Source organism: Crinia signifera, chromosome 4, assembly GCF_055691185.1.
Source record: "Crinia signifera chromosome 4, ASM5569118v1, whole genome shotgun sequence".
NCBI lineage: Eukaryota > Metazoa > Chordata > Amphibia > Anura > Myobatrachidae > Crinia > Crinia signifera.
In genome coordinates, this window is record NC_139220.1 from 4,358,423 (window position 1) to 4,488,640 (window position 130,218).

At 50.9% G+C, this 130,218-nt stretch overlaps 1 protein-coding gene across 21 annotated transcripts; it reads right to left on the reverse strand.

Moving 5' to 3' along the window:
• Nucleotides 1-7,856: 7,856 nt before the first annotated feature.
• C2CD5 (C2 calcium dependent domain containing 5) lies at nt 7,857-74,166 on the reverse strand. 21 transcript variants are annotated; one of them, XM_083180790.1, is made up of 29 exons: nt 74,017-74,166; nt 70,945-71,029; nt 68,142-68,252; nt 67,822-67,908; nt 67,175-67,346; nt 66,796-66,891; nt 66,175-66,330; nt 61,100-61,298; nt 57,402-57,553; nt 51,387-51,472; nt 49,327-49,435; nt 45,501-45,566; nt 37,980-38,094; nt 36,099-36,194; nt 34,905-35,096; nt 30,780-30,966; nt 23,527-23,691; nt 20,325-20,465; nt 17,676-17,739; nt 17,468-17,529; nt 17,293-17,391; nt 16,914-17,003; nt 16,736-16,823; nt 12,178-12,264; nt 11,111-11,155; nt 10,834-10,935; nt 9,439-9,629; nt 9,194-9,340; nt 7,857-9,072 (listed from the first exon to the last, which is right to left on the reverse strand). In XM_083180790.1, exons 3-29 carry the CDS (start codon nt 68,229-68,231, stop codon nt 8,929-8,931), a joined length of 3,228 nt encoding a protein of 1,075 aa, XP_083036916.1. In that variant the 5' UTR covers nt 68,232-68,252; nt 70,945-71,029; nt 74,017-74,166; the 3' UTR covers nt 7,857-8,928. The 21 variants fall into 21 exon arrangements, with proteins under 21 accessions (XP_083036916.1, XP_083036913.1, XP_083036909.1 ...); XM_083180787.1 differs by having other exon boundaries at nt 10,834-10,905; nt 36,030-36,194; XM_083180783.1 differs by having other exon boundaries at nt 36,030-36,194.
• Nucleotides 74,167-130,218: the final 56,052 nt, after the last annotated feature.

The window sequence follows — 130,218 nt, forward strand, 5'->3', positions numbered from 1 at the left end:
AAAAAAAGGGCTCTGTCAGGAAGGCAAAAACATGCTGCGTCGGTAAGGGGTTAAAGAGTAAATAACATTTTTTAATAAACAATGAAGCAAATAATAAAAAAAAGGATAAAAATGGATTCTAACCCCTAAGGGTATTTGGAGCCTGCAAGGATGATGGTATGACAGGGATGCAGTCTGGAAGTGCACCCTGCATGGGGTAAGTCCAACAGGTAAGTTGTGAAGTCAAGACCAACCTGTTTCGAGCATCTAGTGCTCTTCTTCCTGGGCACAAGGTGGGCAGGTGTTGGTTTATGGGTACAGAAGCACATGCTGAGGGATCACCGATGTTTTAACTTTTATTTGAATAGGTGTCGGCATATTCTGCTGCGCTGTACAAACGCTACCGATGTCTGGATGTACTTACTACGCCGATTACAGAACGCCCAGCAGCGTCACGTCACAGGACTTGCCAGCAGTACCTATATAACCTAATAAACATCTTTGGGCACCTACATGCACACTGTATAGCTGCCTCTCATGTTCCCAGGCTACAGATGTGTGTACAGGATGCTTACTCTGTAGTTTTCCTATTAAATATACTTTCTATTAAACAAAGGCAAAAGCAGATGTAGTAGATGACTGAGATTAAAAAAGTACGGATCATTACCTGTTAGTACGATTTCCTCTACTCCTCCATGGCAGCCAACCTCTGGGTTCTCTCCCTATAGGTAGATATCTGGAAAGGAAAAGAAAAGACACCTCCCCTATATAAGGACTGCCCCTTTCTAGGCTCAGTGTCTTTCAATTATACAGCTTCAACATAACTTATATATACATTTTTTTTTTTTAGTTGCTCTTGGGCGGGAATAATGCTGCCATGGAGGAGTAGAGGAAATCGTACTAACAGGTAATAATCCGTACTTTCCTCTACCTCCCCATGGCAGCCAACCTCTGGGTGATACCCTAGCAGTTACTTCACTGGGCGGGCTTCAATTTAGGATTAAGTTATACATTCATAATATATATAACAGGCAAATAAGACCACCAAAAAAGAAAAAGGATACGAGGTTCTTTTCACCTCCTCTTCCTTGTCATTTACTTTCTTCCTTCTCTTCCGTCAGAACATTCAATACCATGTTCAGATCCCATGGTGCCATGGGGCTGTGGAACGTTGGCCTTATTCTCTTCGATGCTTGCAGGAACCTCTGAACGTACTTGTCTTCCGCTATTCTAATGTCCAGCATAGCTCCTAAAGCCGCCACTTGCACCTTTAAGGAGCTTACTGAGAGATTCCTCTCTAGTCCTCTCTGCAGGAAGTCCAGTACTGAAGTGACCAGCTTGTGGTCCCTACCTTCCCTTTTACAGAATTCTGTATATGCCTTCCATATCCTGTAATATGTTTTGGAAGTGGAATATTTTCTGGCCTTCAGCAGGGTGTCCACGACCTTTCTGGAAAACCCTCTTGCTACCAGGTTTCTTGTCTCAGCAGCCACGCCGTCAGATTCCAATGGTCGGGTTGCCTCTGCACATGAGGACATTGCCTTATTAAGCTCTCCATGTCTGGTAGTTTCCAAGGTGCGTCTACAGCCATCCTGACCACCTTGGCGAACCAGGCTCGCCTCGGCCAGTAGGGCAGGACCGCTATGACTGTCATCCGTTCCTGTTGAATTTTGTTCAGCAGCCTCGGTATCACTGGGAAGGGTGGAAACACATATGCCAGGCCTGTCCCCCAACTGGCGGTTAGGGCGTCCACCTGCCATGCCCCTTGTTCCCAGTGCCTTGATATAAATTTTTTGGCCTTTGCGTTGTACCTGGTAGCCATCAGGTCCACCTGTGGAACTCCCCAATGACTTGTCAGCATGTCGAATACTTGTGGGGACAATTCCCACTCTCCTGGTCTTATTGACCACCTGCTTAGCGCATCTGCTCGCTGGTTTTCTTTCCCTGCGATGAATACTGCTGACAAGCTTTGGACATGTCGCTCCGCCCACTGAAGCACATTTGCCGTCTCCTTCATCATTTCCCGGCTTCTTGTACCTCCTTGGCGGTTCACATATGCCACTACTGCTCTGTTGTCGGACCGGATTACTACTTCCTTCTGCCACAGTCGTCCCTGAAACGCCCGGCATGCCACCATCACGGCCCTCATCTCTCTTATATTTGAGTGTGCCTGCGACTCGGCTGGTCCCCATTGACCTTGGGCTGTTCTTTTGCCACACACAGCTCCCCATCCTGACTGGCTGGCGTCGGTGGTAACTATTATCTGCTCCCTTTTTGCAAATGATCTTCCTTGCCGCAACCTGTTTGTGTCCATCCACCATCTTAAGTATTCTTTTGCTTGTTTTGACAAGGAAATCCTTTGCATGGGATTTTTCCCGTCGCCATCCCACTGGGATAGAAAGCACATTTGTAGATTTCTTGTGTGAAATCTGGCCCATTTGATGGTGTCTAGTGCTGCCGACATGAGGCCTAAAACTTTTAGGCAGTCTCCTGCGCACACTAGCCTTTTTCTCAGAAGCTTGAGTACCTCTGACTTCAGTTTCTCCTGCCTTTCTTGTGTCAATCTGACCTTCATGGCTTCCGTATCTATTATGACAAATACTTTGCGGTTTTTGTTGGTTCCAAGTGGCTTTTTTCTCTGTTTATGAGCCACCCGTGATGCTTTAGATACTTCATCACCTTCTCTGTATGTTCTCTTGCCATTCTTTCTGTTTTTGCCATAATCAGCAAGTCGTCCAAATATGGCCATATTGTCACTCCCTCTTTTCTCAAATTTGCTATGAGCACAACCAAAACCTTTGTGAAGGTTCTTGGGGATGTGGATAGGCCGAACGGCAGAGCCGTAAATTGGTAGGTAACCCCTTTGATTTTGAATCTTAGGTACCTTTGGTGCTGTTGACATATGGGAATATGTAAGTATGCGTCTTTTAAGTCTATCGTTGTCAAAAAAGACCCTTGTTTGATGTCTGGGAGGATGGATCTTATCGACTCCATTTTGAAGTTCTGGGTTTTGACATATGTATTGAGTCTTCTTAGGTCCAGGATGGTCCTGAAGCCCCCTGTTGATTTTTTCACTACGAAAAATCTGGAGTGCCAACCTTGGCCTTCCTGACCCTTGTGTACTATGACTACTACCCCCTGAGAGATCATAATCTGCAAACTGCTCATTAGCGCCTCCTTTTCTTTCGGGCACTTCGGCACAGGGGACTCTTCCATCCAGTTTCCGGGTGTCACTACGAATTCTATTTTGTAGCAGGTGGAGACAACTTCTTGCACCCACCGGTCCTCTGTGGATCGGAGCCAGGCTTATTTGTACTCTAACAACCTGCCTCCAACCCTGTCCCTGGCGTCATTGCGATGACTGCCTGAACGTGAACCTTCCTTCCCTGTTTCTTTGACCTCGAAAGGAACTCCGATTCCCAAACCACGGCCGCCTGTAGTTCCTTCCTGGTCTGTAAGTTCTCGCCTCTCTGAATTCCGATTGCTGGAACCTCTGAGACTTATTGAAGGGCTTCTTTGCGCCCCTGTCCTGTGGAAGCCACACCGATTTTCCTCCCGACACCTTTGTAATGATGTCGTCGAGTTTTTTTCCAAATAGATATTCTCCCTGAAATGGTAGGGACACAAGTTTATTTTTTGATTGGGCATCGGCTGCCCATGGTTTCAGCCACAAGGCCCTTCTCACTACTGCTGCATTGGCGTTGACTCTTGCTGCCAGCCTGACTGCATCTAGTGATGCATCGCACACAAATTCTATCGCCACCTGCATATTCTGTACAATCTTCAGAAGATCTGCCCTTTTTATGCCATCCATCAGATCTGACTCTAGGTCCTGACACCATGACCTGAGCACTCTTGAGGTGATCACAATTGCTGATGACGCCTTTATCGCCGTCCCCTATGTCACGTGTTGTTTACGCAACCCCATCTCCATTTTGCGCTCCATGGAGTCCTTGAATATATTGGCGTCCTCCAACGGAAGCGTAGTTTTCTGAGATATGCGTGCGATAGCAGCATCTACTTTCGGTGGTTCCTCCCACATCTTCACTTCCTGTGGTTCGAAGGGATACATTTTATTAACCCTTAGTGGCACCGCCACCTTTTTATCCGGGTGTGCAAAATCTCGTCTTCTACTACTTCTTTAAGTGTCAAAGACAGCGGAAATGTTTTAGACTTTTTCTTTTTGTCTCTAAAAAGCAGATCTTGTAGTTTACCTTCCTCTTGCGCGACATCAATATTAAGAGACGTATTCACTAGCGTAAGTAGATTATACAGCAAATCTGGGTTAAATTCTAGTTCTACTTTCTCCTGCATCACTTCTCCTTCCTCAACTTCCTCCTCTGTAACAGCTGCGGGAGCTTCCTCTGAATCTTCTGAGTAAACAGAGTCCAGTTCCCTAGGCCTCTTTGCCGACATCTTTGCTAAGTCCTCCTTTGTCACAAAGGTATCTGCCAATGATGTCCTAAGCTTCGCAACCAACTCTGTCATTTGTGAAGGTGCCAGTATCTGAGAACCTTTGCAATTATCGCAAACAGACCCTGCACATTTGTCAGGGAGCGCCTTGTCACAGAGTGTGCATTTAGCCAGATGCATCTTTTTATGCTTGGCCTTTCCTTCCGCCTTTTCCTTGCTTGCCTCGGACCTGCCAGAGCATATACACCATGAGTGCCTGACTATCCATACAAGGTACCAAGTAAATAATAAACAAATAAGCAGAACAAATAAATAAATAAATAACCAACTGCCTTTCCTGCTTACCCTGATTTAGCAGGCTGCTTCCTTTCTTCCTCCATAATTTTTAAGTGTTTGATAGTATCTGCACAAGGATACACACCATAAGAATATGCATGAAGGTACACACACAGCCCTGGCTAAAGAGCCTAGGGCCTTACCTTCAACTCTGAAAAACCGTCTCCTGCAGCTGCCTTCTGGAGAAGCAGTGGCTCAGAATCTCTGTCCCCGGGTTCCTCACTCCTTTGCCGGCGTTTGTACAAACAATGGCGCCTTCCTTGCGCCTCAGTCGCGTTTAAATGACGCCCGCGTCACTCCTGTGAAGCGGCCGCGTCCATCCTATCCAGAGCCTCCGAGCGCCGCGTCCCCTGCCATTACCTGGCGCCTGGGTGACGCACAACGCATGCACGAAGCGCCACGCCTCCTGACGCGCACTCCTGTGACACACGCGGCGCCCCCATGACGCGCACGGCGCCCTTGATGATGCGCACAGCGCCCTGACTCACGGCGTCCACGCCGCCCGGCCGTCCAACTCTGTCCTGCACCGACCACTCCATGGCCTGCAGTAATCGGAACCCGGGGTAAGTACCCTATACTGCACTGGGCAGCAGGGTACCCTTGTGGTCGCCCTACCACTCTAGATGGTGGGCGAAGCCTTCCTTTTCAAAAGATAGCCTAGACCCCAACTGCACTAGGCAGCAGCCATCCTCAGGGTAAGCACTCTCTACCTGGAAAGGAAAAAAAAGACACTGAGCCTAGAAAGGGGCAGTCCTTATATAGGGGAGGTGTCTTTTCTTTTCCTTTCCAGATATCTACCTATAGGGAGAGAACCCAGAGGTTGGCTGCCATGGGGAGGTAGAGGGAAAAAAAATCCAAAAAAGTGGCTGCATAATGTAGGGGACATTGCCTGGGGGCTATTTAATACCCTCCTGAGAGTTTTTGATACTTGTATGCAGAGGACGACGTCATCTAAAGATGGCATTACCTTACTGACCTCATCACTGCAGCAGCCTGGACAGAGAAGGATCTTATGATCCCTCACCGGGGCTGTAACTGAACTGGATACCACTACAACGGCTTAACCCCGAACCAACAGGAAGGCCTGTGTCTCCATACACTGCCCCAATAAAGCATTGCAAACCTCCACGGCTGGCAGCATGGGGAAGGCCTGTTTTCAGTTATGGTATGAAGTTTGCTAAGCAGGCACCCAAAGCTCAGAGAGAAACTGGTGCTATGGGGAGGGTGGCACTGGCACTGTAACTTACTAGGTGAGCCCAGGTGGGGTACAGGTGCAGCCGTGAAGACACCTCTAATTCCATGTAGTATAAGAAGCTAGGGTTTATCAGTGGAGCCAATCCTGATTCAGGGTGAGATATAAGATTTAATATAAAACCAATGGGATGAGCTGTACTGGAGAACAGACCAACCAGACACCCAGTGGCCCCATCCCCTTGTAGACAATCTCCATCACAATCTCTGGCTCACCTCATTATCTGCCATTATCGGTGTGCAGCCCCCAAGGGAACCACAGGAATAGGTCACTTCCACAGGATAGGTGCAGTCACATCTGCTGCAGCACAAGCTGAAGAAACCGGACTTAGATGAACAATCCAAAGGCTACATCGGTAGCACCCATCCGCCACATAACAGATCTTATAAGAAGAGGGAAGCCTGGCGCACTGGGCAAAAAAAAGCAAAAGTTTCCAGCTGTTGCAGAAGTTCTGGGTCCAAAGTTGTTGCGCCACCAGCCAGCACAGGAACTATTACAGTGGTACTGTAGTGCCCACATCCTCATAAAACCCTGCATCTAGTTCCATAGTCCAGATAATGCCACGATGCCCCTTACGGCTCTGGGCTAGTAACAGTCACCATACTTTACTGATAACCTGCGTAGAAACAAGAGCTGTGCGGTTCGGTCCTTCAGAGATCTGAACCAACCAGAATTCTGAAGATCCAAACCAGACAGAATCTCATTTCAGGTGTTCCCACGGTTTGAAATTTGGAATTCAGTTTAAAATTTTGGATTGCTAAAAATTTCAACGGATTTTTATCCATTTTCAAGAATTTCTGAACCCAAGATTCGGATTTAAAACTCTGGCGGATGGTTTTGGAAAACATGATGACGACATTGAGATGAAACACGAGAGTCTGCGCAGTTTAATAGCGAATGTCTCTTATTTCTGCGATCAGATACACAGGCCCCCAAACCTGAATGTTTAGCTTCCAGCTCAGCTTTGTTCCTCTGTGCTGCCAGTTCCCCACCAGTCCCCTCAGCAGTATAATAGATCAGTGGTTCTCAAACTCGGTCCTCAGGTCCCCACACAGTTCACGTTTTTTCAAGTCACCCAACAGGTGCGCTCATTAACTACTGACGCATTTTAAAAGATCCACAGGTGGAGCTAATTACTTCACTTGATTCTGTGAGACCTGCAAAACATGCACTGTGCGGGGTCCTGAGGGCCGACTTTGAGAACCTGTGTAATAGATACATGGCGATAAATCTGCTGAGGCCTACGTGCCCATGGTACATAGAGATCGTGTGAGGTGGGGCTCCCACTGCACCTCCATGCAGTCCTTCTGCTCTTTCCAGAGGTCTGGGCCTGCTGTTAGACTGGTCCCTTTCCCTGAAGAGTTATAGGTGGACCTGGGGCATGTACTGTACAGAGTGGCATATCTCATTCCACACTCAGCAGAGACAGGAGGCGTCCTGGGTGGTAGAATTATGTCTTGCAGACATCGGCGCACTTAGCAGACGATAAAGCTTCCTGCGGATCTATTCCACGCACCCCGCAGCTTTAAGACTCTCTTATTTTAGGCTCCGAAGAGACATAAAAAAACTACATCTATCAAGCTGTGAGAACATCCAGCCGCTAATTTGTAAGTAAGTAAGTAATGGACCACGAACCTCCCGTGGCTCTTTACTTTTAACCACGCTCAAGTGGAAGTTCAAGGTCTGTAAAGATGGATCAGCAGAAACTGTGGGTCGGAGCATGACACCCTAGAATCAGGCACAAGCTTCTTTTTTCAAAGCCATTTTGACTGAAGAGCGGTTTACGCCATCACTTACCGGATGGCAGACACAGTACGGCTGATTGTTCTATTAGAACGCGACTGATAATCAAAGAAATAAGACGTTTGTAAAAACGTTTGTATAAAAAAGGAAGAATTCTCAGCTGAAGTTTATTTCTGTATAAATCTGACATGCGGATTCTGGCAATACATATTTACATTCAAGTTATTTGCAGTATTCATGCCCTACGCCAGCGGCTCCACGTGCAGCTTGGTGATGGATGCCTCGGACATAACATAATTATCAAAAATATATAAGATGTACGAGTTTATACATAACGATCCAGGACTGTACATTATAAAGCATTGTCCCCTCGCTGCAGAGCGGTCATGTGACTGATTTCTGACCGTGTTACTGCAGCGCCCTCTGCTGTCACCTCAGTGTTGTTGCAGACATTATAATATATGTATATACACACACACACACACACATCTGTATAAATCAGGAGCTCTGACGTTCATTAGGATAACTGGTGTAGTAGCGTAGATAATAAGGTTCCCGCTGTGAGACATAGGGTATAAGTCGTCCTTGGGTTTATGTGACCTGTATAAGTGTTTTGACGTAGTCACAGACTATTTGGAGACTCACTATTACCCGTATCATTAAACGTAAGGAGCGCATTATCCCACATGATGTCAGCGTGATACTGTACTGTATGCCTGGATAACATCAGCATTGTACCGCGGGTTACTAAGGTTCCCCCTGTAACAGCCGGACGTTGCATTACCGCTCCTCAATACCGCGGTGTGCAGGAGACGGATGAAGCAAGGAATGGTATAAACTCCCCTGACCTCATGGCGGTTTGGCACAGCACAAAGGTCACAATGGACCAATGGACCCAGGGTATTTGGCGTAAGAACCGAGAACATTTACCTACACAGGAGATCCTAGAACCAGGCTACGGGTTGGGGTACACTTTCTGGAACTCTTGTTACAGACATTAACATAAGTCATTCTCCTTCTGATCCCAGCACCTGACATTTACCATGTTGTTATGTTCTGCGGAGATTTATGGACCCAAGTGAATGTCGGACGAGCAACATTTAAATCAGACTCTGATGTGACCAGACAACACTTTGGCAATACGATGCAGCTTTCTCTGCGTTCGGCGTCTTCCATTAAACCGAAGTGATAAGAGGAGCCTTCTCTCATGTGCCGTCTCCCCCGGGCCCCGTTGCGGGACCTGTAGAGGTTGTGGAGTGCTGGTGGGATACTGGTGGCGGGGCTGCGTCTAACTCAGATTCCCGGATGAAGATGACGGCGTCTCCGCTCACATTAATGAGACACTGCGCCTAAAACGGGAACATAAGAACCATTAACTTCACCCTGAGAATGAACTATGAAAATGATCACAGAGAACTCGGATAATACCAACATCAATACAAGCCAATGAGTCGCGCTGAGTCTGCTTACCTGGTTTTTATTAGTGTTCTCCATGAACACACACTGTTTCATGATGTACGACACAACCGCATTACCGCCGAGAGCTGCAACGTGGGCTCGGACCATAGCAAAGACTTCACAAATAAAGCCGTGGAGGAATCCACTGACCCCACCCTCCTGCAATAAATACCACAGATAAATCATTAGCCCAGACCTCAATCCAACATCTCCACCGGAGAAGGACTCCGGCGTCATCATCATCATCTGCAGCTCACCTCGCGCAAGGAGGTCGTCTCTCGGATAAAAAACATGTTGATGATTCCAAGAAACTTGGTGATTTTAGCTCCCGGTATAAACGAGAGGGGCGTCATCTTGACCACAGTGACCGACGGGCCACCTACCACAGTGCCTGGGCGGTTTCTTAAGTGTCCCTCACCCAACGGGCTTGCCTTGTCCATGGAAGTGACTATAAAACAAATTGGAGAGTTGGCAATGACGCTATAGAGAAGCCAAAATCAATCAATCAATCAATCAATCAATCAATCAATGCAATGATCAGGCAGTTGTAGAAGATAGCAGAGAGTGGTGTCATTGACAGTTTGGAATGAGCCGGGTGACGGCGCAGAGGCGCGGCAGCCCTGGTGAAGCTCAGCCTTGTGGCGCCAGACAGAGAAGGAAATAAAAGTAGCACTTGTTTAGGTAGAGGAGAGTCGTGCAGGGCATGCAAGCAATGACGGCGGCCTGAACAGAAGAAACATTCCTGCAAAAAGAATCACGAATGAGTTTGGCAAAATGGGATAAAACAAAAGCTGAGTGGGGAAGGAGGAACTCAAGGAGGGCATGAAGAATAAAGCAAGCAAATAATTAATCGTGTGTGGGAAAAAGGAATCACTGAATTTGGGAGAGTGTGAAAGTTGTAACGTAGATCGTGCGGTTCTCCGACCGGCTAGTCGGTTACCTGGTCTGGACACTAGATCGGGCCTGCCAACTGGGGAAGAGGTGCACAGGTCATCCGGGGCTTGCCCAAAATCACCGTAGACATGAGTGCCATTCACAATAGCTGGTCCACAGACTTTGGTTTACAGATATATTCCCAGCCCTTACCGAGATCAGCATGGGCAAGACATCTCTAAGTTTATCGTACGTCACTGTCTGATGGAGGCCCATTGGCAATAATTTTCTGGAAGATTCTCTCTATGGCAGAGGTGGTGAGATCTGGTTCCAGTTCTTCTAAGTAATAGGAGGACATGTCCTCTACTCGTCCCTCAACTGTCCATGGTGGACACTGGTGGCCCAAATAAGGTCCATAGGTGGGGACTAGTACAGGGGTAGAGGTCTAAGAGTAGGTAACCCTTATAAAAGTAAGACATTCCAGCGCTATAATATTCTTCTGGAATAAAACCTCTCTCTATAACCCTACGTTCTGAAGCGGTTCTAGGTATATCTACTTTATTGGAACCAACTAGATGTTGACTTCCGCTACGGCAAAGAGCGTTGCGCTCCAGTAAATGGGGCTGTGGGACGGGCAGTGGTCCTTCATCTACATACAATCAGTTTCACACTCTGCGCTGGTAGGTTTGATCGGAGTAGAGCCCCCCCACCCGTCACCACCGTGGATCAGATGTCTGCCTGGGAGAATCAGCACAATGAAGAAACACACAACCGCCTACTTGTTTTAATTGATCCGCGTCTTATGGTCTGAGCCCTCATTTTAATGTGGTCTATCCAGCTGTTGCATCTGTCTGCAAAGGAACTGTAATCAGCGCCAGTAGCTGGAGTCACACAGACAGAGAGACAGGAACAAAAAGAAAAAAAAACAAACAAAGAAGAGATATGGATGACGTCTCTATCCCATCACACGGTCTCCTGATGAAGCACATTATCGGCATCTTGGAAAAGGAAAGAATCAGGGATTTTGTGAATGGCGCCAGGATGGGGCACACTCACCTCGCTGGCTGGGGACGGCCGCGGAACCTGCTCGCTCCTGGAGATCTGCATGCAGAACACATACATTACACTAATGTGGTTATGTGTGGGCTCTCGCCTAGTACCAGGGGGCCCCACCTGCCCTTGCCCTGAAGTGGGCCCACCAGCTGCAGAAATGGCTCCGGTGACACAGCTATGTCTGAACTCTACGGGCAGGAACGGTTAAGTCTTCAGGGAGAATTCAATTCTACCGTGCGCCCCCTACGGCCCTGTATGCAAACTGACATCTATAGGAGCTATTCAATTGTTTCTCTGATCAGACCACATTAGCATTTTACGAGAATAGTACCGGTTTACTGCGGGGCCATCTAAACATCCTATGAGCACCCAAACTACAGACTTTAAACATTGTTTCTCGCGCCCCCAGAGGCGGTGCGCACCACAGTTAATAGTAGTCTGAGCAACAATTGAATAGCTCCAATAGAGGCCCAGCTGGGGGGGCACAGCAGAACGTAGGGTGCTAGACACAGAGGACATTATCCAGCCATACACGGATAATGTCATATCATATGAACACGCCCCTGCTGCCTGCTCTGGTGAATATGATGCTGAGGACATCAGTACAGTATAATATAGAACACAGGTTCTCAGAGTCAGTCCTCGGGACCCCACACACGGTGCATGTTTTGCAGGTCTCCTCATAGAATCAAGTGAAATAATTAGCTCCACCTGTAGATCGTTTAAATTAAGTCAGCCAGTAATGAGTGCACCTGTCGGGTGACATGAAAAATGGGAAATGTGTAGGGTCGTGAGGACCGAGTTTGAGAACCACTAATATAGATCTATTTTCAGTACTTCGGGTCAGGGAGGACAGGCCTCCACATGGGAATGTTGGAAACGCTCCCACCTGGTAGGCCGGGGAAACAACAGATCAGACGGGGTTCACGGAACACGGACATTGGGCTGACATTATGGGGGGAGGGGGTGGTGGTTGCCGTGCCGACCTTCTGTGTCTGGTAACAATTCTGTCATTCCTTTTTGCCTCACACCTCTCTAGTGGAGGTACGTACATGTGGGTGTGGCCTCACCTTTAGCTGGGGAGAAGGGCTGCAGCCCGGGAGACTCCGAGGATAACTCCATAGTGAATTGCAGCAGCTCATCTGTGTCTGCGGAGCCTTGTGCAGGACAAGAGAAAGGATCAGGTCAGTGCGGGCCCCCTATACACAGCGCAGGCCCCTATACACAGCGCGGGTCCCCTATACACAGCGCGGGTCCCCTATACACAGCGCGGGTCCCCTATACACAGCGCGGGCCCCTATACACAGCGCGGGTCCCCTACACACAGCCCGGGAGACTCCGAGGATAACTCCATAGTGAATTGCAGCAGCTCATCTGTGTCTGCGGAGCCTTGTGCGGGACAAGAGAAAGGATCAGGTCAGCGCGGGTCCCCTATACACAGCGCGGGTCCCCTATACACAGCGCGGGCCCCCTATACACAGCGCGGGCCCCCTATACACAGTGCGGGTCCCCTATACAGCGCGGGTCCCCTATACACAGCGCGGGTCCCTTACACATAGTGCGGGTCCCTTACACACAGAGTGGGCCCCCTATACACAGCGCGGGTCCCTTATACACAGCTCGGGTCCCTTACATACAGTAATCACATGGATAGATAAAGATCGTTCGACTTACAGGAAGATATTTATGACTGCCGGGGCAGCACTGTGGTGTGATGGTCAGCATTACTGCATGAGTTCAATTTCTGATTAAGGCCTTATCTGTGAGAAGTTTGTACGTTCTCTCTGGGTGTTTAGGTTTCCTACACTCACTACACTATATAGAAATATATACTGGTAAATGAATCCTGTTGTGTCCATGTGGAAGAGACTACAGATTGTAAGCTCTTCTAAAACTCACAGGACTGACTGATATGTTCTCTGTACAGCGCAGCGTAATAGGTGTGCGCTATAGAAGTCACTGGTATACATAAATAGCTGAAGCGTCTCTATACACCGGTTTCGGTCACAGGTTATACACATATATGATACTAGGTCGTAAGGGTCTGCGCCCCCTTAATTTGTGAACATTTGCATATGAGAAAGATGGTTAGAATTGTATGACAGATGCCTGTATTGCAACTTGAGTTATAGGTGAAATGTGTTACATAGAGAGCATATGATGTGGAAGGGGGGGTGTATTGTTTTGTTGAATTAAAAAGCGGTTATAGAGTAAGATGTACATTGATAGTGTGGATGGTACAGTGACATTTGTGGGTGTGGGGGGCTGTGTGTGCATGTTGTTTAGGTGTGTGTGTGCAATAGTATAGTAGGGTGTTTTTGAGTCAGCGGCTCCCCACTGGCGGAGGTCACGACACAGGAAAACAGGAGGCTGGGTAGTGATAGGGGTGTGTGGGAATAAGGGGGACTAAAGAGGAGGGTGGGAGATACTGTGCAGCTTCTGCCAGTGGGTGAGGGTCCAGCGTGGCAGCACAGGAGTACAGGACAGTGGCCCTGAGTCAGTGTCTCCTCCTACTGGGTGGGAGTTAGGGTGCAGGTGAGCAGGAGGCTGGGCTATAAGGCATGATAGGGGTATGTGGGCAACACAGCGTCAGCGACTCCCCAGTGGTGGAAGTTACGGTTCAGGAGAGCAGGAAGCTGGGTAGTGATAGGGGTGTGTGGGCATACGTGGGGGGGTGTGTGCCGGGAAAAAAAAAATCAACACAGAAAGGTCAACACATGTAAATGTTGACATAAGTGTGGCACTTCATTGGTGTCCATGTCGACACATGAGAATGAATATGAAAACATAAATCTTCAAAAACTCATGTCAACCTTTTTCATTGTCGACTATAGCCATGTCAGTGTTTTGCTTGTGCAATCCTGGGGTTGCCGTGAATCGCGGGGGGTGGGGAGTTGGGGGGGGGGTGTCCGTGAATCGTGGGAGTGGCGGGGGGGGGGGGGGGGTGCAGCGAATTGCGGGAGGGGGTCGCGGGTGCCGCGAATCGCGGGATAGGTGGGGGGGTTGCCGAGAATCGTTGGAGGGGGGGCAGGGGGCCAGGGGTTGCCGCGAATCGTGGGAGGGTGGGGTTGCGGGGGTGCCGTGAATCGCGGGAGGGGGGTGTGTGTGTGTGTGTGCCGCAAATCACTGGAGGGGGGGTTGTGGGGGGGGGGGGGGGGGGGGTGGCACTTCAATGGTGTCCATGTCGACACATGAGAATGAATATGAAAACATTCAAAATTTGAAAAATAAATCTTCAAAGACTCATGTCAAACTTTTTCATTGCCGACCATAGCCATTTTAGTCTTTTGCATGTGCAATTTAATCCTGGGGTTGCTGTGAATCGCGCGGGGGGGGGGGGTGTCCACAAATCCCGGGAGGGAGGTTGCGGGGGCGGGGAGGCGAATCGCGAGAGGGGGGGAGGTCGCGGGGGCCTGCGAATCGTGGGAGGGGTGCCGCGAATCGCGGGAGGGAGGGGTGCCGCGAATCGCAGGAGGGAGGGGGTGGCTAAGACATAATCTGCCCTTATAAGGACACAAGCTGTGCATTCTCCCGTGTAGTAAGAGGGGACAGCACACAGTGACAGAGAGTAAGGCCACACAGGGTCACATGACGAGGCTGTAACCTATGCAGTAAGGCCACACAGTGCATAGGTTACAGCCTCGTCATGTGACCTTGTGTGACCTTACTGCATAGGTTACAGCCTCGTCATGTGACCCTGTGTGGCCTTACTGCATAGGTTACAGCCTCGTCATGTGACCCTGGGTGACCTTACTGCATAGGTTACAGCAGTGGTAGCCAACCCTAGCCCTCGAGAGCTACCAACAGTGCACATTTTCCAGACAACCTAGCTGCTGCACAGCTGCACTCATTAATCACTGACACATTTTAAAAGATCCACAGATGGAGCTAATTAGCTCACTTGTGATTCTGTGAGGAGACCTGCAAAACATGCACTGTTGGTAGCTCTCGAGGACTAGGGTTGGCTACCCCAGGGTTACAGCCTCGTCATGTGACCCTGTGTGAGCTTACTGCATAGGTTACAGCCTCGTCATGTGACCCTGTGTGAGCTTACTGCATAGGTTACAGCCTCGTCATGTGACCCTGTGTGACCTTACTGCATAGGTTACAGCCTCGTCATGTGACCCTGTGTGACCTTACTGCATAGGTTACAGCCTCGTCATGTGACCCTGTGTGGCCTTACTGCATAGGTTACAGCCTCATCATGTGACCCTGTGTGGCCTTACTGCATAGGTTACAGCCTCGTCATGTGACCCTGTGTGGCCTTACTGCATAGGTTACAGCCTCGTCATGTGACCCTGTGTGGCCTTACTGCATACGTTACAGCCTCGTCATGTGACCCTGTGTGGCCTTACTGCATAGGTTACAGCCTCGTCATGTGACCCTGTGTGGCCTTACTGCATAGGTTGCAGCCTCGTCATGTGACCCTGTGTGGCCTTACTGCATAGGTTACAGCCTCGTCATGTGACCCTGTGTGGCCTTACTGCATAGGTTACAGCCTCGTCATGTGACCCTGTGTGGCCTTACTGCATACGTTACAGCCTCGTCATGTGACCCTGTGTGGCCTTACTGCATAGGTTACAGCCTCATCATGTGACCCTGGGTGTCCTTAGTGCATAGGTTACAGCCTCGTCATGTGACCCTGTGTGGCCTTACTGCATAGGTTACAGCCTCATCATGTGACCCTGGGTGTCCTTAGTGCATAGGTTACAGCCTCGTCATGTGACCCTAAGGCCACACAGGGTCACATGACGAGGCTGTACCTATGCAGTAAGGCCACACAGGGTCACATGACGAGGCTGTACCTATGCAGTAAGGCCACACAGGGTCACATGACGAGGCTGTAACCTATGCACTAAGGCCACCCAGAGTCACATGACGAGGCTGTAACCTATGCAGTAAGGCCACACAGGGTCACATGACGAGGCTGTAACCTATGCAGTAAGGCCACACAGGGTCACATGACGAGGCTGTAACCTATGCAGTAAGGACCCTGCGTTATTGTCTGGCAATGGTGTTGATATCTCCCATGATCCTCTGCTCTAACAGCGCACATGGGGTGCCATGTACCCCCTTGCTGGATCTCACAGATGGGCCCTGTGACTGGCACAGCAGCAGTTTTGTGTATTGAATTGTGGCGCTCATTTTACCTGTACTCTATTTTGTCATTCATTTACTGTAATGTTAAGTTGGTCTCCCTGTACTGTTCCAATGTACGGCGCTGCAAAACACTTGTGGCGCTTTATAAATAAAATTATACTAATAAAGGGGCTACACCGTATGTCTTGTGGCATCGGCTTTTCTGTCACCCGATGTCGTACTGGGCAAGAAACAGGTTTATAAATCCAGCCAGGGGCTACGTCCGTATTTCCCTGCACATTATGTGTCTCTCTTGCCTGCTATTCCCACGTGGGGCCCCATGGGCTCCATTCTGAGGAAATCCTCACTGGCCCGGAAGAGGCTGCTCCATTCGGGAACGTGAAGACTTAGTGTATGCGGGGCCCTGTGGAAGCCTGTTTGCTATGGGGGATTGGGGTAATGCCCATCTGCCCCCCGTGTCCCACAGGTGCCAGACAGATGTACATTGCTGTAAGACAGAGATATGTGATTGTGGGGTTTCCTGCTCACCCCGAGGCTGACTGCATTCCGGCCGACTCTTACTGGCTTGCATTGTGTCTTGTTTGTCAAAGGTGATGGCGACGGCGGTAACGGCAACCTGGCGTTAGACGGAGAGACCCCAGAGTTACTGTCACCGGAGGCTATAGCTATTGTAGAACACGCATCGCACACGGACAGATCACTGTACCTGTATGGACTCATCCTCCGGCACAGCAACCGTGACATTGACGTGACAGAGGCAGCAGGGGATCATAGATCGCAGCTTGAAGTAAAGAGACTGCAGAGATGATGAGAGCGACAGTGTTATTTCAGGAGCTGTATAAACCAACCCTCCAGGCATACAGGGAATTCTAAGCAGGGGACGGCCCTTGTACACAGGTGTAATACAGGAGTCATAGGTCTGTCACGCAGGACCGCCCCTTAGTCTGCTGACCAATCACTTTACCGAAAGAACAAGAATTGGCTACACTGACATTTAAGTCCTGTGGCGGCTCTCGTATCATACAGTGTGTGTGTGTGCTGCATAACTTATACCGCTGCGAGAGAGGGGGAGGGGGGTGACGTACCTTCAGCAGGTTCTCACACAGGTCATTGAAATTCTTGTTGAGCGTCTGGTTGGTCAGATTTATGTTGGAGAGACGAATGGCTCGGACAGAGGAGAACATCTGGTAAGGAGGAGAGTACCGTCAGTAACTGCCCGGTACAGAATGCGGTGTACATCGCGTCGGCGGTGAGACTCACCTGTATATCCGATGTCCAGTTGTTTATCCCAGGCATAATTTCTGTGTTACAGCTGTAGAATCCTGCGTGGGGGGACACAGGGTGAGGTCTATAATAATTCATGGGACATTATACCATCTCCTGTTCTCAGATCATTACAGCAGTAACGCCAGAAGTGCCTGTAATGCAATTCCGCATAGCGCAAGATAATGTACCGGCAACATCTTACCCGCAGGTGGCGCCACATCTGTTAGGAGAGAATGTACATCTTCCACTGCATCCGTATCATCAATCTGAAATAAATATATATATATACATGTTATCAGCAAGCGCCACGTACAGCGCACAGGCGGATATCATTTCTGTAACCAGGGAAGGAACCTGCAGGCGCGTCTGACAGCCCCAGTGGAGTGCGGAGAGAAGAGCACCTGACACAAGCTCCCTCCTAGGCTATGTGACCGCTCCTGCGATGTGAGGGGGCTGCTGTAGCGTCTGACAGCCCCCAGGAGAGGGCAGAGAGAAGAGCACCTGAAGCCCCGTCCTAGGCTATGTGACCGCTCCTGCGATGTGAGGGGGCTGCGGGAGCGTCTGACAGCCCCCAGGGGAGGGCAGAGAGAAGAGCACCTGACACAAGCCCACTCCTAGGCTATGTGACCGCTCCTGCGATGTGAGGGGGCTGCGGGAGTGTCTGACAGCCCCAGGGGAGGGCGGAGAGAAGAGCACCAGAAGCCCCGTCCTAGGCTATGTGACCGCTCCTGCTATGTGAGGGGGCTGCGGGAGCGTCTGACAGCCCCCACGGGAGGGCGGAGAGAAGAGCACCTGACACAAGCCCCCTCCTAGGCTATGTGACCGCTCCTGCGATGTGAGGTGGCTGCGGGAGCGTCTGACAGCCCCAGGGGAGGGCGGAGAGAAGAGCACCTGTAGCCCCCTCCTAGGCTATGTGACCGCTCCTGCGATGTGAGGGGGCTGCGGGAGCGTCTGACAGCCGCCAGGGGAGGGCGGAGAGAAGAGCACCTGACACAAGCCCCCGCCTAGGCTATGTGACCGCTCCTGCGATGTGAGGGGGCTGCGGGAGCGTCTGACAGCCGCCAGGGGAGTGCGGAGAGAAGAGCACCTGTAGCCCCCTCCTAGGCTATGTGACCGCTCCTGCGATGTGAGGGGGCTGCGGGAGCGTCTGACAGCCCCCAGGGGAGGGCGGAGAGAAGAGCACCTGAAGCCCCCTCCTAGGCTATGTGACCGCTCCTGCGATGTGAGGGGGCTGCGGGAGCATCTGACAGCCCCAGGGGAGGGCGGAGAGAAGAGCACCTGTAGCCCCCTCCTAGGCTATGTGACCGCTCCTGCGATGTGAGGGGGCTGCGGGAGCGTCTGACAGCCCCAGGGGAGTGCGGACAGAAAAGCACCTGACACAAGCCCCCTCCTAGGCTATGTGACCGCTCCTGCGATGTGAGGGGGCTGCGGGAGCGTCTGACAGCCCCCAGGGGAGGGCGGAGAGAAGAGCACCTGAAGCCCCCTCCTAGGCTATGTGACCGCTCCTGCGATGTGAGGGGGCTGCGGGAGCGTCTGACAGCCCCCAGGGGAGGGCGGAGAGAAGAGCACCTGAAGCCCCCTCCTAGGCTATGTGACCGCTCCTGCGATGTGAGGGGGCTGCGGGAGCGTCTGACAGCCCCAGGGGAGGGCGGAGAGAAGAGCACCTGTAGCCCCCTCCTAGGCTATGTGACCGCTCCTGCGATGTGAGGGGGCTGCGGGAGCGTCTGACAGCCCCAGGGGAGTGCGGACAGAAGAGCACCTGACACAAGCCCCCTCCTAGGCTATGTGACCGCTCCTGCGATGTGAGGGGGCTGCGGGAGCGTCTGACAGCCCCAGGGGAGTGCGGAGAGAAGAGCACCTGACACAAGCCCCCTCCTAGGCTATGTGGCCGCTCCTGCGATGTGAGGTGGCTGCGGGAGCGTCTGACAGCCCCAGGGGAACGTGGAGAGAAGAGCACCTGTAGCCCCCTCCTAGGCTATGTGACCGCTCCTGCGATGTGAGGGGGCTGCGGGAGCGTCTGACAGCCCCCAGGGGAGGGCGGAGAGAAGAGCACCTGAAGCCCCCTCCTAGGCTATGTGACCGCTCCTGCGATGTGAGGGGGCTGCGGGAGCGTCTGACAGCCCCAGGGGAGGGCGGAGAGAAGAGCACCTGTAGCCCCCTCCTAGGCTATGTGACCGCTCCTGCGATGTGAGGGGGCTGCGGGAGCGTCTGACAGCCCCAGGGGAGTGCGGACAGAAGAGCACCTGACACAAGCCCCCTCCTAGGCTATGTGACCGCTCCTGCGATGTGAGGGGGCTGCGGGAGCGTCTGACAGCCCCAGGGGAGTGCGGAGAGAAGAGCACCTGTAGCCCCCTCCTAGGCTATGTGACCGCTCCTGCGATGTGAGGGGGCTGCGGGAGCGTCTGACAGCCCCCAGGGGAGGGCGGAGAGAAGAGCACCTGAAGCCCCCTCCTAGGCTATGTGACCGCTCCTGCGATGTGAGGGGGCTGCGGGAGCGTCTGACAGCCCCAGGGGAGGGCGGAGAGAAGAGCACCTGTAGCCCCCTCCTAGGCTATGTGACCGCTCCTGCGATGTGAGGGGGCTGCGGGAGCGTCTGACAGCCCCAGGGGAGTGCGGACAGAAGAGCACCTGACACAAGCCCCCTCCTAGGCTATGTGACCGCTCCTGTGATGTGAGGGGGCTGCGGGAGCGTCTGACAGCCCCAGGGGAGTGCGGAGAGAAGAGCACCTGTAGCCCCCTCCTAGGCTATGTGACCGCTCCTGCGATGTGAGGGGGGCGGCAGGAGGCGGCACTGCGTACCAGCCAGACTCAGATGAGGGTAAGCAGGTGCGGAACGGTCCCCGGCTCTCACCTCTAGGACGAAGGCGTCCTTCTTGCCATGAGACAGGTCCAGCTCCATGACTTCATCTGAGCTTTCGGACTGAGAGCGAATCACCCGGGTCCTCAGCCTGGGCTCCGGGATGGGGGAACCCACCGTCTCCTCCACAACCTCCTACAGTAACAATAACACACAAACACTGAACTAGAACCAGACAGGAAATGTCACAGTATATACAGAGATAACGGCAGTGTAACTGGCAACCTAACACACAGGTTCTCAAACTCAATCCTCAACCCGACACAGTGCATGTTTTACAGGTCTCCTCACAGAAGCCCCGATTTATTAGGTGGTGATCATGTGGCTGGTACTTTATCACCAGTCAATCATCTACTAACTGTTCAATTCAAATCCAGCCTATAACTTGACAGTTAGGAGCTGATCGGCCGGTGATTAAGTACCAACCACTTCACAAAGCTTAATACATTTGCCCCAGAATTACAAGTGAAATAATTAGCTGCAGACCGTCACTTACTGACTTACGTGTGTGTGTGTCTGTGTGTGTATGTGACCACGTAGTGACCAATGACCGCACAGACTGTCACTTACTGACTTACATGTGACCGCATAGTGACCAATGACCGCACAGACTGTAACTTACTGACTTACATGTGACCACATAGTGACCAATGACCGCACAGACTGTAACTTACTGACTTACATGTGACCACGTAGTGACCAATGACCGCACAGACTGTAACTTACTGACTTACATGTGACCACGTAGTGACCAATGACCGCACAGACTGTAACTTACTGACTTACATGTGACCACGTAGTGACCAATGACCGCACAGACTGTAACTTACTGACTTACATGTGACCACGTAGTGACCAATGACCGCACAGACTGTAACTTACTGACTTACATGTGACCACGTAGTGACCAATGACCGCACAGACTGTAACTTGCTGACTTACATGTGACCACGTAGTGACCAATGACCGCACAGACTGTAACTTACTGACTTACACGTGACCATGTAGTGACCAATGACCGCACAGACTGTAACTTACTGACTTACATGTGACCACGTAGTGACCAATGACTGCACAGACTGTAACTTACTGACTTACATGTGACCACATAGTGACCAATGACCGCACAGACTGTAACTTACTGACTTACATGTGACCACGTAGTGACCAATGACCGCACAGACTGTCACTTACTGACTTACATGTGTGTGTGTGTGTGTATGTGACCACGTAGTGACCAATGACCGCACTGACTGTAACTTACTGACTTACAGGTGACCACGTAGTGACCAATGACCGCACAGACTGTAACTTACTGACTTACATGTGACCACATAGTGACCAATGACTGCACAGACTGTCACTTACTGACTTACAGGTGACCACGTAGTGACCAATGACTGCACAGACTGTACCTTACTGACTTACATGTGACCATGTAGTGACCAATGACCGCACAGACTGTAACTTACTGACTTACATGTGACCACGTAGTGACCAATGACCGCACAGACTGTAACTTACTGACTTACATGTGACCACGTAGTGACCAATGACCGCACAGACTGTAACTTACTGACTTACATGTGACCACGTAGTGACCAATGACCGCACAGACTGTAACTTACTGACTTACATGTGACCACGTAGTGACCAATGACCGCACAGACTGTAACTTACTGACTTACATGTGACCACGTAGTGACCAATGACCGCACAGACTGTAACTTACTGACTTACACGTGACCATGTAGTGACCAATGACCGCACAGACTGTAACTTACTGACTTACATGTGACCACGTAGTGACCAATGACTGCACAGACTGTAACTTACTGACTTACATGTGACCACATAGTGACCAATGACCGCACAGACTGTCACTTACTGACTTACATGTGACCACGTAGTGACCAATGACCGCACAGACTGTCACTTACTGACTTACATGTGTGTGTGTGTGTGTGTATGTGACCACGTAGTGACCAATGACCGCACTGACTGTAACTTACTGACTTACAGGTGACCACGTAGTGACCAATGACCGCACAGACTGTAACTTACTGACTTACATGTGACCATGTAGTGACCAATGACTGCACAGACTGTAACTTACTGACTTACATGTGACCACGTAGTGACCAATGACCACACAGACTGTAACTTACTGACTTACATGTGACCACGTAGTGACCAATGACCGCACAGACTGTAACTTACTGACTTACATGTGACCACATAGTGACTAATGACCGCACAGACTGTAACTTACTGACTTACATGTGACCACATAGTGACCAATGACCGCACAGACTGTAACTTACTGACTTACATGTGACCATGTAGTGACCAATGACCACACAGACTGTAACTTACTGACTTACATGTGTGTGTGTGTATGTGACCACATAGTGACCAATGACCGCACAGACTGTAACTTACTGACTTACATGTGACCACGTAGTGACCAATGACAGCACAGACTGTAACTTACTGACTTACATGTGACCACATAGTGACCAATGACTGCACAGACTGTAACTTACTGACTTACATGTGACCACGTAGTGACCAATGACCGCACAGACTGTAACTTACTGACTTACATGTGACCACATAGTGACCAATGACCGCACAGACTGTAACTTACTGACTTACATGTGACCACGTAGTGACCAATGACCGCACAGACTGTAACTTACTGACTTACATGTGACCACGTAGTGACCAATGACCGCACAGACTGTAACTTACTGACTTACAGGTGACCACGTAGTGACCAATGACAGCACAGACTGTCACTTACTGACTTACATGTGACCAAGTAGTGACCAATGACCGCACAGACTGTCACTTACTGACTTACATGTGACCACGTAGTGACCAATGACCGCACAGACTGTAACTTACTGACTTACATGTGACCACGTAGTGACCAATGACCGCACAGACTGTAACTTACTGAATTACATGTGACCACGTAGTGACCAATGACCGCAGACTGTAACTTACTGACTTACATGTGACAACGTAGTAACCAATGACCGCACAGACCATCACTTACATGTGACCACGTAGTCACCAATGACCGCACAGACCATCACTTACATGTGACCACGCAGTGACCAATGACCGCACAGACCATCACTTACATGTGACCACGTAGTCACCAATGACTGCACAGACCATCACTTACTGGGGGGTTGATCTCATAAATTTCTTTGTTTCTGGCAATAGTGTCATTGATCTTCTTCTGCATGTAGGATATATGCTGCTCGTAGGATCCGTCGCTGGGGGTCTTGCCAGCGATCTGTATGCCCCCGGGGGTGGGCAGCGCTGCCAGATACACACCTGTGGCAGACTAATAAAAAATCAGAAGTCAGATGGTACACAGGGCGAGGTGAGGACGGGTACCCTGACATTGGGCACGGAGTATGTATATACAGGTGTTCTAATCTAAACCCATTGTATATCACTTGTATTAAATAAAGGTAAATCAAATTGTCTACTCCATAATTAAAATAAACGGTACTTGTATATTAGCACGGCGCCCGTTACGTAGTTAGTGCAGCGGCGCTGTCAGAATCAGCGTAGTGTTTGCGTGCCCAGCGTAGTCAGCGTATCTGTCAGATTCGGCATACTGTTCCCGCGGCCAGCATAGTCAGTCAGCGGGGAAGGTGAAGTGACTGCGTCATGGCTGCAGAACCTGTCACAATGTTTAACCTATAAAGTGTGGCAAGCGCAGCGAGCCGCCGAGCCTGAAGCCTGGCGAGCCCCGTGAGGGGACGCGGATTACTTCACATGTGTTCCGCGTCCCCTCGCTCGCCACACTTTATAAAATCAACTCCACGCCGACGTGGATAGTGGGGGTATGAAAAGGTCGGAAGGACACATAACGCGTCCGCTCGCCACGTTTCGGGCTGGTGTGGACAGTGTGGGTTTGAAAAGGAGGCATTTGTCAGTATGTAACATGGAGCACTGGCAAATGCGTCCTTTATTGTGCATAAGATGCACTTGCGCCCGCATACCCCCTTTGTGCAGGAGACGTACGTGCGACCAAACCCCTAACCCAGTCGGCAGGGTTTCCGTACCCTGCCGCAATAATTACTGAGATGCAGGAGCGTCTCAGGCTGGAGCTCCTCTCCGCCGGTGCCCGCATGATCCCCTCTGCGCAGGGGATCTGGCGGTTACCGGCGCTGTGTGAGAGGCGCTCACTAGGCTTGCCATGGACGACGGAGAGAGAGCCATGGATGCCGGGGACAGATCCATGGACGCCGGGGACAGAGCCGAGTCCCTACGCTAGGCAGCCGTTGGGCTATGCTGAAAATGTAGCGTAGCTGGGCGCCGTGCTATTACACAAGTACCAAATAAACACATTAAAGAATGATATAGTCTGTAATACAAAGATACGTACAGGTAACCGGTGGTTGGGATTCTAGCATTCACAATACCATGGCCGGCATCTCGAAGAAGGCAATCCCGTGGTGAGGAAAATATAATTACCCCCCTTCCACCCCTAACCCTGCACGGTACTGCCCAACCCTAACCCCCCCACACCTAACCGTGCACGCTACTGCCCAACCCTAACCCCCCCCACATAACCCTGCATGCTAGTGCCTACCCCCCCGCCCAACCCTAACCTGCACGCTACTGCCCAACCCTAACCCCCCCACACCTAACCGTGCACGCTACTGCCCAACCCTACCCCCCCACACACACCTAACCGTACACGCTAGTGCCTACCCCCCCCCCCCGCCCAACCCTAACCTGCACGCTACTGCCCAACCCTACCCCCCCACACACACCTAACCGTACACGCTAGTGCCTACCCCCCCCCCGCCCAACCCTAACCTGCACGCTACTGCCCAACCCTACCCCCCCACACACACCTAACCGTACACGCTAGTGCCTACCCCCCCCCCCGCCCAACCCTAACCTGCACGCTACTGCCGAACCCTACCCCCCCACACACACCTAACCGTACACGCTAGTGCCTACCCCCCCCCCGCCCAACCCTAACCTGCACGCTACTGCCCAACCTGAACGCTAGTGCCTAACCACAACCCTAAACCCCGCCACACCTAACCATGCACGCTAGTGCCTAACAGTAACCCCCCACCTAACCATGCACGCTAGTGCCTAACAGTAACCCCCCACCTAACCATGCACGCTAGTGCCTAACAGTAACCCCCCACCTAACCATGCACGCTAGTGCCTAACAGTAACCCCCCACCTAACCATGCACGCTAGTGCCTAACAGTAACCCCCCCACCTAACCATGCACGCTAGTGCCTAACAGTAACCCCCCACCTAACCATGCACGCTAGTGCCTAACAGTAACCCCCCACCTAACCATGCACGCTAGTGCCTAACAGTAACCCCCCACCTAACCATGCACGCTAGTGCCTAACAGTAACCCCCCACCTAACCATGCACGCTAGTGCCTAACAGTAACCCCCCACCTAACCATGCATGGCTAGTGCCTAAAATCAAGCCCCCCCCCCACACACACACACACAACTAAACCTAACTGACTTTGATAAACAGGCACCCTAGCTGCATCCTCTTGTGTACTCTGCACCGACCACCACGTATAACCCCTGCACTATTCTGTAGTCCTGGCAGAAAGAGTTACGGTCCCCATTCACCAAGATGTATCGGAGAAATGGCCCATTGGCCAAGTCGGTGAATCGGGACTATTATACACCAATCACTGCTGCCCGTGGATCGGGGCATCGCGACTGATGGGACTGGCTTGGAAAATCTACTAACAGATAACTCCACAGGTGGAGGAGACAGACATTATTACCCTGGTTAGCGGCTGGTGAGCGGGGGCACTGAGTTATAGGGACTGGATTACTCCACAGGCGGAGGAGACAGACGTTATTATGCTGGTTAGCGGCTGATGTACGGGGGCAGTGAGTTATAGGGACTGGATTACGCCACAGGCGGAGGAGACAGATGTTATTACTCTGGTTAGCGGCTGGTGGGCGGGGGCAGTGAGTTATAGGGACTGGATTACTCCACAGGTGGAGGAGACAGACATTATTACCCTGGTTAGCGGCTGGTGAGCGGGGGCACTGAGTTATAGGGACTGGATTACACCACAGGTGGAGGAGACAGACGTTATTACTCTGATTAGCGGCTGATATATATGGAGGCACTGAGTTATAGGGACTGGATTACTCCACAGGCGGAGGAGACAGACATTATTACCCTGGTTAGCGGCTGATGTACGGGGCACTGAGATATAGGGACTGGATTACTCCACAGGCGGAGGAGACGGACGTTATTACTCTGGTTAGCGGCTGATGTACGGGGGCAGTGAGTTATAGGGACTGAATTACTCCACAGGTGGAGGAGACAGACGTTACTATGCTGGTTAGCGGCTGATGTACGGGGTACTGAGTTATAGGGACTGGATTACTCCACAGGCGGAGGAGACAGACGTCATTACTCTGGTTAGCGGCTGGTGGGCGGGGGCACAGTTATAGGGACTGGATTACTCCACAGGCGGAGGAGACAGACATTATTACTCTGGTTAGCGGCTGGTGAGCGGGGGCACTGAGTTATAGGGACTGGATTACTCCACAGGTGGAGGAGACAGATGTTATTACTCTGGTTAGCGGCTGGTGGGCGGGGGCACTGAGTTATAGGGACTGGATTACTCCACAGGCGGAGGAGACAGACGTCATTACTCTGGTTAGCGGCTGATATATACGGAGGCACTGAGTTATAGGGACTGGATTACTCCACAGGCAGAGGAGACAGACGTCATTACTCTGGTTAGCGGCTGGTGGGCGGGGGCACAGTTATAGGGACTGGATTACTCCACAGGCGGAGGAGACAGACATTATTACTCTGGTTAGCGGCTGGAGAGCGGGGGCACTGAGTTATAGGGACTGGATTACTCCACAGGTGGAGGAGACAGATGTTATTACTCTGGTTAGCGGCTGGTGGGCGGGGGCACTGAGTTATAGGGACTGGATTACTCCACAGGCGGAGGAGACAGACGTCATTACTCTGGTTAGCGGCTGATATATACGAAGGCACTGAGTTATAGGGACTGGATTACTCCACAGGCGGAGGAGACAGACGTCATTACTCTGGTTAGCGGCTTGAGAGCGGGGGCACTTAGTTATAGGGACTGGATTACTCCACAGGCGGAGGAGACAGACGTCATCACTCTGATTAGCAGCTGGTGGGCGGGGGCACTTAGTTATAGGGACTGGCATACTCCACAGGTGGAGGAGACAGACGTCATTACTCTGGTTAGCAGCTGGTGAGCGGGGGCACTGAGTTATAGGGACTGGATTACGCCACAGGCGGAGGAGACAGATGTTATTATAGCGGCTGGTGAGCGGGGGCACTGAGTTATAGGGACTGGCATACTCCACAGGCGGAGGAGACAGATGTTATTACTCTGGTTAGCGGCTGGTGGGCGGGGGCACTGAGTTATAGGGACTGGATTACTCCACAGGCGGAGGAGACAGATGTTATTACTCTGGTTAGCGGCTGGTGAGCGGGGGCACTGAGTTATAGGGACTGGATTACTCCACAGGCGGAGGAGACAGATGTTATTACTCTGGTTAGCGGCTGGTGGGCGGGGGCACTGAGTTATAGGGACTGGCATACTCCACAGGCGGAGGAGACAGATGTTATTACTCTGGTTAGCGGCTGGTGAGCGGGGGCACTGAGTTATAGGGACTGGCATATTCCACAGGCGGAGGAGACAGATGTTATTACTCTGGTTAGCGGCTGGTGGGCGGGGGCACTTAGTTATAGGGACTGGCATACTCCACAGGCGGAGGAGACAGATGTTATTACTCTGGTTAGCGTCTGGTGAGCGGGGGCACTGAGTTATAGGGACTGGATTACTCCACAGGCGGAGGAGACAGACGTCATTACTCTGGTTAGCGGCTGGTGGGCGGGGGCACTTAGTTATAGGGACTTGCATACTCCACAGGCGGAGGAGACAGATGTTATTACTCTGGTTAGCGGCTGGTGGGCGGGGGCACTGAGTTATAGGGACTGGCATACTCCACAGGCGGAGGAGACAGATGTTATAACTCTGGTTAGCGGCTGGTGGGCGGGGGCACTTAGTTATAGGGACTTGCATACTCCACAGGCGGAGGAGACAGACGTCATTACTCTGGTTAGCAGCTGGTGAGCGGGGGCACTGAGTTATAGGGACTGGATTACTCCACAGGCGGAGGAGACAGATGTTATTACTCTGGTTAGCGGCTGGTGGGCGGGGGCACTGAGTTATAGGGACTGGCATACTCCACAGGCGGAGGAGACAGATGTTATTACTCTGGTTAGCGGCTGGTGAGCGGGGGCACTGAGTTATAGGGACTGGATTACGCCACAGGCGGAAGAGACAGATGTTATTACTCTGGTTAGCGGCTGGTGGGCGGGGGCACTGAGTTATAGGGACTGGCATACTCCACAGGCGGAGGAGACAGATGTTATTACTCTGGTTAGCGGCTGGTGAGCGGGGGCACTGAGTTATAGGGACTGGCATATTCCACAGGCGGAGGAGACAGATGTTATTACTCTGGTTAGCGGCTGGTGGGCGGGGGCACTTAGTTATAGGGACTGGCATACTCCACAGGCGGAGGAGACAGATGTTATTACTCTGGTTAGCGGCTGGTGAGCGGGGGCACTGAGTTATAGGGACTGGATTACTCCACAGGCGGAGGAGACAGACGTCATTACTCTGGTTAGCGGCTGGTGGGCGGGGGCACTTAGTTATAGGGACTTGCATACTCCACAGGCGGAGGAGACAGATGTTATTACTCTGGTTAGCGGCTGGTGGGCGGGGGCACTGAGTTATAGGGACTGGCATACTCCACAGGCGGAGGAGACAGATGTTATTACTCTGGTTAGCGGCTGGTGGGCGGGGGCACTGAGTTATAGGGACTGGCATACTCCACAGGCAGAGGAGACAGATGTTATAACTCTGGTTAGCGGCTGGTGGGCGGGGGCACTTAGTTATAGGGACTTGCATACTCCACAGGCGGAGGAGACAGACGTCATTACTCTGGTTAGCAGCTGGTGAGCGGGGGCACTGAGTTATAGGGACTGGATTACTCCACAGGCGGAGGAGACAGATGTTATTACTCTGGTTAGCGGCTGGTGGGCGGGGGCACTGAGTTATAGGGACTGGCATACTCCACAGGCGGAGGAGACAGATGTTATTACTCTGGTTAGCGGCTGGTGAGCGGGGGCACTGAGTTATAGGGACTGGATTACGCCACAGGCGGAAGAGACAGATGTTATTACTCTGGTTAGCGGCTGGTGAGCGGGGCACTGAGTTATAGGGACTGGATTACTCCACAGGCGGAGGAGACAGACGTCATTACTCTGGTTAGCGGCTGGTGGGCGGGGGCACTTAGTTATAGGGACTTGCATACTCCACAGGCGGAGGAGACAGATGTTATAACTCTGGTTAGCGGCTGGTGGGCGGGGGCACTTAGTTATAGGGACTTGCATACTCCACAGGCGGAGGAGACAGATGTTATAACTCTGGTTAGCGGCTGGTGGGCGGGGGCACTTAGTTATAGGGACTTGCATACTCCACAGGCGGAGGAGACAGATGTTATAACTCTGGTTAGCGGCTGGTGGGCGGGGGCACTTAGTTATAGGGACTTGCATACTCCACAGGCGGAGGAGACAGACGTCATTACTCTGGTTAGCAGCTGGTGAGCGGGGGCACTGAGTAATAGGGACTGGATTACGCCACAGGCGGAGGAGACAGACGTCATTACTCTGGTTAGCGGCTGGAGAGCGGGGGCACTGAGTTATAGGGACTGGATTACGCCACAGGCGGAGGAGACAGACGTCATTACTCTGGTTAGCGCCTGGTGGGCGGGGGCACTGAGTTATAGGGACTGGATTACTCCACAGGCGGAGGAGACAGACGTCATTACTCTGGTTAGCGCCTGGTGGGCGGGGGCACTGAGTTATAGGGACTGGATTACGCCACAGGCGGAGGAGACAGACGTCATTACTCTGGTTAGTGCCTGGTGGGCGGGGGCACTGAGTTATAGGGACTGGATTACGCCACAGGCGGAGGAGACAGACGTCATTACTCTGGTTAGCGGCTGGAGAGCGGGGGCACTGAGTTATAGGGACTGGATTACGCCACAGGCGGAGGAGACAGACGTCATTACTCTGGTTAGCGGCTGGTGGGCGGGGGCACTTAGTTATAGGGACTGGATTACGCCACAGGCGGAGGAGACAGACGTCATTACTCTGGTTAGCGGCTGGAGAGCGGGGGCACTGAGTTATAGGGACTGGATTACGCCACAGGCGGAGGAGACAGACGTCATTACTCTGGTTAGCGGCTGGAGAGCGGGGGCACTGAGTTATAGGGACTGGATTACGCCACAGGCGGAGGAGACAGACGTCATTACTCTGGTTAGCGGCTGGTGGGCGACTACTTACTGCCAGTCCCAGCAGCATGTTCTCCCCGACCGTAATATGGATCCTCAGACCAAACAGGGCGTTCATGCCTTTCAGCTTCAGCTTGTTCATCAGCTGGGTATGCAGCTCGTACTCCATGAACGGCAGTAAGTTGCTGATGGCCGTGGCGTTCGCCTCTGCCTGCGCCTTTTTCTTCAGCCGACACAACCTGTCAGGGACAGAAGAGATGACACTTTCTGTGAGACCCCCAACACTTCCGCAGCTCCGCGCGTCTTATCGGGACAGTGAGAATATGGTGGCAGTAGAACATGCCAGTCATAACAAGAACAGGACCTGCCACAGACATTTATACACAGTTATGCTCATAAGTATACACACCCCAGCAGCAGAATCTGTAAATTCTGTCCATTTGTCAGAGAATATGAATGATAACTCACACACTTTTCTGTCACTCATGGTCAGTGGTTGGGTGACGCCATTTACTGTCACACAACTGTTTTTACTCTTTTTAAATCATAATGACAACAGAAACTAACCAAATGACCCTGATCAAAAGTTTACCTACCCCAGTTCTTAATGCCGTGTATTGCCCCCTTTAACATCAATGACAGCTTGACGTCTTTTGTGGTAGTTGTGGATGAGGCTCTCTATTTCCTCAGATGGTAAAGCTGCCCATTCTTCTTGGCAAAAAGCCTCCAGTTCCTGTAAAGTCTTGGGCTGTCTAGTATGAGCTGCAGGTGTGAGATCTCCCCAGAATGGCTCCATGATACTGAGGTCAGAAGACTGAGATGGCCACTCCAGAACCTTCACTTTATTCTGCTGTAGCCAATGACAGGTGGACTTGGCCTTGTGTTTTGGATCATTGTCATGTTGGAACGACCAAGTACGTCCCATGCGCAGCTTCCGGCTGATGAGTGCAGATTTTCCTCCAGTATTTCTGATAACATGCCGCATTCATCTTGCCATCAGTTTTGACCAAGTTTCCAGTGCATTTGTAGCTCACACATCCCCAAAACATCAGCTATCTCCGTGTTTCACAGTAGGAATGGTGTACCTTTCATCATAGGCCTTGTTGACTCCTCTCCAAATGTAACGTTTATGGTTGTGGCCAAAAACTAGATTTATGTCTTACCTGGTAAATCTCTTTCTTTGAGGATGTCAGGGGCCACAGGCTTTACAATCGGTAGTGGAGTGGGAGAGAGCACCAGCACCCTAGAGGTTAAACTTTAACTGCCTCCCAGGCAGCCGGGCTCCTCTACCCCGCCTCCAGGCCTAGGAACTCAGTTTTATTAACAAGCCAAGGCAGGAGACAAGAGAGAAGGGAGAAAAGCACCACACAGAACACATTCTGAACATATGTTAGTACCTTCAACACAGGAACAATATAACCTGATCGTAACTTAATTGTAACTAAAGAAAAGCAGGCACGGCAGGGAGGGATCCCTGTGGCCCCTGATGTCCTCGAAGAAAGATTTATCAGGTAAGACATAAATCTTGTTTCCTACTTCGGGAGAAGTCAGGGGCCACAGGCTTTACAATGGGACGTCCTAAAGCAGCCACCTATGGGTGGGGATGCTCCTGTGCCGCAGCCAACACACTCTGGCCGAAGGCAGAGTCCTGGGAGGCAAACGTATCAAAAGCGTAAAAGCGCAAGAAAGAATTGGCGGACGACCAAGACGCCGCCTTGCAAATTTGCTCAGCTGTTGCACCGCCCCTAGCAGCCCAAGACGCCCCCACAGACCTAGTGGAATGTGCCCGTATCCCCGCCATGTCCCTCCTCATGTGCAACAGGCTGTTCCCTGCCTATTGTCCCTGGGGGAGGGGCTGATGTGGGGGGAGCCACCTCCCCCTGCTAGCAAATGGTCCACATGTAAAGGCGTCCACATGCAGCGCCGGTAAAATGGCAGGGGGATCCAGCGTGCGCAGGGCGGCCCCGCATAGCGGCGCTGCTGCCCACAAACTAAAATCCCTGGTGGTCCAGCGAGAATGGGCGGTGGACCGGCCGTCTGCTTGCTAGCTCAGTCGGTGGTCCACCCCGCCGGCTGGAACAGCCGCTAGTGTGCCCATGCTAGCGCGATCGCGCACGCGCCTGGTGGAGGGGCACGTTACCTGGTCTTTTGTGTCGACTGTTGCTCCCCAGTGGCTGGGAGCCTGGTGAGCAGGCAGCGCGGGTATCTGATAGACACCCAGCGCTGCCGCTCTGTCACTGACCTATAGTCAGTGTAAAAGAAAAATAATAATAATAAAAAAAAAGAATAAAGTAAGGCTGCAAAGTAGCAGCCCCTCTAGTGGGTGCATCTGGCTCCTGCCAGCAGCCAGAAAAACGGAGTTCCTAGGCCTGGAGGCGGGGTAGAGGAGGGATGGAGGCAGTTGAAGTTTAACCTATAGGGTGCTGGTGCTCTCTCCCACTCCACTACCCATTGTAAAGCCTGTGGCCCCTGACGCCTCCCGAAGTAGAAAGTAAAATTTTGGTCCCATCACTCCAAATGACTTTGTTCCAGAAGTTTTAGGCTTGTCTCTGTGCTGTTTGGAGTATTGTAAGCGAGATGCTTTGTGGCATTTGCGTAGTAATGACTTTCTTCTGGCGACTCGACCATGCAGCCCATTTTTCTTCAAATGCCTCCTTATTGTGCATCTTGAAAGAACCACAACACTTTTTTTCGAGAGTCCTGTATTTCAGCTGAAGTTATTTGTGGATTTTTCTTTGCATCCGGAACAATTTTCCTTTCAGAACATTTTGTTCGTCTACCTGACCGTGATTTGGTTTCCACAGAATCCCTCTTTTTCCCACTTCTTAATTAGAGTTTGAACACTGCTGATTACCATTCTCAATTGCTTGGATATCTTTTTATATCCCTTTCCTGATTTACACAGTTCAATTACCTTTCCCTGCAGATCCTTTGACGATTCTTTTGCTTTCCCCATGACTCAGAATCCAGACACGTCAGTGTAGCACTGGATGAAAGATGCAAGGGTCTTTCAGGAGACCAGAAACTCACTGACCTTTTATACACACACACTGATTACAAGCAAACAGATCACAGGTGAGGATGGTTACCTTTAGTAGCCATTCAAACCCGTTTGAGTCAACTTCTGTGCATGTTATCAGGCCAAAATCTCCAGGGTATGTAAACTTTTGATCAGGGTAATTGGGGTAGTTTCTGTTGTCATTAGGATTTAAAAAGAGTAAACCCAGTTGTGTGACAATAAATGGCTTCACCCAACCACTAACCATGAGTGACAGAAAAGTGTGTGAGTTATCCTTCATATTCTCTGACAAATGGCCAGAAAATCACAGATTCTGCTAGGGTGTGTAAACATATGAGCACAACTGTATATAACAGTGTACAGCGCTTGGGTGGTCCGGAACCAAACAGCTCTCAGCCACGTCCCCGGGACCCAAGGCAGTCGGAATCTTGGCGTGGCGCTGATGTGTATGCGCGGTGGCTCAGTGGGTAGTGTGTGCTGAAGAAATCAGACTGTAAGCTCCTATGGTGCAGGGACGGACGTGAATGACGAGTACAGATCTCTCTGCACAGTGCTGTGTTGTAGCACCCTTATTGCTTTTTGCTAACGTTACACCCTTTTATACCGAATTATAACTTATGACCTATGTGACGCCTCTTATTAAGGTGACATGCTCTAATACATTAACTGTAACTTGTCACTAGTGTGATTCTTAGGGTGGGCGGTCTGTGCTGGCCCAGGGGGTCCCGCGCTCCAGACTTAGGATTGTTAGTGACCCACCTGATGAGGTCACCTGGCCGTGATTGGTGGACGCTTCTGTCAATCACTCATTCTTTATGATTGGCTGCCAATAGCACTGGTTTGTCCTATGGTGTGGACCATAAATATCCTGCTTTGGTCCCTGACCACCAACACAAGTGCCCACAGCCCCCAGTTTGGGAACCACTGCCCTAATGTAAATAACAGGTGACCCGAGTATGATAAGAGACTAGCCGCAGCCATCATGTACAGCAGGAGGTAGGCTGACAGTCGGGACCCCCAATGACATTTCTCCCTAGTGGGGGATTTTCTGAGCTCGCCCCCCTGTCAGAGTACTGGCTGTCGGCATACCACACCCGGTTATCCTGTATATAACTCTATATGTATCACCGGCAGCAGACTCAGGATTAATCACTGTACCTGGCCTGTATCAGGCATCCTTTCCCCACTAGCGGAGCGTCCCCGGGAAGGTCTATGGTGGTGAATAAGACATCAGGAACCTTCTGCTTTCGGCAGCTGTAGCAGAACGTGAGGTGAGCCGGGAACGGCATGTTCAGCTCATCGTACGGGATGTGACAAAACGAGCAGGTTGGGGGCGAGGACTCCTCAGACCTACACACAAGAGGAAAGCGTTTTAATGCCTGAACTATAAAAAGACGTCTCATTGGTGACATACATGATGCAGCGCAGCCCGGCGACATCTCTACAAGCGCTTCGTTAGGGAATCCCCGACCTCGGGTTACAGAATACACACAGAGCAGAGGAACGGAACAGAATGGAAGACAACAGAAGTGTTTGTAATGTGATTTATGTACCACAGCTGGAGCCATAAGGAAGTAGTCACCTGCCTCACACACATTCATACTGTGCCTCTACCAACCAATCATATACAGCGCAGTAAGGAGAGGTAACTGAATGTAACAGGAGATATGGGACACCCCCACACAAGTGACCTTGGTGAGCTCCATGACGTAACACAGACCAGATGGACTTGTGTGGTGATGCCAGAGTGTACAGTACATACAGTAACGCATGCAGGCGGTGGTATGATGTGGGTCTGTACCAGCTCAGGCACCATAGTGACCCCACTGAGACCCCTGGGCTGACTCTCCCCTCCTCACTGTACATAAGGCAGGATGTACCCGCTGCTGCTGCTGTACAGGAACGGGTAGCCAGTCTGCCAAGCGGGTGCCCGCAGTGATCCCTGTGCATGGTGATCGTACACAGTACTGACATCACTAACATCGCTCTGTCTATATAGTGTATATGCTAGAGAGAGATTAGATTGTAAACTCCTTCCCACTCTAGCACGGACATAATACCCCGGTGACTACCAACCCTTCTACAATGACACATCTACTGCATATACACACACACAACGGCAGCGAGATCCTGAGACAGAATACAACAACCCTGATATTAGTCAGCATTCGGGACTGGCCCATCCGTACCCCCCGGGTCTGGCCACAGAGTTACCTCTGGAGATGTTAGTTACAAGGAGGGATGCGTTCATCCTGCACTTTGCCCTATAACAACGTGACCTACCCTAGACGAGCATTGCTATCAAACTCTCCCTTGTCTGACCCTATAAAGAAGCCGGGGTGCGCGGACAACCTTTGTTCCAAACAGATTTCGTTGGCGGCGTCCTGCAGGAATCGGGGGTTCAGTACGGAGGCCGTACCTGAGGCGGAGAGGATGCAGACTTCCTCACTGCAAGGAAACAGCAGACAACAGCCAGAGATCAGACATTGCATGTATTCAGTGGGAACGTTAGTATCACGTATATCAGTAACTGGCGCCTATGTAACACAGCGTTCACCTCTCAGCGATATCTACAGTGCGCCAACGTATATCAGTAACTGGCACCTATGTTAACACGCAGCGATACCCAAAGTACGCCACGCACCTCAGTTCTGCCCCGTGTTACACCGCTTAGCAGTGCCTTGGTACTATACAGTGCGCCAAGCACCCAGTTCTGCCCTCAGTTCTTACTGAACCAAAAAAGGTACTTGTTTCCTAGAAAGGCGCCCAGATTTCCTACGTACGGCACCGTAGGAAAATTGCATCACATCGCATAGGCCATTATAGCGGCATGTGATGCGATTTTTTCATGTATTTTTTTCCTCATTGTACACCACTATATCGCATCACATGTCCCGCAAAATCGCATGCAATTTTATAGGGTGTGCGATGCCATGACATTAGGTATACAATAATATGATTGTCTGTCCCAAAAATAGATTTAACGCACCGCCCCCACACTATCCACACCAACCCGAAGCATGTCAAGCACAGCAAGCCCCGCGACAGCGGAACGCGTCCTCCGACTTTGTCATTACCCCACTATCCACGCCGGCGTGGAGTTGATTTTATATAGTGTGGCGAGCGCGAAGCGGATTACTTTACATGTATTCCGCATCCGCTCGCCACGCTTCGGGCTCGGTGGCTCGCCACACTATTTAAATCAACTCCACACCGACGTGGATAGTGGGGTAAAATTCAGAGGATGCGTTCCACCGCCGCTCGCCATGCTTTTTGGGACATACAATCATATTAGTGTATACCTAATGTCATGGCATCGCACACCCTATAAAATCACATACGATTTTGCGGCAGATGCGATGGCCCTGGGCTGAGAGCAGTGAATGAATTACATAGGAAAATCGCATCGCACATCGCATGGCCCTAAAATGGTCCATGCGATGCAATTTCCCTACGCAGAATAGCCCACTAAGGAAATAGCTTAGTGGGCGCGGTTCTAGGAAACAAGTACCCCAAAAAATATTATTTTTGTTCAGTAAGAAATATAACAAATGGGGATAATTGTCACTGTTAAATAATATATGTAGCTAAAGACGCTTCGCCCATGGAACGTCTGACGTTTATTAGGCTGAACGTGGACTGCACAGACTAATTACAAACCCAGGGCCGATTCAGGTAGAATCAGTCCCTGGCGTATTGGTGCCAGGGACCGATGGTGCGTATTTGCATCGACCATTGAGTCATTTCTCTCCCCTTTGGCTGTATGCGAGAGATGTCTTGGTGTACATTCCCTCGCATGTTACCAAGGGGATTTGGCAGCAGGGCGAGAGACGGGCGTACGGCTGGGTGGTGGGCAGCGTTTATGGGCCCGCTAAATAGTGAACAACTGCTGCTTAGCGAGTGATAACAGTAATAACGATTTATAATTTTTTTTTTTTTTTTATCTTTTACAGTCCCTTAGGAATCAAGGTAGTGACTTTGTTTGGCCACCTGGTGGCAGCACTGGAGCTGCTGACGGATCGCTGTATAGTGTCACTAGAGTCCAATGTGAAGCAGTTCCTATCACACTGATAATTCCCTGCTGACACAGGTGATGTCAGATACAGACAGCATTGTCCAACCCAGACTGTAATCAGCTGCTATGGGGCACTACCGGGGTTATATTATAACACTGCAGACTATATTGGTGGGAGCCGCCACCTCCCTCCCTCCCCCGGCCTTTGACTTACTCACCAAATGCTAGTGGACTCACTGTAGCCTACCACGGCGTGACAGCCCAGTGCTTTGGCGTGAGACTTTATCTCCTGACGGATCTCCGCCCACCAGGCGTCTCTGGTTTCCGGTTCATCTGGAAGTACAGAAAGGAAACGGCGATATAACCAGCACGTCAGAGTCACCCTTCTACATACACAGGACACCCGAACCGCGATGTGTAATGTGCAGCGCTGCGGAATGGAAATCCTACGCCATGTACACCACACAAGATATCCCAGAAATTAGCTACATAGGAAAACTGTAGCTGATGAAAATGTGATGAGAACAACGAAACGCGGGGTAGATTTGCCATCAGTTGGGTTATTTAAATCCTCCAACATTCAAAGGCTTTCAGAGGGACATAGTTATTTCTATGGCAATCCATCGGTCACAGCTGCTGATCCTCGGTTACTTTGACATATAGTAAATCTAGCGCTTAAGTTGGCGATTGTGCTGGAAGAGTAATACACATGGAGATCACACTGTACGGCAGCGCCCTCTACTGGTAACTACAAGGTAACTGCAACTTACCAATGGCACAACTTAAAGAGGTTCCCGATGCAACGCCCATGTCCCCATATTGTAAAACAAGATGCTTGGCGACATTACAATTCACTTTTCTGCTGCTTAATGGCAGATACACAAGATTTCAGGCCTACCGGCAACATTGTTACAGCAAATCAACACTTAACAGTCACTGTACAGTAGCTGCCAAGTTCTAGAACAGTAAACAGGGTAAGGGGGGGGGGGGGGGGGGGGGGGGGGGGCGGAATTGGTTCAAGAGGACAGTGCAAATGTCAACAGTGTCTAGGTCGACCCTAGATAGTGAAAAATAATTAAAAGGTAGACACATAATCTGTCGGCACAGGCTTTCTGGGTGTCAATTTGTAGTTGATACCAGCTTACTGTTCCCAAATCATAGTCCACGTGAATGGTAAAGGATAAAGAGATAAAAAAAAATACTGAAAGCCTGTGACAACCATTGCCATGTCAACAATGCCGACGGATCATGTGTATACTGGAGAGGCATACGCCCACACTAGAAGCTTCTGGCTCAGAAGTAGATAGGTTAGGCTCTAACTTAATATATGCTAATTTCCCCCCAGAAAGCAGCAGAAAAGGATTTTCTCAGTTATATTTTTATAGACGGTAAGTTAACATCCTGCGAGGTTACAGCCACTGACAAGTCTTCCAGTAGTGACTATTTACTAAGCTTTGGAGACAGATATAGTAGCGGCCAATCAGCTCCCAGCTGCCATGTTATAGGCTGTGTTTGAAAAATGGCAGTTGGGAGCTGGCGGTTAGTACTTTTGGGGTCTATGAACCAGCGCCTGTCATTTTTCAGACACAGCCTGTGACATGGCAGTTAGGGGCGGATTGCCCGCTACTTTATCACACCCCAAGGCTTAGTAGATAGATCCCTATTCCAGTGATCAGATACAGGTCACCCTAGTTTCAGGGGTGTCTAGTTGCACCTCACGTCCAGGGAAATAATAATCGGGGCAGTGATTTCTGCCGCCTGCATTACAATTTCTTCCACTTTAATGTGAGCGTAGAAAGGAAAAAAAAAAGGAGAAGAATATTACAAAATAATACTGTTTGCCACAGAGCATGCACAACAGACAGGGGGCGCACAGGAGCGACTACGGCCTTCCTACCCCACCGGGATCATGTGTGAGTCTACTATTCATGTGCGTGTTCAGGGAGAGGCGTCACATGTGAAGAACACAGTAACTTACCTGGCCGGTCATACACACACTGCGGAGACCGCCACATTACTGCATGGTGCGCGGTGGATGGAGTCTGTGTATGGTCACAAGCAGCTATATGTAAGCAATCTGCCACCAACCACACCATTGTAGCATCTTAGCACTAAGGATGTAAAGGTACACTGGAGGACACTGTGGGAGGGGGGGTGGGGAGAGAGCAGGGGAGCGGGTCAGCAGACTACAGAGGGTTCCCTACACTCTCGGGCAGCAGCAGAAGCGTTGGCAAGGCGGAGGTAGCAGACAGTAGCCAGAAATGGGTAGATTGGTTCATGCTCGGATCTGGTGACGTAACGCACAGAAACTATGGCAGCTCAGTGAAATGTGGACAAGAAGAAATGTACCTAGCTACCCCCCGTCAGTGACGCAGACACACCCGCGCCGATACACACCCGCGCTGAAACCGGTTCCCTACAGGATACACAGCCTTCTGGTACAATTTGCAATGCATATATATGCAAAATATAGCGCACACAATGTATTCCTGGATGAGATCGGGTCCTGCGAGTCCGGAACTCAGACTTCTGTACCCAAGGTTCCCAAACATGGCCCTAGAGATACCCAAATAGTCCAGGTTTAAGGGGGGAAAAAAACGATTTAGTTATAATAATGTCCATTTACTAAATAAATCCCCCCACACCTAGGAAATCCCCAGACTATTACATAAACAATATGCGCTATTCCTAGGCGGTCTCGGTGACACAGATACCTGGTGGCCAGTCCCAGAGATGACCGCACAGGAAGCAGCTATATGCGGAGAACGGGTGTCCATGTCACAGTCAGATACCTGGTGGCCAGTCCCAGAGATGACCGCACAGGAAGCAGCTATACGCGGAGAACGGGTGTCCATGTGACAATCAGGCAGATGTTACAGAGTATAAGGGGTAATAAGATTTGGAGCAACTGGGGCAGAATAACCGCACTGACGTTTCACACCCATGCACTATGCTATCCAGCGTAACATTATATCCACTACTGCAGCGTGGGACACCCATTCCCATCCCGCGGCACGGCAGCACTCATTCCCATCCTGCGGCGCGGCAGAGCCCATTCCCATCCCGCGGCAGCACTCATTCCCATCCCGAGGCGCGGCAGAGCCCATTCCCACCCTGCGGCGCGGCAGAGCCCATGCCCATCACGCGGCGTGGCAGAGACCATTCCCACCCTGTGGCGCGGCAGAGACCATTCCCATCACGCGGCGCGGCAGAGCCCATTCCCATCACGAGGCAAAGCCCATTCCCATCACGCGGCGCGGCAGAGCCCATTCCCATCACGCGGCAGAGCCCATACCCATCACGCGGCGCGGCAGAGCCCATTCCCATCACGCGGCGCGGCAGAGCCCATTCCCATCACGCGGCGCGGCAGAGCCCATTCCCATCACGCGGCGCGGCAGAGCCCATTCCCACCCTGCGGCGCGGCAGAGCCCATTCCCATGGCGCGGCAGAGCCCATTTCCATCACGCGGCGCGGCAGAGCCCATTCCCATCACGCGGCGCGGCAGAGCCCATTCCCATCACGCGGCGCGGCAGAGCCCATTCCCATCACGCGGCGCGGCAGAGCCCATTCCCATCACGCGGCGCGGCAGAGCCCATTCCCATCACGCGGCGCGGCAGAGCCCATTCCCATCACGCGGCGCGGCAGAGCCCATTCCCATCACGCGGCTGAGACCATTCCCATCACGCGGCAGAGCCCATTCCCATCACGCGGCGCGGCTGAGCCCATTCCCACCCTGCGGCGTGGCAGAGACCATTCCCACCCTGCGGCGCGGCAGAGCCCATTCCCATCACACGGCGCGGCAGAGCCCATTCCCATCACGCGGCGCTGCAGAGCCCATTCCCATCACGCGGCGTGGCAGAGCATATTCCCATCACGCGGCGCGGCAGAGGATATTCCCATCACGCGGCGCGGCAGAGCCCATTCCCATCACGCGGCGCAGCAGAGCATATTCCCATCACGTGGCGCGGCTGAGCCCATTCCCACCACGCGGCGCGGCAGAGCCCATTCCCATCACGCGGCAGAGCCCATTCCCATCACGCGGCAGAGCCCATTCCCATCACGCGGCAGAGCCCATTCCCATCACGCGGCAGAGCCCATTCCCATCACGCGGCAGAGCCCATTCCCATCACGCGGCGCGGCAGAGCATATTCCCATCACGCGGCGCGGCAGAGCCCATTCCCATCACGCGGCGCGGCAGAGACCATTCCCACCCTGCGGCGCGGCAGAGCATATTCCCATCACGTGGCGCGGCAGAGCCCATTCCCATCATGCGGAGCGGCAGAGCCCATTCCCATCATGCGGAGCGGCAGAGCCCATTCCCATCACGCGGAGCGGCAGAGCCCATTCCCATCACGCGGAGCGGCAGAGCCCACTTCCATCACGCGGAGCGGCAGAGCCCATTCCCATCACGCGGAGCGGCAGAGCCCACTCCCATCACGCGGAGCGGCAGAGCCCATTCCCATCACGCGGCGCGGCAGAGCATATTCCCACCCCATGGCGTGGCAGCGCCCATTCCCATCACACAGCATGGCAGCGCCCATTCCCAGCACACAGCGTGGCAGTGCCCATTCCCCCTCCACGGTGTGGCAGCACCCAATCCCACCCCACGGCGTGGCAGCACCCAATCCCACCCCACGGCGTGGCAGCACCCAATCCCACCCCACGGCGTGGCAGCACCCAATCCCACCCACGGCGTGGCAGCACCCAATCCCACCCCACGGCGTGGCAGCACCCAATCCCACCCCAAAGCGTGGCAGCGACCAATCCCACCCCACAGCGTGGCAGCGACCAATCCCACCCCACAGCGTGGCAGCGCCCAATCCCATCAGACAGCCTGCACGCATTTCTGTTGTGGGAAATGTCTGTCCTGCTGCTAAGAACATTCCAGTGGGACTATGCGGTCACTCTGGGGCCCAGGGTTTAGTGGAACACACCCACTGCGCTCATCATATTATTCATGTCAACAGTGCCAGATCCATAAAGAAACAATGGGGCAACTTACACAACACTGCATTTATGTGAAGACGGGTGTGGAAACACAGCAACCCAATTATATGTCGCAGTTATCTGGCTGAGGAGTCTGATTGGTCGCTGTGCTGCGGTACAATATCAGTAAGTAACCTAATGATTTCTGTATCTGGCTGAGGAGTCTGATTGGTCGCTGTGCTGCGGTACAATATCAGTAAGTAACCTAATGATTTCTGTATCTGGCTGAGGAGTCTGATTGGTCGCTGTGCTGCGGTACAATATCAGTAAGTAACCTAATGATTTCTGTATCTGGCTGAGGAGTCTGATTGGTCGCTGTGCTGCGGTATAATATTAGTAAGTAATCGAATGATTTCTGTATCTGGCTGAGGAGTCTGATTGGTCGCTGTGCTGCGGTATAATATTAGTAAGTAATCTAATGATTTCTGTATCTGGCTGAGGAGTCTGATTGGTCGCTGTGCTGCGGTACAATATTAGTAAGTAATCTAATGATTTCTGTATCTGGCTGAGGAGTCTGATTGGTCGCTGTGCTGCGGTACAATATTAGTAAGTAATCGAATGATTTCTGTATCTGGCTGAGGAGTCTGATTGGTCGCTGTGCTGCGGTACAATATCAGTAAGTAACCTAATGATTTCTGTATCTGGCTGAGGAGTCTGATTGGTCGCTGTGCTGCGGTATAATATTAGTAAGTAATCGAATGATTTCTGTATCTGGCTGAGGAGTCTGATTGGTCGCTGTGCTGCGGTACAATATTAGTAAGTAATCTAATGATTTCTGTATCTGGCTGAGGAGTCTGATTGGTCGCTGTGCTGCGGTACAATATTAGTAAGTAATCTAATGATTTCTGTATCTGGCTGAGGAGTCTGATTGGTCGCTGTGCTGCGGTACAATATTAGTAAGTAATCTAATGATTTCTGTATCTGGCTGAGGAGTCTGATTGGTCGCTGTGCTGCGGTACAATATTAGTAAGTAATCTAATGATTTCTGTATCTGGCTGAGGAGTCTGATTGGTCGCTGTGCTGCGGTACAATATCAGTAATGCTAGCCACACATCAGACCAACTTTCCTCCAACCATCCAACTAGTTGCTTGGATGGAATAAAGATCTGGTACTGGATGGGAGCAAAGGACAATCAGAAATGTGCTCACAAACCCAGGAAAATTGACAAAAACATTCAAATTGTTTAAATCAAACAGGTTCCACTACATCACCGCGTCTGAGCCACAGTTTTTGTCCTTTTCCAGATTTTGGGAGCAAATTTCTGAAGTATATATTACATTTGCTCCCATCTAGTACCAGATTTTTATTCCATCCAAGCAACTAGTTGGATGGTTGGAGGAAAGTTGGTCTGATGTGTGGCTAGCATTATGTAGGGTACACACCAGGACGACCCGCTCACGATGCACATCGTGAGCGGGTCGTCAGTGTCTCGTCTGACCCGCTCACGGTGACGCGGGGGGGCACGACCCGCTCACGATGTGCACCATGAGTGGGTCCGATCCGATGGCGAAAAAGAGGGGGGTGGTGTGTTTTGCGCTGCTGGCTACAGGTAAATTAGTGGGAATATACTCCAGATAAAAAAGTAAATGACCAACGTGCAGAAAATGACACGGACACACTGCTTAAAAAAGGTATAAATTTTATATATTAAATCGCATCAAGCAATGCATGAATAACAATAAATGAAAATAATCATATATACATAAGAAAAATAAAAAATAATAAATAAAAATAATAATAAAAAAATTAATAATATTATTTTTTATTTTTATTTTTTATTTTTCTTATGTATATATGATTATTTTCATTTATTGTTATTCATGCATTGCTTGATGCGATTTAATATATAAAATTTATACCTTTTTAAGCAGTGTGTCCGTGTCATTTTCTGCACGTTGGTCATTTACTTTTTTACACCAACACTAGAGGTGTGATATAATGCAGACCTCCTTACTGGGTTCACGTCTGTAGAACATGTATTCCCAACCTCGCTCCTCAAGGCACGCTAACAGTGTAGGTGATCTGGATATCCAGGTTTCAGCATAGATGGTCACATGGAAATGACTGGGACCCCAATTACCTATTCTGAATCCTGGAGTGGGCACTGAGGGGCGAGGTTGTGAGTGGAATAAAAAAAAAGTCTGACAGCCAATGGAGAACACAGACACACTCGGCAAGAACAAGAGAGGGGTGCAAACTAAACTCTTGCATACTACTTCCTAAAAGGGCCTCATTCAGAGGTGGGCGAGAACGCTGTCTCTACAGGGTTTGGGCACAAGGTGCATCCGCAGAGGAAAGCTGAATACGCAGCCGTAGGAATACGTTCAGAGCTGCACATTGATTGTGATGTCATTTATCTGAGCGACCCTGTGGCTGCTCAGTATGTCCGTCGTAAGTAAGACTTCCGGTCGCCACATCAGATATTCCCAGGGATGAGCCCGCGACTCCATCACTGTAATTAGGGGCAGCGGACGCTGCGAGCATAACCAACATAAACCTGCCCCCAAATGCACAAACCTCAGCGCTGCCTCCGCCTCTGACCCGGCCCTTACTGATGACATTTACAAACATATATTATATTTTTTTATATTTATGATTCTAAATCATTGAAACAAAGTAAATAAGTTTTAATGCTATTAAACGGAGGAGCTTGCACCCCAGCGACGGGCGGTGAGAGGAACGAGACTATTCACTGAGCAGCCATAATTTCTGTTGTCATATAGAGAGTTTTATGGAAGGACTAAGGTAATACCTGAAGTGTAACTATTCCAGTCTAGCAGTTTGTAAGATCTGGTGTTACCCATTTTCCCGACAAAGGCTGGGTTTAAAACAGCAAATGAGGTCAGTTAGAGAAGCGGAGTAGACACAGTACTACAAAGACTGAAAAGACAGACAGCACGGTTAATAAGAGAGAGATACTGGAAGGGGGACAGCACTGGTCATGGCTAAATGTATTATTTTGCAACACGGTAAATCAAACGGAAAATCTACTGAGTGCCTCGGACCCTCGTTCCCTGTGAAATCGCTCTAGAATCTAAAACATTTCTGGACAAGGAAGTGGCGCATTGAGGCTTAAGAAAAGATCATTGTTCTGGAGAGTCATTAGCGTGCGAGTGGTAACAGTTTGGACCCCAAGTGAGGAATCTGGAGTTTTTATGAAGCCTAAGAAACCACCGTGAGATTGTGATATCACTCGGGGGGCTGCAGAAGAGGCAGACGGTGAGTTGCAGTAATTGGTACATTTGTCATTTTGAGAAACAAGACCCATGAACACACTTCAAATAATGCGAATAGCACACCCCCAAACCTGCTTGATCATGTCCCCAGTATTCCTACCTCTGGGAGTACCAACATTGTGCTAAAACTCCATATACCACATCTGCCGCGCTGTAATGTATCCTGAGCCTGACATCACAGCTCTTACTGCCAATAGGAGTCCACCATTCAGTCACCCACAACAAACATGGCTTCCCGGATGCCAGTACACTTGGGGCACCAATGGTGTGAATGTCGGAACATGGAGAAGATTTAGGGAATAGGTTTCTCTTTAGTAAAAACGTGTGAAATCCAACTGAACGGTGCAGAAAACGCACACGATAAGGATAACATAAATCGTACAATCCAGAGGAAAATAAAGGGTACTGCTTTCCTAGCACGGCGCCCACGATAAGCATCGCATTAATCGCAAGCATCGCATGCATCTTATGTGTTTCTGCACCATGCGATGCTTGCGATTAATGCGACTACAGTGATTTTTTCATCGTATCCATTTTTATCACATGCATCGCATCGGTCGTACTGTTTTAATGTCATAAGATGCATGCGATGCTTGCGATTGATGCGATGAAAGTATTTTTTTATCTTGGGCATTGTAAATCGCATGCATTGTATACTCTTAAACATACATACAATGTATGCGATGGACGCGATTTACGCAATTTCATACATTTGGCGCTCACAGGCCCGTGCTTACAATGTTAAATGCACACCCACGTCACCCCCCCCCCTATAAACGTGAACCCGAAGCGTGGCGTGCGCAGCGAGCCCGCAAGGGGCAGCGGTGCGCGTCCTCCGACCTTTTCATACCCCCACTATCCACGTCGGCGTGGAGCTGAGAATAGAAAGTGTGGCGAGCGCAGCGAGCCACCGAGCCCGAAGCGTGGCGAGCGCAGCGAGGGGACGCGGATACCTGTGAAGCCCGCGAGGGGAAGCAGATACCTGTGAAGCCCGCGAGGGGAAGCAGATACCTGTGAAGGTATCGGCGTCCGCTCGCCACGCTTCGGGCTCGATACATGCGATTTAAAAACCGAAATCGCACAGATTGTATGCCATATAAAAATGTACACGATTAATGCGATGGGCGCCGTGCTAGGAAAGCAGAACCAAATAAAGGGTTAAAATCAGAGTTAACCCAACATTTTACTCATATACAAATACTCAGATTAGGATGAAAGACTCTATGGCGTTATCACAGGGTGACAGACATCCCTGCATATTGTATCCCTGCACTACATGTAACGGACATCCCTGCATATTGTATCCCTGCACTACATGTAACGGACATCCCTGCATATTGTATCCCTGCACTACATGTAACGGACATCCCTGCATATTGTATCCCTGCACTACATGTAACGGACATCCCTGCATATTGTATCCCTGCACTACATGTAACGGACATCCCTGCATATTGTATCCCTGCACTACATGTAACGGACATCCCTGCATATTGTATCCCTGCACTACATGTAACGGACATCCCTGCATATTGTATCCCTGCACAACATGTAACGGACATCCCTGCATATTGTATCCCTGCACAACATGTAACGGACATCCCTGCATATTGTATCCCTGCACTACATGTAACGGACATCCCTGCATATTGTGTCCCTGCACTACATGTAACGGACATCCCCGTATATTGTATCCCTGCACTACAGGTAACGGACATCCCTGTACATTGTATCCCTGCACTACATGTAACGGACATCCCTGTACATTGTATCCCTGCACTACATGTAACGGACATCCCCGTACATTGTACCCCTGCACTACATGTAACGGACATCCCCGTACATTGTACCCCTGCACTACATGTAACGGACATCCCCGTACATTGTACCCCTGCACTACATGTAACGGACATCCCCGTATACTGTATCCCTGCACTACATGTAACGGACATCCCCGTACATTGTATCCCTGCACTACATGTAACGGACATCCCCGTACATTGTATCCCTGCACTACATGTAACGGACATCCCCGTACATTGTATCCCTGCACTACATGTAACGGACATCCCTGTACATTGTATCCCTGCACTACATGTAACGGACATCCCTGTACATTGTATCCCTGCACTACATGTAACGGACATCCCTGTACATTGTATCCCTGCACTACATGTAACGGGCATTCCTGTACATTGTATCCCTGCACTACATGTAACGGGCATTCCTGTATATTGTACCCCTGCACTACATGTAACGGGCATTCCTGTATATTGTACCCCTGCACTACATGTAACGGACATCCCCGTACATTGTATCCCTGCACTACATGTAACGGACATCCCTGTACATTGTATCCCTGCACTACATGTAACGGACATCCCTGTACATTGTATCCCTGCACTACATGTAACGGACATCCCTGTACATTGTATCCCTGCACTACATGTAACGGACATCCCTGTATATTGTATCCCTGCACTACATGTAACGGACATCCCTGTACATTGTATCCCTGCACTACATGTAACGGACATCCCCGTATATTGTATCCCTGCACTACATGTAACGGACATCCCTGTACATTGTATCCCTGCACTACATGTAACGGGCATTCCTGTATATTGTACCCCTGCACTACATGTAACGGGCATTCCTGTATATTGTACCCCTGCACTACATGTAACGGACATCCCTGTACATTGTATCCCTGCACTACATGTAACGGACATCCCTGTACATTGTATCCCTGCACTACATGTAACGGACATCCCTGTACATTGTATCCCTGCACTACATGTAACGGACATCCCTGTACATTGTATCCCTGCACTACATGTAACGGACATCCCTGTACATTGTATCCCTGCACTACATGTAACGGACATCCCTGTACATTGTATCCCTGCACTACATGTAACGGACATCCCTGTACATTGTATCCCTGCACTACTTGTCATACTGTATCCATTTACAGGACAGTGAGTAAGTCAGCACTACATCGATAATTCAGGTTCCCCTTTACCAGCCTCATTGGTTCAGTGTTCCCAACTCTCAGGGTCATTTGCTAAAGCTTCTAAAAATGGAAAGGGTGCCGTTGCCCATAGTAACCAATAAGATTCTGTCTACCATTTTCTAGGATGTGTTTTTATAACTAGAGAGTCTGGAGAAGCGCCAGGGCCTCCGTCAAGTGAGAGTCACACACAGGAGGAAGTAACGGATGGGTGCAACATGTTTACATTGCCATACTTCTCGTTGTTTGGTGGAACTTTGGTCTCGGCCATCATGCAGGACCGGTCTGGAAGGTCAATAGCGCTACTGGAATGACGCCCAAATACGTACCTGGATTATGAATCCGATCCAGTAGTTTCACTGATCGTGCACTGACGACGCCACCAACATGGACGAGAAAGCCCACCGGGAATGCGGTCAGAGTGAAAAACGGGAATTCCTAGGAGTGGTAGTAAAATCTGTATGTTACACATTATACACACAGACATGTAATTAGCACAACTTCCAAATGTGAAGAATATATATATATATATATATACACACTACACAATAGTGGAGTGGCGCCTTTCACACAAATGTAAGATAGTCCTGATATAATATCCAATTTTTAGATCCAAAGAAGCAAGAAGGGAATTCTTCCAATATTCATTTATTATTCTTCAGTGGATAAGAGTATAAAACAATGAGTAGATAACATCCCAACGCGTTTCGTCTCACAGAGACTTCATCAGGGGAATATGTTGTATCAATCTACAAATGTACATGAAAAAGCTTTGTTTCAATAAAAAATAATTATTGAAATAAAATACACATTTAGTTTTTATAAAAAAGGAAGATGAAAATAAATGAAATGAAAACAAGGAAAAGAGAACAAGGTGGTGGACTGGAAGAGAACAGAAGAGTGGGTATAAAAATAGAAGTATAAAATAGGAACGGACTGTAAGTATTTACATAAAAAAAAAAAGTATTCGTTTATTTATAGGTCACTATTTTCTGATCAACCTGAGAGGCCATCAGAATTTCCTTTTTTCAATGGACACTTAGGTATGTTGCACAGCCTTATACAGCCACTGTAAGAGTATAGGTTCAATATGAACTCCTAAACCAACCAATAATATTCACTTTCAAATGTCACATGAGCCAATTGATTCCTTTATTGATTACATTTTAAATATATAATATGTTTGATTCTCTATAGGCATTTCTAACTAAAAATTATCTGCAATATATATGGGAAATCCTTAAATTAAACAGGTATGTAGCTACAAATTAGATACCAGGCCTATTAAGACCTATGCAATACTAATTTAAATTTTTTGATACCTAGGATCAAGGAGATTATCTCTTAAAACCATCGTCATCATATACTTTAATAGGAGTTACGCAGTTAAGCAGTAGAATTTACCTATAGAAGGTACTTCTTACAGTCCGTTCCTATTTTATAATTCTATTTTTATACCCACTCTTCTGTTCTCTTCCAGTCCACCACCTTGTTCTCTTTTCCTTGTTTTCATTTCATTTATTTTCATCTTCCTTTTTTATAAAAACTAAATGTGTATTTTATTTCAATAATTATTTTTTATTGAAACAAAGCTTTTTCATGTACATTTGTAGATTGATACAACATATTCCCCTGATGAAGTCTCTGTTAGACGAAACGCGTTGGGATGTTATCTACTCGTTGTTTTATACTCTTATCCCACTGAAGAATAATAAATGAATATTGGAAGAATTCCCTTCTTGCTTCTTTGGATCTGAAAATTGGATATTATATCAGGACTATCTTACATTTGTGTGAAAGGCGCCACTCCACTATTGTGTAGTATCTTGGTTGTTTTATTCCCTTCCCTCAGGGAATTTAGTGGAAAGGCTGCCATAAGTCAAGTCATTACTAATATTTCTACTTTGTATCATATATCTGAGCATAGCGCGTGTTGGAATATTGGGATTGTATATATATTCATATATATATATACATACACATACATACTGTTCAGTGTAACCCTGACATTCCCCTGTATTTCCTTCCTGTTCCGTCGCACACGGCTGAATCTCCTCCAGCACCCTCAGGGCCTTACAGAATCTCAGAAAAGGTCGGAGAGCTGAGAATCAATCAGCCAATCCACAGGCAGCATCTCTGCAGGGTCAGCTGTCAGTCACTCTGCCTTCAGTGTCAGGGAAGCTCCTCCCCTCACATGGCCGCCTGTACAGAGTAGTCATTATTCCCCGTAGGAGCCATATTTGTTAGTATTGCAGCTCTGACTCAGAGGAATAAAATTATACGGGAATAAGACCCGCATCATGGACATCTCGGCCACTGACCATCCTGTCCGTACTATCGGCACACAATAGACTGGCCTAAAACACAACATTAAAGACCCAGATCTTACCCGTTGCTCCAGTGTGGTCTGCGTCTGCTGTCTGAGCAGGGTCTTTAAGGCTCCGCCTTCTCTTCCTGCACTCCCGCTGCCCATCCCTGGGGGGCGCACCAAAGAAACAAATAAGAAGGCAATACGCATCCCCCTGTACAGTGACGTATACTGAGCCTAGGTGGTATAATGGGACTGGACTGCGCCCAGGGACTGTAAGTGTGTAAGTAAGAGGTTCTCCGCCTCCAGAGTTCTCCCCTCGCAATCCCACCATTACCTTACACAGGAAGTCTCCGGAAATCCCCACTGATGGCACCATGCGGTACGGTCTCCGTTACAACAAGGGCCCCCCTACCGGACACTCCAGAGGTGGAGAACCCCCTAAACTATGTACATGATAAGCAAATATGTTACTGGCCAAGAGGCAAATCTAGCGGGACATACTGGCAGGAGGAAGGACAAGCTCTCAGGACGTGGCCCGGACCACACAGGCTGAGACAATGGACCAAACGTGGCTTATCGTGTTCCGTTTACTGTAATGGGCACGGGTCATTGTGCCGCTTCTGTGGCCGACCTGTCTATGTGGTGACGGGCACCAACCTTCGCCTTCAGCTACGCCCCTTTCTGTGGCACTAATAAACCCCGATAAGCCCGATGTCCGCTTGCTCTTGCAATTAATGACATAAATGAGGCTAAACCAAGTATGGAAAAAGCCGGAGGGTCCTAATGTGGCGATATAGCCGGACCCCTCTGACACGTACACCGCTCTGCACTCCCGGAACCCCCGACGACCTGCAGAGCCGTTCCGTCCACAGGGTCATTCTTATGTCCAGCATAAAGACCGAAAGCACTTGAAAAGGAGTTGGCGCTTATAGTAGCTGTGCACCCAGCGCCGTTTGTAGTTCACGAGCGGATGATAGGGATCCCTATGTTATCCCTACGTTATGTAACCGTAGACTTTGAATCACCTTTTACCTTACAGACTAACGTCTGCGTCCGCATATGGTGGCGGGATATCAGCCTATGCTGGTGGGCACATGTGACAGGACCGTGCTCTGGGGCTCATTGATTACGGTACTCTGTATTCAATTAATTTGGACGCTGATAACTAGAACATTATTACTGGGAACACTGCAGAAATGCGTACGGCCGGCTTCGTCCGATTACGGTCACGCTATGTAACTGGTTGTATCATCATCTGTAGATGTGCTTCTACCTTGTGACAACTTACCAGATATGCACCCGTTTTAGCCATTTAAAACTCCTGGCGTATGATAAACGGTGTCTCAGCCAATCAGCTATTGTCACGTGTTGTCATGGAAAATGGTTACAGTTGTTTGCTAGGATACATCAGTCCGGCGTATATGAGGGCGGGGTACCATGTAATAAATGTACGGTGTATGATGTCACTAGCCCAGGCGAGGGGGTGGCGGAGCAGTCAGTACATGACCAAGATGGCCGCGTGCAGGAACTGGACACGTTCCCTGATCTTGTATCAGTTTGTAAGAAATCTGCTCTGAATGTTCCCCCTGGAAGCCTATCCCAGCACTATGTATAGGTAGTGCTGTAATACAGAGGATGCCTATCCCAGTACTATGTATAAGTAATGCTGTAATACAGAGGATGCCTATCCCAGTACTATGTATAAGTAGTGCTGTAATACAGAGGAAGCCTATCCCAGCACTATGTATAGGTAGTGCTGTAATACAGAGGATGCCTATCCCAGTACTATGTATAGGTAGTGCTGTAATACAGAGGATGCCTATCCCAGTACTATGTATAAGTAATGCTGTAATACAGAGGATGCCTATCCCAGTACTATGTATAAGTAATGCTGTAATACAGAGGATGCCTATCCCAGCACTATGTATAGGTAGTGCTGTAATACAGAGGATGCCTATCCCAGTACTATGTATAAGTAATGCTGTAATACAGAGGATGCCTATCCCAGTACTATGTATAAGTAGTGCTGTAATACAGAGGAAGCCTATCCCAGCACTATGTATAGGTAGTGCTGTAATACAGAGGATGCCTATCCCAGTACTATGTATAGGTAGTGCTGTAATACAGAGGATGCCTATCCCAGTACTATGTATAGGTAGTGCTGTAATACAGAGGATGCCTATCCCAGTACTATGTATAGGTAGTGCTGTAATACAGAGGATGCCTATCCCAGTACTATGTATAGGTAGTGCTGTAATACAGAGGATGCCTATCCCAGTACTATGTATAGGTAGAGCTGTAATACAGAGGATGCCTATCCCAGTACTATGTATAGGTAGTGCTGTAATACAGAGGATGCCTATCCCAGTACTATGTATAGGTAGTGCTGTAATACAGAGGATGCCTATCCCAGTACTATGTATAAGTAGTGCTGTAATACAGAGGATGCCTATCCCAGTACTATGTATAAGTAGTGCTGTAATACAGAGGATGCCTATCCCAGTACTATGTAAAGGTAGTGCTGTAATACAGAGGATGCCTATCCCAGTACTAGGTATAGGTAGTGCTGTAATACAGAGGATGCCTATCCCAGTACTATGTATAGGTAGTGCTGTAATACAGAGGATGCCTATTACAGGTATTAGTGGTTGGATGCTTCCAGAACAGAACTTGTGGCTAGTACTAAACGTTTGTGCAATCTATGGTAAGCGGATCACAGCGACGTCCTGGGTCCTGTCCTTCCTCTGTGCTATGCCAGTGTGGGGCGAGTGAATGGTGTATCCAGCATATATATATACACGTGCGCACGGTGCAGATACACTACATACGTCTAATGCTGCTACAGGACAGGAGGTTTCAGGCACTAGGAACACTGCGATCGGATAAGGAAACACTGATGGCATACGTATAGCCGCCGGTACCGCCGACGGGACTATACGATACTAGTGTGGCAGACACATGAAATGAACAAACCAAGACAAACACAACCAGAGAATCAGCAGCAATATATATCATCGCGTGTAAGAGAGGGCAAGCCGGACAGACAGGTTCCCTGACACAGAGGTGTGGGGGACAGTGATGGACAGGGAGAGGGCTGTGTGAGGTCACCGGGGTCCCCAGAACGCCCCTGCGGTACGGCGGAGCTTCTATATAAGGGATATTATCTATTCTATATAACTGACAAAAGGGAATCCTGGAAATGCGGATAGGCTGAAATTTGCATAGCCCCACCCACAAATTCCAACTATGTGATTATACCCCCCTGTCCGCCGTTATGGGGAAGCGCTGGCCCAGGGTGTAAAGCCCGAAGCCATTGTGCACACTGATGTACTGGAGCTGTACATTACAGGCTGATAACGTCTTGTGTGCGGGAGTAGTGCGCTGTGCGAGATCCCTCTGATCAGAACGTGCGGCACAGACAGAAGATGCACGCGGTCTACATGCTACACAGCAAGCGTTAAGACTGCAATACCATGGTCCTATGCGCGATAATGGCACGCAGAAACGCCTCGCGGTACAGACACTCCGACGCATTGGTTCTGAGGGTAAACATCCCGAGCCGCTCCGCCATTATCCATGAGCATCACTGAGGCATCGCTGATGAATATTCGTGAGACACCAGACCATACATTATATATATATATATATATATATACACGCACACATATACCAAATACTTATCAACGCCATAAGAATCCGCAGCTTTCCTTTACTGTAAAGACTCCTGTAAGGATTTACATGATTTCCTTACCATAGCGGTCTGGCTGTCACTCACACAGTGCTGAGACTGACAGGTAGACTCTAATTGGAGGATCCTACACACGCTAGAGCTGACCGCTATCTCCTGATTGGAGGATCCAAAACACAGCTAGAGAAGACAGCCACCTCCTGATTGGAGGATCTAACACACGTCTAGTTATGACAGCCACCACCTGATTGGAGGATCCAACACACGGCCAGAGAAGAAAGCCACCTCCTGATTGGAGGGTCCAACACATGGCTACTAATGACAGCCACCTCCTGATTGGAGGGTCCAACACATGGCTACTAATGACAGCCACCTCCTGATTGGAGGATCCTACACGCTGCTACTAATGACAGCCCTCTCCTGATTGGAGGATCCTACACGCTGCTAGTAATGACAGCCCTTTCCTGATTGGAGGATCCTACACATGGCTACTAATGACAGCCCCCTCCTGACTAGGCAGCCATGTTGTGTAATAACCTAGAATCCCGTTTCCATATGCAGAAGTGCCCTGGGGGCCACCTGCACCTTATGTATAGCCCCCCAAAGCGAAAAACCACTTTAGCATCCTATGAATCTTATGTGGAAGCCTTCCCTCTAGTGTACACGGAGCTAACCAGAACTGCACCCCCATGGTATTGCCGCCCTAAGATCCATTGTGGTTAGTGTGAGCAGTGCAGGCTGGATGGGGGGTTAGGCACGGTGCAGGGAGAACACGTTAGTGTGGTGATGAGGCTCCCCCAGAGCATGCTGGGGAGAACACGGCCCCTCCTACCCGCCAGCAGCAGCAGCTCGTCACTGAATGAAACGGACTTCCGCAGCAGCGGGCTGGCGTGGCAAGAGCGTGCCGGGGAGATGCCAGAGCTCAGCAGGAGGCTACACGACTATCTGAGACCCGGGGGCTCCCACATAACAGAAGGGGACCTGGGGCAGGCGAAACTCCGGGGCCCCTTTGGAAACAGAGCTGCTGAAGGCAACAGAAGATGGAATGTCAGGGTGGAAACAGAACAGAAAAGGAACAGGAAACACAAAAGTGATACAAAATAAATAGGAAAAGTATGAGAACAGATATATACTGCTTGCCCGCGGGTATGCCACACCCTGGAGTACATAGTGACTTACTGTACGTGGCACAACCACCAACACTACTGGGGGAGGCATGGAGCAGAAAGTTATCAGAATCATGATGTAAGCAGCTGCTTCCCAGTTATAGATGTGGACTGGGATCCGCAGCTCTCCCACTGCCCAGCTACCGCTATCAAAGGGTCATTATATCCCACTGCGGCAATGTCAGAGATCCGTGACGGCACCGAGCACACGTCAGCAGCGCTGCCATGTCTCCGGACACGTTCTGATCACGGCGCACAAACCTGCGCTCAGCCAGGAGTCCCTGGAATCATGGTATCAGTCTTACTTCCCCTTACATACACAGGAGCGGGCTCCATGCCGGACACCACGAACACGTTTCACTCTGGTGTGAAGATTGGGGGGGTAAGGTCCTAATAGCGAAACGCGCTGGTTATTGGTTTGGCGGCAATAATGAAATGCTCATTCTCTGCTGAGACACCTGGAAGCACTTACACAGTCTGCGGATTAGATAAGCTATGTATCCAGGTAAATCTGGCACCTGTATAATTATACAATTAAAGAGGTTTTACATCTATGGAAGCATCCCCCCCGCCACCTTCCTCACCCCCGACTGCTGCCGCCTTCCCTTACATACACTAACTGCTGCAGTATCTCTGTAGACGGTTTCCAGGTAAGATCCGTTATCCTAATATACCTGGCTGCGAGCTTATCGAACTACACAGTAATAATACACAACCTGGTTATCCCGCCATAGGGGACAAGATACTTTATACCACGGGGGATGGATCGGCTGCGAGATATCACCGGGTTCATTTACTGCGATGGGAGGATGCTGCGGGGAATTGATTGGTTGCCCAATATAGCAACATCCCATCTACAACAGAACGCCCATCTCAGTATCTAGTACATTGATTCTTCCCCAAGGACCGATGTAAGAATATACCCGCTATGCGACCAGAGTCTGTGCGCACAAGTGTACGCGTCCTCGTGAATCCCGTCCTGTAATAATGGCTTACGGTAACACAGAGTCTGTGCGCAGAAGTGTACGCGTCCTCGTGAATCCCGTCCTGTAATAATGGCTTACGGTAACACAGAGTCTGTGCGCAGAAGTGTACGCGTCCTCGTGAATCCCGTCCTGTAATAATGGCTTACGGTAACACATGATTTTGATAACTTTCGGAGGGACTGTGCATGGAAAAAAGAACAAATCAAGAAACATAAGGAAGAAATGAACAGAAAAGCGGGTGGGTGCGTCTTACCAGTTTTAGGTGTCAAACTCAAATCTGTGTCGGAAGAGGACGACTGTCGGCTGTAGGACTTGGAAGGTGAAAAGGAATAGGTTTGGTTTTTCAGAGGGGTGGAGGGTCCTGATGAGTGATTATTGGGGATTAACTCTTCATTGAAAGGAGCCCTGCCAGAAGAAGGTGAAGACATTAAATAACCCCATGTAATTGGTCCATGCTGACAGCGGGACTGCCCATACCAGGGAGGGTGGGAGTGATTGGGCTCCCCCTGGTGGAGCTGGGGGGAGGATAACGCTCTCAGACCAGCCGCCTACCACCAGGCACGACATGTCCCAACGACACAGACAAAAAAATATAACCAAAATTAAAAAATAAAGAAAGAAGCAAAAATAAAAAGAAAGAAGCATAGAAGTCCTATAAAACAAAATGACAGTTTCGTTATGATGCGTGCAGCCAGGACACATTATCCTTGTGTATCAGAGATGTTTCCTTATCCTTCAGCGTTTACTATCGTGCACCAGCTAAAGCGGCCACTTACCTGCTCCCCCCCCGCTGACGGCCCCGTTATCTGCCCCCATCCCCGCAGCTGACAACAGAACCACAGCGGGATGGGAATTTACCTACTGAACAGTACAATCTGCATTGGGAGTGAGGGCAGAGCTAGGGGTCAGCAGAGAAGGTTCCGAGCACCCATATTACCCATACACCACCAGACCTGCCCTGCCTGCCTGCCCTCGGCTCCTGGCTCTGAGCAGTCTCGTACCAGTGTAGATGAGAGTAGGAACAGACACAGAGAAGTTCTGAGTGAGTCGGGAGCCAGAAGCAGTGTGAATTGGGCTGTTGTGGGTGGAACGATATCCGTGGCTTGGTGGCTGGACCAGTGGAGACCTGAGGGAGTTGGCAGCAGAGGTGGAAAGAGAGAGAGAGAGAGATAGAGAGAGAACAGGACACACAAGAGCTAGAGGTTAAGAATGAATTGGCTGAGATTTGGTTAGCGGGAGACCCACGTCCTAGGTGCATGTGAGAGGAGATGACATCTACTGTACGTGACAGTACCTTCATTCACCACTAGAGTGCAGCAGCAACATTATGTATCAACATTTATTAAGCTTTTGGAAGCGAAAATTAAACACCATGGGCGAGATGTACTAAGCCTTCAAAAGTGATAAAATGGAGAGCGATAAACCACCAACCAATCAGCTCCTATCTTTCATTTTTCAAACCCTCTCTGCAGCATGGCATCTACGAGCTGATTGGCTGGTTGTTTATCACTCTCCATCTTATCACTTTTCAAGCTTAGTGCATCTGGCCCCATATTTGACGGTACATTTACATTAATGACAAGTAGAAGCTGCCATCTTCTTCCTGGGCCAAGGCAAAATGATATGTCGGAGCCCCCTAGTGGTTAACCACATGCTCAGTCATATATATAACAATGTGGATTTGTACATCCCTCTGGCATGTGGCAGTGACATCATTCAGCGAGTCAGTATTCTCCTCCCTGCGTTCTATGTAAATCACAGGACGCATGCATGGGAACGCAGGTGTCATACCCAGGTCATAATACCAGCGCACACAGGCAGAGGGGAGGAATGGGATATTACTGACTGAGGCAGTTACACTGCACATGATGTTGGACCTCAGAATCTGGTCACCATCCGGTACTCTAAGGGGTGATAAACCGGCCACCCATCTCTGACAGCCCAGCATTACAGCGAGCACCATAACATGGAGTGGATTTGTCGGTACTTATGTAGTATCTGGGCGTCCGATTTAGAAATCGGATCGCATCGCATCGCATGCGATCAAATCGTATGCGATGCGATGGTCAAGATTTTTCCATAGGATTCAATGTTAAAATGGTCTGAGTTCATTTTAACATAGAATTCATGGGGAAAAAGGGGTCCTTTTCCTTTATATAGCCACGCTATATAAATTCAACTCTATGCCCACTTGGATAGTGGGGAAATGAACAGGACCTTCTTAACATTGAATCCTATGCAAAATCGAATCGCATCGCATCGCATCGCATCTGATTGTATGCCTTAAGGCAGGGCTCGACAAATTTATTTAAAATCCAGGAGCCAAAATGAAAATTTAGGAGCCAGATAAACTAATAAGAGGGACAGTGATCGGCGAAGGTGCACACACAATTTGCATGTGCAATAATGCCATTACACGTTCTACCAAACACTGGACTGCCAATTACATATAATACCACACGCAGTCATGGTTGGTTATTACATATTATCCCACATAAGTGGAGCTTACCCTACACATGCTCATTGCTATGGGGTTTGATCCTTGATGCCAGTGGTTGCATCAAGGGGTTGCTTCGGCAAGAAGCAAGGAAAGACCTGCATGCCGATGGGGGACTATTGGCAGTTGGTGGAGCCCCTGCATGAGAACTTGAAGTAGGTAGTCACTGGTCTGACAGGAGGGGGAGGCAGGAGTCAGGCACCGCGCTGCCGCTGCACAAGAGAGGGAGGAGCGGGTCAGGAACTGCGGGCGGCTGGTTTTATAGGAGGGGGAGGCTTTGACCGTCCACGCTGCCGCTCCTCTGACAGGAGGGGGAGGCGGGGGTCAGGTGCTGCGGGCGGCTGGTGTGACAGGAGGGCGACACGACACTGTGCCCGCTGGTGTGAAAGGAGGGGGAGGTGGGGGTCGGGCACCGCGCTGCCACTGCGCTGAACATGAGGAGTCGGGGATCAGGTGTAACTGAAGAGGGAGACTACCTGGCCATGCTGCCGCTGGTGTGACAGCAGGGGGAGGCGGGGGTCGAGCACCGCGCTGACGCTGCGCTGAACGGGAGGGGAAGGCGGGGGTCAGACACTGCGGTCAGACCGGCTGGTATAACAGGAGGGGGGAGACAGGGGTCAGGCACTGGTCTGTGTGACAGGAGAAGGAGAGTCCTGGCAGAGTTTATTCTGTCATGAGCGCTGGCAGCAGCCTCTGGTGTCTTTGCTATCAGACACGTAAGCATCGGGTCCCCGTGGTGGGGGTAATCATATTAGCAGCAGCAGCCTCTGGTGCCCCTGTCATCGGACATGTGAGCAGCGGCCCCGTGGTTATACTGTTACCTATAACATCCAGCGCCGCAGTAGCCACTAGCCAGCAGAGCCGCGCACAACTCACCCGGCTGCTGCTGTATCAGAGCACACAGCCGGTCCGCAGCACGAATATTTGAAAAGTCAAGACGGCTCCCGAGCCAATCAGAAACTACCACTGTAGCTCCATGCTCAAGTTTTAAATAGCCGCGCTGCAGACCTGCTCTGATACAGCAGCAGCGGGGTGAGTTGTGCACCGCTCTGCCGGCTGCTGCTGCGCTGGATGTTATAGCTAACAGTATATAATCCTCCATGGGGCCCGCTACTGTCATTAATTCAAGTCCCTCTGCCCTGAAAGTACTGCTTACTGGCAAAACTGGTCGCCAGGAAGCAAAATCTGGTCGCCATGGCGACCTGGCGACCGGGTTTTGTCGAGCCCTGCCTTAAGGTAAGGCATACAATCACAAAATCGGCAGCCCAGATACTACATAAGTACCGATTTGTCCCCTATCTTCCATGGAAAAGTCAGCAGCAGCCCAGGAAATCCCTACATGGCAAAACCCGCTGGAAATGCACACACAGGACCTCAGAGTGCCACTGAACTGCGCTCTCCAATGTATACACAGAGCGGACCGCAGCACGCACACATTACATACATTTACTTACTCTTTCAGCTCTTTACATGGGGAACTGCACACAGGAGCGAATGGGGCAGCGCTGGTCAGTTTATCCAGGGTGCACGCCGTTCCTATGGCCCGTACCACTAACCCAGATTCCCCCTCCAGATCGAAACACTGCAGATAGCCAATCACAGCATTCCCTCGCATCTCCAGGACCTTCAGGCCGATCTTCCTCTGCAGCTCACCTAGAGATGTACAAGGGATAAACCAGAACGTAAGCAGGGAATGATTATATATTAACATCTTCCTATATAGCACACACATAGTCCGCAGCGCTGTACAGAGAATATTATTACCAGTTATTATATAGCACACACATAGTCCGCAGCGCTGTACAGAGACTTTTATTACCAGTTATTATATAGCGCACACATATTCCGCAGCGCTGTACAGAGATTATTATTACCAGTTATTATATAGCGCACACATATTCCACAGTGCTGTACAGAGATTATTCTTACCAGTTATTATATAGCGCACACATATTCCGCAGCGCTGTACAGAGAATATTATTACCAGTTATTGTATAGCGCACACATATTCCGCAGCGCTGTACAGAGAATATTATTACCAGTTATTATATAGCGCACACATATTCCGCAGCGCTGTACAGAGATTATTATTACCAGTTATTTATATAGAGCACACATTGTCCGCAGCGCTGTACAGAGAATATTATTACCAGTTATTATATAGCGCCCACATATTCCACAGCGCTGTACAGAGACTGTTATTGCCAGTTATTTATATAGCGCACACATATTCCACAGCGCTGTACAGAGAATATTATTACCAGTTATTATATAGCGCACACATATTCCGCAGCGCTGTACAGAGATTATTATTACCAGTTATTTATATAGAGCACACATATTCCTCAGCGCCGTACAGAGACTATTACTACCAGTTATTATATAGTGCACACATATTCCGCAGGCCGTACAGAGACTATTATTACCAGTTATTATATAGCGCACACATATTCCACAGCGCTGTACAGAGATTATTATTACCAGTTATTATATAGCGCACACATATTCCACAGCGCTGTACAGAGATTATTATTACCAGTTATTATATAGCGCACACATATTCTGCAGCGCTGTACAGAGACTATTATTACCAGTTATTATATAGCGCACACATATTCCACAGCGCTGTACAGAGATTATTATTACCAGTTATTATATAGCGCACACATATTCTGCAGCGCTGTACAGAGACTATTATTACCAGTTATTATATAGCGCACACATATTCCGCAGCGCTGTACAGAGACTATTATTACCAGTTATTTATATAGCGCACACATATTCCACAGCGATGTACAGAGACTATTATTACCAATTATTATATAGCGCACACATATTCCACAGCGCTGTACAGAGATTATTATTACCAGTTATTATATAGCGCACACATATTCTGCAGCGCTGTACAGAGACTATTATTACCAGTTATTATATAGCGCACACATATTCCACAGCGCTGTACAGAGATTATTATTACCAGTTATTATATAGCGCACACATATTCTGCAGCGCTGTACAGAGACTATTACCAGTTATTATATAGCGCACACATATTCCGCAGCGCTGTACAGAGACTATTATTACCAGTTATTTATATAGCGCACACATATTCCACAGCGATGTACAGAGACTATTATTACCAATTATTATATAGCGCACACATATTCCACAGCGCTGTACAGAGATTATTATTACCAGTTATTATACAGTGCACACATATTCCACAGCACTGTACAGAGACTATTATTACCAGTTATTATATAGCGCACACATATTCCACAGCGCTGTACAGAAACTATTATTACCAGTTATTATATAGCACACATATTCCACAGCGCTGTACAGAGAGTATTATTACCAGTTATTATATAGCGCACACATATTCCACAGCGCAGTACAGAGAGTATTATTACCAGTTATTATATAGCGCACACATATTCCACAGCGCAGTACAGAGAGTATTATTACCAGTTATTATATAGCGCATACATATTCCGCAGGACTGTACAGAGAATATTATCACCAGTTATTATATAGCGCACACATATTCCACAGAGCTGTACAGAGACTATTATTACCAGTTATTATATAGCGCACACATATTCCGCAGCGCTGTACAGAGACTATTATTACCAGTTATTATATAACGCACACATATTCCACAGCGCTGTACAGAGAATATTATTACCAGTTATTATATAGCGCACACATATTCCGCAGCGCTGTACAGAGATTATTATTACCAGTTATTATATAGCGCACACATATTCCGCAGCGCTGTAAAGAGATTATTATTACCAGTTATTATATAGCGCACACATATTCTGCAGCGCTGTACAGAGAATATTATTACCAGTTATTATATAGCGCACACATATTCCACAGCACTGTACAGGGACTATTATTACCAGTTATTATATAGCGCACAAATATTCCGCAGTGCTGTACAGAGTATATTATTACCAGTTATTATATAGCGCACACATATACCACAGCGCTGTACAGAGAATATTATTACCAGTTATTATATAGCGCATACATATTCCGCAGCGCTGTACAGAGACTATTATTACCAGATATTATATAGCGCACACATATTCCCGCAGCGATGTACAGAGATTATTACCAATTATATAGCGCACACATATTCCGCAGTGCTGTACAGAGTATATTATTACCAGTTATTATATAGCGCACACATATACCACAGCGCTGTACAGAGAATATTATTACCAGTTATTATATAGCGCATACATATTCCTCAGCGCTGTACAGAGAATATTTGAACATTCACATCAGTCCCTGCCCCAGTGGAGCTATCTATGTTCCCTACCACACAGGGGTGCCAATTTGTGTTTTTGCTGGAGGGTGCTCAGGGAGGTGTGGCCTCATGAGGGGAGTGTCATTTGGGGAGGGGGTGTAGCCCTGCAGTGTGCTGGTCTGGGCGGTACTGTGTCATGGTGTGCATTGGCTAGTGCTGCACACTGTATAACACGGCACATGGTGGTGTGCTTGCCTCCCACTGTGGGCACACATGCTGCACGGAGAGGGTGGTGTGTGTATGGGGAGAGCACACATTGGGCAGCATGCATGCTGCACTCTGCCTGTTGGTTGTTGCTCGCCAGGCGGCAGGTTCGGTGGTGTGGGTGCAGCGGACACGAATCAGCAGGTGGATGTGGCCTGGCAGTGGGACTTAAGAGGCTGCGGGCCAGTGGGTGCTCATAGTTTTCTGTGGGTGCTCTGGCCCTTGAGCACCCACAGAATCGGCACCTATGCTACCACATGCGCACACACACACACATTCAATCTCTGATCACTCTTAAGCCCCATACACAGTAACTTGACAAACTTGGGTCCACAGTCATTGACGATATAATAAAAATTGACCTGTATAAACAGATGACAGGGGACATTGTTAATGACCCATAGGCGGATGCATTGCTAGCGATATTGAGTGTACACACTCAACGATATTGCTTACAAGGGCCAAAATGAGCAATGACAATTGTAATATCGCTTAGTGTATATGGGGCTTTACAGGTTATAGCAAATAATAAATAAACCCCCCCCACACACACACACACAGACAAAAGGTGCCCCCTATTTCTGTCACTATAGCTCCTTATTAACATTTAGCCATTCTACAGTTATTCTGGAGTGAATCCAAATACGCAACATTTACCCTGGAAAAGGTTATGCAAAAAATGTGTTTTGTTTTTCCCTGTAGATGAGGAGAATAAAGTAATTCGTGTGCGCAGAGTAACAAATGAAACAGCCCCTGGCAGAACAACGGGCCTGGTGAAAGAGGGGTAACCAACCTCCGCACAAGGAGGGTTAAAGTTCCTTTCAACTACAAAACAGAAAATAACTGATTAGCCCGAGACCAGCAGGATGAATGATCCAAACCAAGGCCCAGGTATAGGGGGGAGGGGCAGGTGTCAGGCCAATGAGAGGCCAGCGCTCGGGAGCAGAGGCTGCAATGAGACAGAGACCTTTGGAATTCCAGCAATGACGTTATTGACATAGTTCGTGCCTCAGTAACACCCATCGCTGTATAAACAGTCTACTACTGGTGCAGCGCTCAAGACACAGGGTGCGCAAGACTGTAAATATGGGGGGGGGGGGGTGGCAGCAGAGGAGACACAAGTTATTAGCGCATAATGGGGACTATCCTATCCACGTGGATCTGATACCAACACTGCGTCCACCTCTGAATAAGCCCCAGAATATAAGAGAACTTGTGATAAGTGCTGCAAAAATGACATTTGCAATCATAACCCCAAAAAACATTAATATACAAAATAGTATAAAACCTAAATATTAACTCTGTGAGAGATGCGCAAAACATCCGCTAAAAGTGCCAGCGTCACTCACATTTGTTATGTAAAGTCAAATAAAAAACGATGACATATCCGATAAGGTGACGTTACCGGTCATTATGAGGAATACAAACGTTTTCTTGGCAATTTTCACACCTATTTTGACAAATTAATTTGGCACTCACAGGGTTAAAGGCTTACGCTGCTCCTCACCTCTACTGGGAGGATTCAACTGTTCTGCGCGCTCCAGCCTGGAAATATGTCATTTTGCATGCTATTTGCGCATAAATCGCATGATGAGCTGCAATCCGCTGGCAGTACATAAACTATGTGCAGCACATACTGTGCGATGCGATGCCTGCGGGAGCGCACATCCCATCCTGTCGCATTGCACGCTGCTTATCCCGTATGGGCACCTTAAAAGACATTGGTCTCCTGTGTGCGATCAACTCCTGAATCAGGCCCATTGTGTCACATAGGCAGGTCAGGGCTGGCTACATACAAGTAATACACAAGTAACGTTCTAGTCGCTGCGATCATCTCTTACGTGTATCACTAACAGACCATCAGGACACGTGTAACAGCAGCTGCCATCACTATGTCAGTGCACACACAGTAAGGCAGCCTCCCTTTAACCTGACATCAGAACATGTGTAACAGCAGATGCCATCATTATCTCAGTGCACACACAGTAAGGCAGCCTCCCTTACCTGACATCAGAGAGATCAGCCTCTGTCGGGCTTCGTTAGAGGCCCTCGGGGTCCGGATTCGGTCAATCCACTGGTATTCGGGATCCTCGTTCACCACCAGCTCTTCCACAAAGCCGTGTATCACTACAGCGCGGTAGGACTTTGGGACCGATGTGGCTGCAATACAGGGTGCAGGGTGCAGTCAGAAATAGCCGCCAATACCTGTGCCCACACCCATATACTATGGCATCAGGTTCCTCCTCTGGGGTCATACATAGGATATAAGAGCTGGCACTTACCTCCTCTATGTCCTGCCCCCGTGTGAGTGCTGCAGTGATTGGGGAGAACCTGAATGTAGCAGAGATTAGGTCCCAGGAGAAGGACGGCCCCTCTCATGGGGCAGATTTCCTACAAGCTACCCCTACTGGCATTGAGGTTGCCCCACTATCTAGTGCATATACTAGGAGTTGGATGGGGCGCCCACCCACCGGTTACCCTGCAGACTAGTGACTAGGGAGAGGGGTTTGCTCATGCCACAGCAAACCCCCCCCCCCCCACACACACACACACACACACACACACACACAACGACGAGGACCCTGCGGCGGTACATGCTGCAGGTCTACGCGACACGTTACTCACTGCAGAAAAACTTCACTCCACATGAAGATTGTCGGAAGCGATTCAAGTCATTGAAGAGATCCACTTTGACCACCACGCTGATCTCCCCGCGGATCCCTAACACGGAGAGGAATGACACCGTCATGGTCATATCACATACAACACTGATTGCACTTTACCTCCAGAGAGGAAACATTCCATATTGTATAAGAAGGGTTAAAAATGAGAGCGAGAACTCTGCCTCCTAATACGACGATATGTTTAATATTATATTAGCAGTGTGAATGTTCTGCGCGCCAGGCAGCAGGAGCACACAACACAATACCGCGCCACACACACAATCAATCTCACACACACCCAGCGACTGCGGGGAGGCTTCAATACGCATACCGTGTCTTACCGTGTATGGTGTCGTATATTGGAAACCATCCGGATATGACGGTGGCGGCCTCTGTATACAGCAGAGGGTCAATATCAATGTAGACTTTCCCTATGGCATCATTAGCGCTGTATGTGTCATGGTCCAACACCGTTATCTGCAGAGGTTCATCCTGCAAATCCTCATCATCCACCTGCACAGAGAGGAGAGTGAGTGGGGTGACTGCTCATTATGCCGTACAGGAGAGGAGAGTGAGTGGGGTGACTGCTCATTATACCGTACAGGAGAGTGACCGGGGTGACTGCTCATTATACCGTACAGGAGAGGAGAGTGACCGGGGTGACTGCTCATTATACCGTACAGGAGAGGAGAGTGACTGCTCATTATGCCGTACAGGAGAGGAGAGTGAGTGGGGTGCCTGCTCATTATGCCGTACAGGAGAGGAGAGTGACCGGGGTGACTGCTCATTATACCGTACAGGAGAGGAGAGTGACCGGGGTGACTGCTCATTATGCCGTACAGGAGAGGAGAGTGACCGGGGTGACTGCTCATTATGCCGTACAGGAGAGGAGAGTGACCGGGGTGACTGCTCATTATACCGTACAGAAGAGGAGAGTGACTGCTCATTATGCCATACAGGACTGTATCCAGCATCAGCTCAATATTACCTCAAACTTAAACCATTCAGAGTTCCACTGCGGATTCAGAGACTTCGGGTACACATCTGTCTTAAACGTGGTGTTTGCAAACTTAACCTGGAGATAAAGGAACACAGCTGCGTTATGTGTGGTCTTATTACACATGTAACACGCCACCCAAATCCTCATATCTCTATACCCGTAACAGCCCCAGCTGCCGTGCAACATGGTTCTGTCCATCTGAGAAACATAGCAGCTTAGCGATTCTGGATAATGCCTACGTTTTGGGAAATACAATTTGGCAGAAAGGCTCACACTCTAATCCTATTGTAATGGAAGACAACTCTGACCTCCACAAAGGCATCTGTCAAGTCACTTGCTCGATCCATCACCGGTAAGTGGCGGCCGGCCACAATCTTCACCTTCAGCTTCCCAGGCATGGCGTATGGTGTTCTGGTCACCTGTAGAAGAGGAACAGGAGCTGAGCATGTGACACCAGGAGCCCCGGCGGTAAGGACATCACATGTATACAGCACGTGCATGAGGCATGTCTGACATAGGGCGTAATTCAGCAGTATTTGTGATCTGGTCGATTATCTAATGAAGCATATTGCAAACTAGGTGATTAATGGCGCCCTACGGGCGCTCTTCACACCGGCGTAAGGGGCTGCGCCCCCTTAATTTGTGAACGTTTGTATTGTGAGACATATGGTTAGAATTGTATGAAAGATGCCTGTATTGCAACTTGAGTTATAGGTGAAATGTATTACATAGAGAGCATATGATTTGGAAGGGGGGGTGTATTGTTTTGTTTAATTAAAAAGCGGTTACAGAGTAAGATGTACATTGATAGTGTGGAGGGTACAGTGACATTTATGGGTGTGTGGGGGGGGGGGGGCTGTGTGTGCGTGTTGTTTAGGTGTGTATTTGTGTGCATTAGTATAGTAGGGTGTTTTTGAGTCAGCGGCTCCCCACTGGCGGAGGTCACGACATAGGAAAACAGGAGGCTGGGTAGTGATAGGGGTGTGTGGGCATAAGGTGGACTAAAGAGGAGGGTGGGAGATACTGTGCAGCTTCTGCCAGTGGGTGAGGGTCCAGCGTGGCAGTACAGGACGGTGGCCCTGAGTCAGTGTCTCCTCCTACTGGGTGGGAGTTAGGGTGCATGAGAGCAGGAGGCTGGGTAGTGATAGGGGAATGTTGGCAACACAGCGTCAGCGACTCCCCAGTGGTGGAAGTTACGGTTCAGGAGAGCAGGAAGCTGGGTAGTGATAGGGGTGTGTGGGCATACGGGGGACTAAAGAGGGTGGGGGACACTGTGCAGCTTCTGCCAGTGGATGGGGGTCCAGCGTGGCAGCACAGGAGTACAGGACGGTGCCCCTGAGTCAGTGTCTCTTCCTACTGGGTGGGATTTAGGGTGCATGAGAGCAGGAGGCTGGGTGGTAAAGCATGATAGGGGTATGTGGGCAACACAGGGTGAGCGGGTCCCCACTGGCGGAAGTTACGGGGCAGGAGAACAGGAGGCAGGGCAGTGATAGAGGTGTGTGGGCATGAGGAGTAGTAAAGGTTTTTGGGTTTTGAAGAGTAGGGATGGCCACTGGTGCAGATGCCATCGATGGTTGGCATTGATGGCGATTTTGCACCCTGCCATCGATAGTAGTAAAATATTACTTGGATAACCATCGATTGTTGTAGCTATCGATGGTCATCCATTGTATCTGACTTAATAGGCCGTGGGTCAATCAGAACTCGGTGGCGGGACTTCCGTGTGTGGGGGGCGGAGCTATGCTCTGTGTCGGTGAATCGCGGGTGGGGGGGGTGTCGCGGGGGGGCATTGTGGAAGGGGTCAGGGGGGGTCTGCAAATTGCAGGAGGGGGGAAGCGGGGGTTCATGAATCGCGGGAGGGGCGGGGTGTCCGCAAATTGCGGGAGGGGCCGTGAATTGCGGGAAGTGGGGGTCCGCAAATTGCGGGAGGGGGGTTGTGGGGGTCCGTGAATCGCGGGAGGGGGCGTGAATTGCGCGGGGGGGGGGGTGGTGGTCACGGGGTCCGCGAATCGCAGGAGGGGGCGCGGTGGTCCGGGGGGGGGGAGGTGATGTCAAGGGGGTGGGGTGTGTAGAACACTGGTCTTTTCCCTAGGGGGGGCGGTTTTGTGTAGAACAATGGGCAGGGACGTTATACACAGAGGGGATGAGTGACAGATCTGGCTAAATATATAAGACATATCTTTTTTTTTTTTTATCTATATAACAAATGTGAGCGAACCTGGCATTTTTAGCAGATATTTTGAACATCTCTTACAGAGATGCTGGCACTGAAAGGGTTAATGCAGGCATTCTCAACATGGTCCTTAAGGCACACCAACAGTGCAGATTTTAAGCTGCCCACACACGCACCAATTTTACTGTGCTATGCGTTTTTGACTGTACAATGGTTCTATACAATCTTCCTGCCAGAATGCGATGCGATGTGTATTTTTATGCGTGCGATGCGATGATTTTAACCCATTTTTGTACTGTTAATTTTCTGAAGTAGTCTAAAAAGTACGTGCTGCACATACTTTTTGGAGCATACAATATCGGACTCCCAGGAACACGCATCGCATCGCTTCCGCCCATAAACACGCTACGATTATTGTATATGCTATGCGTTTTGTAGTTTAAAAGTACAAAACGCATTTGATAATTGGTGCGTGTATGGGCATCTTTAGTGATATCCAGGCTTCAGCACAGATGGTTTAATCAGAATCCCTCAGGTACTAATTAAGTCACCTGTGCTGAAGACTGGATATCTAAAACACCTGCACTGTTGGTGTGCCTTGAGGACCGTGGTTGGGAATGCCTCCTACCCTCCAACATGACCCATTCCATTCGGTACACAATGCTTTGTTCCTGGATGTCCCTGGTAATGTATGATTGCCAGCACCTGTGTGGAACTAGGTAATTGAAGAGAAGGGTGTTTCACCACAGGTGATGACAATCATACATTACCAGGGAAGTCCAGGAACAGATCATTGTGTACCGAATGGAATGGGTCATGTTGGAGGGTATGATGCCTGGGTTAATGACTGGTTTATAACTTCATATGTGGGCTGAAGATATACAATGATATGTACTGTTTATTATATTAGCGCTGTGTTCTGTGTGGGAGTTACAGACCTGGACGTCTCAGATGATCGCTCTGTTAGAAAGCTTTGTCTCACTGCTAGAGAGGGGCTTTCTCCTCATCTTCTCTGGTTTTTCCCTATGCAGAAATAAAATGTTATTATACAGCAGTGGTAGCCAACTCCGGTCCTCGGGAGCCACCAGCAGTTCACATTTTCCAGCTCACCTCACAGGTGCACTCATTACTGACTGACACATTTTAAAAGATCCACAGGTGGAGCTAATTAATTCACTTGTGATTCTGTGCGGAGACCTGGAAAACATTAACTGTTGGTAGCTCTCGGGGACTGGAGTTGGCTGCCCCTGTTATACGGTATAGTACCACCACTAATGTCTGACACCCCCCCCCCCCCCTCCTCACAATAACACCCCCCTAATATCTCACACACTAACCTCCCAGTGTCTGATATTCCCCCTCACACTAACTCCCCCCTCATATCACAGTAACTCCCCCCTAATATCTCACACACTAACCTCCCAGTGTCTGACATGCCCTCCACACACTAACTCCTCCCTAATCTATCACAAACTAACCTCCCAGTGTCTGACACCCCCTCCTCACACTAACTCCTCCCTAATCTCACACACTAACCTCCCAGTGTCTGACACCCCCTCCACACACTAACTCCCCCCCTAATATCTCACACACTAACCTCCCAGTGTCTGACATCCCCTCCACACACTAACTCCTCCCTAATATATCACACACTAACCTTCCAGTGTCTGACATACCCTCCACACACTAACTCCCCCCTAATATCTCACACACTAACCTCCCAGTGTCTGACATCCCCTCCACACACTAACTCCTCCCTAATATATCACACACTAACCTTCCAGTGTCTGACATACCCTCCACACACAAACTCCCCCCTAATATATCACACACTAACCTCTCAGTGTCTGACACCCCCTCCACACACTAACTCCTCCCTCATATCTCACACACTAACCCTCCCAGTGTCTGACACCCCCTCCACACACTAACTCCTCCCTAATATCTCACACACTAACCTCCCAGTGTCTGACACCCCCTCCACACACTAACTCCTCCCTAATATCTCACACACTAACCTCCCAGTGTCTGACACCCCCTCCACACACTAACTCCTCCCTAATATATCACACCCTAACCTCCCAGTGTCTGACACCCCCTCCACACACTAATTCCTCCCTAATATATCACACACTAACCTCCCAGTGTCTGACACCCCCTCCACACACTAACTCCTCCCTAATATCTCACACACTAACCTCCCAGTGTCTGACACCCCCTCCACACACTAAAATCTAATGACAGAACTCCATGTAAAGCCCAGCCCCAGATGTAAAGACAGCCCCCCATATGTAATGACAAAGCCTCCTACCCCATGCCCCCAATGACAAATCCCCTATTAACCCTTCATTGCATACTGTTGCAAATTTGCTACATACCCATATACAGTACATAAGGTATATAGGTATACAAATACACGGCGTATCAAATTTGCTACCGAGCGGTTTGTGTTTTTTTTTCAAAATAAATCTTTAATTTTGTGCCTGTGATTTTCTTCATTATTTTTCCCTGTCAGCACAATACACAAGCATGAAAATATTAACAATAAAAGATAAAAAAAAAAATAATAATCATGCAACGAAGGGTTAATGACAGGCACATGTAATATCAGAACACCCTATCTAATACGCGTCTATGTAATGACAGTGACAGACCACCCCAATGTGACAGAACCCCGACCCCCATATAATGGTAGTGCCAGAGACCACCCCAATGTGAGACCCCCATCCTTATGTAATGACAGTGACAGACCCCTCTCCCCCCATGTAATGACAGTGACAGACCACCCCAATGTGACAGATCCCCGCCCCCATGTAATGACAGTGACAGACCACCCCAATGTGACAGGACCCCCCTCCCCCCTATGTAATGACAGTGACAGACCCCTCTCCCCCCATGTAATGACAGTGACAGACCACCCCAATGTGACAGATCCCCGCCCCCATGTAATGACAGTGACAGACCACCCCAATGTGACAGAACCCCCCTCCCCCCTATGTAATGACATTGACAGACCACCCCAATGTGACAGAACCCCCCTCCCCCCTATGTAATGACAGTGACAGACCATCCCAATGTTACAGAACCCCCCTCCCCCCTATGTAATGACAGTGACAGACCACCCCAATGTGACAGAACCCCCCCCCCTATGTAATGACAGTGACAGACCACCCCTGCCCCCTATGTAATGACAGTGACAGACCTCCCCAATGTGACAGAACCCCGCCTCCCCCCTATGTAATGACAGTGACAGACCTCCCCAATGTGACAGAACCCCCCCGCCCCCCTATGTAATGACAGTGACAGACCCCCCTCCCCCCTATGTAATGACAGTGACAGACCTCCCCAATGTGACAGAACCCCCCCTCCCCCCTATGTAATGACAGTGACAGACCTCCCCAATGTGACAGAACCCCCCTCCCCCCTATGTAATGACAGTGACAGACCTCCCCAATGTGACAGAACCCCCCCCCCTATGTAATGACAGTGACAGACCACCCCAATGTGACAGAACCCCCCCCCCCTATGTAATGACAGTGACAGACCACCCCAATGTGACAGAACCCCCCCCCTATGTAATGACAGTGACAGACCACCCCAATGTGACAGACCCCCCCCCCCTATGTAATGACAGTGACAGACCACCCCAATGTGACAGAACCCCCCCTATGTTGTGACAGACCACCCCAATGTGACAGAACCCCCCCTATGTAATGACAGTGACAGACCTCTCCAATGTGACAGAACCACCCCTCCCCCCTATGTAATGACAGTGACAGACCACCCCAATGTGGCAGAACCCCCCCCCCCCCCCCTATGTTATGACAGTGACAGACCACCCCAATGTGACAGAACCCCCCCCCCCCTATGTAATGACAGTGACAGACCACCTCAATGTGACAGAACCCCCCCGCCCCCTATATATAATGACAGTGACAGACCCCCATCTCCCCGCCAGGTGAGCGGCAGGACAGACCCCTCAGGTGGTCCCGGGGGTTTCGAACACTCACACACAGAGGACTGAAATCCCTCCGCCCCCATCATGCCTCAGTCTGGCTTCACCGATATCACTGTCCTCCCGCCGCTTCCGCTTCCGGGCCGGTCAGGTGACGTCGGCGAGTACAGGGCGCGACGGAGACCAAGAGGCAGCGAGAGAAGAAAGCGAAGCTCGGTCCTACACTGCTAGGGGGTGCACACTGCATACATATATACCTCTCTCTGTATACTCCTCATACCATATATACCTCTATATATACACCTCATACATACCATATATACCGATCTCTGTATACTCCTCATACCATATATACCTCTATATATACACCTCATACCATATATACCGATCTCTGTATCCTCCTCATACCATATATACCTCTATATATACACCTCAGGATTCAGTATTAAATCCCGGCGTTCAGAATCCCGCCGCTGGAATCCCGATCGCCGAAATCCCGACAAGGGGGGGACGTGGATCGCCCCCCCCTTGCGGGCTCGCTGCGCTCAGCACGCAGCGGGTCCGGTGCCTCGCTACGCTCATCACACTAATTTATTCTCCCTCCGGGGGTGTCGTGGACACCCCCGGAGGGAGAAAGTGTCGGGATTTCGGCGATCGGGATTCCAGCGTCGGGATTCTGAACGCCGGGATCCCGACCGCCGGGATTTACACTGCATCCCACACCTCACACCCATATACACCGTATATACCTCTCTCTGTATACTCCTCATACCATATATACCTCTATATATACACCTCACACCCATATACACCTCATACCATATATACCTCTCTCTGTATACTCCTCATACCATATATCTATCTCTGTATACTCTTCACACCCCATATACACCTCATACCATATATACCTCTCTCTATATATACACCCCATATCTCTCTCTCTCTCTCATATCTATCTATCTATCTATCTATATATATATATATATATAAAATCTCACACCCCATATACACCTCATACCATATATACCTCTCTCTATATATACACACCCCATATACCTCTCTCTCTCTCTCTCTCTCTCTCTCTCTCTCTCCTCTCTCTCTCTATCTATCTATCTATCTATCTATCTATATATATATATATATATATATATATACATACCTCACACCCCATTTACACCTCATACCACCATATAGTACCTCTCTCTGTATACTCTTCACACCCCATATACACCTCATACCATATATACACCCCATATACCTCTCTCTCTAAATATACACCTCATACCATATATACCTCTCTTTCTCTGTATACACCTCGCACACCATATACACCTCATACCATATATACCTCTCTCTATATATACAACTCACACCACAAATACACCTCATACCATATATACCACTCTCTCTGTATACACCTCATACCTTATATACCTCTCTATATATACACCTTACACCTCATACCATATATACCTCTCTCTGTATACACCTCACACCCCATATACCTCTCTATATACACCTCACACCCCATATAGTCCCTCTCTATATATACCTCACACCCCATATACCTCTCTCTATATACACCTCATACCATATATACCTCTCTATCTGTATACTCATCACACCCCATATACATCTCATACCATATATTCCTCTCTCTGTATACACCCCATATAGTCCCTCTCTCTGTATACACCTCACACCCCATATATCTTTCTATGTACTCCTCACACCCCATATACCTCTCTCTCTCTCTCTATCTATATACCTCTCTATATATACTTCTCACACCCCATATACACTTCATACTCTCTCTCTCTCTCTCTCTCTCTCTCTCTCTCTCTCTCTCTCTCTCTCTCTCTCTCTCTCTCTCTCTCTTTATATTTTTATATATATATATATATATATTTAACCCCTTACCGACGCAGCCTGTTTGTGCCTTCCTGACAGAGGCCTTTTTTTTTTTCAAATCTCACATGTATCGCTTTATGTGGGGATAACTTTTTATTGCTTTTACTTATCCCAGTGATTTTGAGATTGTTTTCTCGTGACACATTGTACTTTAAGTTAGTGGTAAATTTTGGTCGATACAGTCTGGTTTTTTTTGTGAAAAATACCAAAATGTCGTAAAAAAATTGAACATTTTGCAATTTGCAAAATGTTAAATTTTCTGCTTGTGAGACAAATAATCATACCACTCAAAATAGTTAATAACTAACATAGACCATATGTATACTTTATTATTACATCATTATTTCAACCTGCTTTTCATTTTTTTGGACACTAGGGGGCAGCAGAGTCAAAATTATACACATAACACAGTAAACGCTGCTTTTGGCTGTTCACGTTTGAACAGCCAATCGCAGCGATCGCTGAGGGGGGGGGGCATCGGTGCCCCCCCTGGGCAATGAGGGAAAATGTCTGCTGTCAGGGACAGCAGACATCGTCCCTCTGTCACCGCGTCTATAGACGCGGTGACAGTTTAAAAACATGACGTACATTTATGCCATGTGTCGGGAAGTACATCCCGACCATGACGTAAATGTACGTCAAATGTCGGGAAGGGGATATAGATATAGATATATATATATATACACACCTCACACCACATATACCTCTATCTGTATACACCTCATACCATATACTGTATACCTCTATCTCTATATACACCCCATACCATATAACCCTCTCTCTGTATACACACCTCACACTACATATACCCCTCATACCATATATACCTCTCTCTGTATACACACCTCACACCCCATATAGTACCTCTCTCTATATACACCTCATACCATATATACCTCTTTCTGTTATACACACCTCACACCCCATATAGTACCTCTCTATGTATACACCTCATACCATATATATATCTCTCTGTATACAAACCTCACACCCCATATACCTCTCTCTATATACACCTCATACCATATATACCTCTCTCTGTATACAAACCTCACACCCCATAAACCTCTCTCTATATACACCTCACACCCCATATACCTCTCTCTGTATACACCTCATACCATATATACCTCTTTCTGTATACACACCTCACACTCCATATAGTACCTCTCTCTATATACACCTCATACTATAAATACCTCTCTCTGTATACACCTCATACCATATATACCTCTCTCTGTATACACCTTACACCTCATATAGTACCTCTCTCTATATACACCTTACACCTCATACCATATATACTGTTCCTCTCTCTGTATACACACCTCACACCCCATATACCTCTCTTGCACTGCAGGTGGGGCAGATGTAACATGTGCAGAGAGTGTTAAGCCCTGTACACACTCTTAGATTTGCTTTAGATTTGATGTTAGATTCGATTTTCTATTAGATCTGGCATTAGATCATCCCATTGGATTTGGCATTAGATCTGTACTTTTGCATTCGATTCGATTTCGATTTCACAATGTAGGCACAATGTACTCATTCGATTTACTGGATCGAATTCGAGATTTTCTTGGCTGCCCAGTAGATTTTTCTATTTGAGAAAACGGGAGCGCGCATTGAATCGAATGCAGATCGAAAGTGTCCTAAAAACCATTCGATGTGGATTCGATTTTGCTTCTATAAGCAAAATCGAATCGAAAACGGGAAAATCGAAGCATGTGTACACCGCATTAGATTTGGGTGGGTGTGGTCAAACTGATATACATTGCAGTGTAAGAATAACACAGCCAGTATTTACCCTGTACAGAATCAAAATAACTCCCCCACATCTAACTCTCAGCACCTGTTATATCTGCCCCACCTGCAGCGCAGTATGTTTTTGCCCATTTTGAGAACCAATTAGTCCTGCGACCAGGTCTGTATAAGGCCCCGTATCCCCTCACAGTGCAGCACACACAATGTTCCTGGCTGTGCAGAACATAGAGTTATCTCTGATACTGGTAAACTATCTGCAACATGATCCCAGGAAACCGCGGCTCTGTGTTCCGTGTGTCTCCTGTGCAGCCTTGGTTCCCCTGCTCTCGGGGCAGGACTCCGGCACAAGGACAGAACGTAAGCCTAACCTACGTCCTGTGTCCGGACTGGAGCAGACGAGGTGGGGAGATTATAGCACTTTATTATTCTTGGCTCCGGTTCTGCAGCCTCAGGGTCAGTATCCTCAGCTGAAAATGTTCTCTAAACTCTGGGGACAAACAGAAAATGAGTCACATAAAGCGTCAGCTCTTTGGCACAGAGACTCCAGTGTGTTACTCTTGTTAGCACTTATTGGGACCCATTGACGAAGCCGAGAGTAACTGGAGTTAATGGGTTATCCGGGAAGAATCTCGTGGGTAGGGGGCTTGGGAAAGTCAAGCAGAAAAGATAAATAGAAGCTTCATTACCGCTAGTGGCCACCAGAGGCCCCTTGTATTCAGCCATGTACAGTACCACAAGTCCCAGCATGCAGGGCATTAAAGGGCCCGCTGGCACTTGTAGTTCCACAGTAAAATAAATAGTTAAATAAACACACTGACACCCATTAAAAATAAAACTTTAATACATCCAAAGCCCACACATACTGATACTTACCTACCTTGAGCCCGTCGGTAGGTCCCAGGGTCCGGTTCCAGTGCCTTGGTTCCGGGGCTCCAGGGCTGAGGAGTCCGGGGTCCTGGATCCGAAGAAATCCATGGGGGACCTGTGAATGGAAATCCTTCTCACCAGGTCCTCTGGCGAAGATCCCGTCATCTTCTCCGTCTCCACCGTAGTCCACCGCATCAGCCGCCGGTACCCCGCTCACGGACTGAGAGGCGCAGAGCTGTTTCTGCGGAGACGGAGAAGATGACGGGATCTTCGCCAGAGAACCTGGGGAGTAGGATTTCCTTCCACAGGTCCCCCATGGATTTCTTCGGATCCAGGACCCCAGACTCCTCAGCCCTAGAGCCCCGGAACCAAGGCACTGGAACCGGACCCTGGGACCTACCGACGGGCTCAAGGTAGGTAAGTATCAGTATGTGTGGGCTTTGGATGTATTAAAGTTTTATTTTTAATGGGTGTCAGTGTGTTTATTTAACTATTTATTTTACTGTGGAACTACAAGTGCCAGCGGGCACTTTAATGCCCCGCATGCTGGGATTTGTGGTTCTCCAAGTCCCTGCATGTGGTGCAGGCTTGCTGGGACTCATAGTTCCACAGCAATACACAATAGTTTTTCTATTTTTTACACAAGTATCAGCTCGATGCCCACCACCCAGGGGCATCGAGGACAGCCCCGGGCTTCAGCATGGGCAGGTAAGTTCTGGAGGGGGGGGGACCTGGACCGGTCAGGGGGATGAATGCTTTGGACTCCCCCCGGCTGTGGCATTACCCTGCTGGCTGGTTGGGCCCGGTGCTGGTTCTTGAAATACGGGGGACCCCTAGTCCTTTTGTCCCCTGTATTTTGGGAATATGTGTGCACTATATAAATAACTGGTAATAATATTCTCTGTACAGAGCTGTGGAATATGTGTGCGCTATATAATAACTGGTAATAATAATCTCTGTACAGCGCTGTGGAATATGTGTACGCTATATATATAACTGGTAATAATATTCTCTGTACGGCACTGTGGAATATGTGTGCGCTATATAATAACTGGTAATAATAGTCTCTGTACAGCGCTGTGGAATATGTGTGCGCTATATAATAACTGGTAATAATATTCTCTGTACGGCGCTGCGGAATATGTGTGAGCTATATAATAACTGGAAATAATAGTCTCTGTACAGCGCTGTGGAATATGTGTGCGCTATATAATAACTGGTAATAATATTCTCTGTACAGCGCTGCGGAATATGTGTGCGCTATATAATATAACTGGTAATAATAGTCTCTGTACAGCGCTGTGGAATATGTGTGCGCTATATAATAACTGGTAATAATATTCTCTGTACGGCGCTGCGGAATATGTGTGAGCTATATAATAACTGGAAATAATAGTCTCTGTACAGCGCTGTGGAATATGTGTGCACTATATAGTAACTGGTAATAATAGTCTCTGTACAGCGCTGTGGAATATGTGTGCGCTATAAAATAACTGGTAATAATAGTCTCTGTACAGCGCTGTGGAATATGTGTGCGCTATATAATAACTGGTAATAATATTCTCTGTACGGCGCTGCGGAATATGTGTGAGCTATATAATAACTGGAAATAATAGTCTCTGTACAGCGCTGTGGAATATGTGTGCGCTATATAATAACTGGTAATAATATTCTCTGTACGGCGCTGCGGAATATGTGTGCGCTATATAATAACTGGTTATAATAATCTCTGTACAGTGCTGCGGAATATGTGTGCGCTATATAATAACTGGTAATAATATTCTCTGTACTGCGCTGCGGAATATGTGTGCACTATATAAATAACTGGTAATAATATTCTCTGTACGGCGCTGCGGAATATGTGTGCGCTATAAAATAACTGGTAATAATAGTCTCTGTACAGCGCTGCGGAATATGTGTGCGCTATATAATAACTGGTGATAATAATCTCTGTACAGCGCTGGGGAATATGTGTGTGCTATATAATATCTGGTAATAATATTCTCTGTACAGCGCTGCGGAATATGTGTGCGCTATATAAATAACTGGTAATAATATTCAAATAACTGGTAATAATATTCTCTGTACAGCGCTGTGGAATATGTGTGCACTATATAATAACTGGTAATAATAGTCTCTGTACGGCGCTGCGGAATATGTGTGCGCTATATAATAACTGGTAATAATAGTCTCTGTACAGCGCTGTGGAATATGTGTGCGCTATATAATAACTGGTGATAATAATCTCTGTACAGCACTGGGGAATATGTGTGCGCTATATAAATAACTGGTAATATTCTCTGTACAGCGCTGTGGAATATGTGTGCGCTATATAAATAACTGTTAATAATATTCTCTGTACAGCGCTGCGGAATATGTGTGCACTATATAATAACTGGTAATAATATACTATGTACAGCGCTGCGGAATATGTGTGCGCTATATAATAACTGGTAATAATAGTCTCTGTACAGCGCTGTGGAATATGTGTGCGCTATATAATAACTGGTAATAATATACTATGTACAGCGCTGCGGAATATGTGTGCGCTATATAATAACTGGTAATAATAGTCTCTGTACAGTGCTGTGGAATATGTGTGCGCTATATAATAACTGGTAATAATAATCTCTGTACAGCGCTGTGGAATATGTGTGCACTATATAATAACTGGTAATATTCTCTGTACAGCACTGTGGAATATGTGCACGCTATATAATAACTGGTAATAATATTCTCTGTACAGCGCTGTGGAATATGTGTGCACTATATAATAACTGGTAATATTCTCTGTACAGCACTGTGGAATATGTGCACGCTATATAATAACTGGTAATAATAGTCTATGTACAGCACTGTGGAATATGTGTGCGCTATATAATAACTGGTAATATTCTCTGTACAGCACTGTGGAATATGTGCACGCTATATAATAACTGGTAATAATATTCTCTGTACAGCGCTGTGGAATATGTGTGCACTATATAATAACTGGTAATATTCTCTGTACAGCACTGTGGAATATGTGTGCGCTATATAATAACTGGTAATAATAGTCTCTGTACAGCGCTGCGGAATATGTGTGCGCTATATAATAACTGGTAATAATAGTCTCTGTACAGCGCTGTGGAATATGTGCACGCTATATAATAACTGGTAATAATAGTCTCTGTACAGCGCTGTGGAATATGTGCACGCTATATAATAACTGGTAATAATAGTCTCTGTACAGCGCTGTGGAATATGTGTGCACTATATAATAACTGGTAATAATAGTCTCTGTACAGCGCTGTGGAATATGTGCACGCTATATAATAACTGGTAATAATAGCTCTCTGAATTTATAAACACACACAGACACACACACACATACTCAGACAGAGAGACACACACAGACAGACACACACACACAGACAGACACACACATAGACACACAGACACACACACACACACACACAGACAGACACAGACAGACACACACAGACACACACACACACACAGACACACACACACACACACAGAGAGAGACACACACACACACACACACACATAGACACACACACATACACAGACACACACACATAGACACACACACATACACAGACACACACACACAGACACACACACACACACACACAGAGAGAGACATACACACACACACATAGACACACACACATACACAGACACACACACACACATAGACACACACACACACAGACACACACACACACACCCAGACACACACAGACACACAGACACACACACACACACAGAGACACAGACACACACACACACACATAGACACAGACACACACACACAGACACACACACACACACACAGAGACACACACACACACAGACACACACACACACACACACACACATAGACACACACACACACACACACATACACACAGACACACACACCTTCCTACTGCTCATGCGGGGTCCGGTACCCTGACTGCAGAATAATAACGTATAACACTCTGAGCAGCTTAGTACCAGCTATCAGCGCATAGTCTGGGCGGCTTAGTACCAGCTATCAGCGCATAGTCTGGGCGGCTTCCAGGATGCAGGAAGAAACATGGCCTCACAAAGGGCCTTATTCTAGTTCACTCTTTCTGACAATCCTTCTTAGATGGACAAAACCACGTGCACTGCAGGGGGCAGATGTAACATGTGCAGAGAGAATTAGATTTGGGTGAGTTATTTTGTTTCTGTGCAGGGTAAATACTGGCTGCTTTATTTTTACACTGCAATATAGATCTCACTTTGAAGTAAAACCCCACCCAAATCTAATTCTCTCTGCACAAGTTACATCTACCCCACCTGCGGGTGTGGTATGGGGTTCTGACAGTTGAGATCCCGACTGCCCGGACTCAGACAGCATGGCGAGCGCAGAAAAGCCCCTTGCGGCTCGCTGTGCTCGCCACACTGCAGGCGCGGTGGTTCGCTACACGAGTCACCTATTCTATTCTATAACTGTTAATAATATTCTCTGTACAGCGCTGCGGAATATGTGTGTACTATATAATAACTGGTAATAATATACTATGTACAGCGCTGCGGAATATGTGTGCGCTATATAATAACTGGTAATAATAGTCTCTGTACAGCGCTGTGGAATATGTGTGCGCTATATAATAACTGGTAATAATATACTATGTACAGCGCTGCGGAATATGTGTGCGCTATATAATAACTGGTAATAATAGTCTCTGTACAGTGCTGTGGAATATGTGTGCGCTATATAATAACTGGTAATAATAATCTCTGTACAGCGCTGTGGAATATGTGTGCACTATATAATAACTGGTAATATTCTCTGTACAGCACTGTGGAATATGTGCACGCTATATAATAACTGGTAATAATATTCTCTGTACAGCGCTGTGGAATATGTGTGCACTATATAATAACTGGTAATATTCTCTGTACAGCACTGTGGAATATGTGCACGCTATATAATAACTGGTAATAATAGTCTATGTACAGCACTGTGGAATATGTGTGCGCTATATAATAACTGGTAATATTCTCTGTACAGCACTGTGGAATATGTGCACGCTATATAATAACTGGTAATAATATTCTCTGTACAGCGCTGTGGAATATGTGTGCACTATATAATAACTGGTAATATTCTCTGTACAGCACTGTGGAATATGTGTGCGCTATATAATAACTGGTAATAATAGTCTCTGTACAGCGCTGCGGAATATGTGTGCGCTATATAATAACTGGTAATAATAGTCTCTGTACAGCGCTGTGGAATATGTGCACGCTATATAATAACTGGTAATAATAGTCTCTGTACAGCGCTGTGGAATATGTGCACGCTATATAATAACTGGTAATAATAGTCTCTGTACAGCGCTGTGGAATATGTGTGCACTATATAATAACTGGTAATAATAGTCTCTGTACAGCGCTGTGGAATATGTGCACGCTATATAATAACTGGTAATAATAGCTCTCTGAATTTATAAACACACACAGACACACACACACATACACAGACAGAGAGACACACACAGACAGACACACACACACAGACAGACACACACATAGACACACAGACACACACACAGACAGACACACACAGACACACACACACACACTCAGACACACACAGACACACACAGACACACACACAGAGAGAGACACACACACACACACACACATAGACACACACACATACACAGACACACACACATAGACACATACACAGACACACACACACACACACACACACAGAGACATACACACACACACATAGACACACACACACACACAGACACACACACACACATAGACACACACACACACATACACAGACACACATACACATACACACACACACAGACACACACACACACAGACACACACACACACACAGACACACACACACACAGAGACACATATACAGACACACACACACACACATAGACACAGACACACACACACACACATACACACAGACACACACACACACACAGACACACACACACACAGACACACACACACACAGACACACACACACACACACACACACATAGACACACACACAGACACACACACACACACACAAATACACACAGACACACACACCTTCCTACTGCTCATGCGGGGTCCGGTACCCTGACTGCAGAATAATAACGTATAACACTCTGAGCAGCTTAGTACCAGCTATCAGCGCATAGTCTGGGCGGCTTAGTACCAGCTATCAGCGCATAGTCTGGGCGGCTTAGTACCAGCTATCAGCGCATAGTCTGGGCGGCTTAGTACCAGCTGTCAGCGCATAGTCTGGGCGGCTTAGTACCAGCTGTCAGCGCATAGTCTGGGCGTCTTAGTACCAGCTGTCAGCGCATAGTCTGGGCGGCTTAGTACCAGCTGTCAGCGCATAGTCTGGGCGGCTTAGTACCAGCTATCAGCGCATAGTCTGGGCGGCTTAGTACCAGCTATCAGCGCACAGTCTGGGCGGCTTAGTACCAGCTATCAGCGCATAGTCTGGGCGGCTTAGTACCAGCTATCAGCGCATAGTCTGGGCGGCTTAGTACCAGCTATCAGCGCATAGTCTGGGCGGCTTAGTACCAGCTATCAGCGCATAGTCTGGGCGGCTTAGTACCAGCTATCAGCGCATAGTCTGGGCGGCTTCCAGGATGCAGGAAGAAACATGGCCTCACAAAGGGCCTTATTCTAGTTCACTCTTTCTGACAATCCTTCTTAGATGGACAAAACCACGTGCACTGCAGGGGGCAGATGTAACATGTGCAGAGAGAATTAGATTTGGGTGAGTTATTTTGTTTCTGTGCAGGGTAAATACTGGCTGCTTTATTTTTACACTGCAATATAGATCTCACTTTGAAGTAAAACCCCACCCAAATCTAATTCTCTCTGCACAAGTTACATCTACCCCACCTGCGGGTGTGGTATGGGGTTCTGACAGTTGAGATCCCGACTGCCCGGACTCAGACAGCATGGCGAGCGCAGAAAAGCCCCTTGCGGCTCGCTGTGCTCGCCACACTGCAGGCGCGGTGGTTCGCTACACGAGCCACCTATTCTATTCTCCCTCCATGGGGGTCGTGGACCCCCACGAGGGAAAATAGAGGGTGGCCGTCGGGCACCCAGCTGTCTGCGTTTTGACAGTCGGGATCCCGACGTTGGGAACGAAAGAGTGGACTAGAATAAGGCCCAAGCCACCCATCTGGGGAAGAATGAGCGCAGCAGCTGCAGAACCTCATGTGTTGCAGAGGTGCGGAGTTTACTTACTAAGATGGGAGTAACGGCAACCAATCTACAATCTCCTTCTTACTTATTTAGCACCTGCTAGAAGATAGATTTGATTGTTTGTCCATAGCAATATCCCATCTACAATAGAATTTCCACCTTAGATAATAAGCCCCTGTGTGTGCAGTGACACTTAGCTTGGGCTATAGGTGTCCATTCATTCTCCTGCGCTCGGTGCGGCCTGGGATCATATTGCGAAATTGTGCCTAATGCACAATGAGAATTCTGTCTGCAAGAACCATTAATAATATGGTTCATTGCCTGGGGCAGCAGTGCAGGGTGACTGGATGTCAGTGTTGTTGCTGTTGGGCAGCAGTGCAGGGTGACTGGATGTCAGTGTTGTTGCTGTTGGGCAGCAGTGCAGGGTGACTGGATGTCAGTGTTGTTGCTGTTGGGCAGCAGTGCAGGGTGACTGGATGTCAGTGTTGTTGCTGTTGGGCAGCAGTGCAGGGTGACTGGATGTCAGTGTTGTTGCTGTTGGGCAGCAGTGCAGGGTGACTGGATGTCAGTGTTGTTGCTGTTGGGCAGCAGTGCAGGGTGACTGGATGTCAGTGTTGTTGCTGTTGGGCAGCAGTGCAGGGTGACTGGATGTCAGTGTTGTTGCTGTTGGGCAGCAGTGCAGGGTGACTGGATGTCAGTGTTGTTGCTGTTGGGCTGCAGTGCAGGACGGCTGGATGTCAGTGCTGTTGGGCAGCAGTGCAGGGTGACTGGATGTCAGTGTTGTTGCTGTTGGGCAGCAGTGCAGGACGGCTGGATGTCAGTGTTGTTGCTGTGGGGTGGCAGTGCAGGATGGTTGGATGTCGGTGTTGTTGCTGTTGGGCGGCAGTGCAGGGTGACTGGATGTCAGTGTTGTTGCTGTTGGGCTGCAGTGCAGGACGGCTGGATGTCAGTGTTGTTGCTGTGGGGTGGCAGTGCAGGACGGCTGGATGTCAGTGTTGTTGCTGTTGGGCTGCAGTGCAGGATGGCTGGATATCAGTGTTGTTGCTGTTGGGCGGCAGTGCAGGACGGCTGGATGTCAGTGTTGTTGCTGTTGGGCAGCAGTGCAGGGTGACTGGATGTCAGTGTTGTTGCTGTTGGGCAGCAGTGCAGGACGGCTGGATGTCAGTGTTGTTGCTGTTGGGCAGCAGTGCAGGACGGCTGGATGTCAGTGTTGTTGCTGTTGGGCAGCAGCGTAGGACGGCTGGATGTCAGTGTTGTTGCTGTGGGGCGGCAGTGCAGGACGGCTGGATGTCAGTGTTGTTGCTGTTGGGCGGCAGTGCAGGACGGCTGGATGTCAGTGTTGTTGCTGTTGGGCGGCAGCGCAGGACGGCTGGATGTCAGTGTTGTTGCTGTGGGGCGGCAGTGCAGGACGGCTGGATGTCAGTGTTGTTGCTGTGGGGTGGCAGTGCAGGACGGCTGGATGTCAGTGTTGTTGCTGTGGGGCGGCAGTGCAGGACGGCTGGATGTCAGTGTTGTTGCTGTTGGGCGGCAGAGCAGGGCGGCAGGATGTCAGTGTTGTTGCTGTTGGGCGGCAGTGCAGGACGGCTGGATGTCAGTGTTGTTGCTGTTGGGCAGCAGTGCAGGACGGCTGGATGTCAGTGTTGTTGCTGTTGGGCAGCAGTGCAGGATGGCTGGATGTCAGTGTTGTTGCTGTTGGGCGGCAGTGCAGGGTGACTGGATGTCAGTGTTGTTGCTGTTGGGCAGCAGTGCAGGATGGCTGGATGTCAGTGTTGTTGCTGTTGGGCAGCAGTGCAGGATGGCTGGATGTCAGTGTTGTTGCTGTTGGGCAGCAGTGCAGGATGGCTGGATGTCAGTGTTGTTGCTGTTGGGCGGCAGAGCAGGACGGCTGGATGTCAGTGTTGTTGCTGTGGGGTGGCAGCGCAGGACGGCTGGATGTCAGTGTTGTTGCTGTTGGGCGGAAGAGCAGGGCGGCAGGATGTCAGTGTTGTTGCTGTTGGGCGGAAGAGCAGGGCGGCAGGATGTCATTGTTGTTGCTGACATGAAGCTGGGCAGTTTATGGCACACATACTGCGCAGGGGGCGGATGCTGGAGGCGGCAGAGCAGGGCGGCAGGATGTCACTGTTGTTGCTGACATGAAGCTGGGCAGTTTATGGCACACATAGTGCGCAGGGGGCGGATGCTGGAGGCGGCAGAGCAGGGCGGCAGGATGTCACTGTTGTTGCTGACATGAAGCTGGGCAGTTTATGGCACACATAGTGCGCAGGGGGCGGATGCTGTTGGGCGGCAGAGCAGGGCGGCAGGATGTCATTGTTGTTGCTGTGGGGTGGCAGCGCAGGACGGCTGGATGTCAGTGTTGTTGCTGTTGGGCGGCAGAGCAGGACGGCTGGATGTCAGTGTTGTTGCTGTGGGGTGGCAGCGCAGGACGGCTGGATGTCAGTGTTGTTGCTGTTGGGCGGAAGAGCAGGGCGGCAGGATGTCATTGTTGTTGCTGACATGAAGCTGGGCAGTTTATGGCACACATAGTGCGCAGGGGGCGGATGCTGGAGGCGGCAGAGCAGGGCGGCAGGATGTCACTGTTGTTGCTGACATGAAGCTGGGCAGTTTATGGCACACATAGTGCGCAGGGGGCGGATGCTGGAGGCGGCAGAGCAGGGCGGCAGGATGTCACTGTTGTTGCTGACATGAAGCTGGGCAGTTTATGGCACACATACTGCGCAGGGGGCGGATGCTGTTGGGCGGCAGAGCAGGGCGGCAGGATGTCATTGTTGTTGCTGACATGAAGCTGGGCAGTTTATGGCACACATACTGCGCAGGGGGCGGATGCTGGAGGCGGCAGAGCAGGGCAGCAGGATGTCAGTGTTGTTGCTGTTGGGCGGCAGAGCAGGGCGGCAGGATGTCACTGTTGTTGCTGACATGAAGCTGGGCAGTTTATGGCACACATACTGCGCAGGGGGCGGATGCTGGAGGCGGCAGAGCAGGACGGCTGGATGTCAGTGTTGTTGCTGTTGGGCGGCAGAGCAGGGCGGCAGGATGTCACTGTTGTTGCTGACATGAAGCTGGGCAGTTTATGGCACACATACTGCGCAGGGGGCGGATGCTGGAGGCGGCAGAGCAGGGCAGCAGGATGTCAGTGTTGTTGCTGTTGGGCGGCAGAGCAGGGCGGCAGGATGTCACTGTTGTTGCTGACATGAAGCTGGGCAGTTTATGGCACACATACTGCGCAGGGGGCGGATGCTGGAGGCGGCAGAGCAGGGCGGCAGGATGTCACTGTTGTTGCTGATATGAAGCTGGGCAGTTTATGGCACACATACTGCGCAGGGGGCGGATGCTGGAGGCGGCAGAGCAGGGCGGCAGGATGTCATTGTTGTTGCTGTTGGGCAGCAGAGCAGGGCGGCAGGATGTCATTGTTGTTGCTGACATGAAGCTGGGCAGTTTATGGCACACATACTGCGCAGGGGGCGGATGCTGGAGGCGGCAGAGCAGGGCGGCAGGATGTCACTGTTGTTGCTGACATGAAGCTGGGCAGTTTATGGCACACATACTGCGCAGGGGGCGGATGCTGGAGGCGGCAGAGCAGGGCGGCAGGATGTCACTGTTGTTGCTGACATGAAGCTGGGCAGTTTATGGCACACATACTGCGCAGGGGGCGGATGCTGGAGGCGGCAGAGCAGGGCGGCAGGATGTCATTGTTGTTGCTGACATGAAGCTGGGCAGTTTATGGCACACATACTGCGCAGGGGGCGGATGCTGGAGGCGGCAGAGCAGGGCGGCAGGATGTCAGTGTTGTTGCTGTTGGGCGGCAGAGCAGGGCGGCAGGATGTCACTGTTGTTGTTGACATGAAGCTGGGCAGTTTATGGCACACATAGTGCGCAGGGGGCGGATGCTGGAGGCGGCAGAGCAGGGCGGCAGGATGTCATTGTTGTTGTTGACATGAAGCTGGGCAGTTTATGGCACACATACTGCGCAGGGGGCGGATGCTGGAGGCGGCAGAGCAGGGCGGCAGGATGTCACTGTTGTTGCTGACATGAAGCTGGGCAGTTTATGGCACACACACTGTGCAGGGGGCGGATGCTGGAGGCGGCAGAGCAGGGCGGCAGGATGTCATTGTTGTTGCTGTTGGGCGGCAGAGCAGGGCGGCTGGATGTCACTGTTGTTGCTGACATGAAGCTGGGCAGTTTATGGCACACACACTGCGCAGGGGGCGGATGCTGGAGGCGGCAGAGCAGGGCGGCAGGATGTCACTGTTGTTGCTGACATGAAGCTGGGCAGTTTATGGCACACATAGTGCGCAGGGGGCGGATGCTGGAGGCGGCAGAGCAGGGCGGCAGGATGTCATTGTTGTTGCTGACATGAAGCTGGGCAGTTTATGGCACACATACTGCGCAGGGGGCGGATGCTGGAGGCGCTATATCTGTCCCCGTGTTTACAGTCACAGTGGTCCTGCAGCCAGCCGGTCTCTAGGGGCAGAACATTGAGCGCAGGTGCGGACGTTGCACTTGGGAGTTGGCGTCCTCCAGACAGGTGACAGCGACTCTGCTCAAAAGCATTGGCGTAAGAAGCTGTCTAGGGGCACGCGGCGCCTCTCCTGGTGATTGGGCACCGGGGAATATTAACCCCCGAGCTGCTGTGGATAATATGTAATGCCTTCATCTTCTGTTCTGTGTTCCATAGAATTCTGCTTTTACAGGAAATGCACTTTTTCCATGAATTATTCTGCAGCCGCATACAAAGTGACAGCGAGGGTAATTCAGACCTGATTGCACAGCAGACTATCATTTATTTATTTTCAAAATTACATTTTTATTAACGTTTTATAAAACACAAATAGGGAGAGGGATACAGAATAAAGAAAGGGGAAGGTGGGACAATCGCAGGATTCCAATACGTTGTCTTGAGACAAGATAATTATATAACCTTCCGATGTTCTATTATGTAAGACTATGGCTACAAGGTCGTTCTCATACTGTACATATACCGGCCGTGAGGAGAAACCCAGGTTCAATGTTCGGCGATAACAGCAGGAAGGCTGATAAAATATCTACGTTCTCACAGCGGGGAAGTAATAGGACGGCTATACAGGGGCCTATCTCATGGAGGGAGGGTCCTATATGTGCACCAGGGAGAGGGTTCTCACAGCGGGGAAGTAATAGGACGGCTATACAGGGGCCTATCTCATGGAGGGAGGGTCCTATATGTGCACCAGGGAGAGGGTTCTCACAGCGGGGAAGTAATAGGACGGCTATACAGGGGCCTATCTCATGGAGGGAGGGTCCTATATGTGCACCAGGGAGAGAGTTCTCACAGCGGGGACAGGGCCGGCGCCACCACTAGGCAGAGCTAGGCATTTGCCTAGGGCGCCGGCCACTGGAGGGCGGTAATAAGCCGCCTAGGAGAGGTACCATAGAGGTACCATAGAAAACTGGGAGCAGGACAGGTTAGACAGTGGGCTTCCCTCTCCCTCCCCCCATCCCGCCTGTGAATCAACGCTATCCCCCCCCCCTGGACACGGAGGCTGCGGGCACCCATCGCAGTATAGCCCGCACACCCCCTGGAGCACAGGCGCCCGTTGCAGTATCGCCTGCAATCCCCCCGAAGCGCCGGCTGCAGTATCGCCCGGACCCCCCTTCCTTCCGGAGCGTGGCCGCCCGCCGCAGTATCGCTTTCTCACTCACACACACCCCCCCCGTAGCGCGCTGGGTGCATTGGGCGGCGTGCGGAGGATTTGCCTGGGGCGGGGGGGAGGCTTGCACCGGCCCTGAGCGGGGAAGTAATAGGACGGCTATACAGGGGCCTATCTCATGGAGGGAGGGTCCTATATGTGCACCATGGAGAGGGTTCTCACAGCGGGGAAGTAATAGGACGGCTATACAGGGGCCTATCTCATAGAGGGAGGGTCCTATATGTGCACCAGGGAGAGAGTTCTCACAGCGGGGAAGTAATAGGACGGCTATACAGGGGCCTATCTCATGGAGGGAGGGTCCTATATGTGCACCAGGGAGAGGGTTCTCACAGCGGGGAAGTAATAGGACGGCTATACAGGGGCCTATCTCATGGAGGGAGGGTCCTATATGTGCACCAGGGAGAGGGTTCTCACAGCGGGGAAGTAATAGGACGGCTATACAGGGGCCTATCTCATGGAGGGAGGGTCCCATATGTGCACCAGGGAGAGGGTTCTCACAGCGGGGAAGTAATAGGACGGCTATACAGGGGCCTATCTCATGGAGGGAGGGTCCTATATGTGCACCAGGGAGAGGGTTCTCACAGCGGGGAAGTAATAGGACGGCTATACAGGGGCCTATCTCATGGAGGGAGGGTCCTATATGTGCACCAGGGAGAGGGTTCTCACAGCGGGGAAGTAATAGGACGGCTATACAGGGGCCTATCTCATGGAGGGAGGGTCCTATATGTGCACCAGGGAGAGGGTTCTCACAGCGGGGAAGTAATAGGACGGCTATACAGGGGAGTATCTCATGGAGGGAGGGTCCTATATGTGCACCAGGGAGAGGGTTCTCACAGCGGGGAAGTAATAGGACGGCTATACAGGGGCCTATCTCATGGAGGGAGGGTCCTATATGTGCACCAGGGAGAGGGTTCTCACAGCGGGGAAGTAATAGGACGGCTATACAGGGGCCTATCTCATGGAGGGAGGGTCCCATATGTGCACCAGGGAGAGGGTTCTCACAGAGGGGAAGTAATAGGACGGCTATACAGGGGCCTATCTCATGGAGGGAGGGTCCTATATGTGCACCAGGGAGAGGGTTCTCACAGCGGGGAAGTAATAGGACGGCTATACAGGGGCCTATCTCATGGAGGGAGGGTCCTATATGTGCACCAGGGAGAGAGTTCTCACAGCGGGGAAGTAATAGGACGACTATACAGGGGCCTATCTCATGGAGGGAGGGTCCCATATGTGCACCAGGGAGAGGGTTCTCACAGCGGGGAAGTAATAGGACGGCTATACAGGGGCCTATCTCATGGAGGGAGGGTCCTATATGTGCACCAGGGAGAGGGTTCTCACAGCGGGGAAGTAATAGGACGGCTATACAGGGGCCTATCTCATGGAGGGAGGGTCCTATATGTGCACCAGGGAGAGAGTTCTCACAGCGGGGAAGTAATAGGACGGCTATACAGGGACCTATCTCATGGAGGGAGGGTCCTATATGTGCACCAGGGAGAGGGTTCTCACAGCGGGGAAGTAATAGGACGGCTATACAGGGGCCTATCTCATGGAGGGAGGGTCCTATATGTGCACCAGGGAGAGGGTTCTCACAGCGGGGAAGTAATAGGACGGCTATACAGGGGCCTTTCTTATGGAGGGAGGGTCCTATATGTGCACCAGGGAGAGGGTTCTCACAGCGGGGAAATAATAGGACGGCTATACAGGGGCCTATGTCATGGAGGGAGGGTCCTATATGTGCACCAGGGAGAGCGTTCTCACAGCGGGGAAGTAATAGGACGGCTATACAGGGGCCTATCTCATGGAGGGAGGGTCCTATATGTGCACCAGGGAGAGGGTTCTCACAGCGGGGAAGTAATAGGACGGCTATACAGGGGCCTATCTCATGGAGGGAGGGTCCTATATGTGCACCAGGGAGAGGGTTCTCACAGCGGGGAAGTAATAGGACGGCTATACAGGGGCCTATCTCATGGAGGGAGGGTCCTATATGTGCACCAGGGAGAGGGTTCTCACAGCGGGGAAGTAATAGGACGGCTATACAGGGGCCTATCTCATGGAGGGAGGGTCCCATATGTGCACCAGGGAGAGGGTTCTCACAGCGGGGAAGTACTAGGACGGCGATACAGGGGCCTATCTCATGGAGGGAGGGTCCCATATGTGCACCAGGGAGAGGGTTCTCACAGCGGGGAAGTAATAGGACGGCTATACAGGGGCCTATCTCATGGAGGGAGGGTCCCATATGTGCACCAGGAGAGGGTTCTCACAGCGGGGAAGTAATAGGACGGCTATACAGGGGCCTATCTCATGGAGGGAGGGTCCTATATGTGCACCAGGGAGAGGGTTCTCACAGCGGGGAAGTAATAGAACGGCTATACAGGGGCCTATCTCATGGAGGGAGGGTCCTATATGTGCACCAGGGAGAGGGTTCTCACAGCGGGGAAGTACTAGGACGGCTATACAGGGGCCTATATCATGGAGGGAGGGTCCTATATGTGCACCAGGGAGAGGGTTCTCACAGCGGGGAAGTAATAGGACGGCTATACAGGGGCCTATATCATGGAGGGAGGGTCCTATATGTGCACCAGGGAGAGGGTTCTCACAGCGGGGAAGTAATAGGACGGCTATACAGGGGCCTATCTCATGGAGGGAGGGTCCTATATGTGCACCAGGGAGAGGGTTCTCACAGCGGGGAAGTAATAGGACGGCTATACAGGGGCCTATCTCATGGAGGGAGGGTCCTATATGTGCACCAAGGAGAGGGTTCTCACAGCGGGGAAGTAATAGGACGGCTATACAGGGGCCTATCTCATGGAGGGAGGGTCCTATATGTGCACCAGGGAGAGGGTTCTCACAGCGGGGAAGTAATAGGACGGCTATACAGGGGCCTATCTCATGGAGGGAGGGTCCTATATGTGCACCAGGGAGAGGGTTCTCACAGCGGGGAAGTAATAGGACGGCTATACAGGGGCCTATCTCATGGAGGGAGGGTCCTATATGTGCACCAAGGAGAGGGTTCTCACAGCGGGGAAGTAATAGGACGGCTATACAGGGGCCTATCTCATGGAGGGAGGGTCCTATATGTGCACCAAGGAGAGGGTTCTCACAGCGGGGAAGTAATAGGACGGCTATACAGGGGCCTATCTCATGGAGGGAGGGTCCTATATGTGCACCAGGGAGAGGGTTCTCACAGCGGGGAAGTAATAAGACGGCTATACAGGGGCCTATCTCATGGAGGGAGGGTCCTATATGTGCACCAGGGAGAGGGTTCTCACAGCGGGGAAGTAATAGGACGGCTATACAGGGGCCTATCTCATGGAGGGAGGGTCCTATATGTGCACCAGGGAGAGGGTTCTCACAGCGGGGAAGTAATAGGACGGCTATACAGGGGCCTATCTCATGGAGGGAGGGTCCTATATGTGCACCAGGGAGAGGGTTCTCACAGCGGGGAAGTAATAGGACGGCTATACAGGGACCTATCTCATGGAGGGAGGGTCCTATATGTGCACCAGGGAGAGGGTTCTCATAGCGGGGAAGTAATAGGACGGCTATACAGGGGCCTATCTCATGGAGAGAGGGTCCTAAATGTGCACCAGGGAGAGGGTTCTCACAGCGGGGAAGTAATAGGACGGCTATACAGGGGCCTATCTCATGGAGGGAGGGTCCTATATGTGCACCAGGGAGAGGGTTCTCACAGCGGGGAAGTAATAGGACGGCTATACAGGGGCCTATCTCATGGAGGGAGGGTCCTATATGTGCACCAGGGAGAGGGTTCTCACAGCGGGGAAGTAATAGGACGGCTATACAGGGGCCTATCTCATGGAGGGAGGGTCCTATATGTGCACCAGGGAGAGAGTTCTCACAGCGGGGAAGTAATAGGACGGCTATACAGGGACCTATCTCATGGAGGGAGGGTCCTATATGTGCACCAGGGAGAGGGTTCTCACAGCGGGGAAGTAATAGGACGGCTATACAGGGACCTATCTCATGGAGGGAGGGTCCTATATGTGCACCAGGGAGAGGGTTCTCACAGCGGGGAAGTACTAGGACGGATATACAGGGGCCTATCTCATGGAGGGAGGGTCCTATATGTGCACCAGGGAGAGGGTTCTCACAGCGGGGAAGTAATAGGACGGCTATACAGGGACCTATCTCATGGAGGGAGGGTCCTATATGTGCACCAGGGAGAGGGTTCTCACAGCGGGGAAGTACTAGGACGGCTATACAGGGGCCTATCTCATGGAGGGAGGGTCCTATATGTGCACCAGGGAGAGGGTTCTCACAGCGGGGAAGTAATAGGACGGCTATACAGGGGCCTATCTCATGGAGGGAGGGTCCCATATGTGCACCAGGGAGAGGGTTCTCACAGCGGGGAAGTAATAGGACGGCTATACAGGGGCCTATCTCATGGAGGGAGGGTCCTATATGTGCACCAGGGAGAGGGTTCTCACAGCGGGGAAGTAATAGGATGGCTATACAGGGGCCTATCTCATGGAGGGAGGGTCCTATATGTGCACCAGGGAGAGGGTTCTCACAGCGGGGAAGTAATAGGACGGCTATACAGGGACCTATCTCATGGAGGGAGGGTCCTATATGTGCACCAGGGAGAGGGTTCTCACAGCGGGGAAGTAATAGGACGGCTATACAGGGGCCTATCTCATGGAGGGAGGGTCCTATATGTGCACCAGGGAGAGGGTTCTCACAGCGGGGAAGTAATAGGACGGCTATACAGGGGCCTATCTCATGGAGGGAGGGTCCTATATGTGCACCAGGGAGAGGGTTCTCACAGCGGGGAAGTAATAGGACGGCTATACAGGGGCCTATCTCATGGAGGGAGGGTCCCATATGTGCACCAGGAAGAGGGTTCTCACAGCGGGGAAGTACTAGGACGGCTATACAGGGGCCTATCTCATGGAGGGAGGGTCCCATATGTGCACCAGGGAGAGGGTTCTCACAGCGGGGAAGTAATAGGACGGCTATACAGGGGCCTATCTCATGGAGGGAGGGTCCTATATGTGCACCAGGAGAGGGTTCTCACAGCGGGGAAGTAATAGGACGGCTATACAGGGGCCTATCTCATGGAGGGAGGGTCCTATATGTGCACCAGGGAGAGGGTTCTCACAGCGGGGAAGTAATAGAACGGCTATACAGGGGCCTATCTCATGGAGGGAGGGTCCTATATGTGCACCAGGGAGAGGGTTCTCACAGCGGGGAAGTACTAGGACGGCTATACAGGGGCCTATATCATGGAGGGAGGGTCCTATATGTGCACCAGGGAGAGGGTTCTCACAGCGGGGAAGTAATAGGACGGCTATACAGGGGCCTATCTCATGGAGGGAGGGTCCTATATGTGCACCAGGGAGAGGGTTCTCACAGCGGGGAAGTAATAGGACGGCTATACAGGGGCCTATCTCATGGAGGGAGGGTCCTATATGTGCACCAGGGAGAGGGTTCTCACAGCGGGGAAGTAATAGGACGGCTATACAGGGGCCTATCTCATGGAGGGAGGGTCCTATATGTACACCAAGGAGAGGGTTCTCACAGCGGGGAAGTAATAGGACGGCTATACAGGGGCCTATCTCATGGAGGGAGGGTCCTATATGTGCACCAGGGAGAGGGTTCTCACAGCGGGGAAGTAATAGGACGGCTATACAGGGGCCTATCTCATGGAGGGAGGGTCCTATATGTGCACCAGGGAGAGGGTTCTCACAGCGGGGAAGTAATAGGACGGCTATACAGGGGCCTATCTCATGGAGGGAGGGTCCTATATGTGCACCAAGGAGAGGGTTCTCACAGCGGGGAAGTAATAGGACGGCTATACAGGGGCCTATCTCATGGAGGGAGGGTCCTATATGTGCACCAGGGAGAGGGTTCTCACAGCGGGGAAGTAATAAGACGGCTATACAGGGGCCTATCTCATGGAGGGAGGGTCCTATATGTGCACCAGGGAGAGGGTTCTCACAGCGGGGAAGTAATAGGACGGCTATACAGGGGCCTATCTCATGGAGGGAGGGTCCTATATGTGCACCAGGGAGAGGGTTCTCACAGCGGGGAAGTAATAGGACGGCTATACAGGGGCCTATCTTATGGAGGGAGGGTCCTATATGTGCACCAGGGAGAGGGTTCTCACAGCGGGGAAGTAATAGGACGGCTATACAGGGACCTATCTCATGGAGGGAGGGTCCTATATGTGCACCAGGGAGAGGGTTCTCACAGCGGGGAAGTAATAGGACGGCTATACAGGGGCCTATCTCATGGAGGGAGGGTCCTATATGTGCACCAGGGAGAGAGTTCTCACAGCGGGGAAGTAATAGGACGGCTATACAGGGACCTATCTCATGGAGGGAGGGTCCTATATGTGCACCAGGGAGAGGGTTCTCACAGCGGGGAAGTAATAGGACGGCTATACAGGGACCTATCTCATGGAGGGAGGGTCCTATATGTGCACCAGGGAGAGGGTTCTCACAGCGGGGAAGTACTAGGACGGATATACAGGGGCCTATCTCATGGAGGGAGGGTCCTATATGTGCACCAGGGAGAGGGTTCTCACAGCGGGGAAGTAATAGGACGGCTATACAGGGACCTATCTCATGGAGGGAGGGTCCTATATGTGCACCAGGGAGAGGGTTCTCACAGCGGGGAAGTACTAGGACGGCTATACAGGGGCCTATCTCATGGAGGGAGGGTCCTATATGTGCACCAGGGAGAGGGTTCTCACAGCGGGGAAGTAATAGGACGGCTATACAGGGGCCTATCTCATGGAGGGAGGGTCCCATATGTGCACCAGGGAGAGGGTTCTCACAGCGGGGAAGTAATAGGACGGCTATACAGGGGCCTATCTCATGGAGGGAGGGTCCTATATGTGCACCAGGGAGAGGGTTCTCACAGCGGGGAAGTAATAGGACGGCTATACAGGGGCCTATCTCATGGAGGGAGGGTCCTATATGTGCACCAGGGAGAGGGTTCTCACAGCGGGGAAGTAATAGGACGGCTATACAGGGACCTATCTCATGGAGGGAGGGTCCTATATGTGCACCAGGGAGAGGGTTCTCACAGCGGGGAAGTAATAGGACGGCTATACAGGGGCCTATCTCATGGAGGGAGGGTCCTATATGTACACCAAGGAGAGGGTTCTCACAGCGGGGAAGTAATAGGACGGCTATACAGGGGCCTATCTCATGGAGGGAGGGTCCTATATGTGCACCAGGGAGAGGGTTCTCACAGCGGGGAAGTAATAGGACGGCTATACAGGGGCCTATCTCATGGAGGGAGGGTCCTATATGTGCACCAGGGAGAGGGTTCTCACAGCGGGGAAGTAATAGGACGGCTATACAGGGGCCTATCTCATGGAGGGAGGGTCCTATATGTGCACCAAGGAGAGGGTTCTCACAGCGGGGAAGTAATAGGACGGCTATACAGGGGCCTATCTCATGGAGGGAGGGTCCTATATGTGCACCAGGGAGAGGGTTCTCACAGCGGGGAAGTAATAAGACGGCTATACAGGGGCCTATCTCATGGAGGGAGGGTCCTATATGTGCACCAGGGAGAGGGTTCTCACAGCGGGGAAGTAATAGGACGGCTATACAGGGGCCTATCTCATGGAGGGAGGGTCCTATATGTGCACCAGGGAGAGGGTTCTCACAGCGGGGAAGTAATAGGACGGCTATACAGGGGCCTATCTTATGGAGGGAGGGTCCTATATGTGCACCAGGGAGAGGGTTCTCACAGCGGGGAAGTAATAGGACGGCTATACAGGGACCTATCTCATGGAGGGAGGGTCCTATATGTGCACCAGGGAGAGGGTTCTCACAGCGGGGAAGTAATAGGACGGCTATACAGGGGCCTATCTCATGGAGGGAGGGTCCTATATGTGCACCAGGGAGAGAGTTCTCACAGCGGGGAAGTAATAGGACGGCTATACAGGGACCTATCTCATGGAGGGAGGGTCCTATATGTGCACCAGGGAGAGGGTTCTCACAGCGGGGAAGTAATAGGACGGCTATACAGGGACCTATCTCATGGAGGGAGGGTCCTATATGTGCACCAGGGAGAGGGTTCTCACAGCGGGGAAGTACTAGGACGGATATACAGGGGCCTATCTCATGGAGGGAGGGTCCTATATGTGCACCAGGGAGAGGGTTCTCACAGCGGGGAAGTAATAGGACGGCTATACAGGGACCTATCTCATGGAGGGAGGGTCCTATATGTGCACCAGGGAGAGGGTTCTCACAGCGGGGAAGTACTAGGACGGCTATACAGGGGCCTATCTCATGGAGGGAGGGTCCTATATGTGCACCAGGGAGAGGGTTCTCACAGCGGGGAAGTAATAGGACGGCTATACAGGGGCCTATCTCATGGAGGGAGGGTCCCATATGTGCACCAGGGAGAGGGTTCTCACAGCGGGGAAGTAATAGGACGGCTATACAGGGGCCTATCTCATGGAGGGAGGGTCCTATATGTGCACCAGGGAGAGGGTTCTCACAGCGGGGAAGTAATAGGACGGCTATACAGGGGCCTATCTCATGGAGGGAGGGTCCTGTATGTGCACCAGGGAGAGGGTTCTCACAGCGGGGAAGTAATAGGACGGCTATACAGGGACCTATCTCATGGAGGGAGGGTCCTATATGTGCACCAGGGAGAGGGTTCTCACAGCGGGGAAGTAATAGGACGGCTATACAGGGGCCTATTTCATGGAGGGAGGGTCCTATATGTGCACCAGGGAGAGGGTTCTCACAGCGGGGAAGTAATAGGACGGCTATACAGGGCCTATCTCATGGAGGGAGGGTCCTATATGTGCACCAGGGAGAGGGTTCTCACAGCGGGGAAGTAATAGGACGGCTATACAGGGGCCTATCTCATGGAGGGAGGGTCCTATATGTGCACCAGGGAGAGGGTTCTCACAGCGGGGAAGTAATAGGACGGCTATACAGGGGCCTATCTCATGGAGGGAGGGTCCTATATGTGCACCAGGGAGAGGGTTCTCACAGCGGGGAAGTAATAGGACGGCTATACAGGGGCCTATCTCATGGAGGGAGGGTCCTATATGTGCACCAGGGAGAGGGTTCTCACAGCGGGGAAGTAATAGGACGGCTATACAAGGGGCCTATCTCATGGAGGGAGGGTCCTATATGTGCACCAGGGAGAGGGTTCTCACAGCGGGGAAGTAATAGGACGGCTATACAGGGGCCTATCTCATGGAGGGAGGGTCCTATATGTGCACCAGGGAGAGGGTTCTCACAGCGGGGAAGTAATAGGACGGCTATACAGGGGCCTATCTCATGGAGGGAGGGTCCTATATGTGCACCAGGGAGAGGGTTCTCACAGCGGGGAAGTAATAGGACGGCTATACAGGGGCCTATCTCATGGAGGGAGGGTCCTATATGTGCACCAGGGAGAGGGTTCTCACAGCTGGGAAGTAATAGGACGGCTATACAGGGGCCTATCTCATGGAGGGAGGGTCCTATATGTGCACCAGGGAGAGGGTTCTCACAGCGGGGAAGTAATAGGACGGCTATACAGGGGCCTATCTCATGGAGGGAGGGTCCTATATGTGCACCAGGGAGAGAGTTCTCACAGCGGGGAAGTAATAGGACGGCTATACAGGGGCCTATCTCATGGAGGGAGGGTCCTATATGTGCACCAGGGAGAGGGTTGGGATCATTTGGTCTACAGCATGATGGTCGACAGTCATTAGGTCGACATGGGAAAAGGTTGACATGGCGCTAGGTTGAAAGTTGATTAGTTCAACAGGTCGTTAGTTTGACAGTGTCGACATTCAAAAGGTCAACATGGGTTTTTTTCACTGTTTTTTGACCCGAATGATGACACAGGCAACATGGACACAGTTTAAAGTGCACCGCATCCCCTCGCATCGCTTACTGCGCTCGCAATGCTTCTGGCACACTATTTTCGGTACTTGTGCAATATCTGGGCGCCCGATTTTTTCATCGCATCACATGCAATATAGTGGGATACAATTTATGCGATTTTTCATTGTAAAGACCCGATTTTTTATTGTATAGTCCCCCATGGGTGATTTCATACCCCCACTATCCAACTACGCATGGAGTTGATTTTATATAGTGTGGCGAGCCACTGAGCCCGAAGCGTGGGGAGCGGACGCAGGATACATGTAAAGTAATCCACGTCCCCACGCGGGGCTTGCTGCGCTCGCCACACTATATGAAATCGACTCCATGCGTAGTTGGATAGTGGGGGTATGAAATCACCCATGGGTGACTATACAATAAAAAATCGGGTCTTTACAATGAAAAATCGCCTCGCATGCCTTAAGTAGTGGCATGCGATGATAAAATCGGGCGCCCAGATAATACACAAGTACCCTATTTTATTCTCCCACCTACGCCCTAGTGGATGGTAGGGCATGAAATACCGCATGTCGGGAGACATTTACCAATATGGATTCGTAAAAAATAGGTGTATTCGTAGGCAGAAATACACCTATTTTTTACACATTTGTATTTTCGGGATTTACAATCCCGAAAATACAACAATTCGTATTCCTAAAGATGGGACATTCGTATTTGTATTTACAAATACGAATGTCTACACCATCGATAGGTTCCTGATGTACTAAACAGCCGTATTGATAATACGGCTGCTAATTGGTGTAAAACAGGCACCAAAATACGGGATGCAGTTAAAATCCCGGCGGTCGGGATCCTGGCGTTCAGAATCCCGACGCCGGAATCCCGACCGCCGAAATGCCGACACATTCTCCCTCCTGGGGTGTCCACGACACCCCTGGAGGGAGAATAAATTAGTGTGCCGAGCGTAGCGAGGCACCGGGCCCGCTGCGTGGCGAGGCACCGGGCCCGCTGCGTGGCGAGCGCAGCGAGCCCGCAAGGGGGGGCGATCCACGTCCCCCCCTTGTCGGCATTTCGGCTGTCGGGATTCCGGCGTCGGGATTCTGAACGCCGGGATCCCGACCGCCGGGATTCAATACTGAATCCCCAAAATACGACAGGAAAATACTGTACACCTTGCTTTCCCTGTCGTATTTGGCTTTAGCCTCCACGGATCAGTCAGATCCATCATATCAGTCAGATCCGTGCAGGCTTTAGTGGTTCCCCAATTTTTAACAACCAGCCCCAGGCTCCAGGGCTGGTTCCCAAAATACGGGGGGGACAAAATGAGTAGGGGTCCCCCGTATTTTAAGAACCAGCCCCAGGCCAAACCAGCCAGCAGGGTAATGCCACAGCCGGGGGGAGACTTTTTATACAAGTCCCCCCGGCCAAAGCATTAACCCTCTGACCGGTCAGCCTGGCCAGGGGTCCTGGGGGAGTGGGGACCCCCCCCCCAATAAAGGGGTCCCCCCCTCCAGGACTTACCTGACCAGGCTGAAGCCTGGTGCTGTCCCCGGTGACCCTGGGCTGGGGTCACCGGGCTGATAGTGGTGTAAAAAAAAATAGATGAAAAAACGATTGTGTGGAACTATGAGTCCCAGCAAGCCTCCCCCACAAGCTGGGACTTGGAGAACCACAAGTCCCAGCCTGCGGGCATTAAAGGGCCCGCTGGGTCTTGTAGTTCCACAGTTACAAAAATAGTACAATAAACACACTGACACAATGAAAATAAAAGTTTAATACATACATTACACACATACTGATACTTACCTATCTTGATCCCGTAGGTAGCCCTCTGTCCTGGTGTCCTGTGTCGTCCTCCAGGTCCATGTCGGCGGTCCGTGTCGTCCTCCAGGTCCATGGCGGTGTCCGGGTCCGAAGTAATCCATGTTGGAGCTGTGGAAGGAAATCCTACTCACCTGGTCCTGTGCTGAAGATGTCTTGTCTTGGTCGGACGTAATCCAGGTAATGTTCAAGCTGCCGGCGCTCCCCGCTGTCTCCGCATCGCACTGAGGAGAGATGCTGAGATATTTCATACTCGGCACCTCTCCTCAGTATGATTTCTATTGGCCGCCTAGCGGCCAATCAGGAGCCAAGAAAGTCGTCTCCTGATTGGCCGCTAGGCGGCCAATTAAATCATTCTGAGGAGAGGTGCCGAGTATGAAACATCTCAGCATCTCTCCTCAGTGCGATGCGGACAGTGCGGGGACCGGCGACAGCTTGAAGATTACCTGGACTACGTCGGACCAAGACAAGACATCTTCAGCACAGGATATGGCCAGCTAATACGAATGGTTACACCATCGGAGGGTTACAAAGCAGTCCTATCTGACTGCTTTTTACATTCCCCTCCGGAACACGACTTTGCATATGACTGAAACAGTCGTATGCAGTCGTAGGGAAAATACTAATACAAAAAACTAGGTTTTTCATATTAGTAAATTTCCCCCGTCGGCTCAAAAAACTGTGAAAAACCCCATGTCGACCTAGACACTGTCGAATGAATGACCTTTCGACCTAGATCCATGTCGACCATCATGCTGTGCACCAAGTGACGGCATCCCCCAGGGAGACCATCGGAACGTGTGACGAGCGGACCAGCGGGGAAGCCTAGGCCTGCAGTTTCCTGTTCATAGTGGGGTCGGACCCCCTGTTCCACTGCTGTTAGGGTGGGGACTTGGGGGAACGCCAGTGTTGTGCGATCAATAACTTGGTTGATTTTAATATATTGCCCATCACATTCCTATCGGTCGGGGGAGGGCACCACAGTAAATATGTATAAGTGCGAGTTTAGGTAGGGGAAGTACACGGTGACCTAGAACATCAGATAGGAGGGTGAAAACTGGCGTCCAAAGGGGGGTGAGGACGGTGCAGGACCAGAAAGTATGATGCAATGTGCCAACGCCTCAGTTATGCCAGCACGTATGTGAGTGAGGCGGCCAGGTCCTGGGATGGGATATACATTTGGACACATAAAAACATGGTGTGGAACACCCCTGACAATGAGCAGGAGAGATCGGATTCCCACTTTACTAAGGCATTCCGTTTCTGGGGGGAATAGAGGTGTATGATAAGATTTTGGTTCCCCCTTTACTGTCATCTCTATGTTGTAAATCTCATAGATAATTTGGAGTTACGGCAACCAATTATTGATACACTGCATTCATACGGCCCATGAAACACATGTGCGAGGCCGTCCTGTCTGTGGTGACGTCCTGCTACTTTTTCTATTTGCAAGCCAAACGCAAGGTGATTGACAGAAAGTAGGTGTCTGGGAGTGGTAACCGGCCACAGGTGTGCCTAGGAGAACGCTGGGAGTGTCCGGGAAACGCAGGTGTGCCTAGGAGAACGCTGGGAGTGTCCGGGGAAACGCAGGTGTGCCTAGGAGAACGCTGGGAGTGTCCGGGGAAACGCAGGTGTGCCTAGGAGACCGCTGGGAGTGTCCGGGAAACGCAGGTGTGCCTAGGAGACCGCTGGGAGTGTCCGGGGAAACGCAGGTGTGCCTAGGAGAACGCTGGGAGTGTCCGGGGAAACGCAGGTGTGCCTAGGAGACCGCTGGGAGTGTCCGGGGAAACGCAGGTGTGCCTAGGAGACCGCTGGGAGTGTCCGGGAAACGCAGGTGTGCCTAGGAGACCGCTGGGAGTGTCCGGGGAAACGCAGGTGTGCCTAGGAGAACGCTGGGAGTGTCCGGGGAAACGCAGGTGTGCCTAGGAGAACGCTGGGAGTGTCCGGGGAAACGCAGGTGTGCCTAGGAGAACGCTGGGAGTGTCCGGGGAAACGCAGGTGTGCCTAGGAGAACGCTGGGAGTGTCCGGGGAAACGCAGGTGTGCCTAGGAGAACGCTGGGAGTGTCCGGGGAAACGCAGGTGTGCCTAGGAGACCGCTGGGAGTGTCCGGGAAACGCAGGTGTGCCTAGGAGACCGCTGGGAGTGTCCGGGGAAACGCAGGTGTGCCTAGGAGAACGCTGGGAGTGTCCGGGGAAACGCAGGTGTGCCTAGGAGACCGCTGGGAGTGTCCGGGGAAACGCAGGTGTGCCTGGGAGACCGCTGGGAGTGTCTGGGGAAACGCAGGTGTGCCTAGGAGACCGCTGGGAGTGTCCGGGGAAACGCAGGTGTGCCTAGGAGAACGCTGGGAGTGTCTGGGGAAACGCAGGTGTGCCTAGGAGAACGCTGGGAGTGTCTGGGGAAACGCAGGTGTGCCTGGGAGACCGCTGGGAGTGTCTGGGGAAACGCAGGTGTGCCTAGGAGAACGCTGGGAGTGTCTGGGGAAACACAGGTGTGCCTAGGAGACCGCTGGGAGTGTCTGGGGAAACACAGGTGTGCCTAGGAGAATGCTGGGAGTGTCCGGGAAACACAGGTATGCCCAGGAGAATGCTGGGAGTGTCCAGGGAAACACAGGTGTGCCTAGGAGAACGCTGGGAGTGTCTGGGGAAACACAGGTGTGCCTAGGAGACCGCTGGGAGTGTCTGGGGAAACACAGGTGTGCCTAGGAGAATGCTGGGAGTGTCCGGGAAACACAGGTATGCCCAGGAGAATGCTGGGAGTGTCCAGGGAAACACAGGTGTGCCTAGGAGAACGCTGGGAGTGTCTGGGGAAACACAGGTGTGCCTAGGAGAATGCTGGGAGTGTCTGGGGAAACACAGGTGTGCCTAGGAGAATGCTGGGAGTGTCCGGGAAACACAGGTATGCCCAGGAGAATGCTGGGAGTGTCCAGGGAAACACAGGTGTGCCTAGGAGAACGCTGGGAGTGTCTGGGGAAACACAGGTGTGCCTAGGAGAATGCTGGGAGTGTCTGGGGAAACACAGGTGTGCCTAGGAGAATGCTGGGAGTGTCTGGGGAAACACAGGTGTGCCTAGGAGACCGCTGGGAGTGTCTGGGGAAACGCAGGTGTGCCTAGGAGAACGCTGGGAGTGTCTGGGGAAACACAGGTGTGCCTAGGAGACCGCTGGGAGTGCCTGGGGAAACACAGGTGTGCCTAGGAGAATGCTGGGAGTGTCCGGGAAACACAGGTATGCCCAGGAGAATGCTGGGAGTGTCCAGGGAAACACAGGTGTGCCTAGGAGAACGCTGGGAGTGTCCGGGGAAACGCAGGTGTGCCTAGGAGAACGCTGGGAGTGTCCGGGGAAACGCAGGTGTGCCTAGGAGACCGCTGGGAGTGTCCGGGGAAACGCAGGTGTGCCTGGGAGACCGCTGGGAGTGTCTGGGGAAACGCAGGTGTGCCTAGGAGACCGCTGGGAGTGTCCGGGGAAACGCAGGTGTGCCTAGGAGAACGCTGGGAGTGTCTGGGGAAACGCAGGTGTGCCTAGGAGAACGCTGGGAGTGTCTGGGGAAACGCAGGTGTGCCTGGAAGACCGCTGGGAGTGTCTGGGGAAACGCAGGTGTGCCTAGGAGAACGCTGGGAGTGTCTGGGGAAACACAGGTGTGCCTAGGAGACCGCTGGGAGTGTCTGGGGAAACACAGGTGTGCCTAGGAGAATGCTGGGAGTGTCCGGGAAACACAGGTATGCCCAGGAGAATGCTGGGAGTGTCCAGGGAAACACAGGTGTGCCTAGGAGAACGCTGGGAGTGTCTGGGGAAACACAGGTGTGCCTAGGAGACCGCTGGGAGTGTCTGGGGAAACACAGGTGTGCCTAGGAGAATGCTGGGAGTGTCCGGGAAACACAGGTATGCCCAGGAGAATGCTGGGAGTGTCTGGGGAAACGCAGGTGTGCCTGGGAGACCGCTGGGAGTGTCTGGGGAAACGCAGGTGTGCCTAGGAGAACGCTGGGAGTGTCTGGGGAAACACAGGTGTGCCTAGGAGACCGCTGGGAGTGCCTGGGGAAACACAGGTGTGCCTAGGAGAATGCTGGGAGTGTCCGGGAAACACAGGTATGCCCAGGAGAATGCTGGGAGTGTCCAGGGAAACACAGGTGTGCCTAGGAGAACGCTGGGAGTGTCTGGGGAAACACAGGTGTGCCTAGGAGAATGCTGGGAGTGTCTGGGGAAACACAGGTGTGCCTAGGAGACCGCTGGGAGTGTCTGGGGAAACACAGGTGTGCCTAGGAGAATGCTGGGAGTGTCCGGGAAACACAGGTGTGCCTAGGAGACCGCTGGGAGTGTCCGGGGAAATGGAGGTGTGCCTAGGAGAATGCTGGGAGTGTCCGGGGAAATGGAGGTGTGCCTAGGAGAATGCTGGGAGTGTCCGGGGAAATGCAGGTGTGCCTAGGAGAACACTGGGAGTGTCTGGGAAACGCAGGTGTGCCTAGGAGAACGCTGGGGGTGTCTGGGAAACACAGGTGTGCCTAGGAGAATGCTGGGAGTGTCCGGGAAATGCAGGCGTGCCTAGGAGAATGCTGGGAGTGTCCAGGAAAGGCAGGTGTGCCTACGAGAATGCTGGGAGTGTCTGGGGAAACGCAGGCGTGCCTAGGAGAATGCTGGGAGTGTCCGGAAAATGCAGGCGTGCCTAGGAGAACGCTGGACACTCCTGTGCCTAGGAGAACGCTGGGAGTGTCCGGGAAACGCAGGTGTACGTAAGAGAACGCTGGGAGTGTCCGGGGAAACGCAGGTGTGCCTAGGAGAACGCAGGGAGTGTCCGGGGAAACGCAGGTGTGCCTAGGAGAATGCTGGGAGTGTCCAGGGAAACGCAGGTGTGCCTAGGAGAATGCTGGGAGTGTCCGGGGAAACGCAGGTGTGCCTAGGAGAACGCTGGGAGTGTCCGGGGAAACGCAGGCGTGCTTAGGAGAATGCTGGGAGTGTCCGGAAAATGCAGGCGTGCCTAGGAGAACGCTGGGAGTGTCCGGGAAATGCAGGTGTGCTTAGGAGAATGCTTTGAGTGTCCGGGGAAACACAGGTGTGCCTAGGAGAATGCTGGGAGTGTCCGGGGAAACACAGGTGTGCCTAGGAGAACGCTGGGAGTGTCCGGGGAAACGCAGGTGTGCCTAGGAGAACGCTGGGAGTGTCCGGGGAAACGCAGGTGTGCCTAGGAGAACGCTGGGAGTGTCCGGGGAAACACAGGTGTGCCTAGAAGAACGCTGGGAGTGTCCGGGAAACGCAGGTGTGCCTAGGAGAATGCTGGGAGTGTCCAGGAAACACAGGTGTGCCTAGGAGACCGCTGGGAGTGTCCGGGGAAATGCAGGTGTACCTAGGAGAATGCTGGGAGTGTCCGGGGAAACGCAGGTGTGCCTAGGAGAACGCTGGGAGTGTCCGGGGATATGCAGGTGTGCCTAGGAGAACGCTGGGAGTGTCCGGGGAAACGCAGTTGTGCCTAGAAGAACGCTGGGCGTGTACAGGGAAACGCAGGTGTGCCTAGGAGAATGCTGGGAGTGTCCGGGAAACACAGGTGTGCCTAGGAGAACACTGGGAGTGTCCGGGGAAACACAGATGTGCCTAGGAGAACGCTGGGAGTGTCCGGGGAAACGCAGGTGTGCCTAGGAGAACGCTGGGAGTGTCCGGGGAAACACAGGTGTGCCTAGGAGAACGCTGGGAGTGTCCGGGGAAACGCAGGTGTGCCTAGGAGAACGCTGGGAGTGTCCGGGGAAACGCAGGTGTGCCTAGGTGAAAGCATGGAGTGTCCGGGGAAACGCAGGTGTGCCTAGAAGAACGCTGGGAGTGTCCGGGAAATGCAGGTGTGCTTAGGAGAATGCTTTGAGTGTCCGGGGAAACACAGGTGTGCCTAGGAGAACGCTGGGAGTGTCCGGGGAAACACAGGTGTGCCTAGGAGAACGCTGGGAGTGTCCGGGGAAACGCAGGTGTGCCTAGGAGAACACTGGGAGTGTCCGGGGAAACACAGGTGTGCCTAGGAGAACGCTGGGAGTGTCCGGGGAAACACAGGTGTGCCTAGGAGAACGCTGGGAGTGTCCGGGGAAACGCAGGTGTGCCTAGGAGAACGCTGGGAGTGTCGGGGGAAACGCAGGTGTGCCTAGGAGAAAGCATGGAGTGTCCGGGGAAACGCAGGTGTGCCTAGAAGAACGCTGGGAGTGTCCGGGAAATGCAGGTGTGCTTAGGAGAATGCTTTGAGTGTCCGGGGAAACACAGGTGTGCCTAGGAGAATGCTGGGAGTGTCCGGGGAAACACAGGTGTGCCTAGGAGAACGCTGGGAGTGTCTGGGGAAACGCAGGTGTGTCTAGGAGAACGCTGGGAGTGTCCGGGGAAACGCAGGTGTGCCTAGGAGAACGCTGGGAGTGTCCGGGGAAACGCAGGTGTGCCTAGGAGAACGCTGGGAGTGTCCGGGAAACGCAGGTGTGCCTAGGAGAATGCTGGGAGTGTCCAGGAAACACAGGTGTGCCTAGGAGAACGCTGGGAGTGTCCGGTGAAACGCAGGTGTGCCTAGGAGAACGCTGGGAGTGTCCGGGGAAACGCAGGTGTGCCTAGGAGGACGCTGGGAGTGTCTGGGAAACGCAGGTGTGCCTAGGAGAACGCTGGGAGTGTCTGGGGAAACGCAGGTGTGCCCAGGAGAATGCTGGGAGTGTCTGGGAAACGCAGGTGTGCCTAGGAGAATGCTGGGAGTGTCTGGGAAACACAGGTGTGCCTAGGAGAACGCTGGGAGTGTCTGGGAAACGCAGGTGTGCCTAGGAGAACGATGGGAGTGCCTAGGAGACTGCTGAGAGTGTCCGGGGAAACGCAGGTGTATCTAGTAGAAAGCTGGGTGTGCCTAGGAGACCGCTGGGAGTGTCCGGGGAAATGCAGGTGTGCCTAGGAGAATGCTGGGAGTGTCTGGGAAACACAGGTGTGCCTAGGAGAATGCTGGGGGGGTCTGGGAAACGCAGGTGTGCCTAGGAGAACGCTGGGAGTGCCTAGGAGACTGCTGAGAGTGTCCGGGGAAATGCAGGTGTATCTAGGAGAAAGCTGGGTGTGCCTAGGAGACCGCTGGGAGTGTCCGGGGAAATGCAGGTGTGCCTAGAAGAATGCTGGGAGTGTCTGGGAAACACAGGTGTGCCTAGGAGAACACTGGGAGTGTCTGGGAAACGCAGGTGTGCCTAGGAGAATCCTGGGAGTGTCTGGGGAAATGCAGGTGGGCCTAGGAGAATGCTGGGAGTGTCCGGGAAAATGCAGGTGGGCCTAGGAGAACGCTGGGAGTGTCCGGGGAAACGCAGGCGTGCCTAGGAGAACGCTGGGAGTGTCCGGGTAAACGCAGGTGTGCCTAGGAGAACGCTGGGAGTGTCCGGGGAAACGCAGGTGTGCCTAGGAGAACGCTGGGAGTGTCCGGGGAAACGCAGGTGTGCCTAGGAGAACGCTGGGAGTGTCTGGGGAAACGCAGGTGGGCCTAGGAGAACGCTGGGAGTGTCCGGGGAAACGCAGGTGTGCCTAGGAGAACGCTGGGAGTGTCCGGAGAAACGCAGGCGTGCCTAGGAGAATGCTGGGAGTGTCCGGGGAAACGCAGGTGTGCCTAGGAGAACGCTGGGAGTGTCCGGGGAAACGCAGGTGTGCCTAGGAGAACGCTGGGAGTGTCTGGGAAACGCAGGTGTGCCTAGGAGAATGCTGGGAGTGTATGGGGAAACGCAGGCGTGCCTAGGAGAATGCTGGGAGTGTCCGGGGAAACGCAGGCGTGCCTAGGAAAACGCTGGGAGTGTCCGGAGAAACGCAGGTGTGCCTAGGAGAACGCTGGGAGTGTACGGGGAAACGCAGGCATGCCTAGGAGAATGCTGGGAGTGTCCGGGGAAACGCAGGCGTGCCTAGGAGAACGCTGGGAGTGTCCGGAGAAACGCAGGTGTGCCTAGGAGAACGCTGGGAGTGTCCGGGGAAACGCAGGTGTGCCTAGGAGAATGCTGGGAGTGTCCAGGAAACGAAGGTGTGCTTAGGAGAACGCTGGGAGTGTCCGGGGAAACGCAGGCGTGCCTAGGAGAACGCTGGGAGTGTCCGGGGAAACGCAGGTGTGCCTGAGTGTGTTAGGGGAGGGTGTGTGTTACATCCGCTCTAGCCTGGATATGCCTGTTTCCATCGCACCGCTGCGTCAGTCTCTGGCTACTCTGAGCCTGTAACGAGGGGTTTTGGACATATTCTATGAGCTGTGAGTATATTCGCTCAGCGAGCACATTGATTCGCAAGGCGGAATTTCACTCTAGGCGTATTTACTGAACGCTGGCCGCTGCAAATTCAAGGCCGTGCCATCAGGTCTGAAGTAGACTCTGTCCGTGGAAAACAACCTCTGACATAGGGGATTATTCTAGTTCACTCTTTCTGACAAAATCCTTCTTAGATGGACAAAACCATGTGCACTGCAGGTGGGGCAGATGTAACATGTGCAAAGGGAGTTAGATTTGGGTGGGGTTTTACTTCAAAGTGAGCTCTATATTGCAGTGTAAAAATAAAGCAGCCAGTATTTACCCTGCACAGAAACAAAATAACTCACCCAAATCTGATTCTCTCTGCACATGTTACATCTGCCCCCCTGCAGTGCACGTGGTTTTGTCCATCTAAGAAGGAATTTGTCAGAAAGAGTGAACTAGAATAAGGCCCATAGTAACATATCATTTCATGTACAGATACAGTGGCAGTCGCACACAGAATATACACATCATGAATAAGACGTATTTTCGGGGTAAAAAGATGCACGAAACTCACTTGGAATGATTGGCCTGATTAAACAGCGAATTTTGCAGATTGAGCAATTATCGAATAACCGCGCGTGGGGGTGAATAGCGACAGAACTTGCGTATGAATTGTAAACACAAAGCTGCCAGAGGACGAACACCAGGAAACCAGGACTGTTCTCAGTCGTGCCCAGGTGTTTTAGGGGGGCAGGAGTGGTGTCAGAGCTGGCGGCCCCGACCAGCCTGTCGCAGAGTTGTGGGAGACTTGCTGCACAGACTGGAAAACGATCTGATGCTGAGTAAATTGTGTCTGGACGTGCGACAGGATAGCGATATATCCGAATCTCACTCACAGATGTGTGTGTGGCAGGTGTTCTTAATGTCTGTACTCGCAGCCTTGCAGATCAGCCATCAGGTCTGAATGAGGCCCAAGGTGCGACTAGAAGGGCAGATTAATGTGACTGCAGAAACATGTTGTTATTGTGTTCTAGAATGTTCCTCTCGATGCCATGGCTTCTGCCCTTGTTTGCTTGTAGGCGATACAGTCCTAGCAGATAACGCATCTGCAGTCACTGGTGCGATCAGCAAGCAGGGTGCACACGTGGAACTGCCACGGTGACATGGACTCTGGGCTCCTGCTTCTAGCCGGGGGCAACGTCCAACGAGGGACAAACCAGCACTAACCTGTTACTAAGGGGTTCTGCAGCAGCATCGTGTAGGCATTGACTGCCAAATGCACAATCTTTCTCTTTTTTCTTTTTGTTTTACATAAATTGTATTCATTTTTCTTGATTTTTTTTTTATATTTGTTCTCTATCTCCCCCCTCTACCTCTTTCCCCCCTTTGTCTCCCTCTCCCTTTCTCTCTCTCCCCCTCCACCTCTCTCTCCCCCCTCTCTCTCTCTTCCCCCCCTCTCTCTCTTCTCCCCATTTCTCCACCTCTCTCTCTCTTCCCCCTCTCTCCCTTCCCCCATCTCTCCACCTCTCTTCCCCTCCTCTCGCTCTCCCCCTCTCTCTCTTCCCCCCTCTCTCTCCACCTCTCTTTCTCTTCCACCCTCCCTCTCCCCAACTCTCTCTTTTTCCCTCATATATCCACCTCTCTCCACCTCTCTCTCTTCCCCCCATCTCTCCACCTCTCTCCCTCCCACCCTCTCTCCACCTCCCTCCCCTCTCTCTCTCCTCCCTCTCTTCCCCCCATCTCTCCACCTCTCTCTCTCTTCCCCCCTCTCACTCTCTCCCCCCTTCTATCTCTTCCCCCCTCTCTCCACCTCTCTCTCTTCACCCCACCTTTCCCCCCATCTCTCTCTCTTCCCCCCACCTCTCTCTCTCTTCACCCCACCTCTCTCTCCCCACCTCTCTCTTCCCCCCACCTCTCTCCCCCTCTCTCTCTTCCCCCCCATTTCTCTCTCTCTCTTCCCCCCACCTCTCTCTCCCCCCCCCCCATCTCTCTCTCTCTTCCCCCCTCTCTCTCTCTCCCTCCTCCTCTCCTAACTACACACTGGCAGATAGAAATGAATGTATTCCGCTGAGCCCTGTATTTCCGAGGTGATTAGTAGAATTATTTATAATCACTGCTCCGGATATAACTGGCGTCTGATTATCCCTCTTCTGAGGGACTGTGGGATCAGGTATTTTTGGAAACCCATCTTCGATAAAAGGCCCCCTCCCGGCTTGGCAGCTTGGGTTGGCTCTCTTCCAGGACACCTTCGGTTGGCATACGTCAGAAGCTGGGTGACTTTACCATGCATGCTGGATAGGAAGCCATGGGCACTGCGCGCTGGCATTGGCGGGGTATTTGGCACACGCGCTCGCAGATCTGAATTGCGCCATAGTGTACAGGGCCGAATTCAGAGACGCCTGCTCATGCACTGGATCCTGTACGCAGCCAATGTGGGATAATATGATAACGCATTCAGCGGTCTATAGGGGAAATATGGTGTATATGCAGTGTCGCCAGGTGGCAGGCGCGCAGTGGCACTGGAAGCTCAGATATGGCGGGTACCGGGGTCGCTACGTCCTGGCATCAGACCACAATTTCCTAATGTGGAGCCTCTTCTCCCAGTAGCCAGGCACCAGTCACCTGCGCACTTCCATAGGAAAGGATTCGCTATAATATGTTGACATTTATTACGTCAGCACAGATAAAACGTCAACATGGGAACAGTGTCGGCAATCTAGTATTATGCCTAATACTAACTCATAATGCTATTTCTAAACCCTAAGGATAATGGTAACCTAAATGGCAGCATATTAATTGGTAACATTATGAGGGTCGAGTGGATGGATGATGCAATTAGCTGTCAATCATCGCATTGCTGGCGTGGCCCAGAACGGCATTGTCAGTATTATCCATCCTATCGATGCTGACGTCATATTATATATCAGGTCACTTCTGGAGTGTTGGGAGGTTCCATGATGCAGTGGGGAGATCCCTTGTGATCCCGTTGTCCCACTGGATTTCTTACAGACGGGATCCGTGTAAGGTGACTCTGGGCGTGGCTGCAGCCATTTACAGGTCAGATACAACATCTAAGGCTGTATGGTTATTTGTATTATCATGTGACTGATGGAAGTAGACCGAGCAATTATCCATTCCCACGGAACTTTATTGAGGCATGAGGCATGGAGATATTATCAGCTGGTTCATCTCACAATATGGCTGCCTTGGCTGTGTACAGGGGATGATGTTAATATCCTGGTGGTTGGGGTCTCGACGGTCACAATGCCGACATTGTCATCCAGACGGTCAGATTCCTGACGGATCCTAACAGTTAGCACTGGGGATAAGGCATGCACTAGGATGTGGGTAAGGGGGGCTAGGGTTAGACTGTGGGAATGGACGATTAGGGTTAGGCTACGGGAGGAGTCTGTTAGGCTGCGGGAGGGGTGGGCTAGATTTAGGCTGCGAGAGGGGAGGGCTAGGCTGCGGGAGGGGTGGGCTAGATTTAGCCTGTGGGAGGGGAGGGTTAGGCTGTGGGAGGTGTGGGTTAGAATTGGGCTATGGGAGGTTAGGGTTAGGCTGCGGGAGTGGAGGTTAGGGTTAGGCTGTGGTAGGGAAGGTTAGGGTTAGGTTGTGGGAGGGGAAGGTTAGGGATAGGCTGCAGGAGGGGAGGTTAGGGTTACACTGCAGGAGGGGTGGTTAGGGTTAGGCTGCAGGAGAGGAGGTTAGGGTTAGGCTGCGGGAGGGGAGGTTAGGGTTGGGCTGCGGGATAGAAGGTTAGGGTTGGGCTGCGGGATAGAAGGTTAGGGTTAGGCTGCAGGATAGAAGGTTAGGGTTAGGCTGCGGGATAGAAGGTTAGGGTTAGGCTGCGGGATAGAAGGTTAGGGTTGGGCTGTGGGATAGAAGGTTAGAGTTAGGCTGCGGGAGGGGAGGTTAGGGTTAGGCTGCTGGATGGGAGGTTAGGTTTAGGCTGCGGGAGGGGAGGTTAGGGTTAGGCTGCGGGAGGGGAGGTTAGGGTTAGGCTGCAGGAGGGGAGGTTAGGCTGCAGGAGGGGAGGTTAGGATGCAGGAGGGGAAGGTTAGGCTGCGGGAGGGGAGGTTAGGATGCGGGAGGGAAGGTTAGGGTTAGGCTGCGGGAGGGGAAGGTTAGGCTGCGGGAGGGGAGGTTAGGATGCGGGAGGGAAGGTTAGGGTTAGGATGCGGGAGGGGAGGTTAGGCTGAGGGAGAGGTGTATTAGAGTTAGGCTGTGGGAGGGGAGGTTAGGGTTAGGCTGCGGGAGGGGAGGTTAGAGTTAGGCTGCGGGAGGGGAGGTTAGGGTTAGGCTGCGGGAGGGGAGGCTGCAGGAGGGGAGGTTAGGATGCAGGAGGGAAGGTTAGGGTTAGGCTGCGGGAGGGGAAGGTTAGGCTGCGGGAGGGGAGGTTAGGATGCAGGAGGGGAAGGTTAGGCTGCGGGAGGGGGAGGTTAGGATGCGGGAGGGGAGGTTAGGATGCGGGAGGGAAGGTTAGGGTTAGGATGCGGGAGGGGAGGTTAGAGTTAGGCTGCGGGAGGGGAGGTTAGGGTTAGGCTGAGGGAGAGGTGTATTAGAGTTAGGCTGTGGGAGGGGAGGTTAGGGTTAGGCTGCGGGAGGGGAGGTTAGAGTTAGGCTGCGGGAGGGGAGGTTAGGGTTAGGCTGCGGGAGGGGAGGTTAGAGTTAGGCTGCGGGAGGGGAGGTTAGGGTTAGGCTGAGGGAGAGGTGTATTAGAGTTAGGCTGTGGGAGGGGAGGTTAGGGTTAGGCTGCGGGAGGGGAGGTTAGAGTTAGGCTGCGGGAGGGGAGGTTAGGGTTAGGCTGCGGGAGGGGAGGTTAGGGTTGGGCTGCAGGAGGGGAGATTAGGGTTAGGCTGCGGAGAGGTAGAAGGTTAGGGTCAGGCTGTGGGAGGGGAGGTTAGGGTTAGGCTGAGGGAGAGGTGTATTAGAGTTAGGCTGTGGGAGGGGAGGTTAGGCTGCGGGAGGGGAGCTTAGGCTGCGGGAGGGGAGGTTAGGGTTAGGCTGCGGGAGGGGAGGTTGGGCTGTGGGAGGGGAGGTTAGGGTTAGGCTGCGGGAGGGGAGGTTAGGGTTGGGCTGCAGGATAGAAGGTTAGGATTGGGCTGCGGGATAGAAGGTTAGGGTTAGGTTGCAGGATAGAAGGTTAGGCTGCGGGATAGAAGGTTAGGGTTAGGCTGCGGGATAGAAGGTTAGGGTTGTGCTGCGGGATAGAAGGTTAGGGTTGGGCTGCAGGATAGAAGGTTAGGGTTAGGCTGCGGGATAGAAGGTTAGGGTTAGGCTGCAGGATAGAAGGTTAGGCTGCAGGATAGAAGGTTAGGGTTGGGCTGCAGGATAGAAGGTTAGGGTTGTGCTGCGGGATAGAAGGTTAGGGTTAGGCTGCGGGATAGAAGGTTAGGGTTAGGCTGCGGGATGGAAGGTTAGGGTTGGGCTGCGGGAGGGAAGGTTAGGGTTAGGCTGCGGGAGGGAAGGTTAGGGTTAGGCTGCGGGAGGGGAGGATAGTGTTAGGCTGTGGGAGGAGAGGTTAGGTTTAGGCTGCGGGAGGGGAGGTTAGGGTTAGGCTGCGGGAGGGGAGGTTAGGGTTAGGCTGCGGAAGGGGTGGTTAGGGTTAGGCTGCGGGAGGGGAGGTTAGGGTCAGGCTGCGGGAGAAGAGGTTAGGGTCAGGCTGCGGGAGGGGAGGTTAGGGTGAGGCTGTGTGAGGGGAGGTTAGGATTAAGCTGCGGGAGGGGAGGTTAGGATTAAGCTGCGGGAGGGGAGGTTAGGGTTAGGCTGCGGAATGGGTGGGTTAGGGGGCGGGAGGGTAGGGTTAGGCTGTGTGAGGGGTGAGTTAGGCTGCGGGAGGGGTGGTTAGGGTTAGGCTGCGGAATGGGTGGGTTAGGTTCAGGCTGTCGGAGGGGAGGTTAGGATTAAGCTGTGGGAGGGGAGGTTAGGGTTAGGCTGCGGGAGGGGAGGTTAGGGTTAGGCTGCAGAATGGGTGGGTTAGGGGGTGGGAGGGTAGGGTTAGGCTGTGTGAGGGGTGAGTTAGGCTGCGGGAGGGGAGGTTAGGGTTAGGCTGCGGAATGGGTGGGTTAGGGGGCGGGAGGGTAGGGTTAGGCTGCGGGAGGGGAGGTTAGGGGGCGGGAGGGGAGGTTAGGGGCTGGGTTATAGTACTCACCAGGAACAGTCAGGGTCCTGACCTTCGCTATCCCATGAGTACAGTATTTCTTTGGAAAGCTGAAACAAAACACAAACCTACCTCTTATCAGGTGAGCTGAGAACAGTGCCACCTGTGCCGTTTGCCCCTGATTGGTGATAGTGTGTCAGCCTCCTCTATGCTCCGCCCCAGTCTCCTGGTGTTACAGCCAGTGGTAAGATAATGTAGGAGTATTACCAGCTCCTTGGTGCACATTGCTGTCACCTTATGTTGTTGTTGTGATTCAGTGCGGCTGGCACATGCATGTCACGTTACACATTACCCCACACACCTTTGCACCCAACTTCTTCATCCTGTAATCATGGCATTACATAAACAGGTACTATTCTTGTATAATAAATGGGAGGTTTCCTGCTATCACATCTACAACCTTGTGTCTGTCACGCTGAGAACCTGACTGAACCCTGCCAGGGTCATTGGGTCAGAGGTGAGCGCGCTGCGCACTACTATATGCCGCTGCAACATCAGGCATTGACTTGCGGAAATATGCAAATGGCTCTGCCACCGCCTTGCACACACCCACTGCCGGCTCCTCACAACCGCAGCTCACGTACATCAGCAGAAACATCGGTGCATCGGCCGAACCATCAAACCTATGCTGCCTCTTTCCTAAGAAGGAACACATTTGCACCGGGTGACTGTCATTGATCAATCTCAGTGCGGTATTGCCGTATGTGCAGCAGCAAAATATCGATCTATTGCCATTGCGTGCACCTGTGACGCACTGCGAGAACTAGCTTATTTCCTCAAAGCCCAAGCTATTCACAAATCGGGATCGGAATGCCAACACCCTCATGTTACCCAGGTGGGATCCGGTCCCAATTTTATTGTGGTCTGAATGTCAACAGTCAGACTGCTGACATGGATGTACGGTCAACGTGTAAGAATGTTAGTAGTTTTAGTGTTAGGTGTTGGCGTTTCAGTATGCAAAAAAATGTCGGCGTTCTGATGTCAACATGTCAAATCTTGCCATGAACATTGTGTATGTTTTTTTGCCTTTTGACCACCTGCCTGTACCGTCCATATTGACATTGAGAACATGTTGTGGTATTGGCGGTGCAGCGTACCTGGCTGATATCACTACTGGCAACGTCAGCTTCAAAAGTCACAGGCCAGCCCTGAACATAAACTTCCTATTACATATTACAGTGTTGTATAAGATGAGCAAAGGTCACATCAGGAGCAGAGAGCAGCGTTCCGCCATTGTGTATCTCCGGCCAATCACTGCACTATGCAGCCAGAGCGTGTAGAAACTGTTATCAGCAGATAGGACCGCACTGTGTGCAGTGTTCTCTGTGACAGCAACATAGTACCCCCAGTGCCCCCATACCTGCCCACACATATACCTGCCTCAAGTATAGCTGCTACCGTACCTGTACTGATACACACCTGGCTGCTGTGTGCAGTGTTCTCTGTGACAGCGCTGCATGGTGAGGTTATCCTGGTGCACGCCGTCATTATACAACGTAGGACCCCCCAGTGCCCCCATACCTGCCCACACATATACCTGCCTCATGTATAGCTGCTACTGTGCCTGTACTGATACACACCTGCAGTGCCAGATTAAGCCTTCGGGGGGCCCGGGGTACTTTAGCCAGGGGGGCCCCCTTGCACTTGTCATTACTGGCCGCACACTGCATGGGAGAATATTACACTGTCAAAACACAGAGTAAAGGCAGTGGTCAATGGGTAACTGCATATATATATATATATATATATATATATATATATATATACACACATACACATAAATACATACCATATGAAAAGCCTGTGTTTGTCCCTCTGCACCTTACTCTGTAGGAGACCTCACAGTCCTAGTACTGCCTTTGATTAAAAACCCTCCCATGCCTAAGCTGCTGCTGCTGATCTCCATGGGCATGTAATGAGCTCCACCAATTAGAGCTCAGCACAATCCTCTCAGCCTCTGCCCTCTGGTTTAAAGTGTCATGGGACTTAGACAACTCCCAGGAATGCACTGCACACTTGTGCAATCAGTGTGCCTTGGCTCCTGATGCTCAGCACCATTAATCATTGTCACAATTGCAGATAGGTGAAGCTGCAGCACTACCCCACTCCCATGCACAAAACCTTTAGCTAAAAAAAAAAAAAACCTGTAGTGGAGCTTTCTGTAGAACGACATGGGCACTTTGTATAAGAATTGGAACCGGTCCTACCCACTACGATGGAGGGCCAAAAATTGATCAGATTGGACATAGGTCTGTTTCTGCAGTCACTAATTCCCCCGATGTGGGCAGGTGTAAGCTCCCTAATTTTGGGTCTGTTTTAGGAGATTTCATGCGTGTGGCCATACCGCATGCAGAGAGTAAACCCTGCGCCCGCTCGTCACTGGTTCACCCCCGCCACCGCTAGGGCTGCATTGCCCTAGCTACATGGCTGAGCCCGTTGGCTACAATGGGCTAGCGCTATCTGATAGTGGCAACTGTGGGAACCAATCTCCAGAACGCTTCACATTGGTGAATTTGGCAGCATTTCAATGGGCGATGCGGCTGCTGGCATATATATATATATATATATATACATATAATAGCAGAAGGGGATTGGCACTCAGGACCAGTTTCTTAATGCCGGGGTACCTTCCAAGTAGATCATATACTTCAGGGTTGCCGACCCTCCCGGAATTTCCGGGAGTCCCCCGAAAATCGGGACCCCCTCCCGGCCCCCCGGAAGGGTGGGCAACCCTCCCGGATTCAGGGGGGACCCCCGCTGTCCCCCGGATCGCGGCATTAAAATGCCACAATCCTCGGGTCTGAGGAGGGGGCGGAGCTAAAATGGCACAATCGCGTCATTTTAGCCCCGCCCCCTCCACGGAGATCCGTGAATTCCCTGCTTTACCCGCATGGGGCGGGGCTTAGTGATGTCACTTGTAAGCCCCGCCCCCTGAGCGGTTGCTGAAACTCTCCTCTCCGGGCTTCACCCGGAGAGGAGAATCTTAAAGTCGGCAACCCTGATATACTTCAGGTATCTACCCAGTCCCTTTGTCAGGTTCTATGTAGAAAGGAGGCGGCACACAACGGTCTTTAAATCATGGTGAAATTTGTATTAAATCATAAGTACAGACAAGTGCGACGACGTTTCAAGACCGAACACCGGTCTTTTCATCAGGTCTCTGTAAAGGTTACATAATGCAACAAAGTGATCACAATAGTATCTTACCAAAGTTTCCCTAGAGGTAAGATACTATTGTGATCACTTTGTTGCATTATGTAACCTTTACAGAGACCTGATGAAAAGACCGGTGTTCGGTCTTGAAACGTCGTTGCACTTATTTGTACTTATGATTTAATACAAATTTCACCATGATTTAAAGACCGTTGTGTGCCGCCTCCTTTCTACATAGAACCTGACAAAGGGACTGGGTAGATACCTGAAGTATATATTTATATATATATATTTTTTTCTGCTGCTATACCTGTGCCAAGAATGCTGGGATTGCAGATCGGATATATCCACTGTACCCTCCTGCATACATTCTGGTGATCCTTTATATGTTGCAGGTAAGGGGTGTATTTGGGCCCCTAAGGCCTTTTGGTAATCCCTTTAGCCTTTATGTGTTCTCCAGCAGCAGCAATGCAGGTACTCCCTCCAATCAGAGTGACCCTGTACGGCCGGGCAGCACTGTGGCTGTGATAATGAAAGGGTTATCATGCACATTTATTCCGGGAGGCCCGGATTACGTTACATAGCTACCTAGCGAGAGTTATAACGTCAAGGCTGAGCGGAACATTGCATAATCTCCGCAGGGCTCAGCTGACCTGTCCTAGGTAACAAAATCCTCATCTAGAATTGGGTGGTTTCCCAGAATCGGCTGTTAAGTCCGTTGTGATGATCAGCGGACAAAAAAATGATACAGTAACCATGGCAACGTAATTTACGGCAGCCCAAAATAGCTCAGAAATCAAAGTGTGCGCAAAAAAAGAACAGCAACACGACGAGGGGAACGTTCTGCTTAGAAACCTCCGTCTGCTTACACCAGTGATAAGTAACGTCATCACAGTGACGCAATAAATATACCTTCTCTGCGCAATTGTGCCGCCACTAGATAACGCACCACAGCGCCAGACCCCTCTTTGTTGCTGGACCACCACATTTCACATAGGCACCGTTGTGTTCATTTTTTTTTTTTTTATAAAATAAATGTATTAAAAAAAACTAAATTGTTTTTCAACTTTCATGCATTAAATAAAGCTTTATTTGAAGACAATATCAGGTGTAAGGTGAAGCAAAGTACATTATATCGGTGTAAATGCCAGTTTCTGCCTGCAATACGGCTTCTTAGATAAAGCAGCCCCTTGATAACTAACCCGGAGATGGGTCGGGGCCTGAATTGGTTCCGAACCCCAATCCTGTAGCAGAGAAACGACATGTTCCCCAGTCTGACCGGTGCTGTGTATAGTCAGAGTGAAGGGTTACAGTCAGGATACCAGTGCTTAAAATGATGGAGCTGGAATTCCATCTGGTGGCCATTACATTGTCACCTGAATGCCGACATTAGAGAAGATGCCGACGCCGAAAGTCGTCTGTAATTACTGCATGTCTGTGGTTTTGCCGGTTATTACCCACAAGCCCCGGCGTCCTGTCAGTCAGTCATTCTCTGTTACATTGAGTTTACAATCCATACTCATGTTTTGCCACTATTTTACCTCGCGCCTGCGCTATACCAACGAAACACACGCGCAGTCATTTGATAATCTCTCAATTTGCAAATTCTCTAATTGGCGATCGAGTCTGAATTAGGCCCCTGGTTGAATATTGCGCCCAATGCGAGCATGCCACTGGGTTACTATCACCGGCATTTGATGGACAACAAACTGTTTGTAAAACTCCCTCCAACATGACCCATTCCATTAGGTACAAAATGCTCTGTTCCTGGACTTCCCTGCCAGTGGCAGTTACAGATGTGAGCCTGCAGCACAGTCCAATATTCAAAAGGGGAGCCACACCCACTGCCACCCCAAACATCACTGTCCTGGACTCACTGCCAGTAGATGTGACCCCCCCTCTTTGAATATTGGACTGTGCTTAAGACCCACGTCTGTAACTGCTACTGGCAGGGAAGTCCAGGAACAGAGCATTTTGTACCTAATGGAATGGGTCATGTTGGAGGGTATACAAACATACAGTATGACATGGAAGTAACCATGAGAGGATATTGCTGACACCAGTCACGTCTGTATCGCATATTATCTTATTGTCCATGTCTGGGTCCGACATAGAAATCTCTGGGGCTGTGTCTGATTGTCACCTGGCTGCTGGCACAGCTCAGCCTCTCATATATCCGCTCTCGCTATCTCCACCCATTGCCCCAGGCACGAGAACTGGATTTGCTCTTCCCAGGGAAATTACTGTACGGTGATTAATCGCAGAGGATGAGTATAACCGGAACAGCTCATACAGGGAGAAGTATATCATAGCCATATACAGCCTGTGCCCCCATACAGACATTGCCACTATACAGCCTGTGCCCCCATACAGACATTGTCACTATACAGCCTGTGCCCCCATACAGACATTGTCACTATACAGCCTGTGCCCCCAGTGCCGCTATACAGACATTGCCACTGTGCAGTCTGTGCCCCCATACAGACATTGTCACTATACAGCCTGTGCCCCCATACAGACATTGCCACTATACAGCCTGTGCCCCCATACAGACATTGCCACTATACAGCCAGTGCCCCCATACAGACATTGCCACTATACAGCCTGTGCCCCCAGTGCCGCTATACAGACATTGCCACTGTGCAGTCTGTGCCCCCATACAGACATTGTCACTATACAGCCTGTGCCCCCATACAGACATTGCCACTATACAGCCTGTGCCCCCATACAGACATTGCCACTATACAGCCTGTGCCCCCATACAGACATTGTCACTATACAGCCTGTGCCCCCATACAGACATTGCCACTATACAGCCTGTGCCCCCAGTGCCGCTATACAGACATTGCCGCTGTGCAGTCTGTGCCGCTATACAGTCATAGCCATATACAGCCTATGCCCCCAGTGCCACTATACAGACATTGCCACTATACAGCCTGTGCCACTATATAGACATTGCCATTATGCAGCCTGTGCCCCCAGTGCCACTATACAGTCATTGCCACTATACAGCCTGTGCCCCCAGTGCCACTATACAGACATTGACACTGTGCAGTCTGTGCCCCCAGTGCCGCTATACAGTCATAGCCATATACAGCCTGTGCCCCCAGTGCCACTTTACATACATTGCCACTGTGCCCCCAGTGCCACTATACAGACATTGCCACTATACAGCCTGTGCCCCCAGTGCCACTCTACAGACATTGCCACTGTGCCCCCAGTGCCGCTATACAGACATTGCCACTATACAGCCTGTGCCTCCAGTGTCGCTATACAGACATTGCCACTGTGCAGTCTGTGCCCCCAGTGCCACTATACAGTCAGTGCCACTATGCAGCATGTGCCCCCAGTGTCGCTATACAGTCAGTGCCACTATGCAGCCTGTGCCCCCAGTGTTGCTATACAGACATTGCCACTATACAGCCTGTGCCCCCAGTGCCGCTATACAGACATTGCCACTATACAGTCTGTGCCCCCAGTGCTGCTATACAGTCAGTGCCCCCATACAGTCATTGCCACTATGCAGCCTGTGCCCCCAGTGTTGCTATACAGACATTGCCACTATACAGCCTGTGCCCCCAGTGCTGCTATACAGACACTGCCACTATACAGCCTGTGCCCCCAGTGCTGCTATACAGTTGTAAACCACACGGCACGTGAAATGCCGCCATCGACGAGTCCATGAGAAATCGTGTTTAGAAAGACTGAGAGAATCCCCTGCGAGTAGGGGGAAAACACACAGAAAAGGAGGACCAGTTTGCAGCTGCCGCACTACAGGTCCCAGAATGCACTTTTACGTAATGTACTGCTGTCCCATCATTATATGAATGAAAGGAAGTGCTGGACTGTTGCAAATTGATGTAACGATTACAAGTGTTGTGCTGGAGAGAAGAATAAATGTTATTTCTGTGGTAACCCTGTTTGAACTTTAAATAAACTTTTGTTGTTTGTGATAAGATGGCCTGGTGCCCAATTCTCACTGCACTGCCTGGCGCCCAATTCTTACTGCACTGCCTGGTGCCCAATTCTTACTGCACTGCCTGGTGCCCAATTCTTACTGCACTGCCTGGCGCCCAATTCTCACTGCACTGCCTGGCGCCCCCAATTCTCACTGCACTGCCTGGCGCCCAATACTTACTGCACTGCCTGGTGCCTAATTCTTACTGCACTGCCTGGCACCCAATTCTTACTGCACTGCCTGGTGCCCAATTCTTACTGCACTGCCTGGTGCCCAATTCTTACTGCACTACCTGGTGCCCAATTCTCACTGCACTGCCTGGCGCCCCCAATTCTCACTGCACTGCCTGGTGCCCAATTCTCACTGCACTGCCTGGCGCACAATTCTTACTGCACTGCCTGGTGCCCAATTCTGGCTGCACTGCCTGGTGCCCAATTTTCACTGCACTGCCCGGCGCCCAATTCTCACTGCACTGCCTGGCGCCCAATTCTGGCTGCACTGCCTGGCGCCCAATTCTTGCTGCACTGCCCGGCGCCCAATTCTTGCTGTACTGCCCGGCGCCCAATTCTTACTGCACTGCCTGGCTCCCAATTCTGGCTGCACTGCCTGGCGCCCAATTCTGGCTGCACTGCCTGGCGCCCAATTCTGGCTGCACTGCCTGGCGCCCAATTCTGGCTGCACTGCCCGGCGCCCAATTCTTGCTGCACTGCCCGGCGCCCAATTCTGGCTGCACTGCCTGGCGCCCAATTCTCGCTGCATTGCCTGGCGCCCAATTCTCGCTGCACTGCCTGGCGCCCAATTCTCGCTGCACTGCCTGGCGCCCAATTCTTGCTGCACTGCCTGGCTCCCAATTCTTACTGCACTGCCTGGCGCCCAATTCTTACTGCACTGCCTGGTGCCCAATTCTTACTGCACTGCCTGGCGCCCCATATTCTTGCTGCACTGCCTGGCGCCCAATTCTTACTGCACTGCCTGGCGCCCAATTCTTACTGCACTGCCTGGCGCCCAATTATTACTGCACTGTCTGGTGCCCAATTCTTACTGCACTGCACTGGTATTTACAACCCACTACCACAAGGCTTCTGTAGGTAATCTCCTGAGTACCCCGGGCTCCCACTGGTGTTTATGCCTAACCCACAACCAGTCGCAGTAGAGTAAGTGTAAAGTATACCAACTATGACAATGCAGGGGTATTCTGTCATACCCAGTACCAGGTGGGTGTTGTGGTGCCCATACACTAGGGCAATATTGCATACATTCTTTCAATTTCCAGCACATCTGGTCGAATGTGTCACCCAACGGGATGCGCAGGCCCGCTGGTCGAATGTCGCGTCGATAGATATTATGTGCTGCACATATTATTTACCGCATTGCATGAGTGATCCCATGCGCTTCTTAACCACATGTGATCCCTCGCAAAGTAATCGACAGCGGGTGGCGGTTTTGGGGAGCTGGCATTGGGCGTTGGTGTAGCAGAGCGCTGTGCAGGAGGGCTGGCGTGTTGCGGTGGTCAGCGGCGGGTGGCAGAATTTTTAAAAAAATTCATAAGACTTGGCGGCCCTCTGATTAGCTGAAAGAGAGGTCTTTCAGCCAATCAGCAGCCACCTGAATGTGAGGCTGCTATACAGTCATTGCCACTATGCAGCCTGTGCCACTATGCAGCCTGTGCCCCCAGTGCCGCTATACAGTCATTGCCACTATGCAGCCTGTGCCACTATGCAGCCTGTGCCCCCAGTGCTGCTATACAGTCATTGCCACTATGCAGCCTGTGCCCCCCAGTGCCACTATAGTCATTGCCACTATGCAGCCTGTGCCCCCCAGTGCCGCTATACAGTCATTGCCACTATGCAGCCTGTGCCCCCCAGTGCCACTATACAGTCATTGCCACTATGCAGCCTGTGCCACTATGCAGCCTGTGCCCCCCCAGTGCCACTATACAGTCATTGCCACTATGCAGCCTGTGCCACTATGCAGCCTGTGCCACTATGCAGCCTGTGCCCCCAGTGTCGCTATACAATCGGTGCCACTATGCAGCCTGTGCCCCCCAGTACCGCTATACAGTCATTGCCACTATGCAGCCTGTGCCCCAGTGCCGCTATACAATCAGTGCCACTATGCAGCCTGTGCCCCCCAGTGCCGCTATACAATCGGTGCCACTATGCAGCCTGTGCCCCCCAGTGCCGCTATACAGTCCCTGCCACTATGCAGCCTGTGCCCCCCAGGCCACTATACAGTCATTGCCACTATGCAGCCTGTGCCACTATGCAGCCTGTGCCCCCAGTGCCGCTATACAATCGGTGCCACTATGCAGCCTGTGGCCCCAGTGCCGCTATACAGTCCCTGCCACTATGCAGCCTGTGCCCCCCAGTACCGCTATACAGTCATTGCCACTATGCAGCCTGTGCCACTATGCAGCCTGTGCCCCCCAGTACCGCTATACAGTCATTGCCACTATGCAGCCTGTGCCCCCAGTGCTGCTATACAATCGGTGCCACTATGCAGCCTGCCTGTGCCCCCCAGTGCCGCTATACAGTCATTGCCACTATGCAGCCTGTGCCCCCCCAGTGCCACTATACAGTCATTGCCACTATGCAGCCTGTGCCACTATGCAGTCATTGCCACTATGCAGCCTGTGCCACTATGCAGCCTGTGCCCCCAGTGTCGCTATACAATCGGTGCCACTATGCAGCCTGTGCCCCCCAGTACCGCTATACAGTCATTGCCACTATGCAGCCTGTGCCCCCAGTGCCGCTATACAATCAGTGCCACTATGCAGCCTGTGCCCCCCAGTGCCGCTATACAATCGGTGCCACTATGCAGCCTGTGCCCCCCAGTGCCGCTATACAGTCATTGCCACTATGCAGCCTGTGCCCCCAGTGCCGCTATACAATCGGTGCCACTATGCAGCCTGTGCCCCCAGTGCCGCTATACAGTCCCTGCCACTATGCAGCCTGTGCCCCCCAGTGCCACTATACAGTCATTGCCACTATGCAGCCTGTGCCACTATGCAGCCTGTGCCCCCAGTGCCGCTATACAATCGGTGCCACTATGCAGCCTGTGCCGCTATACAGTCCCTGCCACTATGCAGCCTGTGCCCCCCAGTGCCACTATACAGTCATTGCCACTATGCAGCCTGTGCCACTATGCAGCCTGTGCCCCCAGTGCCGCTATACAATCGGTGCCACTATGCAGCCTGTGCCCCCCAGTGCCGCTATACAGTAATTGCAACTATGCAGCCTGTGCCCCCAGTGCCGCTATACAATCGGTGCCACTATGCAGCCTGTGCCCCCCAGTGCCGCTATACAGTCATTGCCACTATGCAGCCTGTGCCCCCCAGTGCCGCTATACAGTCATTGCCACTATGCAGCCTGTGCCTCCCAGTGCCGCTATACAGTCATTGCCACTATGCAGCCTGTGCCCCCAGTGCCGCTATACAATCGGTGCCACTATGCAGCCTGTGCCCCCCAGTGCCGCTATACAGTCATTGCCACTATGCAGCCTGTGCCCCCCAGTGCCGCTATACAGTCATTGCCACTATGCAGCCTGTGCCCCCCAGTGCCGCTATACAGTCATTGCCACTATGCAGCCTGTGCCTTCCAGTACCGCTATACAGTCATTGCCACTATGCAGCCTGTGCCCCCCAGTGCTGCTATACAATCTGTGCCACTATGCAGCCTGTGCCCCCAGTGCCGCTATACAATCTGTGCCACTATGCAGCCTGTGCCCCCAGTGCCACTATACAATTGGTGCCACTATGCAGCCTGTGCCCCCAGTGCCGCTATACAATCGGTGCCACTATGCAGCCTGTGCCCCCCAGTGCCGCTATACAGTCATTGCCACTATGCAGCCTGTGCCCCCCAGTGCCGCTATACAGTCATTGCCACTATGCAGCCTGTGCCACTATGCAGCCTGTGCCCCCAGTACCGCTATACAATCGGTGCCACTATGCAGCCTGTGCCCCCCAGTGCCGCTATACAGTCATTGCCACTATGCAGCCTGTGCCCCCAGTGCCGCTATACAATCGGTGCCACTATGCAGCCTGTGCCCCCAGTCCAGAAGGGTGGCTGCCCCGGACTATACATATTGGGAGGGCCGCGGGGAGGTGACACATGTTGGACCGTCCTACTACTCCTCCTTCAGACAGTGTCTGTGATGTGAATATTGCTGATAACGTGTAATAGGCACTATGGCATAATATGGATGTGTGACGTGTAATAGCCATTATGGTGTCAATTTGTGGTGCTCGCATTTGGCGCACACTGTCCAATTTGTCCCTATTATAAAAAGAAAAATTGTCCACTCATGGCATATCGTGTAATGGGCATCAGTGTGTGGCATAACGTGTAATGGGCATTACAGTGTGTGACGTAACGTGTATGTGGCATTACCGTGTGTGTGGGATAACGTGTAATGGGCATTACAGTGTGTGACGTAACGTGTATGTGGCATTACCGTGTGTGTGGAATAACGTGTAATGGGCATTACAGTGTGTGACGTAACGTGTATGTGGCATTACCTTGTGCAAAATCAAGAATAGATTTGAAGCAAATGTAAAAAAAACAACAACCATAAGGTGGGTCAAGGGGTGGGGCTGGGGGCGGGTCAATGGGTGGGCAGTGGGTGTGTCAAGGGGGCGGGTCGCTGTCCGGGAATCACTCAACACAAAGGTGGTAACCCTAGCTAACTCAATTATATTATATTGCAGAAAGTGAAATTAAGATTTATATTTTGAATACAGCGTGTAACAGAGCGCAGCGAACGTGTGAGCACTACAGAGGGCAGGGGTTGTATCTGCACTACAGAGCGCAGGGGGCGTGTCTGCACTACAGAGCGCAGGGGGGGGTTTGCACTACAGAGCAGTCTATATTATAAAAGGTTCTTATGATAAAAATGATGTCATCCCCTTGGCATATACTGACTCCTCCCACCAGTGTGTGATGTCACTCCCAGGGTAGAATGAATCACATTGTCATAAATATACTGGGTACATTTTTCCTAGCAGGGCGCCCGTCGTATGCCATCGCATACCAGTACTTAAGGTATGCAATGGGAATCGATGGGACCCGATTTGAGGGTTTTAAGAGCTGACTGTACAATTCTAATATCGCGTCACATTTTACAATGGCATGCGATGCGATCATACTCAATTTTTTATTGTACAGCCACCCTGATGGGTGATTCCTATGTTAAATGCACCCCCAGACCCGATTTTGAATTGTACAGCCACCCTGATGGGTGATTACTATGTTAAATGCACCCTCATTGTTAACGGCACCCCCACTATCAACGCCAACCCAAAGCGTGGCGAGTGCAGCGAGGGGGAGCATTTAACATAGTAATCACCCATCAGGGTGCCTGTACAATTAAAAATCGGGTCTTTTCGCATCGCATGCGATCGGGTCGCATGTGATGTGATCCGACAGACCCGATGGCATAAGATAAAAATAGTGGGCGCCGTGCTTGGAAACCATATACTGTACTTCTAGTCAGGGCCGGTGCAAGGCACCGGTGGGGCGCCCCCGGGGGGGGGGGGGGGTACCTGCGGCGCTGTGTGATCTGTCGGCGGGGTCCCTGCAGTGATGTGCGCGGGAAACACGCTGATTGGCGGAATGTTTTCAAATCCAGCAGCGCTTCCCGCGCGGCTGCCGGATAGCGAGCATCACTGCAGGGACCCCGCCGCCAGATCACACAGTGCCGCAGGTACCCG

Excerpts from the sequence above, each read along its gene's own strand:
- C2CD5 (XM_083180783.1), bottom strand. The coding sequence starts at position 68,231 with ATGCCTGGGAAGCTGAAGGTGAAGATTGTGGCCGGCCGCCACTTACCG. Across the intron at positions 61,299-66,174 it reads GCTGATCTCTCTGATGTCAG|GTGAGCTGCAGAGGAAGATC; the intron begins GTAAGGGAGGCT and ends GTACATCTCTAG. Across the intron at positions 35,097-36,029 it reads GATAGCAATGCTCGTCTAGG|GTCTGAGGAGTCCTCGCCCC; the intron begins GTAGGTCACGTT and ends TCTTGTGTGTAG.